This window comes from Papio anubis, chromosome 11, assembly GCF_008728515.1.
Source record: "Papio anubis isolate 15944 chromosome 11, Panubis1.0, whole genome shotgun sequence".
In the NCBI taxonomy this organism is placed as follows: Eukaryota; Metazoa; Chordata; class Mammalia; order Primates; family Cercopithecidae; genus Papio; species Papio anubis.
In genome coordinates this window covers 8,983,996-9,128,174 of record NC_044986.1, presented here as the reverse complement: position 1 = coordinate 9,128,174, position 144,179 = coordinate 8,983,996, and the positions used below count along the sequence as shown (strand labels likewise).

At 48.1% G+C, this 144,179-nt stretch overlaps 1 protein-coding gene and 2 long non-coding RNA genes across 4 annotated transcripts; 1 reads left to right on the top strand and 2 right to left on the bottom strand.

The window, feature by feature from the left end:
- Positions 1 to 6,247: 6,247 nt before the first annotated feature.
- LOC108580489 lies at positions 6,248 to 13,717 on the bottom strand. Of its 2 annotated transcripts, none has more exons than XR_001891610.2 (2): positions 13,420 to 13,717; positions 6,248 to 6,695 (listed from the first exon to the last, which is right to left on the bottom strand). It is a non-coding gene; the product is annotated as an uncharacterized LOC108580489 (long non-coding RNA). The 2 variants fall into 2 exon arrangements; XR_001891609.3 differs by having other exon boundaries at positions 6,248 to 6,690; positions 13,420 to 13,710.
- On the top strand, positions 10,938 to 22,151 carry LOC116269400. The gene is made up of 3 exons (XR_004176861.1): positions 10,938 to 11,018; positions 14,724 to 14,783; positions 22,129 to 22,151. It is a non-coding gene; the product is annotated as an uncharacterized LOC116269400 (long non-coding RNA).
- A 7,080-nt stretch (positions 22,152 to 29,231) lies between these two features.
- On the bottom strand, positions 29,232 to 131,414 carry LOC116269539 (dynein heavy chain-like). The gene is made up of 5 exons (XM_031652717.1): positions 130,827 to 131,414; positions 113,028 to 113,185; positions 112,225 to 112,465; positions 111,469 to 111,646; positions 29,232 to 38,565 (listed from the first exon to the last, which is right to left on the bottom strand). The coding sequence occupies exon 5, from the start codon at positions 30,201 to 30,203 to the stop codon at positions 29,232 to 29,234; it is 972 nt and encodes a 323-aa protein (XP_031508577.1). The 5' UTR covers positions 30,204 to 38,565; positions 111,469 to 111,646; positions 112,225 to 112,465; positions 113,028 to 113,185; positions 130,827 to 131,414.
- Positions 131,415 to 144,179: the final 12,765 nt, after the last annotated feature.

Below are 144,179 nucleotides of genomic sequence, written 5' to 3'. Positions count from 1 at the left end.
GACTCTTACGTGTTTTTAAAAATTCACTTAAATGGTAATCATTCTGTATGTGTTAATATCTTCTTGAAACTTATTTTTCCCCTCAAAATTATATTTTGGATGAAGAGAGACACCATGTTCTTGACTAAAGGACCATAATCATAAAGATGTCAATTCTACCTAACGTAATTTACAGATTGAATACAATTGTGGTTTTTAAAATACCACCAGGGTTTTTTTTTTCTGGACCTCAGTAAGTTGATTATGAAGTTTATTTGAATGAACAAAAACACAAAGCTAGCCAGGAGAACCTAGAAAAAGAAGAGCCATATGGGGCCAGCACTACCAGACATTAACACATACTGCAAAGCCTGTAATTAGGAGTTTGGTATTGGCACATGAATAACCAGACAGACCAATGGGACCGAAAGAAAGTCCAGAAATAGATTCAACTGCATCTGGAAAGTTATTATATGAGAAAGCCAGCCTCACAAATCTGCGTGAAGAGATGATTTCTTTTTAATAAGTGGGCTTGAGATAATTGGACAGCCATATGAAAAAAGTCAGCCCTGGAACTCACATCACACGCTGGGGTAAAATCTAAAATGGGTCAGACATTTACATATAAAAACTGAAACCCTCTAGGTGTGAGAGAAAACTACGAGAAAGGCTTATACAACCTGAGTGTGGGGAAAACTTTCTTACCAGAAAGACTATTACATTTGAGTGCACTGAAAGAAAACCCTTTTGCAGGGCAAAACCACCCCCAAGCAAAGTAGAAAGATAAACCATGCATGGGTGGAGATCCCTGGGACTCCTGTCTCCAGGTGGCATCAGAGAGGGTCTGGGTCACCCCTGGGTCAGTGGGCAGTTGGGTTCACTTTCTAGGCTGGAGGCCACGGAAGTGGTCTAGTTGAGCACATGGGTCCTGGGGCCCAGTTATCTGCATTGGAATCTGGCTCCCCCACTTTTTAGCCATGTGACCTGGGGAAAATTATTTAAACTCCCTGGACCTATTTTCCCACACATAATGAAAGGCTAATACCAGTGCCTAGTCCTAGGGTTGTGAGGAGGAATAAATGAGTTTATCTGCATGAAATGCTATCAACACTACCTGGAATATTCTAGAACTCAATGTTAGCTCTTACTTCCTGAGGCCCACAGCTTCCTACGAAACCAATGTCCGGGCAGTAAACTAGCTGCAGGGTTCTTTTCCCTCCAGCCACTGGTTTCCAGTCTCAGGACTCTGGAGAGAGGTAGCTGTGGAAGATCTCTCAGGTTGCCCCTCCAGCAGCCTGAGTTGGCCAGGGCTGCCTTTCTCAGTCATGGACTCCTGAGGATCTTAGGAAAGCTAGGAGCCCTCTCTTTAAAATCTGTGCATGGCCGGGCGCAGTGGCTCACGCCTGTAATCCCAGCACTTTGGGAAGCTGAGGCGGGCAGATCACGAGGTCAGGAGATCGAGACCATCCTGGCTAACATGGTGAAACCCCGTCTCTACTAAAAATACAAAAAAATTAGCCGGGCGTGGTGGTGGGTGCCTGTAGTCCCAGTTACTTGGGAGGCTGAGGCAGGAGAATGGCGTGAACCTGGGAGGCGGAGCTTGCAGTGAGCGGAATTGCACCACTGCACTCCAGCCTGGGCGACAGTGCAAGACTCCGTCTCACCAAAAAAAAAAAAAAAATCTGTGCATAAGATTTCAGGGATTTCCCTTTTCCCTGAAAGTCTGACAGCCCCAGGATGGAGGTTTGGTGACCATTATTTTTGAGCCAAAAATGATGACTCGTGGCCTGCCGTATGAGACACAGAGAAAAGGACAAAGAAAATGCTTTAAATCTGGACCACATGGCCACTGCATGAGCTGGGAGGATAGAGCCATGCAGGGAGCTCACCCTCTCTCCAGGGAAGGCTATCTCTAACCTCGCCCATAGCTCTGAGGCTTCCTGGGCGTGGAAGTGATGCTGGCGCATATTTGAGCAGCTCAATCTTGAGAATGTTCGGGAAAAGTAGTGAGAGTCCCTACTGGGGGACAGGGACAGGGCAGGAATGGGGACACTTTCCTGGGAACTTGGAAGGTTTGAGATGCTACCATGAGGTCCTATTGTCATTGTCATGAAAAAGACAATAACTATGGTGACAATGATGGGGAAGAAAGAGAAGGAGATAGGGAAGAAGGAGGAATCAGAGCGGGCAGTGGGCACCTGCAGAAGGGAATTTTCTGGGACATTTTGGAGCTAGATTATGCAAGGCAGTGGGGTCAGGAGGTCTTTAATGCTACTCTGTGAAGGCTGGGTAGGGTACCCCTGGAAGTTTTGGAGAGAGGACTCAAGGGCATAATGTAGCAGAAAGATAATCTGGCAGCATCTAGAGACCAAACGTGATATAAGTTGGAAATGGAGTGCTGGGCACGTGAGACTCTGTTTAGAGCAGCTGGGCAGGACTCGGTGCCTTGGCGGGATTGAGAAGGACACAGGTGGAGGTGGGCACCCTCAGGGGCCGGCCGTGTGCTGCAGTTACCAGGATCATAGCTGCCTTCCTTCAGACTTTAGGCACCCTGCATAATAGCTTACCAAGCAACTAATTCTCGAAATTGTACAGGGAGCACATTATTATTCATATTTTATAGATGAGTTAGCTGAGGTAAGAAGAATTTAGCATCAATTTCCTGCACCCAGCAGCTCAATAACATGGTACTTAGCAGACTGGGATCTAAGACTGAAGATCACCCCTGTAACTCCTTGCTGAATGACCCTGGGCAATTTGCTCCACCCCTGTAAGCCTCCATCTGTAAAGATCAAATTGAAATAACATGTGAAATGCTCAGCAAGTGCCAAGTACACAGTAACCACTCAAGAACTATTGCTTAGCCTGGTATGGTGGTGCACACATGTAGTCTCAGCTACTTGGGAGGCTGGAGGTGGGACTCCAAAACACTGAGGCTACAGTGAGCTGATATAGCGTCACTGCATTCCAGCCTGGGTGACAGAGTGAGACTGTATTAGTCCCTTTTCATACTGCTAATAAAGACATACCTAAGACTGGGCAGTTTACAAAAGAAAGAGGTTTATTGGATTTACAGTTCCACATGGCTGGGGAGGCCTCACAATCACAGTGGAAGATGACAGGCACACCTCACATGGCGGCAGACAAGAGTAGAGAGCTTGTGCAGGGAAAGTCCCATTTTTAAAACCATCAGATCTCATGAGACTTCTTCACTATCATGAAAACAGCATGGAAAAGACCTGCCCCCCACAATTCAATTACCTCCCACTGGGTCCCTCCCACAACACATGGAAATTCAAGATGAGATTTGGGTGGGGACATAGCCAAACCATATCAAAGACCCTGTCTCAAAATAAAATAAAATAAAATAAAATAAAATAAAAGCTATTGCTATTGTTATCATTAATATTATTCATGCTGAATGGACACTACCCAAGACCAAGGTCAGAACTCCCATTGTCACTTCCTAGCTGGGTGTCCTTTAGACATACTTGGGCCCTCTGAGTCAGTATCCTCCCAATGAATGGGAGCCAACCCCACCCCACCTTGCAGTTACCAAGGATAACATTCAGAGATCACTGAAAGAGAGGGCCCTTTAGTCTAGCTCCCAAAGATGAACTTGTAAAGCTAAATCTAGTTTAACATATAACTCCTGATTTCCCAACAGCCAGTAGCATGTGGCTGCTTCTGCCCCACAATGGAATTGGAAGCAAATTCTTCAAACAACTTTCCTGTTTGCTCTGCAGCAGGGAGACAATGAATACCACTTAAATAGACTGTGCCAGGCCTCAGGATTTTGCTGGGTGCCAACCTTCCTCCATCAGGACTCACTTCTGTTTAAGCTGATGCAGATTTCGGACTTTAAATAGAAATGATAAATTATTGACTATCATGGTGATTGATTCTCAGACTGTCTGCTGACCACCAAATTGCTCCGATTGTCTCCTGAATGAAAATTCCATAAGTCATTAGTGTGAGCCTGCACCAACATTCGTCATGTTAATGATGCGGCTGCAATCACTCCTTGACACTAATTACCTTTTCTGACTAATTTTGAATGCGGAATTTTGCTAATGACTGAGACCCACTGTAAAAGGCCCCATTTTCTCCAAGTGTTCCATAATCTATGGTACCTTCATGCTCATATCACAGTTATTAACACTGCACCCGATCCTGCCTGCTCCTATGTCAGCAGCCTTTAAATAGAGAGAACTTTATTCCAGGCTTCTTGACATAAACATAGTTTTATCTGGAGAATTCCCCAAAAGTGAGTTTCTGGAGAGGCAGGGTCTGCATGGATAGATTTCTAACTTGTAGAAACACGAAAAATGTTTAAGCCATAGATCTTTCATGGCTATGGGAAGGGATGGGCAGCACAGCCTACTCACCATGTGCTAGCTCTGTGCTTGGATTTTTCACACACACTGGTGTATAAGGTCCTTACTATGACTCTGTGAGACAGCTGTTATCAGCTCATTTTACAGATGAAGTACCTGGGACCTGGAGATTTTAAGTGACCACCCCAATGACACACGGCTTGTAAACAGTGATTACAAGAGACTGGAGTTGTGGCAGGCAGTGTTGGCTATCAGTGATCCCCACCTCCAAGTAGAATCTCTTCCCCATGAGTGTGGCCAAGATCTGGTGACATTTCTGATGAATAGAATGTGGCAAGACTGATGGGTCATCATTTCTGAGATTCAGTCCCAGGAGACTGCTGTCCATCTTGCTCCATTTTCCTCTGTCCACATGCTCAGTCCCTCGGAGGGAAACCATGTTGTGAGCTGCTCCATAGAGAGCACTGTGTGACAAAAACTGAGGGTGGCCTCTGGCTAACAGCCGCTGAGGAACTGAGGTTTTTACTACAACAGCTTGTGTGGAACCAAATCCTGCTGAACATGAGTGGCCTTGGAATAGGATCCTCACTGGCAGAGCCTTCAGATGAGACCACAGCCCCAGCCAACATCTTGATTCCAACCTTGTGAGAGGCCCTGAGTCACAGGACCCTGGTTCTTGATCCATAGCAACTGTGAGGTAATAAATGTGTGTGATTTTATGTACCTAGGTTTTGGGATAACTTGTTTTTACAGCAAAAGATAACTAAAATAAGGATCAAACGTAGGTTGGAATGATACCAAAGCCCTTGTTTGCTTCCTTCTATAAATTTTCTTAAATCACAGCAATAATATTATATAATATATGACAACCATCTGTATTGATTTTTTTTGGTTCAGAATTCTAACATAAGTAATTAAAATTAGAAGCCCATCTTCACCTTGCCTTCAACCATCTACTTCTTCCCCAGAGGAAGCACTGTTTACAGTTTTGCATATCTTCTCTGATCTTTCCTATATATCTACATACACACACATAATTTTATTAAAACATAAACAGGGTTCTATGCATATTTTTCTGTGATTCATTTTTTTTACTTAATAATGTATCCTGAACATCTCTCCAAGTTGGTGTATAAAAAGCTCTTCCTCGTTCTTTTCAACAACTGCGAACATTCAGGAGGATGGATTTGCTATCATTTCTTTAAACACCATCCCTACTGATGGACAATTGTTTCCAACAAACTGCAACAAATATCCTTATACATAAATGTTTGTGCATGTGTGTAATAATTTCTGCAAAAGAGATTTCTAAAAATGGAATTGCTAGGTCCCAAGATATATGTTTTTTAAAGTTTGGGTCACTTCTTATGCATCACATTGCATCCTCAAATGAAAAATAAAACTAAAAAGTCACCAGGTCTCATCATTGCTCCAAGATATACGGCATATATACTCTGTGAATCTCAGATAGTGCACCCACAGGAGGTCTTGGGACAGAGGCTGGGCATCCCAAGCCTTGCAGGCAACAAAATTCACAGGGTCAGCCCTCTTTCTCCTTTAGATAGCTTAGAGCATCCTGAAAATTATCTTTCCTTTTGATTTTTTTTTTTGGGGGGGTGGCGGTGGTAAATCAAACAGAATCCAAAAGGTGAAAGGGGCAGAGAACTACGTCATGGCAGCCAGCCTTCAGGTCCAGCTGTTCTCAGACTTGCTACAGAGCCTGGGCTGAGTCATTGTCCCTACCTAGCTTCAGTTTAGCAACTCATTGAGGGGTTGGAAAAGAGGGCCTCCAGGCCCCTCCTGCATGAGGTTGTAGACTCGGTTCAGGAAAGCCGTAAAGAATTGCCCTTCTCTATCACTGGCCATGGGGCCATGTGCAAGTCTCTTATCCCCTCAAGCAGGGAGATTAAAAGACAGCTATTTGAGAGGTATACATTTAATCCACACATTTATTAGGCAACTGGTGAGCCAGGCACCAGAGTTGCAGAGATGGGTATATGTGATCCCCATCCCTAAAATGCTCAGAGGCCAGGGAAAAGGTCAGACTCTAGCAGCGGGAGCCTGGGAGCCCAGTGCTATTCCCCATCAAAGCAAGGTACACAGGGTGTGGGGTTGGGCGCAAAGGCATTGAGCTCTTTGCTAAATCCCCTGCACTGGCACACAGCCAAACAGAAGGAAATGGCATTGTTTTATCCAGTTCTCTGGTGCCTTACATTTGAATGTGCAATCAGGATGGCTTTGATGTTGATTCTTGAAGAGAAGTCCTAGAGAATCTGCAGAAGGGGACATTGTCAAATCCACTCAAAATCTTCAGCCTAAAAGATGAGAGTCAAGAGCAGGTGTGGTCTCCAGGAAAATGACTCCAGTTGATTTTCTGTTCTAGGCAAAATGGAGATTAGATATTTCCCAATGAAGTTTCAAATGCAAAAACCTTAGCAACAACAAAATCATGAAAACAGCATTCCACACAATGGAAATGTAGAATCTTGAGATTTGTTTAAGCTTTGCAGAAAGTGGCCTAAAGTTGAAGCACAACAAATACTCAAACCAGTGAATTCAGTGTCTCCAGATTTATCCTACTCAAAGTGTGGTCTTCAGCTCAGCCATATCAGCACCACTTGGGAGCTTGTTAGAAATACCATCAGGCCCCACCTCAGACCTACAGTATCAGCATCTGCATTTTAACAAGATGCCCAGATGGTTTGCATTAAGGTTCTGGTCATCAGGGTCCTGGTTGACCAAGGTAGAAACTTCTGCCAGATTCAGCCAGGCCTTACACCCTTGGAGAACTAGTGATCTGTGATTACTCTTTGGCAGTTAGTGACAAGCAGTGGTCCTGATACCTCTGGACTCAGCTACCAGGCATTCTGGGACCTCAGGTGAGGACTGACCAGTGGTAAAAACACAACGCTGGCAGCTGGCCCAGCCACAGAGGCGGGCACAGAGAGACAGTCTTCCACATATAAAGGGTCACGGCAAGCTCAGGCTTGGTTTGGGCTGGCATTGATTCGGATTGAACTTCCACACTCTGGGAGGAGGCCCAGTGCAGGTCTGGCTGTTGTTTGTTGGAACACCTTCATCTCTCATTGTTACTTCAAATCCCTACGCTCAGCCACATGAAGACCCACAGGACACTAAAGCAATGCCGAGGAGGGCACGTTAGCTCATCTTCCAAGGTCAAAAGCCCATGAAGCCAAACTGGCACCAGCTACAACCAACAGGAAGCCCAGTTAAGTCTGAAAATACAAACTCCCGGCCAGGTGCTGTGGCTCATGCCTGTAATCCCAGCGCTTTGGGAGGCCGAAGAAGGTGGATCACTGATGTCAGGAGTTTGAGACCAGCCTGGCCAACATGGCAAAACCCCATCTCTACTAAAAGTATAAAAAAATTAGCCAGGCAAGGTGGTGCACACCTGTAATCCCAGCTACTCAGGAGGCTGAGGCACGAGAATCACTTGAACCTGGGAGTCGGAAGTTGCAGTGAGCTGAGATTGTGCCACTGCACTCCAGCCTGGGTGACAAAGTGAGACTCTGTCTCAAAAAAAAAAAAATACAAACTCCTCTCCAAGGGATAATCTGCCCTTCTCTGGTCTTTGTTGGTCCAAGACTGATGTTCCTTCTTCTTCATCTTGCCCCTGAAAATTTACTGGAGAACAGGCACCCTACAGGCCCAACAAACTTTCAAACAGGAAGCATGCTTAAATCTGCAATTGTCATTCATTCCTCCAATTCCACAACTATTTACTGAACGGTGGAAGCAATCATAATAACGGAGGTGGCCATAGTTGCTACCATGCACTGAGCATTTGCTGTGAGTTACCTCCCTGCTCTCCTAGTGGCCTCTTAAATTTTGAGGGTAGGGTATTGGGTCTAAAATCTCCCACTCACCTCCTCTGGCTCCTGCCAAAAACAACACATATGAGGAATCACTGGCAAGGATTCTCATTGCCAAATGTGAAATACAGTATGCATCTTCTCCACAGCTAGGCAAGCACCCAGCAGTCCCTGGTGCAAAGCTTCTTGGGAAAGCCGAGCTAATGCGTGGGCTTGAGGCCTGAAAGAGGATTCTTGCAGTGCACTCCCTCCTGTGGAGAGTGGTTCAGTGGAACAGATGCTGAGTCCATGCACCCACCCAGGCCCGGGAACAAGGATGGCTGGGTTGCCAACCCTCCTGACTGCAGGTGAAACTGAGCATGGCTGTAAACATGTATCACCTTTCAAGAAAATGACTGTGTCTGCTAGTAAAACATGACCCAGAGAAGGCCAGACTCTTCCAACCAATTCAGCAATTTCTCCCTTTGTGGGAAAGAGGGAATCTGGATGGGCAGAGAGGCCAGAATCCTTCCCGTGTGGCCCCACCTCTATGAGCAAGACTGAGATATGTTGGGGATGACAGATGCCCTAGGAGATGGTGCCAGGACTAAGCATGGGACACCCTAGTGAGCAAGATGGACCTACACACCTCCCAGAACCCATTGTGTGTTAGCAGACAAACGCAGTTCGGGTTAGCAGCAAAGCTTCCCCAAGAGTCTATGGAAATTTGAGCGGCATGAACAGAGGTTGGTGGGACACGCACAGCATGGCAGCCACACTCTGTGGGTTCTTCTAGAGTTCCCACAGAAAAAGGGAGGAAAAAGCTCTAGTGAGGTGTTGATCAGACCCCACTGATATTGGGGTCTTTCCTGAGGTCTGGGACTGCAAGTAGAGACAAACTTGTGTTTAGCTTTGTCTGCAAGAAAAAAGATACAGGAAGCACTGGGCTTTTCTACAAATGTGGAGAGATCTGTCCTGGGGGAGGAGGGGAGCTGGGAGCCATGGAATGAAATCCCGAAACACTGTATGAGTTTCTTGTGGCTGCTGTAACAAATACCACAAACTTGGTGGCTTAAACAACACTAATGTATTTTCTCACAGTTCTGGAGGTCAGAAGGCCAAAATGGGCATCACTGAGCCAAAATCACAGTGTCATCAGGGCTGTATGCCCTCCAGAGGCTCTAGGGGAGAAAAATTCCCAGCCTCTTCCAGCCTCTGGTGCTGCAGCCATCCAGGGCCTATGGCTGCATGGCTCCAGCCTCTGCCTCTGTGGCCACAGTGCCTTCTCCTCTTCTGTCTTCAAACCTCCGTCTCTCACAAGGACACACTCAGATAATCCAGTATAACCTCCCCAGCTAAATGAGATGATTAACCTAATCACATTAGCAAAGACTCTTTTCCCAAATAAGGTAACATTTACAGGTTCCAGGGATGAGGACCTGATATCTTTGAGGGGCCATATACAGCCTACCACAGACACGTTTGGGATCTTGAGAAAGGGCTTTCCTGCAACCTGGGCTGTCCAAGGTCAGAATGGGCTACTCCCCAGCAGTGGGCCCTGCAGCAGATGCACTCAGCCACCCTCTAGGTCCCTTCAGCGTTCTTCTCTGGATACCAAATGCTGCTTACTACAAACCTACAACTCTCTGCCTGAGGACTTCTTGCTGCTATAAGAGCTCACTTAGCTCATGGACTGTATGTGCCAGAAGGGCTAAAGAATAAGTCTCCAGAGGCAGCCCTCAAGCCATGAATGATGAGACATGGAGGATCAATACTCCAGATTCCACACCCCTCGGGTGCGGTAACTCTGAACTGGGTTCCATATTGATGCTCAGAGTTTTTCAGCGTGAGCTCCAGTTGCCCACAGCTAGAAAATGGCTTGATAATACAACTTTTACTGACTTATTTACCTTTCCTCACTCACCTCCCTACTGAAGTTACCTAAGACCACCTCCTTAGGAAAAAAAAAAGAAAAAAGCTACTTACGAGGGTCTTCTCTCAGGGGATCCCAATTCAAGACAGTTTGTGTTAGAAGTGGTCCTGAAATTGGATCTTTTGCCATTGTGATGGCAGAAGGGTGCCTCTGTGGGTAGTCAGGTGACCCCTGGCATGCTGGGCATCACAATTGCAGAGACACTCACTCTGCTGAGTTGGGATAGGGTATGGGTGGGACAGGATGCACTGGCTAGCAAAATAGCTCTAGCATAATAGCTGTAGCTCCAGAGGGCCATATGGCAATGACAATATAAGGATTGCTAACTGTCACTGACTGCTATCAAAATTCTAAAGGAAGAAAATGACAGGCTCAGGCCAGCCATCTAGCTACTCAGGGCATGGTGCAAAAGTTAGGTGTCCTCCAGAAGCGCATTAGAACTATCCTTACCCTGCATAGCCAGGGGCAGGCCGTGGTGAAAATCAGGCTAAGAATCTGATGGTGGAGGGGCAGAGTTACAGAGGCTGGATTCATGGCCCCAGCAAGCTTCCTATGCTAAAGCCAAGGCCATGATAAGGAAGAAGTGGGTCCTGGAAACCTAGAGTTGGGGCACATGGGAGGGAGGAACTTAATCCTGCATATGCCCCTGAACTGTTGGGGCCAGCAGACGCAGTGCCCTCCTTTTTGTCCCCATCTCCGGGGAGACCACGCAGGGCCTCATTTGACTCAGGTGCCTTGTGCAATGATGCTTGCCCTTATCAGTAGATGCCCCCTCCCCTCACGGCTTCTAGACTGATAATGAAGGCCAAGACTCAGGGGTTCAACTGGGAAGCACTGACCTGCCCTGGGAGGAGAGGGCTATCTCACCGTGGTGGTGTAGGACCTGGCAGAATGAACCAACATGAACAAGGAGGACACGTCTAGCAGCAGATAATGAAGGCACTGGGCCAGGAGGGGGTAAGCGTAATGCTAGATAAAAGAGAGTTTATCAATGTGGGGCACTGTCCCATGACTTGGGATCTAACATCATGGTACGAACACCAAGAGATGGTCTTAGTAACCTGCTGGGACTGCTGCTTGAGGCTTAGGAAAAACTGGGGAGGAGATGTGGGAACTAGCTTGGTAGAGAGTCTAGGAATGGGTTACAAGGCTCCCAGAGGGGAGTACGCTAGACTAGATTAATTATGTAAGACGAAAGAACCCGCCTTCACTAAAGTGATAGTGAGAGAAGCGCTTCGTCCCTGAGAGGTTCAGTAGTGGTGACCCACCATAGGCCAGGGTGGATGGTAGGGGTGCTGTGATGGAACCAGGTTCTCCAGCATCTGTGGAAATGCTTGGATTCCAGAATCACAGAGGCCAGCTGGTGGCACTTAACCATCAGAAGTAGGAGATGATGTATTAACAGCAGGCAGCAAGGATGGAATGGCAAACAGGAGGCTTTGACCCACAGAGACCTGTGGGGAGGGCTAATAGACCACTGCACTCCTGAGGGCAGCCAATGAGGGTACTGCTCAAATTCTAAAACCAAAAAGACCAAGAGCAGGTGTGCAGAAGCCTGCTGTCAGCCACTGCAGTGGAGACTTGTGGTCTCTCACCTGCTCTGCAGACCTAAGCCAGAGTCCATTGATTGTAGGAGAGGCCAGATGTCTGTGGCAGGTGATGTCAATGCTCCAACCATATCCCCTCACCCATACCCCTGTGGTGCATACTGGCCAACTTCCAATGCATTTCATTCCTCCAGGGCTTCCTCTGCTCACCAGAACCTGATTTATTATTGCCTGCTCCACATGCTTGGAGCACCACGGAATTATCAAATGCAGCAGGGGTGGGAAATAAACCCCACAAAGAGTCAGGGATCTGGCACATCAGTGAAGCTGCCAGTTCAAGAACCACCTGTTGTGCCTTGCAACAAAAAAAAAAAAAAAAAAAAAAAAAAAGATAGAGGCACAATACTTGACAGGCCTTCCTGGAATCTGGAGACATCCCATATCTGGGAATAGTGTTCTAGCACATTCACTGGATGGGGCAGATGGCTGCCAGTTTGAGTGGGTCCCAGAGTAAGAGAGGACTCTACAGCACATTTAGGCTGTGGACTAAGTGGCTCTGCTATGTGGGCCAGTGATCTGGCACATTCCATGGTGCTGGAAGTACCCATGGTAGATCAGGAAGCAGGATGGAGCCTTCAGAAAGCCTCCTTCTTTAAGTTTCTGTTTGTTTTAAAAGAACTAGGACCAGCCACCACCTTGAAGAATCAGTGACAGATGAAACAAACCTAACATGAGGCCCAAGAGGATCTAAGCAGTGCAAGGGGTGGACTGTAGCAGACGCTCTTGGTGTCTCCAAAGAAATAGAACTAATTAGAGACATAAACATGTATACATTGACAGAGAGAGAGAGAGAGATTGTAGTAAAGCCATCATGATGACTGACGTTTGACTCATGCAGACCAAGGTATTCCACAGAAAGGCCTTTAAACAATGCCTGTAGCATAGATCGCCCCTCATAAAGATACTGTCTGACCTCTCGAGTGGACAAGAGTTTTGCAAGGAAGTCTGAGGCATGACCAGCTGCACATGTTTTACCCTAAAAGCTTGCTATAGGAGGGATATTTTCTGGAGGGTGGGTGCAGGAATCCACTGTCTCTCAGCCATCTGAGACATCACTTCTGTTCATAAGGCCCTATTAAATGTTTCTTTCTGAGAAATTGGATTTGTCAGCTCTTTCTTCAGCCTCTCAGCTCCCTTGGCCTTTGGGGGTAGGTTTGCATAGACCTGCTCACTGTGGCAGAGAGATTTATTTTAAGGAATTGGCCCATATGCTTGTGGGGGCTGGCAAGTACAAAATGTATAGGATAGGCCAGCAGGCTGGAATATTGGGCAGGCGTGCTAATGGTGCAGTATGGAGTCTGAAATCTGTAGGGCAGGCCAGCAGACTGGAAGGTCAGGCAGGAGTTAATGCTCCAATCTTGTGGCAAATTTCTTCTTCAGGAAACCTCAGGTTTTGCTTTTAAGGCCCTCTGCTGATTGGATGAGATCCACCCACATTATCAAGTATAATTTCCTGTATTTAAAGCCAACTGATTGTACGTGTTAACTACATCTACCAAATACCTTCGCAGAAACGCGTAGATTCGTGTTTAATAACCTGGTGCCATTCTCTGGTGAAGCTGATACATGAAACTAACCACTGTAGACCCTGCCCTCCACCCCCCTTGTCTGTGGCATTCACCTCTACCTCTACATGTCAACAGCTGCTAACCTCAGACACCTGGGATGCTCTGCCTGCATTAGTCAGCTCCAGCTGTCAGAACAAAATACCGCAGACTGGGTGGCTAAGATAATAAATATTTACTTCTCACCATTCTAGAAGCTAGGGAGTCCAACATCATGGTACCAGTCAATTCGGTTCCTGGCAAGGGCCCATTTCCTGGTTCACTAATGACACCTTTCTGTGTCCTCACATGCTAGAGTGAGAGCAAGAGGGCTCTCCCGTCTCTTTTGTGAGGTCACACTAATCCCAGCACAAGGGTTCCACCCTCATGACCTAATCATCCCAAAGTCCCCACTCGCTAATACCATCACCCTGGGATCAGGTCTTCAACATATGAATGTGGGGGGTATGCAAACACGCAGTTTGTAATCCTTCCTTCCTCTGCCCCCCCCCCCTTTTTTTTTTTTTTTTTTTTTCGAGACAGTCTGTCTCTGTTACCCAGGCTGGAGTGCAGTGGCGCTATCTTGGCTCACTGCAACCTCCGCCTGCTGGGCTCAAGCAATTCTCCTGCCTCAGCCTCCCAAGTAACTGGAATTACAGGCGCCCGGCTAATTTTTGTATTTTCGGTAGAGATGGGGTTTTGCCATGCTGACCAGGCTGGTCTTGAACTCCTGACCTCAGGTGATCCACCAGCCTCTGAAAGTGCTGGGATTACAGGCTTGAGCCACCATGACTGGCCCTTCCTCTGCCTTTCTGTTCTACTCAGTTCTTCAACAGATCAGCTGACACCCACTCACACTGGAGAGGACAGTCAACTTCACTGAGACCGCTGATTCCAGTGCTAAGCTCAGCCAGAAACACCCACAGACACACCCAGAAATAATGCTTAGCCAAATACCTGGGCAGTCTGTGACCCGGCCACATTAACACATAAACTTAACCATCCCAGGCTGGGCACGGTGGCTCACACCTGTAATACCAGGACTTTGGAAGGCCTAGGCCAAAGGATCACATGAAGCTAGGAGTTCAAGACCAGCCTGGCCAACATGGTGAAACCCCATCTCTACTAAAAATACAAAAACTAGGTGGGCCTGGTGGCACATGCCTGTAATTCCAGCTATTCAGGAGACTGAGGCAGGAGAATCATTTGAACCTGGGAGACGAAGTTTGCAGTGAACTGAGATCTTACTACTGCACTGGGAGACAGGGCAAGACTCTGTCTCAAAAAAAAAAAAAAAAAGAAATTTAAATAAAATAAATAATAATAATAATAAAAATCACAGTCCTCAAGGCACAGAACATTCGACCTCTAAAAGTCTCAGCGATCCAAAAGGCCAGCTCTCATTTCACAGGATGAAAGGGTGAGGTTTGGAGAGGGTGACACGCGGCCCCAGATGTCCTTAGCTCCTGGCCAGCGCCAGTTGGTCTCACCCGCCTGGTTATTTATTCCAGAGTGGATGCACAGTGACAGGAGTTCTGGTCTCTGGTCCAGTACTGACGATGCAGCCCCAGGTGAGTGACAACTTCTTGGAGCCTCAGTTTCTGCATCAGCAACGTGAGAATAGTAGCAGTTCCTCTTTCATAGAATTATAGGGAGCATTCATACACGGGACTCATCTATGAAAAGGACTCCACATGGTGCCTGAGGTAAGGAAGTGCTCAAATAAATATTAGACATTTCTTAAGGATTGATGTAACATGCCACAGAGAACTTCAAAAATACCACCAGGAACCATGCTTTTAATTTATAAGGCTTTCTAACCCACAAATACAGCTAATCTCCGCCCCCCATAAAATTCATACAATTTTCCCAAAATTTCAAGATTGATGGTACCCTTGGTCAAAGCGTCACCTGGGGCAGCCGTCAAAATCCAGCACTTCCTGTCTATTTCATCCTGGGCTGATAGCCGGCTGCAAGACTGTGTGATTTGTTGGCAAGGGTCCTGGAGGGTCCATAAAGCAGAGGAGGCTGGGCAGAAAGATCTGTTTAATTCCCACATTCCAAGGGGTTGTTATTCAACTCACCCTCCTCCCTTCCATCCAAGGGTAAATCAAAAGCTGCCATCATTGGCTTCCATTCATCAGGAGGCCCATAGATCAGCGGCCGGCACTCTGCACCCAGCCTCACCTCTGTCCCATGGTACTCCACACCCAGGAAGCAGCAGGCAAGTTTAATTAGTCCTCGAGGCTGTTCCTCATTAACAATCCATCCCCTCCTGGTTCCCAAACACTTTGAGATCTGTCTCCATTAAAGTCTGGGAGGAATGACCCCAGTTTGAGCTTCACGCTCATTAGCTGCTGAGACCAGCTGGGGGTGAGCTGCTGGCTATGAGATGAGACCTGTGGTTGGCTGTGAAATTAATGAATTTTTCTTCCTTAACCTCCTGAGCCTGCATGATCTACCCATGGCCAGTAAATAATCAAAGGCCCAAAGGACACGTTATTGCAATAAACACCCAGGGTTTTCTAGTTAATAAAGTATCATGAATTCTGCATTTTATCCAGAGGAACACATTTTTAAAAATACACTGAACAATAAAGCGGCACAGAACAGAACTGTGTCTTTCTGGAGAAGTCCAGAGGCTAAGCTATACATCTCAGGGCCTCGGCAGCAAAATCCTCAGTTGAGTCCAGGCAGAGCAGGAAAGAGGAGGGTTAACCAGGACTGCTGAGATTGAGGGCGCTACAGCGCTGCTCTGGCTGAACACACTCTCCAGTTGTTTTGTAACTGGTGGGCATAGCCAAGTTTCCCCAGACAGCACAAAGCCCCCAGTCTGCAGAGAGAATCCATGGGTGGGGTAGGGGTTCTCAGAGTGGCCCCCGTACTGGTGACTTCAGTGGGAGCTTTGTCTGAGATGGGGGGACATGAGGCCAACCCAACCACGCTAATGGAGGCCAAGAGAACAAGAAGGAAATTCATTTATTAAGGACCAGTTTGCACTGTAAGATATTAATCCTTCCCTTTTTAAATTCATTCCTTACCTGACTTCCCTAATAAAGACAAAGTGTTTGCTTCCTTGGGTACTTAATCTATGTCAGACCCTAGGGTGAGCATTTTACATATTTCCTCCCCAAGGCCGCATGGCGAGTCCTGTGGATTTGCTGCCTGGAAGGAATCCACAACCACCTTCCCTGGCCTTCCTCTACTAAACACTCTAAGGGGTCCATTGTCTAGACCTTGTTGAAATTGGGGTGATCATCCACCATGATTCTGGCCAAGAAGATGTAAGTCAAAGGCCCTAGGGAAGGCTCCCCTCCTTCCTGAGCAGAGTTGCTTATTCTTCTTTCTAACTGGAACATAGACGAGAGGCTGGAAGTAGAGCAGTCATTTTGAGGTCATGAGGCAGCATGAGGACAGACCCAATATGCTAAAAATGGGGGACAGGGGAAAGACAGAAGGAGTCTGAGCCCTGTGGGGAAGACCTGATAGGCCATTGCAAGAATCCCAGACCTGCTGTTCTGGATTTCTCGCTAGGTGAATGTTTTAAAATAAACTTCACACCTATGCCAGCTGAGTGCTCTGTTATCCCTAGTGAAAAGCAGTTTTTTGTTTTGAGTTTTGTTGTTGTTGTTGTTGTTTGTTTGTTTTTTGAGATGGAGTCTCTCTGTCACCCAGTGGAGTGCAGTGCTGTGATCCCAGCTTACGCAATCTCCGCCTTCTGGGCTCAAGTGATTCTCCAACCTCAGCCTCCCAAGTAGCTGGGACTGAGGCACACGCCACCACACTCGGCTAATTTTTGTATTTTTAGTAGAGACGGGGTTTCGCCATGTTGGCCAGGCTGATCTTAAACTCCCAGCCTCGAGTGATCCACCTACCTCGGCCTCCCAAAGTGCTAGGATTACAGGCATGAGCCACCACCACCGTGTGAAAAGCATTTCTAACCAATACATCCCCACTCTCTAGATGCGGAAAGTCAAACCGGTGGGGTGACTGCTGAAGGCTACCTGGGAGCAAGCAGTGGGACTAGGATTCACTGTGACTGTGCATTTCTTGTCACTTAGTCCTCCCTGCCATCACCCAGTGCCCCAGCAAGGAATCACATGCATACAATTTGCAAGTGTTTTTGATTGTCACCTGTCTCGAATGCATTATCTCAGAGACAAGGCTCAAACAATCCACGTATATAACTGACAGCTATAATTAAAGCAACTGATAATATTAATCCTAATAATAGCTAACCTATCTCATTTAACCTGACAACAACCCTATGAGGTCATTACTTCTCACCAGGGGAAACTGAGGCACAGAGTGGGTAGGTAACTTTCCCAAGATCTCACAGCCAGTGAATAAACTGAGTTTCAAACCCAGGCAGCCTGGCCCCGAGGCCCCCATGCTGACCACTGCCATTGTGGGCAGGAGCAGATCTCAGTAGCTCATGGTGCACGCTCCCTTTGAATGTCACAGATGAAACTGCCTGCCCCACCACCCCTCCCCAGGATGCCCAGGGTTCTATCGGTCCCCCCGCACTCCTGTCAGTGAGGCACAGAGGCAGGAAGGGTGCAGACGCTGGCTGGACCATCTTTGGTCCCTTGTTGGGCTCTTTTCCTGAGGCTGACAGGTGGCCTTCTCACTTTGCTTGCCCTCCACTTATTCATCCTGAGCCAGCCTGCTTGCCAGACTGACTTGTCCAAAGTTGGGACCACAACAAGAACAGACAACACATTGATGCAAAGTCTACAGAGTCTTTATTTCACTCCAAAACAGAGAAACCAGAGTCCCCTTCCCTCTCTCTTGTTCTTTCTCTCCTCTTCCCTCCCCTTTCCTTTGCATCTTTAATATGCTATCCCACTGCATCTTTAAAAAGCTACCTCTGCAGGGCCACCCATTTATGCGACCTGGAGCTGGGAGGGCACTGGCACTGGCCGGCATCCGATCCAAGTTCCTCTTGGCGGCCATGAGCCACGTGACCTCAGATGAGAAGCCTCCTGCCTCACTTTCCTCAATGGGAAACTTCTTTCCATGACACAGAAAACAAATAGATCGAAAAGCCAGCAGGGAAGGGTCCGAGGGAAGCCAAAGGGGAAGTGCAGCCAGGAAAACACTGCCAGCTCCGCAAGATCCACAGCAAGATCCTGGGTTCAGAGTGTCAGCCAGGGTCCCTTTCCAATCTCACAGTGGAAGAGCGAGCAGCCCAGGGGCCAGCCAGGCACTGCGCTCCGTCACCACTGACTGTGGACCTCTCACTGGGGAGCAGGTGGTGCCACGCTCATCAGCGCAGACTCGCAGCCATGCTGCCCATGTTCAGACACTGGCGCTTCCTCTTGTAGCTGAGATGCCTCAGCCCATGGTGTCGCCTCTCTGCCTCAGTTGCCCCTTCTGTGAAATGAAATTAAAAACAGTACCTTTCTCTGCAGGTTGAGAGGATCCATGGAGAGGACATATGTAAATACATTTGAACACTGATGTGCACACAAACGTTCTCAACAGAGGGTTAGTATTTGTGTTGGTTTTAGTGGAGGATCTCTGAGATATAGGCACTGCTTACAATCTTACTAGGGGAAGGAAACAGGAACGCTCTTAATGTTAACAAGAGGAAGAAGGGAGAAATCGCCATCCCCACTTTGTAAAGATGGAAGCTGGGACTCAGAGAGGTTGAGCTGCCCAAGGTCACACAGCTAACAACACAACTGTGACTCAGACCAGGTCTTCTGACTTGGGTACATTGTTCATATTCACTCGGACAGAGTTGAGGACCAGGGCCCAGGGCTTCTGGCTGTCTCTGAGAGGACCACCCAGGTCCTAAGGACTCAGCCCAAAGCTCAAGGAAAGATGACAGGTTTTCCAGGAAACCTCACAGTGGACTTCTCTGCCCCACACTGGTCCCTTCTAGAGCTCCTAGGTTGGTCTTAGTGAAGGCGGCTCAAGGTGGCTTCGATGGCTTCATCACTCTCAGAGGATAGTCAAGGAGGTAATGACGTGAGATTGGCCCCTGAGAGGGGAAAGCTCTGAGTTCCTACTCTAGAAGCCCAAGCCTCCTCCCCTCCCTGGTATGTTTTGGCAACTTGGGAAATAGATGTGGGTTATGCAACCCTTGCCATCCCCACGGCCCGTTCTCTATAACATAACAGGTGCCCTTTGTGGTAAAGAGGAACACTTCTAACACAAGGCCCCAACTCTGCTGCCTGAGGCTATGGAATGAGACAGCTGACCTGCATCAGGTCAGGGCTGATCCAGGGGAAGCAGACTGGAGCCGTGAGGAGTGACAGCCTTCAACAGTGGCATGTCCCACCCCAGCTGTGTTTTCGCCACCCTCCTCTATCCATGAGAAAGCACCATCATTTTATGCCTCTCTGCAGCCAGGGCCATTTTTCAAGTTTTGCTCTTTTTGTTTTATTACAATAGAATTTTCTTGGATTTCCAAATATAAGATCATGTTTCAGTATTAACTGACTGGTTCATGGAGCACCTGTCCCAGCTCCCGACTCCCAGGTCCCAACACACACTTCAGCTGCACGTCTCCACCCAGAGCCTAACTTGCTGCCATGAGCAGGTGGCGCAGAATGTGATGCGGCCCCCACAGACCTGTGCAATGCTGCCTGGAATGCCAGAAGACCAGGGGCAGGCTCAGCCTTGCTGAGGAGCCCACGCTATTTCTAATACATGTCTCAGCCAGAACCAGGTCCCAGGGTGCCACAGAAGGTGCCATTCTGTACTCGTAAAAAGCAAAGTCTGACATGCGCTGGCTGAAGGTGCCAAAAGAAATGGGTGCCAGCCCATTTCCAAGGATTTGGCTTCCAATATGCATCCAAGACACAGACAGAGCATGTGGAGTGGTGTCTGAGCACCACGCCAGGCCCCCAGGGAGCCAGGAAGGGCCCATCCCACAGGGCTGCCTACCCACCGCCCACCACTGCAGTGGGCTTGCAGACTGCATGGTCAGCCTGTTTCTCCCCACATTCTGACCCCTCTGAGCTTCCTTGACTCGGGGATTCCTCCTCTGGTGGCCAATCTCACGTTTCTACCTCCTTGACTGACCTCTGAGAGCAATGAGACCATCCAAGCCACACTGAGCCTCCTTCCCCAGGACCAACGTTCAGAATCGAACGGTAAGGAGCTAGCAGTGTCCACTGCGATCGGGGGCAATGCGCTATGCCAGTGTGAGCTCTGCCGTCCTCACAACAGCCACATTCGCCAGTTGTGATTGCATCGGTTTTCAGAAATGCCAACTGAGGCTTAGTGAGATTTCAGAAGTCTGTCCTGAATGCCCCCCGAGCCAGCCCCAGCACGCCATCTTGAACATGGGGAGCATGTAATAGACATCTGAAGAAGGAATGGCAAGTGGACCCCTGGTGTGTCTGCCCTGAGCAGAAGTGGCAGCAAGGAGAAGAGAAGGGGGTCCTCCCAGACATTTGGGGCCATCAGAACAACATGTGAGCTAGCCAGGTGCCACAGCCCTGAGAGCATAGAGCTGGGGGATATTCGGGAGGAGGTGTTTGGTTGCAAATGACAAAACCCCAAATCAGTTACCTCGGCCAAAAAGGGGGGCCCTTGATCAGCCACTGTAAAGGGTGGCCTAGGGAGTGCATCCCAGGCATGGCCGGATCCAGGGTCTGAAGTGACTGATGCCTGGAGCCACCCTTCTGTCTCTTGATCCCTCATTCTCTTTTCCTTGACCCTCCTACAGGGACAGGCTCTGTTCCTGTGCCAGGACATTGCTGGCCTGTGCACCCTTAGTCTCATCTTCCATCCCACGTGCCTAGTCACAACATCCCGCCCCATTGGTGCCAGCCAGTATGCCCTGAACCGGAACTGAAGGAGGAGGGCAGTCTTTGACCAGGATGGTGCCATGCAACGATCCTGTGGCCAAGTGGGCACTTTGACCTTTGCTCTCTCCTCCTGCATCCTCCCAGTCAGTGGCCACCCCATTTCTGCCCAGGGACCCTTCCGTCCTCCTCCCTGTCCCCCTCTGAGACTCCTGCTCCTTCTCTCTGCCCCTCCTCCATTCTTTCTCCCCCACCATCTCCCTGCCTTACAGAAATTGTTATTTCCTTATGCATTAACTCAAACACCAATTATGACTTCACCCAGGAAAACAGTACTGGATGGAACCTGTGGCTGCTCGTGGTGGTAGAAGCTGCGATTAGTAGTTTGATATGGACAAAAAGTGATTTAAGAAGCAAATCTCTGCTGTAAGATTCTAAATGCAAAAAAAAAAAAAATTGATCCCTATGAAAATAATTTCAGCAAAATGGAAATGGAAACATCGGGAACGGCTTAACTGCGCTGTATAGAAAATTGATAGAGGGATTACATCAGCTTAATGGGGTCCCCGCTGGAATTCTGATACTTTCTAGATGAAAACTCATCACTGTTGGGTAATTCTGGTTAAAATGCTGACATTCAAAATGTCTTTGGGGTCAAAATGTCCACAGAAGCAAAAGAGTTAGGTCAAATGTCCCAATCTCTGACCAAGGAGTTGAGATTTTATACTCAGCAGCCCCAGCAGAAGTAGCGGATGAGATAAAGCAGTGTCCTTAAAGATAAAGCGGCAGGGAGTGGGAATAATTCCAGAAAAACGGTGGAGAGAAGGAGCTGGATTACAGAGCAGACACAAATGCTGAGCTTCCCTCCTGACTGCCTGCTGAGGCGTGGGTGCCTCTCGGTCCCTGCAGGCTCAGATCTCTGCAGATCCTATCCCTGCTGGGGAAGGCCCCCTTCTGCCTCCTGCCAGCCGTGCACCCAGCTTCTGCAGCCCAGGGGCTCCCACCTACCATGTGGTGGCCTGAGGCCCCCACCAAAGCCCCAGCAGCCTCATGCCAAGACCTCTGTGAGTCCCAAACACCATCAGAAAGCAAAGTGCTTAGCAAGTGCTATTTTTTCTAAATGACTTTTATTGTTTTCTAACCACAAATACAGCATAGTCCGAGGCAGAAGCTTTGGAAGATGCAGAAAAGAGAAGGAAAAGTATCCACTCCAGCCCCCTGCTCACAGAGGAGTGCCGCTGACCACGTGGAGCCTGCCGCCTGCTCATCTGGAAGGAAAGGCAGGCCCTGGAACCTGTGGTCATAGTCGTGCCTGTGGGAGAGCCCAGCCAACGAGAGGGCTCCCTTCCAGCTCCTTGCCAGGCTACGCAGCCCTAAGTGTGTCCTGGGCTGCTCAGAGCTGCCGTTCCCACCTGTGACGTAGGGGCCACATGCTGGCTTCAGGAGGGCCGTGAAGACCTGGGGCTGTAGAGATGGATGGAGCCACCTACGGTGATTATCCAGCATAACCGTCTCAGCCTCATTCCCCCCATGGGGAAAATCAGACTAACCATCCCACCGGGCTGCTGGGGGGTGAAATGAGCAATTTTAGGGCCTGTGTTTGTATCCTCCTGGCAAGCACTCTATCAGGCCAGGGTGCTTGTCATTTCCACTTTACAGATAAAGGAAATGAGGCTGGGGGAGTAAGTTATCCCCGACCAAGACCTCACGGCTAGGAAGTAATAGGACTGGGACTCACACCTCAGCTTGTGAGAGCCTGGAACTCTCTTAACCACGTGGCTATCCAGCGGGAGGGAGGAGAGGGGTTCCCAAGGCTTCCCTCACTGAGGAGAGAGGAACCACATGGCCCTATCAGCAACCAAGTCACTCTGTGGGGACCACGGCATTCCCCCTCGAGGAGCCCCCAAAGTCAGCAGCGCTGCATTCATCCTCCCATAAATTCTAACTTCCAAGTCTCCAGAAAGAACAAGATGAGTCATTTCTGACCAGGAAAATGTAACAGTTATAAAGGGGGTCTGTTTCTCTTCCAGTTTCCAGGTGCGAGGGTCAGAGGATGTGGTCAGAAAGGATTTTTTTTTAAGTGTTCCACGTGTCACTGGTTACCGCACACCACCAGGGCTGCACATTGAGTTGGATGTCCAGCTCCTACATGGTCCCCCAGGACTCCCCCCAAATCACAAGGAGCCCCTGGGCCCCTGGCCAGAGCACCCACCCCCGCCCCGCGGCGCCCAGCCCCTCTCTCCCCAGGCTGCACAAACATTTGTCTTTCGAAATCAGGAAGCTGCACTCCGCCGCCTTTCAGAAGCGAAGTAAAAACAGCTGCTATTTTTGAAAGGGTATTTTTGTAAAACAATCTCTGGTTTCCTTCAGGAATTTCAACCCCAGACCCCCCTTGGTGATGTGGTTTCTGTAGGAGTGAACATACATCCGACCGTGCAGGCAGGAGGACTGCCGCTGTCCCTTCCACCTCTCCGCCGAGGCACACCGCATGTCCAGCAACCCTCACAGCCCCAGTCATCCATTCGAGTCCTTTTCCACCAGCATCTCTTAGCCTCTGCCTTCTGTCAGAAGATGTGGGGACTCCAAAATACAGGGAAGTAGATCTCTGCCCTTTGGGGGCTCACAGCCCAGGACAAACACACAGATCAGCGTCTGCGATGCACTGTGGTCTCTTGTATATTTCATGCAGCCTCTTACGCCCAGTCTGTCGGGGTCCCTGCATACTAGGCACCACACCCAAGGCTTGAGGAGGAGTTGGCCCAGTTCCAGCAGCCCTCGGCTGCTCACAGTCCCGGGGGGACACCTGAGCGTAGGGCCAGGTGGCCCAGAGAAGGGGGGATTCACAGATTCACCCTGTGTAGGGCCCAAAGGGAAGCCTCATGGGGTCAGGGCATTTGCATGAATGGACGCGGCTGAGTTCACTAGGTTCCAGACAAGGAGACAGCAGGACAGAAAACATCAAGAGCTCTGGGTGGTTTAGCTTGTCCGGGAGTGTGGGCAGTGAGCCCAAGGCGTGTTGGGGGGAATTACCCAGGACACCATTTGAAAGGGTCAGGGTCACCCTCCCTCCCACTGCTGGAGGCCCTTGGAGGTCTCCACCCTGAGCTCCATAGTCAGGAGACCTCAGAATCTTGTGAGGCATGAGCTCTAACAGTGTGTTCAGGGCCCCGCCCCCCAATGCCCCAAGCAGCCAGGATTTGCCCATTTTCAGAGCTTCATAATAGCAACTCCTAAACATATTGAGTGCTTAATTTATGCAAAGCACTGTTCCAAACTAATAAGTCACAGAGCTGGGATTCAAGCCCAGGGAGCCCGTTACCTGAGCCTGTATCAATAACCCAGGCAGGCCTTGCAGTGGGTTCAGGGAGCTCCCGGGAGTGGCTTTCAGGCAGCCCACTCTACCGGTCAGAGCTGGTCCATCCCATCCCAGCCTCGGATGAAAAGCAAACCCTGAGGCGAGAGAGGATTTGGGGAGATTGATGACACAGCAGCTGCCAGCAACATCCCTGGCACCTAACATGCATTAAAGCTCATTATGTGCCAGGTTTCGTGTGAAACCCTGTAACTGCATTAGCACATGTATCCCTCAATCCCATGAGGTGAGAACCACTTTATCCCCATTTTACACTGGAGGGAACTGAAGCCAAAAGCAATTAAGTTTCCTGCCTGGAGTCACAAAGCAGTCAAGGCTGGGCCAGGAGTCCAACCCAGGCGGTGACAGGCAGTCCGGACACTGTCCCGGCCACTTGGGCATCCTTGCACAGGTAAAGAGCCTGGAGAGGAGGGGGATGTACCACACAAGGGCAGTGATGACAGGGCACAGCATGACCCTGACCCCCTTACCCTGGCTTCTCTTTAAAGATGCCCAGATTTGGGGCAGAAGTGCCTGGCTGACTTTCCTGCATCAGTGACATGTGACACCCGACCTGGGAGGTTTTGAAGTGAGCAAAACTGATGACACTTTTCTGCACATTCCCATTGTTCAATGCCAGCAGAGAACGCTCTTGGGAAGTGCAAGGGGTTTGGCTAAGTCTCCTGCCCGGAGTGGGACAAGGGCAGGTTAAGAGGCAGCCCCGCTGTACACAGAAGCATCGGCAGGCAGGGTCATATGCATTCGTAGCAGGTTGTGCAGAGGCAGGCTCCTGGGTCGGCGGGAGGAACCCAAACACTGGCGATGACAAGGACATGCCCAGGCCTTCCTGTGCACCTCCAACAGCCGGGGTCTGGAGAAGGGAACATGTAAGCCAGGCCCACGAGGCACTGAGAAGTCTGTTTAACTAAAGTGGGCAGGGATGCTCAAGGACCCACCAGGAGATGGAAGGGGCTGCAGTCAAACACTCTGACGCAGGAGGTTTTCAGTCTCACCCCCTCGTTTCTGGCAGTAGAGGAATTCTGAGTGTTTCCCATTGCTTCCACCTCCTCATTTGCTGCTGTTTTCCAACCCTTACTTTAAATTCCTCAACAACATACACATGCACACACAAACACACACACAGACACACACACACAGAGCTTCTGGAGCCTCATCTCCATATATCAAGTGAAAAGAGTGATTTTCGTGGGAAAGCCTTATTTCCCAAGGATGCAGCCTGGCCCTTGGTCAATGTGAGGGGAATTTAACCACCTCCTCCAAGACTGAAATGTGGCTTCGAGTTCAGCGTGGAGCTGGGACCCCCAGGGCTGGTCAATGACAGTGAGTGGAGCTGAATGCCAATTGGGCTGGGGTGGAGTGGGTCCAGGGCACACGCCACAGCCCGGGCTCTTTCCACGCTGTGGTGGCCACCTCAGCCCCAGCCTGTACCTGGAATGCTGTCGAAGCCGTGAAGTGCTTCATGCACCAGCATTATGTGGCCACGATCAGGCTATGGGTTTAATGCAGCATGAAGATGGGTGGGGCGTGGGGTCACCTCTCTCTGCCTGCATCCCCCAGACCCTGGAGTCTGCTCCACAGAAGCCAGAAACTCAGTGAGTGCGGCTGGAGACCCGGGAATCATATCTCCAGGGCCATTCCCAGCCTGGGCACCAGCTTCCTCCACGCCCTGCGGGCTACGGGTCAGCCCCTGGGCTCCAGCCTCCCACGTACGATGCCTATTTGGAAGTGAAGTAGATTAGAATTTCTAAGGGTCAAGCCATCTTCCTGGGATCACTTGCTGAGTCAGATGCTGCCACAACCACAGAGTGTCCCCAAAATTCACAAGACACCCATATCCTTTCTCAGGGCACTGGCTCATTTACGTGCAGGCTGAAGACATTCGGTTTGTTCTAAAAAGCACAGCACCAGTAGCTTCAGTTACAGAGATCGCAAACTTTGCAGACACAAACAAGTCGAAAAATAGGTCAAATCCTGTCTCGTACATCCACAGGGCTGCCTTTTCCAACGTTTCTCCCTAAAATCAAATCAGCGGTGTATGTAAATGAGTTTAGAGAATTCATTACATTAATTTATTTAATTTTGGAGGCAAACCTGAAACAAACAGCGCCTCATTTTCTAACACTCAGGCCCTCATAGCATATTGATTCCCGAGTTTGATTGGCCTTGCACGAAGGCCTTTTTATAGCCCCAAAGGAATGGGATCATCAGTTTCCTCATGCATCCAAATGTCCCGCTCAGAGGCCCTGAGACAGCATTCTCCAAAGTCATTTCAAGGGGTGGCTGGCATGGTAGACCACCCAAAGCTTGGATTCGGGAGTCTATGGCACGTGCATGCAGAAGCACCGTGCCTGGGGTCACCGATCCCAGCAAGATCAACAGCTACAAATGGCAGGTGGTCCCAGCAGAGATGGCGGTGAGGTCCGTGTTATTTCAGGGTCCTGGCGGTGTTCATGGTAGTAAGCTGTAGAATTAAGAATATTTCCAGGGCCGAGGCTGCCAGCAACAGAGCTGTGATCATGGCAGAAAGAAGCCCAGGCAAACTGATGGCTTCATCACCTCCCGCTTCTCCGTGGGCCAGTGTGATGTCCTCAGAATGAATGACACATTTCACTGTGAAGAACCCCAAATTACCATGTGACCTCAGAGCCAGCCATTTTAGCAGAGTAATGATGATTTTCGTCTAGTTTTGTGAACAATGATTGCCACTGCTGGCCAATCCCTAAAGGCAGACAAGTAGGTGCAGGACTGTATTTTATATTAGGAGGAACACAAGGAGCTCTATCTGACCCCAAATGTCTCTTTGCAGCCTATTGGAAGCTGGGGCCAAGGGTCTCCTGCAGCTAGGATCACAGGCCTTCAAGATGGGTGCAAGGCGGAGCACACAGAGCTCAGGGCATGCAGTGGACTGCTTTGGAGTCCTCGCTCTGACTCGGAATACTGTGTGGAATATTGTGTGGAATACTGTGTGGAACAGCATGTGGAATATTGTGTGGAATACCGAGTAGAATACCATGTGGAATATCGTGTGGAATATCGTGTGGAATATCGTGTGGAATATTGTGTGGAATACTGTGTGGAATATTGTGTGGAATACCGTATGTAATATCATGTGAAATATTGTGTGCAATACCGTGTGGAATACCATGTGGAATACTGTGAGGAATGACATATGAAATATCATGTGGAATACCATGTGGAATATTGTGTGGAATGCCATGCAGAATACCACATGGAATACTGTGTGGAATACCATGTGGAATATTGTGTAAAATACCATGTGGGACATTGTGTGGAATACCGTGTGGAATATTATGTGGGACATGGTGGGAATATTGTGTAGGATACTGTGTGGAATAACGTGTGGAATATTGTGTGGAACACCATGCAGAATACCGGTGGAATATTCTGTGGAATACCATGTGGAATACCATGTGGAATGTTGTGTGGAATATGGTGCGGAATATTGTGTGGAATACCATGTGGAATAATGTGTGGAATACTGTGTGGAATACCATGTGGAATACCGTGTGGAATATTGTGTGTAATATTGTGTGGAATGCCATGTGAAATATGGTATGGAATACCATGTGGAATACTGTGTGCAATATTGTGAAGAATAACATGTGGAATACCATGTAAAATATTGTGTGGAATACCATGTGTAATAATGTGTGGAATACCATGTGAAATATGGTGAGGAATACAGTGTGGAATACTGTGTGGAATAGAGTGTGGAATATCGTGTGGAATATTATGTGGGATACTCTGTGGAATACTGTGTGGAATACCGTGGGGAATATTGTGTGGGATACCATGTGGAATGAAGTGTAGAATATGTTGTAAAACACAGTGTGGAATACGGTGTGGAATATTGTGTGGAATACCATGTAAAATACAGTTTGAAGTATTATGTGGAATACCATTTAGAATATTTTGTGGAATACCATGTGGAATATTGTGTGGAATACCCTGTGGAATACAGTGTGGATTACTGTGTGGAATACAGTGTGGAATACCGTGGTAAGAACCGCCTGTTAAAATCGAAGCCCACTGGTAAGGAATACTGTGCATTGAAACGTGAAAGGCCATGGTATATTGTGTGGAATACCATGTGGAATGTTGTCAATGGAATACCGTGAAATATTGTGTGGATATCATGTGGAGTCTGTGCATGCCAGAATATTATTATTGGAATGCGTAGATTCGTGTGTAAAATACAACATGGAATATTGTGTATGGAATACTGTCATGGGTACCATGTGTAGAATAATGTGTAATACCATATGGAATACCGTGTGAAACGTGGTAGGAGACTATGCGTGGAATATTGTGTGGTATACCATGTGAAATACAGTGTGGAATATCGTGTGGAATGCCATGTGTAATATTGTCAGGAATACCATGTGGAATACCATGTGAAATACTATGTGGAATATTGTGCTGAATACCATGTGGAATATTGTGTGGAATAGTGTGGAATACCATGTGGAGTACTGTGGAAATATCATGTGGAATATCGTGTGGAATACAGTGTGGAATATTGTGTGGAATACCATCAGGAGTACCATATGAAATACAATATGGAATATTGTGTGGAATACTGTGGGGAATATTGTGTAGGATACCATGTGGAATAACGTGTGGAACATTGTGTGGAAAACCATGTGGAATATTGTGTGGAATACCATGTGGAATGCCGTGTAGAAAGTGTGTTGAATACTGTGTGGAATATTGTCTGGAATACCACGTGGAATATTGTGTGTAATATTGTGTGGAATATTGTGTGGAATACCATCTGGAATGCCGTGTGAAATGCTGTGTGGAATAACATGTGGAATACCATGTGCAATACCATGTGGAATGTGTGTGGAATAGGCTGGTGCTTAAGAGAAAACCATGTGGAATGTGTGTGGAATACTGTGTGGAACACCATGTGGAATATTGTGTGGAATACTGTGTGGAATATTGTGTGGAATACAGTGTGGATTACTGTGTGGAATACAGTGTGGAATACTGTGTGGAACACTGTTAAAATATTTTGTGGAATACTGTGTGAAATAACATGTGGAAGAGACCACATGGTATATTGTGTGGAATACCATGTGGAATGTTGTGTGGAATACCATGTGAAATATTGTGTGGAATATCATGTGGAATACCATGTGGAATATTGTGTGGAATGCTGCGTGGAATACCATGTGTGATACAGTGTGGAATATTGTGTGGAATACTGTGTGGAACACCATGTGGAATAATGTGTGTAATACCATGTGGAATACCGTGTGAAACACTGTGTGGAATACTGCATGGTATATTGTGTGGTATACCATGTGAAATACAGTGTGGAATATCGTGTGGAATGCCATGTATAATATTGTCAGGAATACCATGTGGAATACCATGTGAAATACTATGTGGAATACTGTGCCAAATACCATGTGGAATATTGTGTGGAATAGTGTGGAATACCATGTGGAGTACTGTGGAAATATCGTGTGGAATATCACGTGGAATATTGTGTGGAATACCATCAGGAGTACCATATGAAATACAATGTGGAATATTGTGTGGAATACTGTGGGGAATATTGTGTAGGATACTATGTGGAATAACGTGTGGAACCTTGTGTGGAAAACCATGTGGAATATTGTGTGGAATACCATGTGGAATACCGTGTAGAAAATTGTGTTGAATACCGTGTGGAATATTGTCTGGAATACCACGTGGAATATTGTGTGTAATATTGTGTGGAATACCATCTGGAATGCCGAGTGAAATGCTGTGTGGAATACCATGTGGAATACCATGTGGAATATTGTGTGGAATATCAGGTGGAATACTGTGTGGAATACCATATGGAATATTGTGTGGAATGCCGGCTAGAATATGATGTGGAAGATATTGTGTGGAATATGGTGTGGAGTATTGTGTGGAATACTACATGGAATACCATGTGGAATATTGTGAGGAATACCATCTGGAATACCGTGTGAAGTATTGTGTGGAATACCTTGTGGAACATTGTGTGGAATACCAGCTGGAATACCATGTGGAATATTATATGGAATACCATGTGGAATACTGTGTGGAATATCATGTGGAATATTGTGTAGAATACCATGTGGAATACTGTGTGGAATACCATGAGGAATACCATGTGGAATACTGTGTAAAATATTGTGTGGAATACCATGTGGAATACCATTTGGAATATCGTGTGTTATACCGTGTGGAATATTGTGTGGAATACCATGTGGAATACTGTGTGGGATTCCATGTGAAATACCATGTGGAATTCCATGTGGAATACCATGTGGAATATTGTGTGAAATACCTTGTGGAATACCATGTGAAACACTGTGTGTAATATTGTATGGAATACTGCATGGAATATTGCATGAAATAATGTGTGGAATACCGTGTGAAATACCATAGGGAATGTTGTGTGGAATACCATGTGGAATATTATTTTCATCACCATGTGGAATACCCTGTGGAATACCGTGTGGTATTATTATGTGGAATGTGGTAATATTATGTGCAATAATCCACATAGTATTCCACACGGGATTCTACACAATATTCCACACAGTATTCCACATAATATTCCTCACAATATTTCACACGGTATTGCACATGGTGTTCACCACAGTATTACACATGGTATTCCACATGGTACTCCACACAGTTTTCCACACAGTATTCCACACTGTATCCCATACTGTATTTCACACGATATTCCACACAATATTTCAAATGGTATTCCAAACAATATTCCACACCTTATTTCACACAGTATTCCACATGGTATTCCACACAAAATTCCACCAAGTATTGCACACAGTATTCCACACAATATTCCACACAGTATTCCACAGGGTGTTTCCCACAATATTCCACACGGTATTCCACACATTATTCCAGATGGTATTCCACACAATATTCCACACAATATTCCAAACGATATTCCACGTGGATTCCACACAATATACCACACAGTATTCCACACAGTATTTCACATGGCATTCCACACAATATTCCACGTGGTATTCCACATGGTATTCTACACAATATTCCACACACTATTCCACACAGTATTCCATGCAGTATTCTGCATGGTATTTCACATGGTATCCCACACAATATTGTATATGGCATTCCACACAATATTTTACATGGTATTCCACACAATATCCCACATACTATTCCACATGGTATTCCACACCATATTTCACACAATATTCTACATGGTTTCCACAGTGTTTTCCACACAATATTGCATGTGGTGTTCCACACGTTATTCCACACAATATTCCACTTGGTATTCCACAGAGTATTCCAAACACTATTCCACATGGTATTCCTCACAGTATTCCACACAATATTCCACATGGTATTCCACACAATATTCCACACGGTATTCCAAACAATATCCCACATGGTATTCCACATGGTATTCCACACAATATTCCAAACGGTATTCCACATAATATTCCATACAATATTCCACACCGTATTATACATGGTATTCTACAGAATATTCCACAATGTATTCCACACAATATTCCACATGGTATTCCACATGGTATTTTACACAGTGTCCAACAAAGTATTCCACATGGTATTGTGCACAGTAGTCCACATCGAATTCCACACAATATTCCACACGGTACTCCACAAAATATTCCACAAGGTATTCCACACAATATTCCACACAATATTTCACACTGTATTCCACACGGTATTTCAGACAATATTCTACATGGCATTCCACATGGTATTCCACATGATATTCCACATGGTATTGCACATGGTATTCCACATGGTATTCCACACAATATTCCACACTATATTCCACACAGTATTCCACACAACATTCCACATGGTATTCCACACAGTATCCCACAAAATATTCCACATGGTATTCCACACAATATCCCACATGGTATTCCACATGGTATTCTATACTATATTCCACAAGTTATTCCACACAGTATTCCACACAATATTCCACACGGTATTCCAGATGGTATTCCATGCCCTATTTCACACAATATTCAACACGGTATTCCACAAAGCATTCCGCACAGTATTCACATGGTATTCCACACAGTATTTCACACAATATTCCACACCATGTTCCACATGGTATTTCATGCAATATTCCACATGGTATTTTACACAATATTCCACACCATATTCCAAACGGTATTCCCCAAAATATTTCACACGGTATTCCACACAACATTTCACATGGTATCCCACACAGTATTCTGCACAGTATTCCACACAATATTCCACACGGTATTCCACACAGTATTCCACATGGTATTCCACACTGTATTTCACACAATATTTTACATGGTATTCCACAGTGTTCTACATGGTATTCCATACAATATTCCACAAGGTATTCCAAACGATATTCCACAAAATATTCCCCACTGTATTCGACATGGTATTGTACATGGTATTCCACACATTATTCCACGTTGTATTCCACGCAATATTCCACACAATATTCCACACGGTATCTCACATGGTATTCCACACGCTATTCCCCACAGTATTCCACACCATGTTCCACACAACATTCCACATTATATTCCACATGGTATTCCACACAATATTCCACACAATATTCTACACAGTATTCCACACAGTATTCCACACGGTGTTCCACACGGTATTCCACACAATATTCCACATGGTATTCCACACAGTATTTCACACAGTATCCCACACAGTATTTCACATGGTATTCCACACAATATTCCACACGGTATTGCTCATGGTATTCCACACAGTGTTCCACACAGTATTCCACATGGTATTCCATATGGTGTTTCACACAGTATCCCTCACGGTATTTCACATGTTATTCCACACAATATTCCATACCATATTCTACTCAGTGTTCCACACAGTATTCCACACTGTGTTCCACACTATATTCCACATGGTATGTGGAATAGATATGTGGAATATTCCACACAGTATTCCACAAAATATTCCACACGGTATTCCACATGGTATTTCACACATTATCCCACACAGTATTCCACACAACATTCCACATGGTATTCCACACAATATTCCACATGGTGTTCCACATGGCATTCCACACGATATTCCACATGGTATTCCACTCAGTATTCCACACAATATTCCACATGATATTCCACACAGTATCCCACATGGTATTCCACACAATATTCCACATGGTATTTCACACAGTATTCCACATGGTATTCCACACAGTATCCCACAAAATATTCCACATGGTGTTCCACATGGTATCCCACAAAATATTCCACACAGTATTCCACATGGTATCACACACAGTATTCCACAAGGTATTCCACACAATATTCCACATAATATTCCACACAATATTTCACATGGTATTCCACACAATATTCCACATGGTATTCTACACAATATTCCATGCAATATTCCATGCGGTATTCCACACGGCATTCCACGTGGTATTCCACATAATATTTCCCATAATATTCTGCATGGTATTCCACATGGTATTCCACACAATATTCCAAATGGTATTCCACATAATATTCCATACAATATTCCACACCATATTATACATGGTATTCCACAGAATATTCCACAACGTATTCCACATGGTATTCCACACAATATTCCACATGATATTCCACATGGTATTTTACACAGTGTCCAACAAAGTATTCCACACAGTATTGTGCACAGTAGTCCACATTGTATTCCACACAATATTGCACATAGTACTCCACAAAATATTCCACACGGTATTCCACACAATATTTCCCATAATATTCCACATGGTATTGCACACAATATTCCACATGGTTTTCCACACAGTATTCCACATGGCCTTCCACATGGTATTCCACACAATATTCCACACGGTAGTCTACACGGTATTCCTCACAGTACTTCACTCGGTATTCCACACAGTATTCCACAGGGTATTCCACACAGCATTCCACACAGTATTCCTCACTGTGCTCCACACAATATTCCACACGATATGTGGAATATTCCACACAGAGTTGGAATTGTAGTTGTAGAGTGTAGAGGAATATTGTGTGGAATAATGTGCAGAATACCATGTGGAATATTGTATATAATACCATGTGGAATATTGTGTTGAATACCATGTGGAATACCTTGTGTAATATTGTGTGGAATACCTTGTGGAAAACCGTGTGGAATATCATGTGGAATACTGTGTAGAATATTGTGTGGAATCCCGTGTGGAATACTGTCTGGAATACTGTTTGGAATATCATGTGGAATACCATGTGGAATGTTGTGTGGAATACCATGTGGAATATTGTGTGGAATAACGTGTGGAATATAGTGTGGAATACCACATGGAATATTGTGTTGAATACCTTGTGGAATACTGTGTGGAATATCGTGTAGAATACCTGTGGGCCAGTGTAAGCTGCCAACCACTCTACAACTCAGTATCTTCAGCTGGAAAGTGGAGTGGTAAAACCCACTTGGGGCTCATTAGAAGCCTGGCTGAAATGCAAGTGGCTCACAGCAAAGGTAGAATGGGAGCTGCCATTTTTATCACTAGAAACTTAGAGCCACCTGGCAGCGTGTCCCTGGTTTTGTAAAGAGAAGTTCTCGGCAGGCTTGGACACTCGCTCTAGTGCCTGCTGACTCTGCACGGGTCTTGAACACAGTGGTGGCCTGGATTATCCTGCAGTGATCATTCACTCCCGTTCCTCCGCCACCTGCTCAAGCCCATGCACTTCCCTGCCCCATTTATATTGGGCTTGGCCATGTGACCTGCTCTGGTCAGTGGGGTTTTGGCAGAAGTGATAGGGTGCCAATTCTGAGCTTAGGCCTTAACTGGCAAGGCCTGATTTCACTCACACCTTAGGAAGCTCTGACCTCCCACCTTGAGGGAAGCATGCCCAGCTGGCCACTGACCCTTCATCCCAGACCCAGAACAAGCCCAGCATGCTGCCGAAACAGTTGTCCAGCCCAGCACTGTGGTTCGCCTGCAGACCCTCCATCTGGAGGATGAAGACTTGCAGCTGGAGGCCACTGAGGTGGGGAATGGCTGGGTTTACAGCATATTGAAGAGACAGGTGGGTGCCCTGGGTTATGTGTCCAGCCTCAGCTAATGTCTCCATTTTGCCTCCAACACTGCTCAGCTCACAGCACCTGCCTGGCACCTCTCCATGATGTGACCTTATCCACTGTCCCAACCCTACCCTAGCTCCTCCCTGGATCCTAGACCCAGTGCTCCGCCCCTTCCTGCTCCTCCAGCTCTTACCCTACACATTCCAACCTCAACCCCACTCAATCCTTCACACCAAGTACAATGGAGACCCGGTTACAGACCAAAGACCCTCAGCAGAGAGGAGGGCAGGAACCCCCAATGGGCAGGCGCCACAGTTTGCATGCTCCTTCCTGAATCTTGGGAGTGGCAGGGTCAGGATTTGAACTTAGGGCCTTCTGACCCCAGAATCGGAGCTTGTTTCACTAGGCACTGTGGCGGCTGAAGTTCACATTCCAATGAACAAGCAGAACAGAACCTGTATTTCACAGCAATACAGAACCCTTGTGTGGGAAGGGAAGTAGATGGTTCCCTAGTCCAACAAATAGTAGGTGGAACATATGAAATAGCCATTTTTGTAAATTAAAGCAAACATTGACAATTGCATGGGTTTACCAGACTCACTGCTGGTCAGACAACCAAACCCAATCCTACCTTAACTGGCCAACATTCAGTTTGTATTTTCACTCTGCGGTTCATGAAGATTTCAAGAACTCTCGGATGCCCTGCCAGATGCTAAAATAGCCTACATACAGGACATATTCCTAGGATGCCCGTAGTAACCCTACCATCAGAAGAAAAATGGTATCACTTTGAACTACAGTCAGTTCACTTTCAGGGGCATAGATTAGATGCCAACCTTCTGCTCAGCCCTGTAAATAAATAAATAACAAAGTAATAACAAACACACTGAACTTCTTCATGATCTCAGCTTTCTTCACTAATTGTTTCATAATGTGTCCCAGAATTCAGGCTGAGTTTGAATTCCAGCAAAGATACTACAATCCATTGTCTTAGATTTTGAAGCTGATTCTTTTTCCCTTCTTAAGTATCAAGAGAGTCGTCAGTAACCACTCTGTTCTGTTGGGTTTTTAAAGACCATCCTCACCCAAATTCCTTCCTGCTGGCCCACCCTCAGGTCTGTGGATTTCCACACTGGCTGTACACCCTAAAGACCCTCCACTCCACCCTAGTATTGCCTAGTGCCATCCCCTTTTCACCCTGAGATGTCTTTATTAAGGAAGGAAGGAAGAGACAGGGGTGCCCACCACCATTGATGGATCGCGTGTTGTGTGCCCAGTACCGAGTTGGCCCTGGCCATGTAGTTATTTCCAAGGATTGTCACACCACCCTGGGAGGGACAGAGGTGCTGTTGGTCTGGGTCTGTTGGACCCCAAGCCTAACCCCCTCTTTACACAGAACTCAGTGGGTACCCAGAACTTGACAGTTACACAGATCTCGATGGCTCTTCTGCAAATGCACTTTGGTCCCTTGAGTCTAACAAGAAGCTTCCCCTCCCAGCTAAGCCAGCTTCCCGCCACGAGCTAGAATAGGTGGCAGCAGAATAGCTGAGCTGCCAGGAGCAGCCTATTCCTAAGGGGCCATGGTTGGAAAAGTCACGCCGCCAGAGTTTCCCTCCTGCTCCAACTTCCTCCAGGTCCTTCCTGCCTTCCCTCTCACGCCAGGAACACAGCATCCACAATTAAACTGCCAGAAATAGTCCAGCTTGGACCAGGATGAGAAGATGTGCTTCAGGCCTTCTGAACCCCTGCACAGCCTGGCTCACCCGCAGGGAACTAAGAGGACTAATTACGGTCAGCTCAGACAAAAGGCAGAGGATGAGATGAGCCAGGTGCTCAGCCAGAAATGAGTCTCTGTCCCCGACATCTCTCCCATCCCTGCTTCCCTTCCAGACATGCTGGCACTCTGTGTCTCTGCACCAGGTCTACTTCAACACCCAGGCATCCTGTGGCTTCAGCAGAACTGAGAGTTGGGGTCTGGCTGCCTGGTACCTGAGCCATTCTGTGCTCCCTTGAAGCCCCTGTTTACAGCATCCCACCATGGGACCTCCCGATCCTGGTAGCACACACCACGACGCTCCCTCCAGAGGGACTGGCCCGGGTCAGACAGTTGGAAAGAGACTCTGGCGATGAGACTGGAGAGGTGAACAGGGGCCGGCCACTGCGACCCTGTCACACCAGCCAAGGCTGATGACCCAAACCACCCAATGTGTGCTTCTGAAAGACTTCCCTGGCTGCAGGGTGGAGGGGTTTGGGCTGGAAGGCAAGAGGCAGGGGCCAAACCGGAGGCTGCAGGGGGTGTGGCAGGGCCTTGCTGGGCTCCCCAGGCACTCTGGACAGCCTTGGTGTCGGTCACAGGAGAGGCCCCCGCTCCAGTCAGGCTCCCCCAGCCCTCTTTCGGCCAGGCCTTTCCGCAGCCCTGGGTGGGTGGCAGCCACAAGGCAGGTGGCCTTGCCTACTGCAGTGCTCCTAGAGCAGGCCCACTGCCAGGCCCATTGGCGGGGGCCCTGCATCCCCAAAGCCAAGCATTTAGCTCTGGGGGACCTGGAGCTATGGGAGAGCAGTGGCAGAGTGGATGGGGGCAAGAGGAGGAGGATAGGAAAGAGTGGGGTACAGGGATCCCCACACCTTACAAATGACAAAGGGAGACACAGGACATGGGCACGCGTTGGGCCTTCATGCAGTTTCTCCACGGCGTATCTTGTCACCTGGCCATCGGTGACCTGTACAGTCGCACAGGGCCCCACTCAGAAGGGCCACGCTTTTGGTTTCATACTCTCCTGTTGCCATCTTGCAGTTATTAATAATTGCATATTCAAACTTACGTTTTGTAAGTGAAGTCCAGATGGGTCAAGCACGCGTGAGAGCAGAGGAGGCATGTTCGAGATGCGTGGCGGCCTCGGTTTCTGCTGTCTCAGGCTCACCACAGGGCGTCCACAACACATGCACTTTGCACGTGAAGCCCCGGGCTCAGGAGGGACCCAGGCTTGGTTTACTATTCTGCTGTCACCGTCTTGAAATTCTTAATTTCATCTTTGAACTTGTGTCCTCTGTTCCTTGTCGCTTGGTAAGCATCAAATTCTGGTGAGCCCGGGACGGGAGTTCAGTGAGCCTTGCCTGGAACACAAGGACACGCTGCGTGAGCAGGACATTTACGGACCTAAGAGGCCACACTTTCCCTTCAAACCAGAACCGGCTTCCATCTTAGAAGAAAACAATGGCATTCTTAGAAACGCGAATAACCGAGGAGACTTTATCTTATCCTTTCATACTGTCGCTTCCCCGAGTTAGCCAACCTCTCGGGCTGAAAATGACGACTCAGAGGGAAGGCAAAGGCAGTGCAGCCCTAGTTTCTTCCCTTCAATTCTTCCTAACTCATCAGTAAGGTGAAGGCAGTGAGTGTTGGCAGAATGTGATTATATCAAAGAGCAAAATAAAAACAGTTGAGGGTCTCCACTATTCTTGTAAGAATGAAACACATATGAATGCAAGAAATACAGAAAGCAAGTTGTGCCATTCAGGGATTCTGTGCATGAGTTAGATGCTCTTATATTTCTATTCAAAACTGACATCATGCAATGTAAAGAATGAATGGTAAAATTCATGCTAACAATTTAAATTTTTAATTTTCTTTATTTAGAACATCATTAAATAGCAAATTTAAAATACCACGGTAAGTCTAGAAAGAGACTGGAAGAAAGGAAAAGCTTTATATTTTAGTATCTTCAGAGGTACTTTTTTCCTGCTTTGCACTGAGCTCTGCAAATTATCTACCATTTCTGCCTGGCCAACTCCTATTCATCCTTTAAAGCTCTACTTAGAAGCCACCTCCTCCAGGAAGGCCACCCTAACCCCAGTGAAGCATTAGGTTCCCTTCTTGCATGTTTCCATAATCAATAGCACTATCCTCACCCCTGTGCTGTAATTGTCAATCTGGTCAGCTTTGCGGCTGGACATGATTGCCAGATTTACAGCCGTACAGAGGGCTCTCTCCCTGTCCTCAGAGCTAGCCAGGGCCTCGCACATAACAGGCGCCCTTTCCTGTTTGCTGAATGAACAAATGGACTAATGAAAATAAAGTGCCATATTCCAGACACCATTCTCAGCATTTTGCCCATACAACTGATGAAATGAATGGATGATGGCATCAGAATTTCTGAGAGGCCACCCCTCAGGTCAGCACTGCCCTGAGCAGCAAGCTTTCCCATGTAAACATGTGTGGTTCAACACAACTTGGGTTCTCAGCCACAGCACCCTTCCTGGCCCTCTCCTGCCCTTTCTCCCTTATGTGTAGACACACATATTGGCCAGTTGGCAAGTTCCTGGAGGACAGCAACCCAACACGCCTGTGCCTGGGTCCCAAGCGCAGCCCAGAGTTATGCACAAAACCTGTGCTCATGGCTGTTAATGAGTGGGTTTATGAAAAAAAAACTAAGAGAAGTCAACCTGACCAAGGCAATTTCAACCCTGCCTATACATTTCAAACCACGCTACAGGGAATGCATCTCTTAAAGATGTACAAATTTTTTTAAAAAGTCTTACTATTCTTTAAAACACACTCTTGGAAAATGTCAGTATCACTTTTCACAGGATTAAAAATTGGCAAGGTGAACCTCAGATGCAGACGACAGACTGACAATCATCAGGCCCAGCTCAGCCACTACGCATTAAGCCAGTCTGGCTCGCCAGATCAGGAACACCATTCCCAGATGGGTCTTTGGCAAATTGTCATGTAAACATGTTCATCTTTGGGATTTTTCCCTTTCAATGAGTATGTAGTAGAGACTGGCTACCAGCTCACTAATCCCATTTCTTCTTCCTGGGCACACAGGAAGACTATGTCTTCCAGCCTCCCTTGCAGTGAGCTGGAGGCGATATGCCAGGGTCTTGGCCAAAGAAATATCAACAGAAGTGACACATACTATTTACAGGATTGGCCATAAAATCGTGTGCATGGTTGTCCATGGCAACCCCAGAGACCCTGTGTTGAAAAAGATAAAGTCGTAAGATGTAAGGTGCCTAGATCCCTGAGTCGTTGTATGGACCCTCCTCAGACTGTGACGAATGTGAGAAATAAAACTTTATTGTGTTTAGCCATTGAGATTGGGAAGTGTTTGTTATAGAAGCTAGCATTACCTGTCCTGATTAATACCAGGAATGCATTAAAATGCAAGTAAACAAAAAGCCAACCAAAGTGGCACAAACAAATATGAGGTTTATTTTTCTATGTAACAAGAAGTCTGAGAAGAGGCAGTCGAGGAGTGAATCAGCTGTTCAGGGACACAGGCTCTATCTGTTTTTCTGTTCAGCCGTTCTTGGTGTGTTGGCTTTTGTCCTAACATTCATCAACACATAGTCACAAGGTGGCTGCTATACCCCTGGCATTCCATTTGCATCCCAGGCAGGAGGCCAGCTGAGTCTGTCCCACACAGCCAATTTTTTCTGACATTGCTTTGGCCAAGACTGCAGTCACCAATGAATGGCCAGTAGGGATTATATTATTATGTTTGCTTTAGTCCAATCATGATTCATCCTGTAGGGCTGGGGTTGGGGCTCTCCTTCCCTGAGATCAATGAATCCACACAACTGCCTAAACAAACTGCAGCTCTCCTAGTGGGAAGAAGACAGGAGTAGAATAGATGCTGTGTGGTTGACAATGGCCTTCCCCAGTGGCTGGAACCTTCATATTCTTCCTTCCTTCTACCAAATCTGTTTCTCCAGAAAGGACTGCAATTAAGAGAAATCAAAGTGATGCCTGGCTGGATTCTTTGGCCTTTAAATGTCTGAGTCTGGGCCTCAGTGCTGCTGACGCTGGAACTACATGTCATCCTCCTGCCCAGGGGCCTGGCTAACACACAGTAAAATGATAACAGGCTAGTAATCAATCAGATCGCAGCATAACTACTCACACTGAAGGATAGAGCTTTCCCAGGACCTAATATTCCAGAATGGCTCCTTTCTTGTTTAAGATACCACTGATTGCCTTCAACTGATCATCAGAAATTAGCAGAGCTATTTAAAAATTAGACTACTCAATGCTTGTAAGGGTGCAGTGAAATGGGCTTGATCACAGGCTGCCTGCAGTAGGGTAAATCATTGCCATATGTTTGGAAAGCATCCTGGCCGTATCATGAGCCTTAAATATATGCAAACCCTTTGATCTAATAATGTCACTTCTAAGAATGTCTTCTAAGGAAATAATTTGAATATTGAAAAAGCTTTATGTACCGAGTTATTCCTGGCAAGATTATTTATAATAGTGAAAGCCTAGAAACAGCCAAAATAGCCAACCCTTGGAGGACAGCCATTGACATATTTTTATTTTCTGTATAGAATATAGTCTATGAAGGGGAAGTGACACAGATGGATGGATAAATAGATGGATGGATGGGTGGATGGATGGATGGATGGGTGGATGGATGGACTTTACTCAATGACTGTTACACATTCCAAAAATACGGCAATTGCAAAGGGTTTATAATGGGAAAATGTGCTTGGATAAAAGACATCAGTTAAAGTAATGGGTACAATCTGATTATCAGTATATGAAAAAGACTGAAATAAAATACTCCCAAATGTAACCATGAGTGGTGAAGGCATGGATGATTTTTATTCCTTTTTTCTACTTTATGCATTTTTTATTTTTTCTTTTATAAGCATGTACTGTTTTGTAATAAAAATTATTTTTGGAAATATGAGTGTTGCTAGGTGAGCATGGAAATTGGATGGGTTGAGGGACAATTTGTTCAGCTGGGGCGGCATTTGGAGAACCTTCCCTGCCCTGCTCTGGACCTACTCTCTGGTGACCGCAATCCTTGTGCAGCCAACTTCAGGGTCTTTCTCTCGCCAGCCTATCCCAGGGGAGCCAGTTTCCCTGGCCAAGGCTCCTGACACACAGGTCCGTCTGGCCTCAGCTGAGACATACCTTGCCTTTCTACAGGTAGTCAGCTCCGGCCACCTTGACTCATTAGTCAGGCTTGGCCCTTTCTCCAGCTCAGAGCCATCCCTTCGGGTGGTTCTCCTGCAGAGACTCGCTGTGTTCTGTTGACTTTCGTCATTCTGTTCCCAAAATGTGATGGCCTTTAGCTGAATCTGCTCCAAACTCCAGGGCAGCTTTTTCAAGTCCCTATATACTGAAGAGGGAAAAGATCTCAGCCATCCCTTCATTTTCATTTAAAAGTAAATTGGTAAGATTCATCTCTATCTTTGTTGTCTGCTGTTACTCAGTTTTACTGCTCTACAATATCCCAATGTATAAACATATCACAATGTATTCATCTATTTATTTCTGTTGACGAGATCTGAGCTATTTTCAATGTTTTGATTCTAGGAACAACACTGCTAGGAACAGCCTCATACACACCTAGGACAGGAATTGCTGGGTTTCCTCCCAACAAGGCTTGTGAAGTCACAACTTTGCAATCCATGCCAAACTGTTTTCCAAAATAGCAATAAAATTTTGAGAGAAAAAAGTCCAAAAGATTATACAAGCTCTGTACTATCTTCTCAATTTTTCTGTAAACCTAATATTGTTCTTTTAAAAACTTATTTTTAAAAACTTTATGGCATAATACCTTTTTTCAAAGTTAAAAATGATGAAAATTAAAAGTCTTTTCAGAACTGCATTGCAATGCGATCAAATGGAGATCAAGGGAAGCATCAAGAGGAGTCTGTTCCCTTGGGTGGGGGAGGACCACGCGCTCAGTCACTGTCAGAACACCCACTGGTGCTTATTAGAGTGAAATAAAGGGAGAGAGGCAGGGAGAGAACGAGGGAGGGAGGGAGGAAGGAAAGGAAGGAAGAAAGGAAGGAAGGAAGGAAGGAAGGGAGGGAGGGAGAGAGGCAGGGAAGGGGAGAGGAGGGGAGAGGAGAGGAGGGGAGGGGAGGGAGAAAGGAAGGAAAGGAAAAAAGAAGAAAGGAAGGAAGGAAGGGAAGGAGGGAGGGAGGGAGGGAAGGGGAGAGGAGGGGAGGGGAGGGAGAAAGGAAGGAAGGAAGAGAGGGAGGGAGGGAGGAAGGAAGGAAGCAGCAAGGGGGAAGGGAGGGAGGGAAGGAGAAAGGGAGAAAGGAAAGAGGAAAGGGAAAAAGAAGAGAAGGAAGGAGAGAGGGAGGGAAGGAAGGAAGGAAGGAAAGGAGGAAGGGAGGGAGAAAGGAAAGAGGAAAGGGAAAAAGAAGAGAAGGAAGGAGGGAGGGAAGGAGTAAAGGAAGGAAGAAAGGAAGGAAGGAAGGAAGGAGAGAAGGAGGAAGGGAGGGAGGGAGGGAGGAAGGAAGGAAGGAAGGAAGGAAGGAAGGAAGGAAGGAAGGAAGGAAGGAAGGAAGGAAGGAAGGAAGAAAGAAGGGAGGGAGAAGAAAAGGAGGAAGGGAGGGAGGGAAGAAAGGAAGGAAGGAAGAAGGGAGGGCAGAAAAGGCTCCTGTGTGGACCAACACTGAGAGGGTCATGAACAAGGATTGTGTATAATCTGGTTCTGCACACCTAAAACCCATCAAACAACAGGAGAGAAGGGGTGTGAAAGGCACTCACACTGGTTTAAGAAAAAGAGGACCCACTTCTCAGACGGGCAGCCGGTGTGCTGGAAAGCATGAAGACCCAAAGGCCAGCCCCCACTCTGCAAGGCAACCCCCACCCACGAGGGGAGTGTCTGCTCTCTGGGCCTCACCTCTGAGCTGTGATGCAGCTGTGCAGTCAGGCCACCAGGTTTGGGATCCAGCTCTGCCGTCACCAGTGGCGCCCACAGTGCACTGCATGCTCTCACCAAAGTTCAGTGTTCTCATTTGTAAAATGAGGAGGGGAGGATTAAATTCGTGCATGGAAAGTACTTAGAAAAGGGAAGCGCCTCACACAAAGTAAACACTCCATAAATGTCTGTTATTATCCCCCAACTGTGTGTGTGCACTTGCATCTGCACACTCGTGTGTGCGTGTGTGTGTGTACATGAGCACATGTGTGTATTTTTACTTCCCAGGCCCTTGCCCCGGTACCTGCACAGGACCACTCTCAGGGCCAAGATGCGGCTTGTCCCAGCCAGCTGACTGCAGCCCGGAGCCCTGGCCTGAGCTCCCGGTGGAGTCTGAGGCCCGTATGCCTCCCTGCTCCCACACCGCTGCCCACCAGAACACACAGTGCCCTCACTTGTCCCCTTCACGACCCTGTGTCTTCCTGACCTGCCTCCATCTAGGCCCATCCACCTCTCACCTCCACTGTCACCTCCCGCTGCTACCCCTGCTGCCAGTCCGCTGCCTCCGGCTGCCTTCTGTCTGAGTCCTGAGTCTGACTGCATCACACCCCGCTCAAAATCCTTCAGGAGGCTGGGCGCAGTGGCTCATGCCTGTAATCCCAGCACTTTTGGAGGCCGAGGCGGGCAGATCACTTGAGGTCAGGAGTTCGAGACCAGCCTGGCCAACATGGTGAAACCCCATCTCTACTAAATATACAAAAATTCACCAGGTACGGTGGTGCACGCCTGTAGCCCCAGCTACTCAGGAGGCTGAGGCAGGGGAATCACTTGAACCTGGGAGGTGGAGGCTGCAGTGAGCCGAGATCACACCACTGCACTCCAGCCTGGGTGACAGAGTGAGACTGTATCTCAAAAAATTTTTTTAAAAAGTCCTCAGGTGCCACGGTAGCCTGCACTCAAGGCCGGCCTCCAGCCCCAGCTCCACCTGGCCTCCTTTGCCCTGTGCATCGACTCCAGCTCCTCCCTTTTTCCCGCATGACCCACTTCCTTGCTCTTCTGTGGCTTGGGGCACGTGTCCCCCGCATGGAAACCCTTCCCCTCCCCACTCTCCTTCTGCTGCTAGGGAACGTGTGATTCCCCTCCCAGACCCCTCCTGGGAGCTCTTCTCCTTAGCTCCTGTCCCTCTTTACCTCAGTGCCCACCCCCCAACTTTGGCCAGGAGGCCACTCAACAGCGCCCACCATCCATGTTCTTCTTATCCTTTCCAGCAGACTGTGAGTGCCTTGAGGGCAGGGCCCTCAGGCTTCATCAAATCCCAACGCAGCACACAGAAAGTGCTCACTGAATAAACGAACGACATGTCTCCTTTAAAGGTTAAAGATGTTTGACTTCTCTCTGCAATTACATTTTCCCTCCTCTGATTCAAAACCTTGTTGGCCTGGTGGGAGGAAAGACAAGTGGGAAACATCTGCCGGGTGAGTTGACACGGGTGGGGACGGAGGACGGAAAGAAATCTGGCGTCTCCTGTTTACCACGGAGGCTGAACTTGGAAGGAAAATGTGCAGTCCCTGCAGAATGGACGAGAGGACAGCAGCTTCCCCGGGGCCGCCTGTAGGCTGAACAGCAGATGGGGACTCAGGCGGGAGCCAGGGGTCTGCAGGCCCCAGGCCTTCTAAAGGATGTTTAATTCCTGATCCGTTTCAGGGAGGGATGAAGAGAGGCGCCCCGTGGTGAGTCTCTTTTGTGTCCCTCAGTAGGAGAAGCTGGGGGCAATGTTCCTGTCGGTAAACAACTGCATTTTTAAAAGAATAATAGAAGGTTTACTCAAGGACAGCGTCTGTCCCAAAATTACCTTACAGAGAGAGAGACATGGAGAAGATGAGGAGCAAAGGGGCCTGGCCTGACCCTCAGAGCCCCGTTGGGCAGCTGGTTAGAACCTGGAATGGGCTTGGGAGGTGCACCTTTTTTTTTTTTTGGTCACTATTTGTTCAAACTGAACTTTTTTAATAGATATACTTTAAGTTCTAGGGTACATGTGCACAACGTGCTCCCCACCCTGTGTCCAAGTGTTCTCATTGTTCAATTCCCACCTATGAGTGAGAATATGCGGTGTTTGGTTTTCTGTCCTTGCAATAGTTTGCTCAGAATGATGGTTTCCAGCTTCATCCATGTCCCCACAAAGGACATGAACTCATCCTTTTTTATGGCTGCATAGTATTCCATGGTGTATATGTGCCACGTTTCTTAATCCAGTCTATCATTGATGGACATTTGAGTTGGTTCCAAGTCTTTGCTATTGTGAATAGTGCCACAGTAAACATAAGTGTGCATGTGTCTTTATAGCAGCATGATTTAAAAACCTTTGGGTATATACCCAGTAATGGGATGGCTGGGTCAGATGGTATTTCTAGTTCTCGATCCCTGAGGAATCGCCACACCGTCTTCCACAATGGTTGAACTAGTTTACAATCCCACCAATGGTGTTAAAGTGTTCCTATTTCTCCACATCCTCTCCAGCACCTGTTGCTTCCTGACTTTTTAATGATCACCATTCTAACTGGTGTGAGATGATATCTCATTGTGGTTTTGATTTGCATTTCTCTGATGGCCAGTGATGATGAGCATTTTTTCATGCGTCTGTTGACTGCATAAATGTCTTCTTTTGAGAGGTGTCTGTTCACATCTTTTGCCCACTTTTTTATGGGATTGTTTGATTTTTCTCTTGTAAATTTGTTTAAGTTCTTTGTAGATTCTGGATATTAGCTCTTTGTCAGATGGGTAGATTGTCAAAATTTTCTCCCATTCTGTAGGTTGCCTGTTCACTCTGATGGTAGTTTCTTTTGCTGGAGGTGCATCTTATTCATAGCGGTTCAGGAGCCCTCCTGAAAGGTAGAGGGCCCGGGGCTGTGATGCCCCAGTGCGGCTGGAGGTCATTCTTCAATACCCTGTTTGTGCCCTCCAGTGCCCAGCCAACCTGTTGCCAAGTAGCAGCCAACAAGTCCCCCAGTGCCCGACGGCAACCACTTTCCTTCCCTCTCTGATCATTTAGCAGCCAAGCCATGGCGGGTGGGGGCAGGGGGTGCTGTGGGGCCTCCCTGCTTCACAGCCCTATAGAGAGCAGGACTGGGAAGGACGCAAGCTCTCATGCAGATGAATGATGCTGTTTTGCGCAGGAGAAACAGAGGGGGAAGGGACTTGCCCAAGGCCACCCAGCAAGCAGGGGCTGAGACCCGGAGGGGCTCCTTTCGTAGCTGAGCCAAGAGCCCAGCACCCTCATCCTCACTCAGGGTCAGCAGTGGCCTCCTTGTCTGCATGTGAGAGTCCAAAGGCCTCGTATCGGTGAAAGTGCATTCATAGCAGTGACCCCTTGCCTTTACTTACTGATACTTACTACCAACCTCACTGTGTTCTAAAGCACTTGACCTGCATCCTCATGCTGAACCTTCATAATAATTCTGAGGAGGGAGAAACAGGTGTACCCATTTCACAGATGAAGAAATTGAGGTTCACAGAGGGTAGGTGGCCTTTCCACAGCTCTTTGCAGTTAAGCCGGAACTCAAGCCCGGACAGTGAAAGCACTCAGACACAGCCTCCCCGCTGACCCAGGAGTGCAGCGAGGCCGGGGCTCTCGCAGTTCTCAAGGCCGATCCTCACGGCCTCCCTTCGTCTCAGGTCAGCGAAACATGTGAAGGGTAGGTGTTGAGGCTCTGGAGATACGTGACCAGTGGTGGGGCTCTGTCCATACCTGGCCAAATCTCGTGACCCTGCTGTGCCTCAGTTTCTTCATCTGTAAAATGAACATCCTAAGAGTACCGACCTCACAGCATTGTTAGAAGGACTGCGTTAGTTAGGACCATGCCTGACACAGCACATGGGTGGACAGAATGCTGGACCCGAAAGATGTCCACATCCTAATTCCAGATCCTGTGAAGATGTTCCCTTACATGGCAAAGCAGACTTTAGAGATGTGATTAAATCAATGATCTAGAGACCCTGGGGCAGGTTATCCTGGACTAGCCAGTGGGCCCAATGTATCCCGTGGGTCCTTACAAGAGGGAGGCAGGAGCGTCACAGTAGATAAGGAGAAGTGAGGACGAGCAGAGGTCCAAGCAAGGCAGGGTCACGAGCCAAGGAGGGCCACCTCTAGCAGCTGGGAATGCCAGGAATCAGATTCTTCCCTATAGCCCCTAGAAAGAACCAGCTCTGCTGACACTTTGACTGTAGCCTACTGAGACCAATTTGGGGCTTCTGGCCTCCAGGATTGCAAGATAACAAAATCATGTTGTTTTAAGCCATTACATTTGTGGTAATTTGTGCCTCACATGATAGGAAGCTGACACAGGGCACTGGCATTATCATTATGATTAACTACAGGAGCCCTAGTGTGGGCTGGGCCTGGCACTGTACCCCGGTGATAAGCCAGGCGACCCCTGACCCTAGAGGACCCTTCAGGCCAAAGAAGGACAAAGGTGCATCCTCGGAACAGCTGAGCGCAGGGAAGTTGTGACTGTGACTGGCGGGGCTGAAACAGTGGGGCTCAGAGTAGGGCAGCTGCTCCGCGGACAGGCTGGGGAGGAGCCTCAGCTCTTCTGCTCTGTTCACACCTCACCACCTGGCCTGGAATTGTACCCGCCTCTGTCACCCAGTTGACCCAAGACACAACCCAAAGCCCCACCCAATGCTTCTTTGTTCCCAGGCCCTGCCAAGTGACTGTCTCCTCCATGTCCTCCACTGCCTTCACACGCCTCTGGCCTCCTGGGGTCCCTTCCTGGGATGGGCTGAGTTCTTCCTCATTATGCAGCCATCATGCATTTGACCATGACTGAGCAGCGTCTGCTGGGAGCTCGGTGGAAGGGGACCTGGATTCAGGTCCAGCTCTGCCCTGGGAGGGTGGGCTGGGCAGCTCCACTGCTTGTCTAGAAGGCAAGGTGAGTGTCCTTGCTGGCCTCCAGCACTCCTGGAGCTCTGGCCTCCTGCAGGACAGAGTCTAAGCATCTAGTGTGGTTTACAAAGATCCCCCCTATGCCCGGCTCACACCCACACATCTGCCCTGGGCAAGGTCTTGCCTTTCTGCTAACACGTCAGGGCACATGCCCACCCTGTCATGCTTGGCCTCGCTGTCTGCCAGCCCCCGCCCATCTCCTGTCCCCCTTCCCCACTGTAGTTAGGTGACCCCATGGAGTTCCTGCAGGCCCCTGCATCTCGGCACTCACCACCCAGGCTGTCCTGGACAGTTGACCAGAGACCCCCACCAGCAGCGGGGAGCTCCCCTGCCTAGACCCCTGGAGCTCCGTACAGCAGCAGGCACACGGGAAGTGCTTTGGAAATGGTGAATGAAGAGGCAGGGGTCAGGCGTGGATGTCCCCATGCGCCACGGTGCCAGCACTCATCCTGTTATCCCTTAACACTCCAAAGATGGGACCAGAGGCCCCACCTCAGAGCTTAGCAGAGACACGGAATCTCAGCCCCACCCAGACCAGCGGAATCAGAATCTGCACTTCAAGAAGAGCCCCGGCAACTCCCAGGCAGGCTCGAACTGGAGAAGCTCTGTTGCTGGATGGGAAGGACGGATTCCCATCAGGACATGCGGTCCCTGAGCTACTGGGGGCTCGGAGAGGGGAACCTGCCAAGGTCATCCAGCAGAATGTTGCTAGCTGGAGCCAGAAACCTGGTCTTCAGGTTCCAAGTGCACTGCACCTTTGAGGAAGGTGACCCCAGAATACAAACAGGAAGCTGCACTGCCCAGCCAAGGGCCTCCTCTTCCTCACCAAGACTTCTCTGATCGACTTGGGAGCTGGGGAGAGCAGGCAGACGGTGGGCCCAAGGAAAGGCAGTGCTCCACAGCCCAGGTGACCAGGGAGGTTCCCTGCCGATTGTCTCCCTAAAATGGAAAAGACACGGCTGGGCGCAGCGGCTCAAGCTTTGGGAGGCTGAGGTGGGCAGATCACCTGAGGTGAGGAGTTCGACACCAGCCTGACCAACATGAAGAAACACCATCTCTGCTAAAAATGCAAAATTAGCTGGAAGTGGTGGTGCATGCCTGTAATCCCAACTACTCTGGAGGCTGAGGCAGGAGAATCGCTTGAACCTGGGAGGCAGAGGTTGCGGTGAGCCAAGATTGCTCCATTGCACTCCAGCCTTGGCAACAAGAGTGAAACTCCATCTCAAAAAAAAAAGACAGCCAACAGTGTGGGGCCTCCTCCCTCTGCCATTGGCTGCTCTCAGAGCCAGAGGATGGACAGATGCAGGGGCTGCAGGAGGATGCTAGGGGGTGCAGGGGCTTCTGCAGGAAGCACAGGCTGAGCTCCAGGCTGTACCAATGGCAGCGCCAAGAGCCTTCCCAGACAAACTTCCTCCCCTCGGCCGAGCCAGGGGATGTGTGCCTGACAGTCACTGCCCAGGAAGGCACCTCAGCTGCAGAACTAGGACCAGAGGATGTTTCCAGGCCGAAGAGCACGTCCTCAGGCCAAACAGGATGGCTTCCTGTGTTTGTTGATGCAGGATATGCGCCCCTCATTGTTGGGAATATCACTGACTCGTCACAACAGCAAAACAGCAGATAAATCCAGCTGCTGTGCAACCTGGAATGACCTTGGAGAGGTCTGCATTCAGCTGTGCTGTGCTTGCAGATGCACTGAGCGGGGCTGTCCCCAAGTCCTCCGACCCTGCGCCAGACCTCAGGGAGCACCCCCTCTGGTGTGCTCCACCCGGAGTCCACGGGCTGGCCAGCTCGAGCGTGGGCCCAGTTCTTACATCTGCCCCAGAGGAGGTGACAGTGATTTCAAAGATCACACCAGCACACACCCAGCCTCCCGCCCAAGCCAGCATGCCCCGCCACCAGCACGGTCAGTGAGAGTCCCCAGGGCAGGGCCCAGAGGGGTAGACAGGAGACAGCTTTCTTGCTGGATGTGTCTGTCACTCCAAGTGTGGGCTCCTTCTGGTAAGGAAGGACAGCTCTCCATGCCCTGGGCAGGCACCGAGTGGGTGAGAGAGAGAGAGAGGAGTGAGCAGGCAAACCGACAGATAGACGGATGGACAGGTGGTGGGACCACAGACTGGATTCCTCCATAGACACGCCAGGCCTTCAGCTCAGGTGCAGTACAGCTTCCTGGCATGAGTGCTGGACTAGGGACTGGGTCCTCACATCCACATCCAAGACCTGCTCCCCAGGGACGCTGGGCAAGTCCTCTCCCTGTGTGTGACGTGGCCAGAGGAAGGGCTCCAGTGCCACGCTCTTTGACACACGGCCTCAGGTCATCCCACAGCACCCCCAGGACTTGCCCTTTCTCAGACAGGGAGAGTGATGTGGACGGAGGCTGAGCAGCTTGTTCAAGCTCGTGCACATGGTACAGCTAGGAATCCCTCCATGGCCACGTGGGCCCCTGACACTAGATGCTGGCCAGGGTCACCCGGCTACCTGGACATCCCTCAGCCTTTCACAGCAGCACTGGAGTGGGTGGAAGGGTGATCCCCAAAAAGACACACCCATGTGCCAGCAGAACCTGTGATTGTGACCTTATTGGGAAAGAAGGTCTTTGCGAATGTAGTTTAAGGACCTCGAGATGAGATCATCCTGCGTTAGGATGGACCCTAAATCCAGTGACACACGTCCTTATGAGACACAGAAGACACACAGAGGGGAGGGCCAGGGGAAGACAGAGGCAGAGACGGGAGTGAGGTGGCCACAAGCAAGGAAGGGTGGCGGCCCGCAGCCACCCCAAACTGAAGAGGCGAGAAGGGATTCTCCCTGCAGCCTCCAGGGGCGCATGATCCCACTGACACCTGGAGGTTGAACTTCCGGCCTCCGGAACTGTGAGAGAATGGATTCCTGCTATTTTCAGCCACCAACTTTATGGTGATTTGTTGCTACAGCCCTGGGGAAATAATGCAACAGCTTACGTAGAAGATGGCCGTTCCTACAGCACACTCAGGTACACTGAGGCTGCTCGCGCTGGACACTCCTGGCCTGGGGGTGTTGGCTGCCATCCCTCAAGCCTCACCAAGGGCTGAGATGTCATAACACCCAGGTTTTGGCACCTGATAAAACACCATGTCACCTGAAAAGCCCTGGCTCAGAAACTCCACCAGGAGCATCCTGAAGCGTCCATGTCCCTCTCGCCCATGTTTTTGGTGCGCTGTGACTCTAACATGCTTCACTGGTAGTTGATTTTCCCCCACTGATTTTAAGTGAGGGTTTGGTGGAAATGACAGCCACGACCCCCACCCTGATCAGAGTGGACAGCTGGCTCAGAGTACCCTGGGGCTTGGCAGAGTTTATGCAGCAGCGTGTGACCTGGGGGCACAGGTGCAGAGATGGGATGGCGAGTCCCCTGAGGCTTTGGGCGGAACACTGGCCAGGGGTCGTCCAGCCACAATCAGCCTCAGTCATTTCCTGCCGTCCAGCCCTGTCCCAATTAACCTCCCAGGGACAGGTGGTTTCTATCTGTCGTGGACATTGTCGTCAGATATTAACTGAGGTGGTCTTAGGAACTCCAAGTTCCTGAGAACTTCTTGAGCCCTGAAATTATTTCATACAACTTCCTACACCCTTCACAGGGGTGGCTGGTGGTTTATTTTGTCTTGTTTTGTTTTTTACAGCAGGCTTACCATGGTTTTCTTCCATTTTAAAGAGGAAAAAAGGAAGGGAACTGAAAAGTCTTGATGGGACATGTTTATGAATCTGAACTTGGCTCACCTTGTGATGGATACAGCAGACACATGGCTGACCTGCTGGAGAGGCCTCGAGAGCTGCAGTGGTATAGACCTTGCTTGTGGGGAAGAGTAGGCGCCAGCAATTCCAGCAGGACAGAGAGGAGACCACCTGAAAAATCCTCCTTCCTGTCTTCAGCCTTGGAAATGCAAACCCAGCCAGGACAGCTGGTATCTGGTCAGAAGCCAGCCTGCCCTCTATGACAGCTGAGTAAACCTTCCCAGAGATCCCAGAGACAAGGACACAGGGACAGCTCAGAGGACTCGGGAACCCAGCACCCTGTGCTGTTAGCCCATCAGTACTATGGTTATTTTTGCTTGCCAATTTCGCAACAGTGACCGACTCAGGTCCCAAAAGTGAAGGTATTTTATTAGTATGAGATCTGCTCTTTCGTGTTCCTCCATATCGGCTAAGGTATATAAATTGTAAATAGCGCCACCTAAGGCAAGTGCTGTGGGATCATTGCTATCATCATCCTTGGTGTCTGCAGGACACCAATAACCATGTCGTGAAGACACTCAAGAAGCCCTCTGGAGAGGTGCACATGGCAAGGAACTGAGGCCTCCTGCCCACAGCCGCACATACACGCCAGCCACATGTGGAGTCACCTGGGGAGGAGAGTCTCTAACCCCAGGCCGACCTTCAACAATGGCAGCCCCATCAATACCAGACTACAGCCTCATGAGAGACCTCAAGCTAGACCACTTACCACTCCCAAATTCCCGACTGCAGAAACCGTGTGTGTTAGCAAGTGTATATTCTTGTCTTAAGGCACTAAATATGGGGTCATTTGTTACCAGTAACAGATAACTAGTGCAGCCCTACATAACAATGATCATGTGAGGACAGGGAGTGAGGAGCCTCTGATCACTCCACGGCCAATTTCAGGGGATCAACGCCCCCATGAGAAGGCTGGCTGAGCAGCAGCACCAGGTGGAGAGCGCAGCCGAGCCAGGGCCACTGAACTGCCCAGGAAGGAAAGCAAAGGCAGGGAACGGGCCAAGACGGTCTCAGAAGACAAGCAGAGGCGTGCTGTGAGTGCACACCCAGCCGATTATACTTCATTCTAGCAGGTGCAAGGTAGACTAGCATTTAAAAATAAGAATTCCCGAGAGCTCTCACTGTGTTTGCAAAACCCAGCCAGCTGTCTAGGGCACTGTTCCAAGGGAGGAAGGAAAAGTTCTGCAGGATGTTATAATTTTACCCCAAAAGAATCACTCAGGAAGTGAAAGAGTCTGAACATTGACTCCGGGCCAAGGTGGGACTGAGGCACCTGGCCTCTGGGGACAGAAGACCCAGCACTGCCCATCTCTCAGCCTTGGTTTCCTCCTTCACAGCACTGCCTTTAATAGCACTTGGCTGTGATGATCTGATTAGATGAGACATATGAGTGTTTCGCAGACTGTAAGGTACTTTGCAAATTATAAAGTACCTACAACTAAATATATAAGGCCATTGTTTTCAGAGGAAATATCTCTCTACCCAGTCCTAAGGCACCAGCTGTCTCAGAGACAACACTGAACACTAAAATAAAATACAACACCAAAAGCAGGGCAAAAACACAGACTTCATGCCCTCACCAGACTCTAGGAGACCCGGATTCAGTTTCCAGACCCAGAACTTGACAGCTGTGCCACCTTGGACAAGTCATTTTCTCTCTCTCTTTTTTTTTTTTTTTTTTTGTTTGTTTGTTTGAGACAGAGTCTCACTCTGTCCCCCAGGCTGGAGTACAGTGGCATGATCTCGGCTCACTGCAAGCTCCGCCACCTGGGTTCACGCCATTCTCCTGCCTCAGCCTCCTGAGTAGCTGGGACTACAGGCGCCCGCCACCACGCCCAGCTAATTTTTTGTATTTTTTAGTGGAGACAGGGTTTCACCGTGTTAGCCAGGATGATCTCGATCTCCTGACCTTGTGATCCGCCCGCCTCAGCCTCCCAAAGTGCTGGGATTACAGGCTTGAGACACCACGCCCGGCCTCATTTTCTCATTTGTAACACAAGGAATTGGAACAGGAAAACCTCCAAGGTCCCTCCAAGGCCAAAAGTTTTATTAATCTGTATGCCCTGCTACCTAGATAAGCCTCTGAGAAAAATGTAGTAGGTAGTGTTTTCCATGAAATCACCATGAGCTCGCTGAAATTGCTTTGCAAATTTGCCTTGCAAATTTGCTTTGCTCCTTCTACCTGTTTCTGTCTATTGGAGTACTGTTTACCACAGACCTAGAGAATCATAACAATATAATCAAGTTAAAATAACAGGTAGATTCTGAATTTTGTGCCTACAAGCGGAGAATATACCTTTTTCTCATATTATCAATGGAGATTTGCAAAACACCAAATACTTATACAAAAAATAAGTTCTTTAAATTACAAAAAGCAGAAATTGTGCAAGCCATTCTCCAAACCACAAAATCCAACAAAGCTAGGCTAAAATGCTGAAACTCTGAAGAACCTAAAATAGACAATTCATTTGGAAACTAAAATATTTTTTATATCGGCTTCAGAAAATAAATAAAAAACACAGCAGAAAATTAGAATATGACTTGTCAAAGCTTACTGCCTACTACAAAAGCTGTATTAGAAGGTACATTTATAATATTAAGATGCCTTCATTGTTAAAATAAAACAATACAGTTTTCGCTTCCAGGATGACAGCATGAGTACCTCCACGGACCACTTCCCAGTGAAACAAACAAGGCTGGCAGAAACTACCTTTAAAAACTACCTTTAAAAAAAACAACCAACCATTTAAAAATCTCTGGAGACTGGAAACTAAGGGCATACAATGAATAAGAAAACACTTATTCAAGAACAGCTACTAAAACTCGGTAAGAACAGTGAGAATCCGCTGTATCTCAGCCGTAACCCACTCTCTCCACTTCCGTTTGACAGAAGCTTAATTCCAGGTGGGTGTGGCCAAGAAATCAGGGTTCCCTCTCCCCTCATCTCCCAATTTTTGTTTTGCTGTGTTTTGAGACAGAATCTCGCTTTGTTGCCTAGGCTGGAGTGCAATGGCGCCATCTCGGCTTGCTGCAACTTCCCCCTCCCAGGTTCAAGCAATTCTCGTGCCTCAGCCTTCCGAGTAGCTGGGATTACAGATATGCGCCATTACGCCCAGCTAATTTTCGTATTATTGGTAAAGATGGGGTTTCTTCATGTTGGCCAGGCTGGTCTCAAACTCCTGACCTTAAGTGATCCACCCACCTTGGCCTCCCAAACTACGGGGATTACAGGTGGGAGCTACCCACCTGGCCCTCATCTCCCAATTAAAGCTCAGCATATCTCACTAGGTGAGCCAGGCCACCCTCCTCTCTCATCCCCTCCAACTCGAAGTTCCAAAGGCTAAGTTCCAAGTGAGGGTACCTGGAAAACTGGAGCTACCTTTCTCCCAGACACTATCCATAGAACAGAGACGTGGCAGGCCAAGAATACTGAGATCCCAACCACCCTCACTCCAGTTTGCTCATGGACAGAGGTTATGAGGTAGAAGCAAGCTGAGAAAATCTTGCATAATTTCTGCTTTTTGTAATTTAAAGAAGTTACCTTTTTGGATAAGTATTTGGTAGATTTTTACAAATGCTCCATCAATAATTTGAGAAAAAGATATATTCTGGCCAGGCGCGGTGGCTCACGCCTGTAATCCCAGCACTTTGGGAGGCCGAGGAGGGCAGATCACGAGGTCAGGAGATCGAGACCATCCTGGCTAACACGGTGAAACCCCGTCTCTACTAAAAATACAAAAAATTAGCCAGGCGTGGTGGCGGGCACCTGTAGTCTCAGCTACTCAGGAAAATGGCGTGAACCCGGGGGGACAGAGCTTGCAGTGAGTGGAGATCACGCCACTGCACTCCAGCCTGGGCGACAGAGTGAGACTCCGTCAAAAAAAAATGAATAAAATAAAAAATTTTTTAAAAAGATATATTCTCTGCTCGTGGATCATCAATCTGTTAATTTAACTTGATTATATTATCAGAGGCCACCATCCCTCAGTGCCCAGAGTTATAGCTCAGGGAGTTTACCCAGAGGAAAAGGTAATCCATAAGAAAAAAGGGAGCTCTGAAGCTTTTCCCAAAGGAACTGACTTTATTTGAAAAAGGCTGTGGTAAAGTTCAAGCCTAAGGGCACTCTTGAAAACAACATCTCCTTTTAATTAAGAGCAAGCTAAACCAAAGACCAGCTAATTCACCAGAAAGAACAAGGGAAACAGAAAAAACAAGAAGAGCCCTCCTGAGGTCCTAACAAACCTCAAAGACTGGCCTCAAAATCTACTTCTGCCTGGATTTACTTGAATCAGACTCTGGAGCAATTTATACCCCGGGACATTTTCTTTTTTTTTTTTTTTTTTTTTGAGACGGAGTCTCGCTCTGTCGCCCAGGCTGGAGTGCAGTGGCTGGATCTCAGCTCACTGCAAGCTCCGCCTCCCGGGTTTACGCCATTCTCCTGCCTCAGCCTCCCGAGTAACCGGGACTACAGGCGCCCGCCACCTCGCCCGGCTAGTTTTTTGTATTTTTTTTTTTTTTTAGTAGAGACGGGGTTTCACCATGTTAGCCAGGATGGTCTCGATCTCCTGACCTCGTGATCCGCCCGTCTCGGCCTCCCAAAGTGCTGGGATTACAGGCTTGAGCCACCGCGCCTGGCCACCCCAGGACATTTTCAAAGACAATAGAGTGGCTGGGCACAGTGGCTCACACCTGTAATCCCAGCACTTTGGGAGGCCAAGGCAGGCAGATCACTTGAGGCCAGGAGTTCGAGACCAGCCCAGGCGACACGGTGAAACCCTGTTTCTACTAAAAACATAAAAATTAGCCAGGCGTGGTGGCAGGCACCTGTAGTCCCAGCTACTCAGGAAGTTGAGGCAGGGAGAATTGCTTGAACTGAGGAGACGGAGGCTGCAGTGAGCCGAAATCATACCACTGCACTCCAGCCTGGGCAACAGAGCAAGACTCTGTATCAAAAAGAAAAAAAAAAAAAAAGAAAAGAAAAAAAGAAAAAGGAAAAAAAAACAATAGAGATAGAGCAATTATCAAGTAATTAGTGGGATCTAATGGGCTGGATATATTCTCAAATGAAGCAGGCACCCTAAGGAGAGATCAGGAAAAGAGAGCCCTGCTGAAGCCAGCCATCCCAGGGTGACTGTGCACACACCCCAGGCTGCACCCTCTGAAGATGATGAAAATATTCTAAAAGCAATAGTGGTAAGGAATGCACAACTCTGTGAAAAGAGCAAAAACCATTGAATTATTCCCTTTAAATGAATGAATTGGACCTGTGAATTACACCTCAACAAAACTGTTAACAAAAGTAATAATGCAGAAAACAAAGGGCCTACCTAATCATCTCAATATTCATTTTAAAAAAGTGAGTCTCGACCAGGCGAGGTGGCTCACGCCTGTAATCCCAGCACTTTGGGAGGCCGAGGCGAGTGGATCACCTGAGGTCAGGAGTTCAAGACAAGGCTGACCAACATGGTGAAACTCTGACTCTACTAAAAATACAAAACTTAGCTGGGCATGGTGGCAACCACCTGTAATCCCAGCTATTCCAGAGGCTGAGGCAGGAGAATCACTTGAACCCAGAAGGAAGAAGTTGCAATGAGCCAAGATTGTGCCACTGCACTCTAGCCTGGGTGAAACGGGTGAAATGAGTGAATCTCCATCTCAAAAACAAAAAATGAATCAGTCTTAAGAAAGGAAATAATGACAATAAAAATAAAACTAACCTTGACAGCAGAAAATACAATGGGATGAATTAATAAATTGATTTTTGGAGGTCTCACTACTCCTGTTTCTGTTTGCAACAGTCCACATTTCTGCAAAGTGCTTTCAAGCCCTCTCATTTCCAAAAACGGTCTCTATTTGATTCTTCAGCCTTTGAATGGAAAAAGAATTTTCACCAGATGCTGCCAGGAGAGTGTCCCTTCTGGGTTTCGCAGCCCATACTCAGATGTGTTGCACATGTAGCTCCCAGCCAGCCAGTGAGAAGGCAGCACTCAGCTGCAAAGGTTTCCGCTCAGATCCCGAGCCCGAGAAAGAAAGCGCATTATTGGACTAGGCCACTCCTCACCACGGAGTAATCAGAGGGCTGTGGAAACTGCCTGCCTGAAGGAGAAATCCTCTATTCAGCAACCTTGGACCTGTTCAGCTCTGCCACTTACTAGCTAGGTAACCTGGGCAGATCACTTGGCCTTTTTGGGCTTCAGCCTCCTCATCTGTGCAGTGGTCATACAGATAGCTATTGTGAGGATTAAGTAAAATATTGTAAATGAGAGCGTGATATGGTTTGGCTGTGTCCCCACCCCAGTCTCATCTTGAATTGTAGCTCCCATAATCCCCACATGTTGTGGGAGGGACCCAGTGGGAGGTAAATCATGGGGGCGGTTCCCCCACACTGTTCCCGTGGTCGTGCATAAAGTCTCATGAGATCTGATGGTTTTATAAGATGCTTCCCTTTCACTTGGCTCTCGCTCTCTCTTGCTTGCCACCACTTAAGATTTGTCCTTCGCCTTCCACCATGATTGTGAGGCCTCCCCAGCCACATGAAACTCTGAGTCCATTAAACCTCTTTTCTTTATAAATCACCTGGTCTCAGGTATGTCTTTATCAGCAGCAGTGAAAACAGATTAATACGAGGGCTTGGCACTTATCGCCTTTCTTCCTCAACTGTCATGTGTCAGAGGCTTGTCCCAACCTCCTGTCCTCATCCTCAGCTGCTTTTGTTCCAAACTGACCTGCTCCCACGCTTAGAGGCAGCCTAGGCTTGGAGGAACCCCAGGGTCTCCATTTAAAGGCTGCTTAATCTGTGTTAAAGTAAACTTAAATTGAACCAAAGGTAAATGACCCAGAAAATAACAACCCCATCCAATGGGAATGGACAGGGATTATTGGGACTCTGCCTCTTTGGTCTGCTGTCTGGGTAATGGAATCCAACACGCTATAGCCATAGCTGGGCTAATGGAGGGTGATGGAAACCAGAAGGAGGACCGGCCTTGACAAAATGCAGACATCCACTGGTGTTTACAAACCCAACAGCTAGGAGCCTTCTCTGAGAGCCAAATTCGGCCCTTCTCTCCCTCAGCATTAACTTCCAACACAAATATTTGGAAATAAAATCATGAATCCTTTTTGCCAAGTTTAGGGGGTAGGGTTGGGGGTAAATAATACCATGTCCACATCAGACCCAGCAAACAGCCCCATGCATCACTCCCCACAGGAAATGGCCTTGTGCAGCAGGGCACTGGCACGGTAGATGCTTAGCCAACACTGGCCAGTTCTCCAGGTGACCAGCAGAGCTCAGAGGACTTCCTAGAGCTCACCCAGAAATGCAACCCAAGCAAAGCCCTAATGCTTGAGAAGAATGAGGGGAGAGGGGAGAAGAATCGGGAGTCAAGATGGAGTCACAGAAAGACCTCAGGAACCACCAAGAGGCTACATCTGCTACCAATGGCAAGTGGACAGCTCTGCCCTCACACCCGGCTGCTGGGATGAAATGGAAAGCAGCTGGTCTCCTGGGGAAGGTCCTGTCCCCGTTTGACGTGGGTGAGTCCCATAGCTCAATTTTTTTCACATTCCTTTACTTCTATGTGAAAAAACAGGTTTCCAGGCAGACACCAGAGCCTGGCACATGCCCAGCAAGGTCCTGTTTCAAAGCCTGGGGACAACAGTCATTCAGGATAATAAAGTACAAATGTGTTGCTGGGGAAGCTGGGGGCTCTGCAGGACGTGACCCCTTTGGCTTCTGATGCTCTACTCTGGGACCTGATCACTAGGGGCTCCTCCCTTCTCTGACCCTGTGATGGGCAGAATTGTGTCCTCCAAAAAGATACTCTGAAGTCGTAACCCTTAGTACCTTGTTTGGAAATGGGGTCCCTGCAGATGTAATCGGTGAAGTGAAGATGAGGTTGTACCAGAGTAGGGTGGATCCCAAATCTAATACAACTGTTGTCCTTATAAGAAGGGGGGCCTGGACACAGATAGAGACAGGGAGAACTCCTGCGACCGTGGAGATAGAGATTTGACCTGTGGGCCGGAAGCATCAGTCACCTTGGGGAGCTGCAGAGAAGCAAGGAGCGGTTCTACCCAGGGTCTCAGAGGCCCACGGTCTGAAGACCCGGGCATGCGGGAATGGGTTTCTGTTGTTTCAAGCCACCCAGTTTATGGTGCTTTGTTGCAGCTGCCATTGGAAACTAATTCAGGGCCGAAGCCCTAAAGCCTGATTCCATCCCAGACCTTTCTCCACGCCCCGTGCGGGCAGAGAATGGTAGGCCTGAGAATCCACCTGGAGGAGGGGTCAGTTGCCCTGGGGAGTTACCATCAGAAATTTCAGAGGCTGAGCAAGGCCTGGTGTGTGCCGGACAGAAGTGGGTGGACACGAGGAAGGACAAGGTGGACACTGTCTCCTGGCAGGCCCCTGACCTGGGGAGGGGCTCAGGGAGGGTGGCATCAGGCGAGCAGAGAAAGGCTGACATCTTCTCCAGCTGTGGACTCTGAAATGGCTGAGACTAGAACAGAATCCAGCCTCTTCTAGACTTTTCGTGAAAACCTTGACGTCTCTGCCAACAGAAAGGAGGAAAAAGAGCCCCAAACACACCTGCTTCCCATTTCTCCATTACAGTGGGGGTAGAGACTGCATATATTATCATATATTTGAGCAAGTACAGTTTTGGGGTCAGGACACTGGGGTCAAATATAATTAGCATATATTATAACAAATATGTGTCAACTGTAACATAACAAATATATGTTAATTACATTTGACCCCAGTGTCCAGGCTTGACCCCAAAACTGTAATTGCCCCCATCCCCGACCCCAGCCAAGCTCATGCTGTGCTCAACTCTTATCTTCTCATCCGGCCACAGCCACGCACCTCTGAGTCCAGAGACTTCCAGTTATTTCTACTTTTCTAGCGGCAGGAGGGGAAAAAACAACTTGGATCTGAAAAGCAGAGGGGGAATTAAGAAAGTATCTCAGCCCCAGGCGGCTTTTTTTTTTCTTTTTTTTTTTTTTTAACCACTAACTGGGCAATGAATAATTTATAGCCAAGAATGCTTGTTGGGGGATAAAATGTTGACAAGTCAAGAAAAACCTCTTAGCAGCCCAACGGGCAATCCATCTTTAAGAAACAGGTTTCCAATGCACAGCTCTTGAAGAGGCTGGTTGAGGTTGTTTTCTTTCTCTCTTTTTTTTCTTTTTTATCTATATGGAAATTGGTGAGTGCTGAAATATGCCTCACTTCAGCACGAACTTGGGCTGAATGATATCCCAGGCAAGAATTAAATCATCGCTTCATACAGCAAGAAATAAACAGCCCAGTGAGGGAGACCCTTGGCGCGTGCAGTGGAGGGGAGCTGGGGAGCGTGGTGGTGTTTCACGGGGCCTTCATATTCCAGGCAGGATTCAAAGCTCAAGCTCAGCTTCACCAGAGCAAGGGGGTGACTTGGCCCAAAAGAATATTCCTCAGGGAAGCTCCAAGTGAATCCTCTGTGATTGCACGACTGAGACCGTCTTGTCCTTGAGATGTAGGCATCATCGTTAATATGCCGGGGTCTGGCCAGGCGCGGTGGCTCACGCCTGTAATCCCAGCACTTTGGGAGTCCAAGGCAGGTGGATCACGAGGTCAGGAGATGGAGACCACCCCGGCTAACACGATGAAACCCCGTCTCTACTAAAAATACAAAAAACTAGCCGGGCGTGGTGGCGGGCGCCTGTAGTCCCAGCTACTCGGGAGGCTGAGGAGGAGAATGGCATGAACCCGGGAGGCGGAGCTTGCAGTGAGCCGAGATCACACCACTGCACTCCAGCCTGGGCGACAGAACAAGACTCCGTCTCAAAAAAAAAAAAAAATGCCCAGGTCCAGGAACCAGGATGGCATTTTAAGGTCTTCATGCCAACAGTGGCTGGGGTGATGCCTATGATGCCAAGTGCCCCGATAATACAAGGCCAAGTTCACATCAAGCACCTGCCGTGTTCCAGGGCTAAGTTCCTTACAAAGAACCTCTCCTTTCATCTTCGTGTCAGCTCTGTGGCTGGTGCCAGTTAAACTGTCCACATTGTGGCTTGCTTCTCTGCTTCAGGAGGGCCCCTGAGAAATGGGAGCTCAGGGAGGACCTGTAACTCTATTAAAGCAAAGAGGTGGTAGAAGCTGGCTCTGAACCTGTGTTATTCCCCTATGCTTAACAACTATGCAACGGCCATCTCCTGTGGTTGCTGACTTAGTTTCGGAGGTTGAGTTTTCCAGAAAGCAACAGATATTGGGGTGTGCCTCTTCATATCTCATTCCCTCAGTGCACCCCCTCCTAGTCTGAGCCCCAGATGACCAAGGTTATAGCTGTACATGGAGACCCACGTCTAGACCAAAGCTAAGCTAAGCATATCTAGGAACAGGACAGGTGAGGCTGGTGCCATTAACCAGAACTGTATTTGTTATCTGCTGCTGTGTAACAAATGGCCCCCAAACTTAGCAGCTTTAAAACAACAAATGTTTATTGCCACACAGTTTCTGCGGGTCAGGAATCCAGATGCATCTCAGCTGTGTGTTCAGCTCAGGGTCTCTTACAAGGCTGGCACCATGGTACCTTCTGGGGCATCTGTCATTTCAAGGTTCAGCTGGGAGAGGATCCACTTCCAAGCTCAGCCGCATGGTTGTGGGCCGGTGCAGCTCTGCACCAATTGTGTGACTGAGGTCCTTAGGTCCTCACTGGTCACTAGCAGGAGGTCTCCCTCAATTCTTAGCCACACGGGCCTCCCCATAGAGCAGCTTACAACATGGCAGCCAGTTTCCCTCAGAGCAAGGGAGACAAGAGAGCAAGAGAGGGAGAAAGGTAGAAGCCAGAGGCTTTGCTGTGCAGTCTCAGAGTGACATCCCATCACAGCGCACACTCAAGGGGAGGGGGTACACAGGGGCAAGAACACCAGCAGGTGGCAGCCATGGGCAGCAACTGCACTCATAATCTAGCGTTATGTAAGAAAGCTTCCCACAATAAGCACTTCACATCTCTCACAGTTTCTGTGGTCAGGAATTCAAAAGCAGCGTGAGTGGGTCTTGAATTCTTAGGGTCTCTCACGGGACTGCAGTCAGAGGTCAGTGAGGGCTCCCGTCCTCTGAAAGCCTGTCTGAGGCTGGAGGACCCACTTCTGGGTGGTGCACTCACGTGGCTATTGGCAGGAGGCCTCAGCTCCTCTCCACGTGTGCCTCTCCTCAGGCTGCTTGAGCCTCCTCACAGTATGGTGTCTGGTTTGTCCAGTGTGCAGTCCAGGAGACCACGGCAGAAGCTGCAGTGCCTTCTGTGATGCAGCCTTGGAAGTCGTCCCACCCCATCACTTCCGTAGTATTCTACTGGTCCTGCCCCATCGCTTCCACAGTTTTCTACTGGTTACATAGGCCAGCCCTGTTCAGTGTGGAAGGGGACACCACAAGGGCATGAATACCTGGAGGTAGAATCATGGACACCATCTTGGAGATCAATTCCCACACCAACTAAGCAATCCCACCATGGGATGGAATCACAGGGTGCTGGAGTCAAGCCAAGAGGATACTGGACCCCAAGCCCATCCATGCACACCACACTCTCTGCAGTCCCCAGAGTGTGACAGCCGTCTGGGGCCCTTGTCTTTGCGACGTTCCCTCTGCTTGGCAGGCTCTTCTCCCACAGTGGGCTCCTACTCAACCTCCAAAGTCCAATTCAAATGTTACCTCCTCTAGTCCTCACCCTATCCCCTCACCCCACCCCGCTCACAACATGGATGTCTCCCTCCACAGGCCCCTGTGCAGCTTTTCACATGCCCTTATTATCAGTCTTATCTCAGAATCTATCTGCTTACCCCACATGTCTGAGGCTCCACATGGCCAGGGACCTGGAGCTGCCTGTGTCACGTGAGCACCTGACCAGGGTCTGCACATGGCAGGTGGATAGTCACTGTAGGACTGAGCCAAGTCAGTCTCCATGAGTTTCAGGGCAGGGCTGAGACCAGAGTGAAGGTCCCAGCTTCCTGAGCCCCTTCCTGTAGTTGCAGTGGGAACTTTAAACACACATCTGGGGGAACTTTAAACACACATCTGGAGTGAGTACCTTCCCAGAGTCCCCCATCAGGCCTTAGCCAGTGGCTCTCACACATGACACCAGGAAGGAGCCTCAGCCCTGGCTGGGGACACCCTTGAGATGCCAAGAGGTGAACGTCTCCATCCGCTCTTCATCTGCAGATTCAGTACATGTCCCCAGATTCCTGCCTGGCTCCCTCCCTGCAGCTGGGCCCATTGTAGACAGTTTCCCCAACGCTCCTCTAAAGCTTATTGTGGGCTCTAACCCATGGAAGGTCCTCGCAGGTGCAGGCAGGGAGAGGCGAAGTGCCCAGAATGGGGCTGAATGGGATTGCTGGGTATATCTCACACTGAAGGAGTTTCCGCTGCCAAAGAGTGCCTCACTGCTCCGGGGAGGGCGTGGCCTCTCCCATGCAGAGGTGCATCAGTTACCTGAGTGTGCATCTGATGCACTAAAGGGTGCATCAGTTACCTGAGCAGCACTGTCACCAGGACTCCTTCAGCCCTGCCTCATTAGCCCTTCACTCTAATGGAGAGGGGCCTTTTAGCCCTATACCATGGCAAAGTGAGTCTGGGGGGCCCACTCACATTCGCAATGGGACAATGGCTTGTCTCCAAGCTGCTCCTGTCCTAAGAACAAAAGGTGATAGGGCTGGGACACAAGGGCGCCCCTAGGCAGGACAAGAATAGCCCAAGGGGCAAGGGCAAGATAGAGCCAGAACACGGAAGGAGGAGGAGCTAGAGAGGGAGAAAGAGGGCAAGGGGCTGTACCTGAGGGGCCTCCAAAGGCTACCCAGTGGCCACTGGCATTGGCAAGCAGTACTTGGGCTCTGCCGTGTTTTCCATCAAGGGCAGCTTTGGCACTGGTCTCTTTCCACACACCCTTCCACATCTTTTCAGTACATATCAGGACATACCACATATTATGTGACTTGAGGTCCCTGTATTAGTTTGTTTTCACGCCACTACAAAGAACTGACCAAGACTGGGTGATCTAGAAAGGAAAGAGGTTTAATTGACTCACACTTCCGCATGGCTGGGGAAGCCTCAGGAAACTTACAATCATGGTGGAAGGCACCTCTTCACAGGGCAGCAGGAGAGAGAATGAGTGTTGAATGCAGAGGGAAGACCCTCATAAAACCATCAGATCTCATGAGAACTCACTAGCACAAGAACAGCACAGGGGAAACTGCCCCCATGATCCAGTTACCTCCACCTGGTCCTGCCTTTGCCACCTGGGAATTATTACAATTCAAGGTGAGATTTGGGTGGAGACAGACAGCCAAACCATAGTAGCTCCCAAGCCCCAGAAGTCTGGAGTTCAGTAGATCTGTGGGACTGGCATTTTTGTTTTAATCTCCCTCCAGTCATTCTGATGCAGCCCAGCTTTAAAAGTCCTTACATTGACGGTAAAGCAATTATCCAGCCCCAATTTTCTGACGCAATCCCTATTTCCTAGAGCTTAAGAATGAAGGTAATTTGTACTAAAATGTGAATCATTCCGTTTTCCACCTATTAAGTCCTTGCAAGTAAATTCATTTCTGTATTTTAGAAATCTGTTGACCAGTCTTATCCTCCAGTTTGGAATTTTGCGAAGTTCCATTACTGTACCCTTGATTGTTGAAAAGAAGATAGAGAAGGGCCTCGTCAGAAGAATTTCCTAAATGAAGCATTTTTATGGCCTCTTCCAAATGAATTTGCACTGATCTGATTCATTTATTGCCTCTAACTCCCTTCCTGCATAATGGCTTTCAGAGTCTAAGGAACAAGCTGTAGAATTAGTCCTGAAGATCCAATCCTTTATTAGCTCCTGTGGCCTGAGTCTGGAGGCTCAACAATACCTTGCTGGTTCTGGTCACATCTCAAGATTTATTATGGTCTTTCCCTCTAAGCAAAACCCCCCGTGCAAGCAAGGGCCAAGCCTGGGTTTCCTTAGCAATGTGCACCCCCTGCTGAGCACAGTACCTGGACACAGTAGGCACGCAGCACTAAGGCCCTTTGGGACCCTGCCCAGGGCCTTCTGGATGCCCACTGCCCACTTGCTGTGTGGCAGGGCAATGCCTCATTCCTGCCAATGCAGGAGGCCCTCAGAGAGAAGCACGCCTGGGAACGAAATCCCACCATGCCCCACGAAGCAGCTTGGAGCACAGAACACCCCCACCATCATCACCCCAAACCCTCAGCTGGCAGATGCCACCCAGCAGGACCCTGGCAGCAAATATTGGGTCACCAAAGGCGTGTGAACCAGTTCGGTTTCTCAGGCTTAGTCCTGGGAGGATCCATCCATCCTCACTAGCAGTGTCTGGTTCAGAGGCCTCGCCTGCCTGTTTCATGGATCAGGGGCCCTCATATCCTGCCACGGGCCCATCTCTGTGGGTCATGGGCTATCTCTGAAACATCCGGAGGTAAAAGAGCAACCGTAGCCCAAAGCGAAAGACAGGGCAGACCCTAAATGAATCTACGTCCTTGGTCTTCATCTGACCTTCTTCCAAGCACCCGAGCTCACTGCCCCCTCAAGAAAAACAAGGACCTTGATCATTTCTCCTAGCCCTAAAGCCCACGACTCCAGACCATGCCAGCCACACTCATCCGCCCACCCCAGGAAGGGCCCGGCTGGCCTGCCTGCCCGTGTCTCTCCCGAATCCTGCAGACAGTTCCAAGCCAGGCTCCTGGCTTCCTCAGATCTGCTTCTGTGAGAAACTTCTGCTTTCCTGAAACGCATTTGCCATCGTCAGGGATGCCGGCCACAAGCAGATGCCTGGCACGGACTCACCGAGGGAGAGCCGCTCCTCACCCCTGATGCCTCCCAACTCAAATGTTCTCCTTAGAGTTCATCAAATGAAAACCCTAGTCCTGACGTGGAAAAGCCTCTTAGGAGGTTAATAGCGAGTGGATAGAGCAATAAATGTAATGATTTAATTCTTCAAGGATGGCTAAACAGGCTGCTGTTTACCAAAGTCTTTGCAGATAATTACCAACAGATAATTACAAAAACCTGCCGAATCGGGGCTGCCCCAGAAATGGCCACAGCCCCAATCCGCTTTGCCAAGCTCAGCTAATGGGTTCATTCCACAGAGAAATTCCACACAGGTCGCTTTCTGGGAAAGACACCAGGCAAGAATTTCCACTGCTCACTTTCTCTCTCTCTCTCTCTCTCTCTCCCCCTCTCTCTCTCTCTCTCTCTCTCTCTCTCTCTCTCTCTCTCTCTCCCCTCTCCTCTCCCTCTCTCCTCACTCCATCCCTCACTGAGGCCTGTTTCTGTCACCCCTGGAACACTCTCCCAGGTTGTGACCCATCTCCCTGGAGAGGGACCACAATCATTTTAGGCCAGTTTCTCAAAGAGCCTCCTTTCCTTCTCAATCTCCAGTTAGCAGACACGGGCAGTGGGACATTCACTGCAGAGGAACAGCTCTGGGTCGGGCTTTGGTGAAGGGGTTCAGAGGGGCACCTGTGGCTTGAGTCTTCCCGTAGCTATCTGGCAAAGAGAAGGGCATCCTGAGGTTGACAGGGAGGTGACCCACAGGGACCACCTAAAACCACCTGGACAGGAAGTTGGTCCCAGATGCTGAGAAAAGAAAGGAACAAGGTGTGTAACCCGTACGGCACGTGAGTCTCCTTGGGCCTGTCCTGCTCTCCCACTAAGAGTCACTGAGTTTCCCACCCAAGGGCCCCCTCCTGCTCCAAACATACCCACTCCCAGAGAAAAGTCCAACTCCAGTAGCACTGGCGAGTCTGGCAGATTTCACTGAAATTTTCATGGGGAGGTAAAGGAAGAGATGACCGTGCACGTCTCAACACAAAATGTCTTTAAAATCCCTTGTTAATATCTCTGCGTATTCTCCGAGCTCCCCTCCTGCTGCAGCTGCCTCATCCCAGAGACACATCTCTGCTCCTCCTCTTTCTCAGCCTCTGCTACTCCATGGGCTCAATCTGGATCAGGGGCTACACCTGCCTGTCCTGTGGGCCAGGGGCACATCTGATTCTGCAGCTGACTCACATTCACCGCCATGGCCTGGGGCTGTCTCTGCCCTGGCCTGGGTCCTCTCTGCAGGTAAAGGTGTTCTTTATGACCGTCCAGTCCACACATCAATGCCACACTTGCAGGCCCTGTAGCACCCTTCGGAGTGGTCCTTCAGCTGCAGAAACGGAAAGCTTCCTATGCCCAAGGCCTCCAGTGCTGTAGCAGGCCCGCACAGGAGAGGGTTTCCCCTACACTGAGCCGAAAGTGGACCCTCGACCTTTGGAACCCGTCTAATATCCTTGGAGAGCACAGAACAGTCTCCTCTTTTCCTCTGACAAGTCTTCAAACACCGAACATGCTTTTTCCATCCTTCACTGACTCAGCTTCTCTCCAGATGGAAGGTGAGACCCTGCAGTCCTTCCTCGCTGCCAGGGTGCAGGTCCCCTCGACACCAGGGCCACCCCCCACTGAGCAGTCACCAGCTTGGGCTGCCCTTCTCCAGAGCTGGTGCCAGGTGGGCTGCTGGGATCTAGTGTGGTCCTGCCACACAGAGGGCAGCAGTACCACCCACCCGTTCTCACCCGGGCCCTGTTCCTGCCCACTTCTCCTCCCGTAGACTTCTGTCCCACCATGGCAGTGAGGTCCCGGCTCTCCGGGGCCTGTTCAGATGCAGTAAATGAAGCCTACTCAGATCAGCTCACAACAGTGGACTTTAACCAGGGAAATGGGAACACACCAAGGAACCCAAGAACTGAGGCAGTGTGGGTATGGGCAGTGGGGACCAGACACTGGCTGGAAGAAGCCACTGCCTTCTCCAGCCCACTCACCCCACCTGGGGCTGTGCAGATCCTCACCCCCTCTCGGGCCCTCAGGCTCTCATCCTCCCTCTCCTGCAGATCTTCCGCCCTGCACTGCCTCAGACACTCTGATGTGCATGGCTGTCTCCATTCCAGTGCCACCCGCCAACCAGCCAACATCTCTGATCCAATCCCAAATTCCCTGGAGATGAATCTGATTGGATCCCCTAGATCAAGCCCCCTCTCTCATCCAATCAGTGGGAGCCCAGGAGGGGCGTGTCCCAGACATGGCCTTGGGGCCCCCCCAGTGGAGGGTGTGGGTATGCAGAACCCCAGCCATGCGCTGTCTAGGCTGCTGTCTCCATCCCTCCACCTCCCCACCCCAGCCCACTGCACTCACACAGTAGACCCCTTACAGGGCCTGTCCCCTTCTTCCTGAATCCTCTCCTCTGCCAAGATTGTCCCCCTTCCCAGCCAAGGGATCTTGTTTTAATCCTAATTCTGGCTTCCAGTATAAATGATCTCTGTCCATCCTGTGCTGTTTGTAAATCTGATGCCTGTGTCCGCTGGGTCCCTGGCTAAGCCGAAAACCACAGGCCTAGCCACGGCTGGACAAGGCCTCGGTGGGGTGATGGTGGTTTCCCGCCCAGGGCTCTGGAACCTGGAATTTGACCCACTAGACTGGGGACCTTGTTCCTGCCTCTGTTGCCCCCACCAGTTCTGCCCTTCCCACCACAGCCCTGCTCTCCAATACCCACCCCTGCCTGACTCCCAGCCCCAGCACAGTGCCCAGAGCATCTGGGCTCCCCAGTGGCTGCCCCAGGCCCTGTCGCTTTCAGGTGATTCTCTTCCACCCTCCCCCAGACCCGGGACACACCCCTGCCTTGGAGCCTCCCTGGGGAACCTTCCCGGAAGACAGCAAAGGCCATTCACTTCCACTCGAGTTATCCTGACCTCAAACCTGGCTGTGCAGAAAGAGCAGGCTCCTTCAGCTGGGAACAGCCCTGCGTGACAGACAGAATTAGTGCCACTCCATGGGGCCTCCTGAAACCATGCCCACTGCCCACTGAGAGCCACGAGGAGTTACCGGGTCCTGAGAATGCACATCCTCTGCAGCGCGGCTTCCCTAGCCAGGAGCTTCCCACGTGCACGTTCCAGGTACGCCAGACGGGGAGGAGGAGCTCTTCCACCAGCCCGGCAGCCCCCAGGTTTCAGGAACCATTGCAGCCACCTTAGCAGGGCTCATTTTCAAGTTTAGACTAACAGTTTCATGACCACATGTTTTAAAATTCTATTACTAATTAAGCTTCTATGGGGGAAAATAAAAGCCCAGCTTGATTTTCTAACTTAGTTTTTCAAGAAGGTGGGTAAGACTTCCCTATCTGACAGCAATGAGTAAATCATTACTCAGCACCTTGGAAGAACATTCTAGAGTTCCAGAGAGTTTTCGGGCCAGGAAGTTGTGTTGGGGAGCTGGACTCCTCTGACCACATTTTTCAGAAGTAAGCCCTTTACCCTGGTGTGCTCAAGGTAGCGTGGTGTCATGCAAGGGTAATGAAGGGACTGCGATGGAAGCCGTACGGGAGACATGCCCTGGGACAGGAGGCTCAGGCCTCACTCTGTGCTCTCCTCTCTACCAGCCAGAGGCCTTCCAACCTCACCATGCCCTGGGGACAGACAAACGGCATGTGACAGACACCCCCGGTGCCCCTCAAGGCACCCACCCCTGAGCCCACCTCTGCCTCAGCATCTTGGTGGCAGGCGCTGGCTGGCCTCACACTCCCTGGCCCTGAAAGCGTTGGCCTCACACCTGCCTCGTGCGTGTCTCCAGGCACATGGGAGTCTGCCCAGGCCCAGCATGCACAGCTCGGAAGTGTGGGGTTGAAGTCCCCGAGGGCAAACCTCTGACCATAAGGGTCGCGAGCCAGTGGGTGAGCTGTCTTCTGCCCTTCCGGTGGACAATTCTGTCCCTACCCAGGAGGTCCCAATGGTGTCCAGCCTCAGGGCCCACAGCAGCAACCTCAACAGCCCTTGTGTTCATGTCTTCTCCTCCTATTCCTACTTTCCCCACTCCCACGCCTCCACTTTTTGGGATGTGCTCTGATAGCCCCCCTGCACCCAAGTCTCAGGCCTGGCCTTCCAGGAACCCAAACTAAGATGCCATCTCTCTGCACACCACAGGGCCACAGGGTCTCACACGAGGCTGCCGCTGGGTCCGCTCTCCATAAAAACCTGCGAGAGGAATCAAGGAAGCTCCCGTGCCGTGCCTGGGAGGTGGTCCATACAGGAGAGTCACACAGCAAATCTGTCATATGAACAGGGTTTCCTGACATGCAGGCCTCTCTCTGCCAGCCCCAAACTTCACTTCAGCGAGTGCAGTCCCCCTAGGCCGGCGACACTGAGCCCTTCCAGCTGTCAGAGCCCATGGCATTGGCTGCCATCCATGCTACAATCCACAGGCTATTAAGTGAGGCCCAGAGAGGCCAGAGCTGGGCCTTGTCACTGGCCCACAGAGTTTCTGTTACTACAGTCACCACCCAGACACCCATTATTCCCCCTCTGAGGCCTGCAAATGGCCCTGCCAGGGAATGTGGGGGTCATTATTGCTTTTTACTCAGTATCCAACTCAGGGCTAGGACATGGCATCCTCTGAGGCTGGAGGTGGGGAAAGGAAGGTTCCCACAGGTCCACATCAGAGGCCTGGACACAGATGGGGGCACAGCCCAGACCGGTGCACCCTCCCAAACCCCTTCCAGAAGAGCCCGTTGGAAAGAAAAATCAGTCCCTCTGGGGACCCAGGAATTTGGACACAAGTGTCCCTGAGCAGGAGGCAGGGGCACCAGGATGCCTGTACAGGAGAAGGGAGCCTGGCCAGAGGTCCTGAGCCCAGAGAACCCCTGGTGGTTCTGCCCGACAATTCCTTTCTCCCTCCCAACATGAAATGAGGGGCTTGGGCAAGACCCCCAGAGGTGAGCCCAGCTCTGACAATTGTTTCCAAAAACACAGCCCCAGAGCACCAAGTCTGGGAGACAGAGATGAATACAGCATATCAATTAGGAATGCATTTAGCTGCAAGTAACAGAAAATCCAACTAATGTGGCTTAAAGAAATAGGGGTTATTTTCTTACATTAAGGAAAAACCTGAAGGGAGGTGTTCCCTGACATGCATCTCATTGTTCAACAATCACGACTTCATAGCCTCCTCCTCACAGTCACAACATGGCCATCATAGGTCCAGGAACCAAGAGCACATTCAAAGCAGGAAGAAGAGAAGGGAGCAACAAGCTGGCCCGAGTTTGCAAGGAGACTGGAAGAGTGGGTATTGAGATTTTTCCATCCTCTATGGTAGAGACGGACAGGCCTATGGGGTTGGGACTGGGTGTCAGGTCAGCCACAAACACAATGGGAGGTTCCTGGACCTGTGAAAGGCTTTGAAATCAGAGCAGATACATCAAGGGCATCCCCTGGGCACAGGCACAATGCATCGGGGGAAGGAGGAGGCCTGCAACTGAAATAAGTTCAGCTGCATGAAAATGCCATTCTGGGTGTTGATGGGTCAGGAGGTGTGGCAAAAGGAGAGCAACCAGGATAGCAGGAGGACCCTCAAGGTTGGGTGACAGGTGGCTGGAGGACGCAGGACTGTCCTCCCCAGAGAAGACTGTTGTGGGGAAGGGAAAGGATCAACCCTCTCTTCTGGAGCCATGCTGTGGTCCTGGAGGCCAGTGATGGAAGAGACTCTGGTTGTTTCACCCCATCTCTCAGCCCAGCACAGATGATCATGACCCTGCCATCCAGAGCAACTCCAGTCTCTCTGGGTATGTAGTGCCCCCAGAAGAGCTGGCTCAGAACCTGGGGAACCCTCAGCACTTCTTACCACACCTCCAAGGTTGTTCCATGGCCCAGAGGGCTCATCTCCACTGCCTGCCCCTCTCCTGAGTTTTGCAAGAACTTCTACCCCACCCTGCCCACCCCTCATCTCCCTCTCTCCTTCCCATTCTCCTCTCCTTTCCTTCTTCACAATCAAGAGCTATCTTCAAACACCCAAAGGACAATTGCTCAGAAGATCGTAGAGATATATTAGAGATGAGACAGTAAACTAAATACACATGCTTACTTTTGTTCCTTTTTTAAAGGCATAAACCCTGAAAAACAAAAGAAAAACAGGAAAAAACAGCCACAAAATTTGGAAGCTTGGAAGCAGATGGATGAATACTCAGTAATTTGGCCAATCCAAAAGGTCTGAACCCTAAGCCCCCTGGGAAAAAAAGGTAAGAACTCATTTTACACCCCATAACCCTCAAAAGGCTCACAAATTGGTGACAATAGTAGCCTATGAAAAACAGAAAGATGGGGCTAAAAACTGAAGGATTTGTTAAAAGCCCAGTTAAAGAGCTGTTAGATGCTGTCCTCCCCGACTCCACATATCTTAGCTATTGCCCTTCCCTCCTGCTGGAAGGTCATTCTTTGGAGTGAGGTAAACTGGGGGTCTCTGCAGTGAAGGGTGCCAGTCACAGGGCCTGAAATGAACTAGGCATGCTTCATGCTAAGACAGCCCCACACACAACCTCTTCTTTGTCTTAGTTCCCAGAATATTGAGAGGATATCCAGCCTCCAAGCAGGAGATTAGAAGGTCCCCATGTTGGAAATTTGATAGGTCTAAAAACTAAGACCTAAAGATTCCAACATCTGGAGTTTTCCAAGGAAACAGCCCAACTAGATCCATCAGCACTGAAGTCAACAGTGGTCAGGCCACACCCAGGTTCCCAGAGCTTTCGGTCAGCATTTTAGTCCCCAACTCTTAACCGTGAGCTAATGGCCAAAGGTTGCCAGATATCAGAATAAAATCTCTAACAAGGAATACAAAGAACAAAACAAACAAGGAAAAGCAACTTGGGAACATTAGAGACTAATCAAGGAGAAAAAAATTTGAAACAATCATTAGTATCACCAGTAAATTAAGAGAAGGTATTTCATTCCTTAAAACAGGAACAGAACGCCATTTAGAAATGAAAAATAGAACATTTAGAAAACAAATCAAAGTGAGAGCTCTTGGAATTTAGAAATAGAATAGCAGGCCAGGCACAGTGGCTCACACCTGTAATCCCAGTGCTTTGGGAAGTGGGTAGATCACTTGAGACCAGCCTGGGTAATGTGCTGCAGCCCTGTCCCTACAAAAACACAAAAATTAGCTGACCATGGTGGCACATACCTGCAGTCTCAACTATTTGGGAGGCTGAGGCACGAGAATCACTTGAACCAGGGAGGCAGAGGTTATAGTGAGCTAAGATCGTGCCACTGTACTCCAGCCAGGGTGGCAGAGTAAGACTGTCTCAACAACAACAACAAAAAGCTGAAAAAGTCACTCAAGAAGTAGGGGGTAAAGACAAAGGAAAAAAAAAAAAACAGAGGAAAAGAGATTAGAAATGGTTGGGAAGGTCCAACATCCAAACAATAGGAGTGCCAGAAAGAGAGAACAGAGGAATCCCTGGAGGAAATTATCTAACCCAATATGAAGGGCATTTCCCAGAGCAGAAGGCTAAAAGTTTCCAGATTGAAAGTGCTTGTGGAGATTACAGCACAAAGGTTAAAATTAGAGCCACACCGAAGGGCACAACTGTCACATTTCAGAACAGTGAGGATGCTGAAAGCTTCTGGTAGTCGGACAGGAAATAAAGCATACAAAGGATCAGGAATCAGAAGAACTTCTGTCACATAGATGAATTCACATTTTCTAAAATGTTATGGAAGTGGAATCCTACATTATGTACTCTTTTTTTGTCTGGCTTCTCTCACTTATCATAATCACTTTAAGATTCATCCACATGGTTGCACATATCAACAGTTCATTCATTTTTATAACTAAGCAGTATTCCATTGTATGAATACACAATAATTTGCTTACCCACTCACCTGTTAATGGAAATTTGGGTTGTATGCAGTTATTGACTATCACTTCAAATATTTCACACAAGTCTCTTATGGACACATGCTTTCATTTATCATGGGTATGTACCTAGAAATGGAATAGCTGAGTCATAATGTAGCTGTGTTTAACTTTTTAAGAAACTGCCATACTGTTTTCCAAAGCAGTTGGGCCATTTTACATTTCATCAGCAGTGTATAAGAGTTCTGGTTCTTTCAATTCTCACCAACATTTCATACAGTGAATCTGGGGAGTGGTATCTTATTCTTGTCTTGGTTTACATTTCATTAATAGCTAATGATGTTGAGCATCTTTTCATGTGCTTATTTGCCATCCAGATATATTCTTTGGTAAAGTGTCTATTAAAAAACCTTTTTCATTTTTAAATTAGATTTTTTTATTATTGAGCTTTTAGAATTATTCATATATTCTAAATATAAGTCCTTTATCAAATACATGATCGAAAATACTCTTCTCCAATCCATGGCTTGCCTTCTCATTCTCTTAACAGTGTCTTTTGAAGAGCAAAAGTTTCTTCTATTTGAACTTTAAATTATCGATGTTTTAGTTTTATGGATTGTGATTTTGGTGTCATATGTAAGAAACCTTTCCCTAATCCAAAATTGCAAAAATGTCCTCCTATGTTTATTTAGAAGTTTCATAATTACAGGTTTTTCACTTGGGTCCATGATCCACTTTAATGCTCTATATAGTATAAGAAATGTTTCCCTTTTTTTCCATATGGATATCCAGTTGTTCCATCACCCTTTGTTGAAAAGACTCTTTTCTACACTGAATTGCCCTTTCATCTTTATTGAAAGTCAATTGACAATATATGTATGGACCAATTTCTGAGCCCTCTATTTTTGCCCTTGACATTTATGTCTATTTTATTCGAATATTCCATATTTCAGATTTCTATTGCTTTATGATAAAGTTTAAAAGCTGATACCATAGTTCTCCAAATTTTTTCTTTTTTTCAAAATTGTTTTAGCTATTCTAGATATTTTGCATTTCCACATGATTTCTAAATAAGAGTCAACCTATTGATTTCTATGGAAATGTCACTGCTATTTCGATTGAGATGGAGTTCAATCTACAGATCAATTTGGAGAGAACTGACATTTCAACAATACTGAGTTTTTTTAATCCACCAGAATGATATACCTCTCCATTTATTCAAGACATTTAGAATTTCTCTCAGCAATGATTTACAGATTTCAGCATACTGGCCTTTCATATATTTTGTAAAATGTGCTCCTGTGATAGGAAGAATATGCCCCCAAAGATGCCTACAACCTGGCTCATAGCCTGGCATCACTGTGATTCCTGCTTCCAAAGTCACATCTCCATCTCTCTGAGTCTGACCCCCTGCCTCCCACTTATCTGGTCCCTTGCAATGATATTGGACCCACACGGATAATCCAGGATAACCTCCCCATTGCAATATCCTTAATTATATATTCCAGGGCCATTTTCTTATGTGATGTAACATATTTACAGATTCTGATAATTAAGCTCTACACATGTTTGCGGGCACAGGAGTAAATCTTACAAAAGATATGAAAGATCTGTGCACTCAAAACTGTAAATCATTGCTAAGAGAAATTCTAAATGACCTAAATAAATGAAGAGCTATATCATGCTGGTGGATTGAAAAACTCAATATTATTGAAATATCAGTTCATTTTTACCCTATTGTAAATGGAAATATTTTTAACCTCAATGTTCATTTGTTCATTTCTAGTATATGGAAATAAAATTGATTACTGTATATTGATCTTTTATCCTGTAACCTTGCTAAGCTCAACTGTGAGTTCTAACAGCTTTTTTGTAAATGTCATAAGATTTTCTACAGACACAAGCATGTTGTTTAGGAGTAAACACAGTTTAACTTCTTCCTTTCTGAACAGGATGCCTTTTATTCTTTGTCTTGCCTTATTGCACTGGCTAGAACTATTTACCTGAATCTAACATCAAATGGAAGCGATGAAAGTAGACATCCTCACCTTATCGTTGAATTTAGGAGGAAAGCAGCCCATTTCTCACCACTGGTAGGAATAATGTTGGCTGCAGGTGTTCTGTAGATGACCCTATCAGGTTGAAGGAACTCTCTTGTTTTCCTAAGTATCTGAGGGTTGTAATCAAGAATAGATATAGAATCTTGAATTATGCTTTTTATTAATCCATTAAGATGGTCATATGTTGTATTTAACCTATGAACAGAGTAAACTACAATTATAGGTTTTCAATTTTAAAAAACCTCGCCCAGCCACATGGGAGGTTGAGGTGGGAGAATCACCCGAGCCTGGGAAGTTGAGGCTGCAATGAGCTGTGATTGCACCACTGCACTCCAGCCTGGGTGACAGAGCAAAACCTTGTCTCAAAAACAACAACAATAACAAAAAACAAAACAAAAAAGACAACAACAACAAAAAACCACTTCCTAGAAAAATCTTGTAATCCTGTGCCTTTTCAATATATTGTTGGGATCATTTAATTGTTGACAATTTTTGCATATATTAGGAATGCTGGTCCGTAGTTTTCTTTTCTTATGATATCTTTGTTGGGTTTGACTTGAGGGCAATACCGGCCTCATACAATGAGCTGGGAAGTCTGCCCTTCTCTTCAGTTTTCTGGAAGAGTTTGTGTAGAACTGGTTTCCTGTTGTCCTTAAACACTTGGTGGGGTTTATTTGCTGTGATTATTGGTATGGGTTCTTTTATCTGGGCGAGAAATGGATGCCCCCATGCATTTGCTTTTCTAGCTCTCTTGGCACAGACTTTTTCACCTCCAGCTCACAGCCCCCAGTCTCACTCAAGTCCTACAAGTTGGGGCTCCACATGGAGGATATGCAATGGTGGTGGGCAGCCCAAGAGACATGACAGACCCAGCCTCTAAAGACAGAAAGTTTCTGAGCACTCGGGACTCTGTTTTGAAAAGCTGGACGTTGAAAGTGGCATCACAAGCACCCACTCTTCTGTTTTGTTGTTGTTGTTGTTGTTGTTGTTGTTGTTGTTGTTTTGAGATGGAGTCTTGCTCTGTCGCCCAGGCTAGAGTGCAATGGTGCAATCTTGGCTCACCACAACCTCCACCTCCCAGGTTCAAGCCATTCTCCTGCCTCAGCCTCCCGAGTAGCTGGGATTACAGGCTCTTGCCACCATGCCCGGCTAATTTTTTGTATTTTTAGTAGAGACGGGGTTTCACCATTTTGGCCGGGCTGGTCTCAAACTCCTGACCTTGTGATCTACCCACCTCGGCCTCCCAAAGTGCTGGGATTACAGGTGTAGCCACCGTGCCCGGCCCCCTCTTTTAATCCTTTGGTCCAGCTGCAAAAGGCAGGGGCCCCTTCCTGCCTGGCACACCGGGGACCACTCTAACATTCTTGTGGGTTGGTGTGACTTGGAGACTTTTAGGTTGAAATAAGTATGTATTGCTTCATATAGAAAGGAGATACTTAAAATACTCTGTGTCATCTCTTGGCCTCAGAATGAACTCATGTCCCATTGACAGGAGCCAATGGCTCCTGTCACGTGGCCAAATGCACAACAATTTAAGAGGATAAAAATGTTCACTCCCTGGCACATAGTAGGTGTTCAATAAATATTTGTTAAATAAACTGGGGAACAGAAAAATGAGTAAATTAACAGAAGGATCACCTCCAAGATGTCCCATCAGTAGGGGTGGGAGAATCCATGAACTTTCCAAGGGGGGCGTGAATAGGCCCAGGAAGACTGCCACACCCACACCCAATCACCCCCAACACAATGTATCAGATCTGTGTGGCTATCTGGATGTGTGCAGTTTTTATGTTTTCAGTGGGGTTCAGAAAAAGTTAAGAATTCCATCCTTAGGGCCTTCAGATGTGCTGATGAATAAAGAATATAAACAATATTAATTTGCTTCCCATAGCCAAGTTTCCAGCTTATAAGGAATTGAGCCAGAATCAGACTCTCAGGATAGACTTGGTGTCTACACAAGAGGTCTCCTCATCTCAGAGTCCCACAGCAGAGCTTCATTTGCCATGTCTCCAAGTGCACGATTGGCCTCCCCAAGCAGCAGGCCCTAATGAAGCAAACTGATTATGGATCCATCAGAGCCTTCCAGAGGGCCATTCATCCTCACCACAGCCTGGCCAGTGAGAGGACGCCAGGGGGAGGCGTGGAGCTCTCCTGTGGAAGGGCCTGAGCCTGAAGATGGTCATTCATTCCCTTCAGCCCACTTGGTGCAGGGTCTCACCTTCCCAGAGGAGTGGAGTGGGGTCAGGGGAGCCATACTGAGTATTCCTCTGTAGACATCAGAGCAGTGAAACAGGGAACAGAGTGGGAAAGAGGTTCACAGTTGGCCTCCCATATCCCGTTGCTCTGCTCATCACCAAAAGGGACAGTGTATTTCTGGGAGGCCATGGAATTTTCTTCATTTCTATTAAATTCCAAAATTATTGAGACTGCAAGAAAGTACCCTGGGCTCTAAAAGGAATTTAAAATGCAGACACATTAATCCAAACTGAAGAACCAAACTGTGTTCTCTTACAGTTAAAATAAAGGCTATAGACCATGGAGACTGATAAATGGCTCTCTGGGATGTGTTCAGATGCCCTGGGAGTCCATTAGAGAGAAAAGTCACCCGGCCTGACCTCCTCACCCTTAACAAGCCAACCAGAACCTCAGCGAAGATGGCAGGACCCAAGCTCCAAGATAGTTCACTGGAAACAGGCCTGGGCATTGGGGAAACGTCCACACTCCCTAGACAGACTTCACTGGAGACAGAGGCTAGGCTGTTCAGAACAAGAGGTCCAAGCAGTGGCCCTGGCTGTCAGCAGTATCCCTTCCTGAAAATTCATCCATTAACACTCCTCTCTGCTGGAGAAATGCGTGCGAATTGGAGTTAACTTTCAGGAAGGCACAATGGAAATATACATTTAAAAGAATGTGCATTTCCTTTGTGTAGTTAGTCTATTGCTGTGTAACAAATCACCCGAAAACTTACAGAATTAAAACAACAAACATCATCTCACAGCTTCTGTGGGCCCTAAATCCATGTGCAGCTTGGAGGAGTACTTCCCCCTCAAAGTCCCTCATAAGACCTCAGCAGGGCTGCAGTCTCACCTGAAGGCATGACTGTGGGAGAATCCTCTTCCAAGCTCACTCACATCGTTGCTGGAAGGATGCATTTCCTATGCGACTTTGGACCTAGGGCCTCCGTTTCCCCAGGCTGTTGGCCAGACCTCCTTCAGTTCCTTGCCATGTGGACCTTACCATAAGGCAGCTCACAACATAGCAGTCAACTCTCCCCAAGTCAAACAAGCAAGAGAGTACGAGCAAGATGCAAGTCCATTTTTTGTATGCTAACCTTGAAAGTGACATTCCATCACTTTTGCCTAATTCTGTTCATTAGAAGCAAGTCACTAGATCTCAGCCCACACTCAAGGGGAAGGGATTACACAGCAGGAATGTGTATAACAGCAGGTGGGGGTTACTGGGGCCCAATTCATGGCTGCCTCCATACCCTACAGCCCCTGAGCCCACTTATTGGAAGGTATCCTAAAAGAAATAACCACACAAGTACAAAGATGTACAATGAACACTAGTGTTTAAGACTGTGTACAGCTGAAAACCATCTGGGCTGGCTGATTCGATTATAACACATCCATGTGACAAAATATCAGGCAGTCACAAAACCATGGCATGGAAGAACATTTAGAACATGAGAAAACACTTGTAATATAATACTAAGTTTAAAAAGCAGAACACAAAACCATATGCAATATGATTCCAATACTCAAATATGGAGAGAAAATAATACAAGCAGAAACAACTACTTTTCAACATTTCAGAGTGTCTCTAAGTAGTGGGACTATGCACGATTTTCATTTCCTTGTTTATACTTCCTTGTGGTTTCATAATTTTCTACAATAAGTATGTATTACTTTTACAATCAGAAAAGAGACTCTTTTGGGAAGATTTACATTCCCTGAATGGTGATGGTATTAAGCTTCCTCCCCATACCTAAGTGGCAGAATAGGGTGAAAGATGGCATAAGCCAGGGCCCTATGTGTACAGGGCAGCTAAACAGTGCCCCTGGAGACTGAGGGAGAGAAGATCAGGCCTCAGGCCACTGATGGTCCCTATCTTGCTTACTCTGCACCGAGAAGACACAGCCCTTCACCCCTGTAAAGACACCATGAGCACACAGCTTGGCAAACAGACTCGGTCTGTGTTAATCTAGAATATGGTGCCCCATCTCTGGACAGACACAGCCCCAATTCAGGATGCACTGCCAGCCAGCACAGCAGGGGCCGGACTTCAGCCCCATTCACCTCCTCAGCCAAGGCCTTTGTTTTTGCCTCACCAGTCCTTACCTACCTTGAGAGACCCCCACCTAGATGGGCCTCAGACCCTGAGTGTGAGCCAAGTGGGCAAAACTTGAGTTCCAGGCATGAGAAGCTTACACATCATCTCCCCGTGGCTCACGGGTCCCCACTCCTGCCCCGTAGGCAGCCATTAGAAATGGCCTCATTCATAGAAAAGGACACACCCATTAAGTGGCTGACCTCAGGCCAAAAAGCAAGGAAGTAAAGGGTCAGAGCTTGCAAAGCGGTCTCTGAGTCGTGCTCCAGGGCGCTCTGCACTCTGAGCTGGACTCATACTTGTGTCTGACCTCAGAAGACAATCCTCACTTGCATGTCCTGCCCCTCGCCACCCAAGCACATGCCCGGCTCTGTCTGCAGGGCTTCGCTGACTCTGGGTCGGACCCACGCTTCCTCTCCTATTTCTTGCTTCCTCCGTGCAGAGGACAAGTTGCAATTGGGCAGGCTGCTCAGCTATTCACTGTCTGACATGTCCCACGTGTCTATGTGCACCTCTGTGCCAGGTGCAATGTGAGCTTCTGACACTTGTTATTTCAGGGTCATCCTCAGCGGGCATTATTAGCCCTAATTTGTCAAGGAGAAACCTGAGCCTCAGGAAAGGCAATGAATTTTCTGAGGCCACACAGTCAGGAAGGGCAGGGCTGGGCTGGGAATTGAATCTCGTCTGACTAGTCTACGATACCTCATCATATTTGTTCCACAGGAAGAAAAGGAAAAATAGAAACATAGCTATGTGTTAGAAAACCCACATGTTGGCCAGGCACGGTGGCTCACGCCTATAATCCCAGCACTTTGGGAGGCTGAGGTGGGTGAATCACGAGGTGGGGAGATCGAGACCATCCTGGCTAACATGGTGAAACCCCGTCTCTACCAAAAATACAAAAAATTAGCCGGGCGTGATGGTGGGCGCCTGTAGTCCCAGCTACTCAGGAGGCTGAGACAGGAGAATGGTGTGAACCCGGGTGGCGGGGCTTGCAGTGAGCCGAGATCACGCCACTGCACTCCGGCCTGGGCGACAGTGTGAGACTCCGTCTCAAAAAAAAAAAAAAAAAAAAAAAACGTGTTTTATTTCACTTGTGAATGACATGTAATAATTCAAAAGCAAACTCAAGTGGATGGAAAATCCCAGCTGGCTTGTGTTTCCAGGGACTGGGAGAACAGAGGAGACTAACCTGACCACCAGGATATGGGGACCTGAGACTGTACTGCCATCACCAGCAAGGAGCTGCTGGCAAAAACACTCTATGGCTCCACGTGGGGCGACCTGGACTCTTAGGTTAAGGAGGCAGGAAAGGTCACCCCAACAGAGGGTATGGTTTTTGGAACACACGGCAGCCTTGGTACGGCTAGACCACTCCCCTGGCCACTCTAGCCTTGCCCCATCCACAGGAAGAGCTGCCAAACCTCCTGGGATGCAGACCCAGCAGCTGAGGTGCCCATGACCTGGCCGAGGCAGAGAGGCAGCGTCCCTCCCTGCAGGCACTGGCAGGGGCTCCAAGAGAAAGGGAGCCCCTGCCATTTCAATGTTTGAGTCAATGAAAAGTGTCTGGTGACCTAGCGCGGCAAGAGGAAGTCAGGTACCCTTCATACAGCCTCAGAGATGATCTCTCAAATGGCACCGCCATCTTGGCCTCCCAGCATGCAGTGGGCCAGGAAGTGGCCATGCACGCAGCCTGGGTGCCCTGAGGGAGGACAGGGAAGTGGGGAGGAAGAGAGGAGAGGTGACTTGTAAAGTACAGACCATGTCAGGTGTTTCTGCCCACATTATCCCATTGACCTTCCCGCAACCCTGGACAGTGGGCATTCCTGTTTTCCCCATTTTCTAGAAGAGGAAACTGTGACTCTGAGACAGGACAAAGCCTTTCCAAGACTACACGGCCAGTGGGAACTGGGCCTAAATACAGGGCCCTGAGGGGATGCTCCTTTCCCAGCAAGCCCATCGCTCCATTCTGAAGAAAGATTTCCAAATTCCCTCAGGGATGATCTTCAAATGTGAAATATGCTGAGCCTGCCCTTGAAAGATGCTGCTCAGGCTTCACTCACCCATCCCAGTGCCCCCACAGACCTTGCTTCTCAGCTGTTTCCTGGTGTAGGGCCCATGCTGGGTCACTGACCCCAGAAAAATCCACAGTAGCCACCCCTCCAGAGGACTCGGCTTACGAGTGCCAGGTGCAGGCAAAGGCATGGGCAACAACTTCCAGCCAAGGATCACTGTATTAGGCTGTTCTTGCATTGCTATAAAGAAATATCCGAGACTGGGTAATTTAGAAGAAAAGAGATGTCATTGGCTCATGGTTCTGCAGGCTGTACAGGAAGCATAGCAGTATCTGCTTCTGGAGAGGCCTCAGGGAGCTTCTAATCATGGCGGAAGGCAAAGGAGGAACAGGCACTTCACATAGCAAGACAGAGAGAGTTGGGGGGGGGGGACGTGCCACACACCTTTAAATGCCCACATTGCAGGTGAACTCAGCGAGAACTCACTCATCATCAAGGGGATGGCCCAAGCCATTCATGAGGGATCCACTCCCCCAATCCAAACACTTCCCATCAGGCCTGACCTCCAACACTGGGGATCATATTTCAACAGAAGACTTGGAGGGAACAAGCATCCAAACTATATCATTCACTAGGTCCACCCTCCAGCTGAAGAGAGGAGGCCGGGGTTTGCCACAGCAGTGCCATGCTGCTCCAGGGAGGCCCAAGCCCTCGCAGGATCCCCCAGCGCCGCAGCCCCTCAGTGGCCAGCGCTTTCACACGCCGGGCACAGCCATTCCCTCAGGCCCACTGTGTTCTCCCACACCTCTAGGTTTTGAAAGGCAACTGCAAGTTCATTTTTTAAGAGCCTGTTGGCTGCGGTATCTCCGAGGATTTGATAAGAGGAGCTAAAGCCACATGACCCTTATTTGGTGAACTCTGACTCGCTAAAGGAATGCAATGCCCGTCCATGGGTCACGCTTCCATGGCCTCCTCTCTTAGTGAGCTCTGAGGGGTGCTACGGCGACACTCAGAGCTCAGTACCCGGCCCCCGGAGTCATAGCAAAGCCCAGTTCTCTGCTCTCCAGGAAAGCAGTGGCTGCCTAACGGATCTCACTTGGAAGCAGCTACTGGGCTCTCTGCATGCAGTGCTGCTGGACATCCTGCAATGACCCTATGAGGTAGGTCCTAATGATTATTTCCATTTTATAGATGAGGAAACTGAGTCATAGAGAGGGGCCAAGTACTTGCCCAAGGAACTCAGCAAGCCAGGATTGTGCCCCCAGCAGTCAGAGCCTGTGAACTTAACCCCTGGATTCTGGTACCTCCTGGTGCCCTTAGAGCTGAGCCAAGGAGGCTCAGAAAGAGATTGGCTGCCTGACTTCTCCCAACTAGCCAGTGACCACGCTGGGCCTGGGACCTGCACTCCCTTCTAGATGAAGATCTGGGGGGTACAAGGGAAAAATGAGGGGTACAAGGGCATCAGCAACACAGACCTAGCAAAGAACCTAGTGTCCCATTTATGAATCCTCATTACAGTCCCATCAGAGGAAGCTGAAAGTGCAAAAGGTGCCAGGTAAACTCTGAACCAGTACACCTTGGCTCATGTGTAAAGTGGCAGTTTGCAGGGGCAAGGTCCTACCAGCAAGAGCTAACCTTCAGGGAGGCAGAGGATGTGACAAGCTGCCTGGACTCCTCCTTGCTCCATCTTGTCTTTGCACAGATGGGGAAGCTGAGCCCCAGAGCATCCAATGCCACACAGCTGGTTAGGACACGGCCCACTCTCTCCTGTCACCTAATAAGGACAGCTGAGGCAGGGCCTGAGGCGGATGAGCTTGTCTGACTGCCCAGGACTCTGGTCCCTGCTCAACCTTCAAATGGTTACAGGGCCTCAGGGCACCCCTCTCTCCTCCCCACCCTTCATTTCTCCATTTGTGAAATTATTCAGGTTAAACTAAATATTATTGCAACCTTCAGCCTCAGCATCCACGATTCCCTTTCAGTCTAAAAGGTTGCTGGCTCTGGACCCAATTAGGATAAATCAATTTCAGACCGTACCCATCTCCCTCGGGCTCCACTCTCCCCATCCCGCTCCCATTTGCCTGTCAGCCTCCAGAGTAACCAATTACTGAATTACCAAGAAGGCCATCAGATCAAGAGCGGAGGAAATGGCAGAAACCAACCTTAACAGAATGTATTTGATCTGCAAATAAGACTCCATCCCCTTCCCGCCGCAGAGTTTATCATTTTTTATTTAAGCCCAGTGCAGCCGAGCATATGGACAGCAGCTTGCTTCTGTCTTCGAGAGAGAATAACAGGGCCCAGACACAGGTCGACCCCAGGACAATGGAGCACCCTCAACTCGCCGTGATGGGGGCACAGGCATAGAAGCCCCTCCTGCTCTCCTTCCTGCAGGACTTCATGATGCCTGAAAACTCTCTGTGGGAGTGAGATTTTGTGAAAATTACATTGAAGTCATAGTAACGACAGAAGCAGTTCCCAATTCTTGCACACTCACTATGTGCCCAAGGCAGTGCTAAGCATGTCACATGCTATCTCATTTAATCTCTAGGCTGTGGATGCTGTGGCTATCTCCATTGCACAGATTAACAAACTGAGGCTCAAAAGGATAAGTACCTTGCCAAGGCCACCTAGCAGCCAATCAACAACAGAACTGGGATTTAAATCTGATCTGACTGTGTACCCTGTGCTCCCAACCTCACCGCCACCTGTCTCGCGAAAGACTGATGGGGTTAAGAGTCTCTGGACAATATTAACCTTAAATGTAAATGGACTAAATGGTCCAATTAAAAGACACAGACTGGCAAATTGAATAAAGAGTCAAGACCCATCAGTTTGCTGTATTCAGGAGACCCATCTCACATGCAGAGACACACATAGGCTCAAAATAAAAGGATGGAGGAAGATCTACCAAGCAAATGGAAAACAAAAAAAAGCAGGGGTTGCAATCCTAGTCTCTGATAAAACAGACTTTAAACCATCAAAGATCAAAAGAGACAAAGAAGGCCATTACATAATGGTAAAGGGATCAATTCATCAGGAAGAGCTAACTATCCTAAATATATATGCACCCAATACAGGTGCACCCAGATTCATAAAGCAAGTCCTTAGAGACTTACAAAGAGACTTAGACTCCCATACAATAATAATGGGAGACTTTAACACCCCACTGTCCACATTAGACAGATCAACGAGACAGAAAGTTAACAAGGATATCCAGGAATTGAATTCAGCTCTGCACCAAGCAGACCTAATAGACATCTACAGAACTCTCCACCCCAAATCAACAGAATATACATTCTTCTCAGCACCACATTGCACTTATTTCAAAATTGACCACATAGTTGGAAGTAAAGCACTCCTCAGCAAATGTAAAAGAACAGAAATTATAACAAACCGTCTCTCAGACCACAGTGCAATCAAACTAGAACTCAGGACTAAGAAACTCAATCAAAACCACTCAACTACATGGAAACTGAACAACCTGCTCCTGAATGACTACTGGGTATATAATGAAATGAAGACAGAAATAAAGATGTTCTTTGAAACCAATGAGAACAAAGATACAACATACCAGAATCTCTGGGACACATTTAAAGCAGTGTGTAGAGGGAAATTTATAGCACTAAATGCCCACAAGAGAAAGCAGGAAAGATCTAAAATTGACACCCTAGCATCACAATTGAAAGAACTAGAGAAGCAAGAACAAACACATTCAAAAGCTAACAGAAGGCAAGAAATAACTAAGATCAGAGCAGAACTGAAGGAGATAGAGACACAAAAAACCCTCCAAAAAATCAATGAATCCAGGAGCTGGTTTTTTGAAAAGATCAACAAAATTGATAGACTGCTAGCAAGACTAATGAAGAAAAGAGAGAAGAATCAAACAGACGCAATAAAAAATGATAAAGGGGATATCACCACCGACCCCACAGAAATACAAACTACCATCAGAGAATACCATACACACCTCTATGCAAATAAACTAGAAAACCTAGAAGAAATGGATAATTTCCTGGACACTTACACTCTCCCAAGACTAAATCAGGAAGAATTTGAGTCCCTGAATAGACCAATAACAGGCTCTGAAATTGAGGCAATAATTAATAGCCTACCAACCAAAAAAAGTCCAGGACCAGATGGATTCACAGCCGAATTCTACCAGAGGTACAAGGAGGAGTTGGTACCATTCCTTCTGAAACTATTCCAATCAATAGAAAAAGAGGGAATCCTCCCTAACTCATTTTACGAGGCCAACATCACCTGATACCAAAACCTGACAGAGATACAACAAAAAAAGAGAATTTTAGACCAATATCCCTGATGAACATCGATGCAAAAATCCTCAATAAAATACTAGCAAATCAAATCCAGCAGCACATCAAAAAGCTTATCCATCATGATCAAGTGGGCTTCATCCCTGTGATGCAAGGCTGGTTCAACATACGCAAATCAATAAATGTAATCCAGCATATAAACAGAACCAAAGACAAAAACCACATGATTATCTCAATAGATGCAGAAAAGGCCTTTGACAAAATTCAGCAGCCTTTCATGATAAAAACTCTCAATAAATTTGGTATTGATGGAATGTATCTCAAAATAATAAGAGCTATTTATGACAAACCCACAGCCAATATCATACCAAAAGGGCAAAAACTGGAAGCATTCCCTTTTGAAAACCGGCACAAGACAGGGATGCCCTCTCTCACCACTCCTATTCAACATAGTGTTGGAAGTTCTGGCTAGGGCAATGCGGCAAGAGAAAGAAATAAAGGGTATTCAGTTAGGAAAAGAAGAAGTCAAATTGTCCCTGTTTGCAGATGACATGATTGTATATTTAGAAAACCCCAATGTCTCAGCCCAAAATCTCCTTAAGCTGATAAGCAACTTCAGCAAAGTCTCAGGACACAAAATCAATGTGCAAAAATCACAAGCATTCTTGTACACCAGTAACAGACAAACAGAGAGCCAAATCATGAATGAACTCCCATTCACAACAGCTTCAAAGAGAATAAAATATCTAGGAATCCAACTTACAAGGGATATGAAGGACCTCTTCAAGGAGAACTACAAACCACTGCTCAGTGAAATCAAAGAGGACACAAACAAATGGAAGAACAATCCATGCTCATGGATAGGAAGAATCAATACTGTGAAAATGGCCATACTGCCCAAGGTAATTTATAGATTCAATGCCATCCCCATTAAGCTACCAATGACTTTTGTCACAGAATTGGAAAAAACTGCTTTAAAGTTCATATGGAACCAAAAAAGACCCCGCATTGCCAAGACAATCCTAAGCCAAAAGGACAAAACTAGCAGCATCACGCTACCTGACTTCAAACTACACTACAAGGCTACAGTAACCAAAACAGCATGGTACTGGCACCAAAACAGAGATATAGACCAATGGAACAGAACAGAGCCCTTAGAAGTAATACCACACATCTACAGCCATCTGATCTTTGACAAACCTGACAAAAACAAGAAATGGGGAAAGGATTCCCTATTTAATAAATGGTGCTGGGAAAATTGGCTAGCCATAAGTAGAAAGCTGAAACTGGATCCTCTCCTTACTCCTTATACGAAAATTAATTCAAGATGGATTAAAGACTTAAATGTTAGACCTAAAACCATAAAAACCCTAGAAGAAAACCTAGGTAATACTATTCAGGACATAGGCATGGGCAAGGACTTCATGTCTAAAACACCAAAAGCAACGGCAACAAAAGCCAAAATTGACAAATGGGATCTAATTAACTAAAGAGCTTCTGCACAGCAAAAGAAACTACCATCAGAATGAACAGACAACCTACAGAATAGGGGAAAATTTTTGCAATCTACTCATCTGACAAAGGGCTAATATCCAGAACCTATAAAGAACTCAATCAAATTTACAAGAAAAAAACAAACAACCCCATCAACAAGTGGGCAAAGGATATGAACAGACACTTCTCAAAAGAAGACATTCATACAGCCAACAGACACATGAAAAAATGCTCATCATCACTCACCATCAGAGAAATGCAAATCAAAAACACAATGAGATACCATCTCACACAGGAAACAACAGGTGCTGGAGAGGATGTGGAGAAATAGGAACACTTTTACACTGTTGGTGGGACTGTAAACTAGTTCAACCATTGTGGAAAACAGTGTGGCGATTCCTCAAGGATCTAGAACTAGAAATACCATTTGACCCAGCCATCCCATTACTGGGTATATACCCAAAGGATTATAAGTCATGCTGCTATAAAGACACATGCACGCGTGTTTATTGCAGCACTATTCACAATAGCAAAGACTTGGAATCAACCCAATTGTCCATCAGTGACAGATGGGATTAAGAAAATGTGGCACATATACACCATGGAATACTATGCAGCCCTAAAAAAGGATGAGTTCGTGTCCTTTGTAGGGACATGGATGCAGCTGGAAACCATCTTTCTCAGCAAACTATCGCAAGAACAGAAAACCAAACACTGCATGTTCTCACTCATAGGTGGGAATTGAACAATGAGATCACTTGGACACAGGAAGGGGAACATCACACACCAGGTCCTATTGTGGGGAGGGGAGATGGGGGAGGAATAGCATTAGGAGATATACCTAATGTAAATGACGAGTTAATGGGTGCAGCACACCAACATGGCTCATGTATACATATGTAACAAACCTGCACGTTGTGCACATGTACCCTAGAACTTAAAGTATTAAAAAAAAAAAAAAAGAGTCTCTGGGCTCAGACACGGATCTTCTAGAAGGCCTGTATGAAAACTGAAACAATGCATTTTTAAAACAATCAGGGAGATTTGATTATGGACTAGATATTAGGTGATACCAAGGTAACACTTAGGCTGATAGTGATGCAGGCATGTAAGGAGATATCCAGGGTTTTAGAAATGCCCATTGGATTCTGTGGCGAAGAGACCTTGTGTCTGGAGCTTGCTATGAAATCATTCAGGAGACAGGGAAAGCAAATAGGGCAAAAATCTTACTAACTGTTGAATCTGGGTGGCAGCTCTATCTCTACTTTTGAGTGTATTGAAAATATTTATAATTATATCTTTTAAACCCTACGCGAAAAAAGACTAACCATTTAGGAAATGCAAACCAAAACCACATGAGATAACCACCTCACACCCATCATAATAGCTACTAGCAAAACCCAGAAAATAACAAGTGTTGACAAGGATGTGGAGGAATTAGAACCCTTGTCCACTGCTGGTGGGAATGTAAAGCAGTGTGGCCGCTATGGAAAACAGTTCCTCCAAAAATTAAAAATAGAACTACCACATGATCCAGCAATTCCATTTCTGGGTACACACCCAAAAGAACTGAAAGCAGGGTCTAGAAGAGCTATTTGTCCACCCATATTCATAGCAGCACTATTCACAATAGCCAAAAGGAGAGAGCGACCCACATGTTCATCTGCAGATGAACAGATAAACAAAAGGTGGCATATCCAGACAATACAATAATATTCTGCCTTAAATAGGAAGAAAGCACCTGGCGCCGTGGCTCACGCCTGTAATCGCAGCACTTTAGGAGGCTGAGGTGGGAGGATCACCTGAGGTCGGGCGTTCAAGACCAGCCTGACCAACATGGAGAAACCCCATGTCTACTAAAAATACAAAATTAGCCAGGTGTGGTGGCGCACGCCTGTAATCCCAGCTACTCGGGAGGCTGAGAGGCAGGAGAATCGCTTGAACCCGGGAGATGGAGGTTGTGGTGAGCCAAGATCTCACCATTGCACTCCAGCCTGGGCAAACTCTGAGCGAAAAGAGCGAAACTCTGCCTCAAAAAAAAAAAAAAGAAAGGAAGAAAGCTCTGACATGTGCTACAACACGAATAAACCTTGAAGACACTCTACTGAGTGAAATAAGACAACCACAAAAAGACAAATACTGTATGGTTTCACATATATGAGTTCTCTAGGGTAGTCAAATTCAGAGAGACGGAAAGTAGAATGACGGCTGTCAGGGCTGGGAGGAGGTGGGAAGGGGAAACTGTTGTTTCGTGGTTATAAAGTTTCAGTTTTGCAAGATGAAATAGTTTTGGAAATTGGTTGCATAAGGATGTGAATGTACTTAGCACTACTGAACAGTACACTTAAAAATGGTTACGATGATACATTTTTTTGTTATGCATATTTTACCACAATTTTTAAAGGAAAACACACACACAAAAGCGAGCCTTGCAGCAGAGCCGGAAGCGCCCGTATGAAGGCTCTCCAAAGGCTATTTTCAGTTGAAAGAAGCAAACGCAGAGCCGCGTGGTTTTGCCGAGGCACAGCAAAAATACCCAGGAAACTGCAAGCTGTGGTTATCTCTGGGGAATAAGACTGGGGTGGCCAGGAGGTGAGAAACTTGTATTTTCTATTTTTACATCCTTTTATGCTGTTTGAACTTTTCAAAACAAAAAACTATGTCTGTGCACTACTTTGGTGCTAAAAATGAGTTTTCGTTTTTTTAAATGCAACCGCTGTCTCTGGGACAGAAAGTCATCACCAACCCCAACAGGTGAGCAGTGACTGTGGGGTGGCTGTGCCCTGGCCCCCGCCCTGCAGGAAGGGAAGGGGAGCTCTCTTTTCACTGGGGGCTGCAGAGGTGGGCATGGGAGGGATGAGGGGACTGGGTCTGAGTGAGAAACTACTCCAGGCCTCACCGGAGCCTGGAACTGCATGTGAAACGAAAGGGCTCTGGTCAGGGACAGGAGCATGAACAGAGAGGAAGGAGGAGCCCCTGGGGTGGCCCCTCACAGATTTGAGCATGAAATCTGCAAAACTGCGGCACAGAGAGATGGAATAACTTGCCCAATGTCACACAGGTAGTAAGTAGCAGAGCTGGCCATGGTTCTGAGATCTTCCCTAACCACCATGCTCTGGGGCCTCTCAGTGGAGACTGAATGACTGGACAGAAGAGATAGAAACCCAAACCAGCAGCCTCAAGCATAAAAGAAAATATGTAGTTTCATGAAGCTGAAAAATCCATGATTCTACTTCAGGCTCAACTGGACCCAGGTGTTCCGGTGACAGGTAGAGCTCACCTCCCTCCACCTCACTCTGCTTTCCCCCTAGGCCAGCTCTATTCTCAAGAAGACATCCTCCAGCAGATGGAAAACATGGTCCCCAGCACTCTAGGCTTAGTTTCTACCAGCCTGGCAGCCCCCACAAAGCAACAGCGACTCTTTCCAGCATAACTTACAAGACGGAGTCGCACTGGTTGGGCTGGGCCACGCCCCTATTCCTGAACCAATCTGTATGATTTGAGGGAGGCAGAGGAGATGGAGGCAACCACACAACCCCACTCAGAGGAAAAGAGGGTGGTTTCTTCAAGGGAATATTAAGGGGCCATTCCCAAAGAATGGATGATAGCAAGTTGGGCAGGCAGAAACATCAGTGTTTCCTCTGAAACGGAAGCGCTTCGAACTCTGCCAGGCACGGCCACATGGAACAATTATGACTACTGCGGGGAGGCTTGGAGAGACCTAAGTTTACAGAGAGGTTGGCAGGATGCCACTAACGTGCCTTGGTCTCAGAAGGAACCAGGAAGGAGTGTGGCGTTATAGCCATGAGGTCTAAATTCCTCCCTGATTCTGGTACTCACTGGCCATGTGGCCTTGGGAAAGTAAGCTACCGGACTCGGCACCAGCATCCTCATCTGAGAAATAGAACAACAAAGCCTTGCTAGTGAATTGCAATAAAGACTGAAAGAGGAAGGTGTGGGGGGCCTGGCCCGGTCCTTGCACACATGAGGGCTCCATCAATGTGTTTTAAGAGGTCTCCTGTCACCAGGTGCCCGCACTCCTGGACAGCTCTGTGGGCATCTGAACTGAGGACCGGAGCACCTCCAAGAAGGCCATTCCTCTTTGCTTTAGTTGTTGGCAGATGTGGACAAAGGAAATTAAGTAAAAGCCAATGGTGGAACTTTCTTTAACCTTTTCCAAGGTACTTGACTCAGCAGTGGTAAAAATGCAAGGAGAATCAGTCCCACCAAATCCCTCGATGTCAAAGATTAGCTCGAAGGTCCCCAGGCCTGGAAGCGCCCTGCTGCAGGGCCCCACTGAGGCTTCCTGGGATGCATGGGCTGAAGGCTAGAGAAGGGCAGGGAAGAGGAAGCCATTCTCCACTGCAGCCACCACTGCGAGGGCTTACCCAGCTCTGGGCCCAGCACTCGGGCCTTGCTCAGCTGGGAGATTCCTGGTGCAGGGGTGTGATTTAGCAGCGGCTGCCCTGCTGAAGCACTCTGGCACTGTGAAAGGCCACACCCATGGTTCCCAAAGTGGGTGTCATGGGACCCACAGCCCTCGGGATGCTAACAGGTGTGTGGTACACTCCAAGTGATTTAAATTCTTGAGAAAGTGTGGCTTAAAAATGTCAAGAGGCTGGGCGCAGTGGCTCACACCTGTAATCCCAACATTTTGGGAGGCTGAGGCAGGAGGATTGCTTGAGCCCAGGAGTTCCAGACAAGCATGGGCAACATAAGGAGACTCTGTCTCTACAGAAAAAAATTTAAAAATCAGCTGAGTCTGGTGGTGCATGCCTATGATCCCAGCTATTTGGGAGGCGGAGGCAGGAGGATCGCTTGAGTCCAGGAGGTCAAGGTTGCAGTGAGCTATGACACCGCTGCACTCCAGTCTGGGTACCAGAGCAAAACCCCGTCTCAAAATAAAAATAAACAAAAATTTAAAATTTAAAAATAAAAATGTCAAGGAAGCCTCCCTATGCACAAAATACTAAATAATGCAAATCTCTCCTCTTAAAACGTTCAAAACATATCAAGAATCGTGTAATTGCCAACCTGCTGGCTGAATGAGCTCTGATCGGGGCTTGCTGTTCCCCCTGTGTCAGCAGCACGAAGCTGGTGAATAATCACGCCCTGTCCTTTGTCTGTGCTGCGGGAAATAGGTCTTGAATTATTCAAGTTGTGAATGACACAGTAACTTAAAGAATGGATCCTGTGCGTGAAACACAAGCACCCTGACTTGAGAACAAGTGGTTGAGTGCAAATGTGCTCTCAGCACATCACTGGCCTCCATAAAACATTGCAGGAGGGAAGAGGAGCGGAGGGAGGAAAGGGAGAAAGACGATGGTTCTCATCAGGGCCAGCAAACTGCAGCTCACAGGCCAAAGGCAGCCCTGCTCCTGTGTATGTCAATACAGCCTGATGGGGACTTTGGTGTAGGTGCGTCCAAGGCTGCCTTTGACACCACAACGGACAAGCTGAGCAGTTGTGATAGAGCCTCAAATATGTACTAGGTGGGCCTTTACAGGAAAGTTTGTCGACACTGTTTTAAATAAAGCCCAATAAGCTTCTTCTCTGCAGGACTTCTCAGGAGCCTTTGAAGGGCTATTTATTGGGGAATATGAATCTCCGCAAAAGGGATTTTGCCAAACTCCTTGGATGACAAACACTCTCTTCCCCAGGGCGTCTCACAAAGCCCTGGCATGCGCAGAGCGCTGGCCACACAGGCCCTGCTGTGATCTGAGCAGGGCGCCATGGAACAGGGGCTGGAGTAAAGGGAGGCTCTTGGGGAGTCCCTCCAGCCCCGGTGATGCGGAGGAGGCTCTCAGATTCCTGACCTGCACTTCCATCCCGCTTCTCCCAACCACGAGCTCCAGGGTGCCTCCAACTTTGGCCCCACTCACTGAAGGCAGAAGGAAAACGCAGCCCGTGGCAGAAGAGCACAGGCCAACTGCTTGGAGACTGACCAGAAGCAGTGTCCCCTCAGAGGAAGCTTGGCCCTCAGGGTCAGTCCTCCTGCCAGGGGATGGTCACAAAACTGGCAGTGTTCACCAACAGCACCCTGACCACGTAAGTCATTGCTCCTTTCAAGAAACAAATGGGGACATGAACCCAGACACATGCTCTCTCCGCTCAACACTGTTCACCCAACCAGGATCTCAGCCCTGAGGCACCGAGCTGGCCAAGGACCAGCCCAGCAAGTGGAAGCAACTGCTTCTTCCTCTGGCCTTAGGCCTCCAGCTGTCCTGGTACCTCCTTGCCTCCCTCCACACCCTGCTGTGACCGCTGCCAGTGTCCGGCCATCCCCGTCCCAGCCCAGGCAGGGTCAGCACCGCAGGAGCCCCTGCTTACACCATGCACAGGCTCAGGAAGACCCAGTCTCTGCCCTGGAGGGCTTCTCAGCCCAACTGAGAGGAACCATGGAGGGACAGGCAAAGTGCTACGAGAGAGGAGAAACCCAAGAGAGCTTCCTGGAGAGTGTGGCTCCAGAGACATGCCTGGACAGAGGGTGTTAACAAGGGAGAGTGCAAGGGCAGAAAGGCATTTCAGAGTAGGAACAGCCTACCCCAGGGCAGGGAACAGGAAAGCCTAGAGCATATTCCAGGGGTATTTCTTTTTCCATGTCTGCCTGTTGGGAGAGCCTCAGGTGGGTGGCCTGGTTGGGGCCAGGTGGCAGCAAGGGCCCTGCATGGCAGGAGAGGAGTCCCCCCGCAGCGAGCCTGCTGGCACCTCCAAGATGGGCAGCAGCATGATCAGAACCGGGAGATCGCGGGAAACCGCATTCTTCAGGGGCAGCGGGTACAATGCAAACAACAGTCATTGTCAGCTGGTGTGTGCACACCGTGTGACAGCTGCGTGCAAACTGCTTTATGTGCAGTTGCCCTTTATCCTTGTGAGGTAGATATGAAAGCCCTATGTTTCTAAAGAAGCGGAGGTGCAGAGAGGTTAAGTAATTTGCCCAAGGCCACCCAGCCAGGAAGTGGCAGGGCCAGGGGTTTAAATCCAGGCTCTTAAACACTCTCTCTAACCCTCTTTCTGGCGGGGCAGAAAGAAGATACCCGACCCACGGGCTGCCAGCTGTGCTTTAACGCAGTTGCTGAGTCATTTCCTCCAGATGACCCCACCACACGTTGCATTTGAGCGTGGGGAAGGACCCAGCTGGCCCTGGTTGGGATAGTCCTCAGCCAGGTGGGGGCCACCAGGGCAGGCATCAGAGTCAGTGTGTCTCAGTCCTCACTGCTGGGTGCACAGCCTGGCACACGGTAGGCATTCAGCTAGTAACTGTCAAATGGAGAATGGTTGAATGGCCATTTGTAAATGACTGGAACCTTCTCCATGGTAACCAGTGTCTGTTTAATCCATGTAGAAAGACAAAATGAAGCGCTCCAAGTATTTCCATGATTATAATCCATCTTGATATTGAAATGTGTTCCCCCAAATTACCCACTGTGTCTGGTTTCAAAGAGTTTATATTCTTGTAGAGTTTAGCTTCAAGATGGAACATGTCAAATTCTGACAGTAAGAATGAGAGGAACGCCCAGGATGTTCAAAGACAGCAGCCAACCCCTGCCAGCTCCCCCAGCCCCAGGGAAGCTGCCACGATGGGGAAAGCCGTGTCCTTCATCCCGGCTGAGGGAGCTGGCCTTATGGCACCAGCTGCCCAGACTTCCCCACGAGGCCATCATTCTTTCCACTGACCCGGGAACTGATGCAATAAATCTTGTGATTATTGATGGTTCCGCTACTCTGGGTGTGGGTTTCCTGGCCAGGGATTAAACATCTTACTCAAGATGATCTAACTACATATGTTGAGAGACCCACAGATAGACAAAGACAGAGTAAGAAGAATGAAAGGCACATGCCACAAAGTGGAGGCCCATGTCCCTGAAGGATGGGCTTGTGGGTGATTTGGGTTGCAGAAAGCAAAAGGTTACATGTTGTCAGGGCCCTGAAGCTGCCCCCACTGGGCAGGGCCGTTCAGTCCAGCTGCAGGGATGGGAACAGGAAGGTGATTGTGAAACAGGGATGAGCCAGTCAGCTGAGGCCCCATCCTTCAGGGCATGGGAGAGGCCTCGGGCAGGAGGGGAGGAACACAAGGCAGAGGTGGGAGGCCATAGGAGGCATCCCTTTGCTTCTCTAGCTGGAGTGGGGGCATCTGTGACCTGGCTGCCACCTCCCCTTGGTGACCACCACTCATGACTCTGGCCCCACCTAGCCTACAAGCACTTATAGGGCTAGAACTATGAAGACAATCTCCCTTTCCTACACACATCTCAGAAGCTGGCATGGAGAAGGTGCTCAGAGAAGGCTGCTGAGTGGAATGATCACTGCTGTGTGCTAAGAAGGATCTGCCCTCAGGAGGCCTCTGGTGCAAAGCCAGAAAGTAAATATTTTGGTGGGCTTAGAGGTAGACTCCACGGTGAGGAGTTTAAGAGCATACACTTCAGAGCAGTATGGCCTGGGTTCAAGTTCTAGCTGCATGCATGCTGGCTGTGGACCTTGAGGAAGGCACTTAACCTCTGAGCCTCAGCTGCTTCATCTGTCAAATGCGAATAATGGCCAGCCACGGTGGTTCGGTGGTTCGCGCCTGTAATCCCAGCACTTTGGGAGGATGAGGCGGGCGGATCACTTGAGCTCAGGAGTTTGAGACCAGCCTGGGCAACATGGTGAAACCCCATCTCTACAAAAAATACAAAAATTAGCCAAGCTGATGGCACATACCTGTAGTCCCAGCCACTTGGGAGGCTGAGGTGGGAGAATGGCTTGAGCCCAGGAGGTAGAGGTTGCAGTGAGCCGAGAGTGTGCCACTGTACACCAGCCTAGCTGACAGAGCCAGACCCTATCTCAGAAAAAAAGGGGGAGTAATTATGAAACCCACATCAGAGAGTTGTTTTGAGGATTAAAATATTGATCTTACATAAAATGCACAGAAAGTGCCCTTTTTTGTGTGGGCCAATAGTCTGCTATCATACAGGCCACTGCGCCATCTCACCTGCTGTCACCCCTCCTGAAACCTCCTTTGTTTAAAGAAAAAAAAAATGGGCTGGGTGCAGTGGCTCACGCCTGTAATCCTAACACTTTGGCAGGCTGACGCAGGCCAGTCACTTGAGTCCAGGAATTTGAGACCAGCCTGGGCAACATGGTGAGACCCCCGTCTCCACAAAAAATACAAAAATTAGCCAAGTGTGGTGGTGCGCACCTATGATCCTAGCTACTTGGGAGGCTGAGGCAGGAGGACTACTCGAACTCAGGAGATGGAGGCCGCAGTAAGCTGTGGTATCACCACTGCACTCCAGCCTGGGCGATGGAGTGAGACCCTGTCTCAAAAAACAAAAAGAATAAATATGCTTATATAGCTGAGGGTCCAATAATGCCTAGGCAAAAGGAGATTTGTCGTGCAACATCTCAAGCTGTCAGAGAAAATTTCATGGACCCGAGGGAGTGGGAGCTCCACAGAGGGAGTACAGGGACCCCATTGAGACAGCCTGCCTGTCCTCCCTTCTTTCAGCAAACAGTGGGGAGTTCACACAAGGCCAGGCCCCAGGCGGGATACAGCAATGGCTTTGACTAGGTTCCTGCGGCAGGCAGCTCACAGCCTGGTGGGCACAGGGTATTGGAACCAGTCATCCCTGCTCAGCGCCAGGGCCTGTGATGAGGCCCAAGAAGGCCCCCAGGGTCCAGGCCAGGGCCCAGCCAGGGGGCTACTAAGCCTGCCCAGGGCTGGAATCATGTCCGGTATCTCAGAGGGCTTTAATCTAAGACCACGCATTTAAAACAGCAATGCTTTCTCTGCAAAGAGAGTGCCATCCAGGCCTAATAAATCCCTCCAAACCTGGAATTCTAAGCAGCAGATAAACAGGAGGTATCGTGTTTCTTTGAAAATACATTGAAATGTTTTCTCAGAAAAGACACTTATCCATGCCCAGAAATCCTGCACCATCTTTCCTGCCTCCCGCAGGCCACTGGGGGTTGGGGTTTGCATCCTCTCGGCTCCCTGCTCAGGGCATCCGGCTGGTCCCGGGGATTCATCATGTTTAACAAATTCTTCAGCAGTGCTTCATGAGTGCAGGACTCTGTGCCAAGAGCTTTTCAATAGTAATGCGTCTGCTCCCAAGACAACCCTGGGGGTGCAGGCCCCATGCCCATCCTCTTCTGCTGGTGAGGAAACTGAGGCATAGAGGAGTGAAGTGACTTGCCCAAGGCTAAGGTGGGACCCACCCTAACCCTTTCTCTCCAAAGGGGCCGGGCTACTGAATGACAGCAAAGAGGGGTTTGGCCAAGTCGTGGCCAGAAGGGCCAAGTCCATGTCCATCTACAGAGCGTCGTGAGAGGCACCTGGCACGCGTACCTCCCATCTGTGGTCCATAGTCTGTCTAGAGAGATAAGAGCAGGCTCACAGCCTCCCTCGAGGGCATGGAGGGAAGACTGGGCAGGCCAGGAAAATGGGTCCTGCTGTCCTGGCAGTGAGAAGTTCTGGGGCCGAGAGGGAATGACTAGCAAGAGAAGCACCTCTGCCCTGCCACCTTAGGGTGCCCGAGTTAGCAGGCAGAAATACAGGGTGCCCAGTTACATTCGCATTTCAGAGAAGCAAATCCACTTTAATATAAGTATGTCACATGCAATAGTTGGAATATACTTATACCAACAAAGCATTCACAGTTTGCCTGAAATGAGCATGTGGCCAGGCAGTCTCCATTTTATCTGGCAACCCCACCCCTGCGCCCCCACTGCTCCCGGAGCGCTGTTGGGAGTTCAGGGAAGGGTCTGGTGTCCAGACCCACTCCTCTTCCCATACTAGGTCCTAATGACAGAATCTAAATGCACAGAAGGAGCCCAGCAGGGATCAAAGGTGGCTTTGTTCACGGTGTCATCAGATTGGAGGATATGGCCCAGATGTGGAGCCGACTGACCTGGGCACATGGTGGCTCCTCCATCCCCCATTGTTTGTAAATCCCTCAATAGCTGAGTGTGTTTCTTTTCCTACAACTTGGGCAATAATAATAAACCGCCCCCTCCCTTCCCCCGGAAATAACTGCTGGGAGGACCAACTCCCACGTTACACATAGACGTGCTCTATTAAAAGTAAAGTGCTCCCACGTCCTACCAAATTTTAATTTATGAATATAATTTTAATAATAATAAAGGAAGAGGTTGAATTCATTGCATGACTCTGAGGCCTTCTGGCGTTCTCAGCAAGCCTGGTTTTCTGTGTGTACACAGAGTTAATGCCAACACTGCTCTGGAGGTGCTTAAAAAAAGAAAGAGATCCCGTAGCAAATTTGATTTAGGTGTCTAATTCCATTTGAAATGACTTCAGCAATAAATAAACCCCTGTCTTTGATTTTTTAAAATCAGCACATTTCAGTGGCAAAGTGACATCTTGGAAGCAGCGGTCCTCTCCACCCTGCTTGGCTGGCACAGGTGGGCCCACAGTGCAGGGACACTAAGGCTGGCCCGGTGCCTGGCAGTCATGCCACTGCAAGTACAGAGAATATCCACTGCCAAGCACTTAGATCCCTGGCTCAGCGGGGCAGTCAATCTCACCTGCATGGATCTGCCTCACCCTGTTCACCTGTGGATCATGCAGGCGTCCAAGTTGGTTCTGAGTGTCCTATTTGTGAATCTATAGGGAGTGTCCTGTTGGACATTAATGAGTGACAGAGAGGCTTTGGGAGGCAGACAGGAGTCCGGGACTGGAATTTGGGCAATGGATCCTACCCTTTGACCTACAGCCGTTGCCCAGGGGCACTTCCTGGGGCCCAGGAGCACTGCTAGGTCTCAAGGGCATGGCCAAGCATTCATCTCCAAAATCAACCTGCTATGGAGCCACTTGCTAATCAGGAGATGCTGGTGAGTTCTGAGCCCCCTGGAGCTCCACCTCCTCACCTGTGTAGTGGAGATAGGAGAGGCGGCCCACCTAAGGCTGTCTCCAGGACACTCTTTCTCCATCTATCATCTACCCTCATGTAGGGTGGGTAGCACAGCCTGACAACTGCAAGCCCAGTGCAGCAAACAGGAAGGGCTTCTGACCAGCGATCAGGGCAGCCTCAGGAGCTCAGAGAAGCTACACACGTGTGCATGCACACACACGCATGCACGCGCACACGCAGACACGCACACACACGCTGACATCCACTGAGTCACAGACACACACAGACTCCCGCGCCCCGCGGGCAGAGCAGGCTGCTTGCTGCTTGGATGTGGCCACTGAGCCGGTGCATCCAGCTCCATCATCGACAGTTCACGTGGACTCTTGTTCTGTCCCAGTCACCGCCCCACATTGAGCTGCAGGGATCAGAGGAGGATTTCACCTTTCACCTTTCACAGCACTTGATCATAAAACAAAGCTGAGCGTCTACCCATTTAGGTTTCAGGCCTCTTCAAAACATCTCTGGGTCAAATGGCTGCAGGGAAACAGGCCCTGCAATGCTAAGTGTCTGCTCCTGGATTGGGAAACAGCCCCTGGGCTGTCTCTTCACCTGGAAAAGTTCCCAAAGGCCCCCAGGCTGGCCCTTACACACAGCCAGCAACCAGAGGCCTCGCCTGCCCTGGAGCGGATAAGGCCCCCACCACTAGGAACCATGGAAAGGCCACAGGAGCAGACGCTGCTCTTCGACTCCTTGAGGTGACAGCCCTGAGTCCCCATCGTGGGCTCCACTCTGTAAAGCTGCCCCTGGCCCCACAGCAAGGCATCCCATGCCAGTTCCCAGTCAGCCCCTGTGGCCTGTGACCCCAGCACCTCCCTGTAAGTCAGACACGCAGCTTCCAAGGCCTGCCCAGGGCTCTCAGTCAGTGGGCACAGGAGGGCAAGGCCCTGGCCCATGGAGGTTTAACAAGCTCTCAGGTCGCTCTTGACACCAGGTGGGGCCTGAGGGCTACATTTCTAATGAGGCCCAGGGGATGCTGAGCCGGCTGGACTGTGGGCCACACTTTAATGGGTGACCACTGCAAGCTGTAAGGGACACGCATCACTCTTTGAAGAGGGACCCGGAGTGCATCCATCTGTCTAAATGGTTTGGGGAAGGACATGGACCTTGGTCACCACGGAGCTCCTCTACCCCCTCCCTGGAAAACTCTAGCCAGCATCCCATGGGCCTCTCCACTCCAACAGGTGCAAAGACAGCTAGAAATATGGGGGCACCCCCCTCTGCTTTACCCCTGCATCGAGCCGGCCACCAAGTCCCAGGGCTCATCTGTTTGGGTAACTATTCCTGTACAAAAGATACCCCAAAACTTCACAGCATAAAACAGCTCTTTTGTTGTGTTCTCGGGTTGGATTCTGTAAGCCAGGAGTCCAGGCAGGGCACCACAGAAACAGCCTGTGTCTGCTCCACAGTGTCTGGGCTCTCAGCTGAGAGGACTCAAGGACCAGGGTTTAGAATCATCATCTTCCCTGACCTGTCTGACAGGTGATACTGTCAGCTGGGACCTCTGTGGGGACTGTCAGAACACAGCACATACACAGGCCCTTTTGTGTGGCCAGGGCTTCCTCCCAGCATGGCAGCCACAGGGCAGTCAGATTTCTTTAGATGGATGTTCAGGCTCCAAGGGTGAAAGTCCCATGAGAACCAGGGCCTAGCCTCAGAAGTTATGTGCCGTCACTTCCACTGCCTCTGTCCCCTAGAAAGTCAACCCAAATCGAAGAGAAGGAGACACGAACACCACCTCTCCATGGGAGGAGTGTCAAAGAATTTGCAGACGTGTTTGGAAATCACCTGCCCTCTTGGGGTGTCTCCCACGTGCATGCTCTCCCTTTGCCTCCTGACCTCTGGCTTGGTTCAGGGCCTCCCTATCTCCCATCTGGGCCTTTGAACAAGCCCCCTGTTGGTCTCCCTACCTCCAGCCCTGTACTTCAGAGCCACCCATCACCAACAGAGATGTCCATGACACAAGCAGGTCTAGTAGCTTCCTACTTGGACACTTCCAGCCATTCACCATAGAAGTAGGAAGCAGCCAAGCTGTCTGACTTGCAGCATTCATTTATCCTGACCCCCACCTCTGCTCCAGTTTAGTGGACTGCATACAGCCTAAGCATGAGAAATTAAACTCTAAGAACTGCTGGTATCAGCTGGGTGTGGTGGCTCACGCCTGTAATCCCAGCACTTTGGGAGGCCGAAGCAGGCGGATCACTTGAGGTCGGGAGTTCGAGACCAGCCTGGACAATATGATGAAACCCCGTCTCTACTAAAAATACAAAAATTAGCAGGGTGTCATCGCTACGCCTGTAATCCCAGCTACTTCGGAGGCTGAGGCATGAGAATCACTTGAACCTGGGAGGCAGAAGTTGCAGTGAGCCGAGATTGTGCCACTGCACTTCACCAGGGTAACAGAGCAAGACTGTGTCTCAAAAAACAAAACAAAACAAACAAACAAACAAACAAAAAGCTGGTACAGACCAGTGATTCACAGAGCCCAGCACAGAAAACCACCTGAGGATGTTTCAAAGCACCCCTTTTCCCCAGAGCCCCACTTCAAACTTGTTAAATCAGAGTCTGCAGGCGTGAGGTCAAGACAATGGTATGGCCACTTTATGAAGTCTACCCAGATGATCCTAATGTGCAGTCAGGGCGGAGAAACGCAGGGGTAGAGTCAAGCTCTCATATTTTTATATGATGTTATGGAGCATGACTCAAAGCCTTCATCTAATTTCTAGTTTATGAAAGATAATCTTTATCCCAGAAGTGAACAAGGTCACAAATCTGTTGGGTTTTTATAGAACACATATCGCAAGCTACTTTCCAATTCTAAAACTAATAAATGAATGCAAAAGATGAATAATTTAAATATCAATTTCATGCACATAGTAGATGCTCAATAAATATTCATTGACTCAGTTAATCAGCCAATCAATCGATTGGCTACAGCTACCCAAAATACTTCTGCATCTCCCCCAGTAACTATGAGTTCCTTGAGGGCAGGTATGGGGACCCCAGCTCCCATGCAAAGGACATTTGATGAATGAAGCAATGCCTTGATGTGCAAAGCAAATGACCCTGAAGGCTCATGGCTATCTCTGTATTTTCTAGGTGCGCAATGGGTTTCTAGTTGAACAGAAAAATGCTAGTACGTAACAAATGAATCCATCCATTGTTGGAAGGATGATGATGTTATGATTTAATTATAGAAAAGATCCTTATTAGTCAGCTTGTCCAGGTTATTGTGCTTCTTTGGGAGGCTTTTCAACTGAACATTAACCCAGAAGCTCATGGCCAGCTCCCAGCCACACATGGACTGGCATGTCACAGCTCCCAGCCACACATGGACTGGCATGTCAGGTGCCCAGTGCTGTTCTGTGCACTGCCACCCAAGAAGCAGGCCTCAGCCTTGCCTAAGCAGCCCTCACAGGGCACATGGCCTCTGCCCGTGACCAATGGAGGGTGGAAGGTGTAACCACGGCCTATGCATCACCCCTGTCTTGTGATCTCAGCTGCTTTGGCCTCTTGGTTGCAAGAGCTGCAGCTCAGTGATAAAGAACAAGGGCTCTGCGGTCAGACAGGCCAGGAGTCTAGAGCCTGGTCCACCACGAGCTGTGTGACTAGGGCAAATCACTGCACCTCTCTGAGCCCCAGTTAAGATGATGTTAACAGCAGTTCCTTCCCTGAAAGTCATTATGAGATGAAAATGAAATGATGCCTGTGGAGTCTGACTGCCAGGCCTGGCACAGAAAAAGGGCTCAGGATGTGGCAGGTGATGGCGCAGAGATCAAGCCTCAGGACCCTGGGCTGCCACTTAGTGACTGTGCCACCTGGAGCAAGTCACTTACCTTGTTAAGCCGGGTTTTTGTACCTGTGGAACAGAACCAATAACAGTGCCCATCATAAGATCATGGTGATGAGTCAGTGCTGAGAAGGACCAATCATGTGTTCACCGTGGCTGTTACTATCACCTTTGCAGGATCAGGGTTGATAATGGCTGCCATTTATTATTAATATAATCCCCAGAAGCTGACTCTTCTCCCAGCAAGGGTGCGGTCATGGTTCATGTGCTGACACATTCCAGAGACTTGGAAACAGTTCTCCTCCCACCAGCACCAGCCCCACCAGAACCTGCTGCAACTGTGTTTCTAATCAATGGAAATGCGCACGGTCCAAGGGAGGCGGGGCAGAGAGGGAGCAGGCATATCCCAGGCCTGCGTCCACCCAGGCATAACCAAGGCGCCAGCCTCCTGCCACCCACCAAAGCCAGGGGGAGGAACAAATTCAGGTCCCCATGCGGGATAATGGCCCCCTCCCCACATAGCCTGAACCAACTCAGTAACTGATTTCTCAGCCCTGGATTTCTAGGTGAGCAATGGATTAAGACTTTTCTGGTCTTAAAGCTTGAAATTCACCTCATTTCCCCAAACCCCAGAGGGGAGCAAGTCTGTATGCAGCCTTCCAAAACAAATGAGTCTGCTTCTAGAACCATCCCAGCCACCACCTCTGCCGCTTCCCCCCTCTCTTCCCAGGACCCTGAAGCAATCCGTGGGCCCAGGGTATTCGAGCCAAAGAACAAGGTGCTAGGCCAGGGTGACACAGGCTGGGCCAGCTCCAGCCCTGGCTGGACACAAGATTCCATCCCCAGTGCACACACAAGTCCTGGTCCAGATGAGAAAAAGGAAGACAGAACATTCCTCTGGCAAAAAGTGCCATAGTGGCATTCACGACCAATTCCTTGGCACTCAGGTGGTGCTGCCCTTGAACAAATATCTGAGACCAGCCATCTCCCAGTACAGACAAGATCAGCTCTCATCCCGGGTCAGAACTGTGGATGCGTAGCTCTCCAGCAAATCACAAACTTCCTAACATAGCCAACTGATCAGTCTTGGTCAAGCCCAAACTCCCCCCGCCCCCAGGCAGCCATGTGGCATTCTGAAAGGAGTGAAACTGACCCAATAGGCCCACAGACAGTTGTTGTTGTTTTTTAAATAAACATAGAAATTGACTTTTCTGGTCTTAAAGCTTGAAACTCACCAGATCCAGACAATGAGACACCAGGCCCCTCCTTCATCATGATTCCCTACTTAGCCCTCCTGAGTTCCTGTTTTCCCATACATAGTTACATTTCTTCCCTGCTATATAAACCCCTTATTTTAGTCGGTTAGGGAGATGGATTTGAGACTGATCTCCCATCTCCTCAGGTGCAGCACCCGATTAAAGCCTTCTTCCTTGGCCTTAATCATTGTCTCTGTGATTGGCTTTCTGTGTGATGAGCAGCAGAACCTAGACCAAACCCCTGGTGTTTCAGTAACAGACCTTGTCTGAAGACCTGGGAGCCACCTAGGTAAGCCCTGGCTGGCCGAGTCTTCAGACAATGTTGAACCTGTCTCTGCCTGAGATGAAGATAAAAGTAACCGATGCTGCTCACTGACCTCACTGCAAGGTGCTGCAAGGTGCTGCGAGACAAAAATGTGCATGCGCTCTGCAAATTCAAGTCCTTGTCAAGATTAGTGACCATTCAGAGCCCTCCTTCTGGTCCCAGGGGAGCCCCCGGCAGAGGACGGTAAACTTGAATCCCCTGGGGCCCTCAGGAGCAGGAACTCAAAGCAGCCCTCTGAAAATCTGAAATTTCTGCAGCATCTCTTGTTTGATCTTCAAAGCTCATACAGGCTTTATGTTTCACTCATAATCCATTAATTTATTTTCTTACTAAGAGGACATTGTAAATTAGTTACCATCACTGATGCACCTGGTCAGTGAGGCCCCAGCAAGTTGTGACAGGCACACTTGGTGGCTCTCCCAGACACCAGCTCTCATGGCAGTTTGATCAGCATGATGGCTATGGAGATCCTCACAGTTCCTTCCAGGAAGGGTTCAAATGGCCAACGTGAGCCCCATTATTATAGGACCTGGCTGGTCTCTGTGTAGCCGAGATCATCCAGTAAATCCTTGTCTACGTTTGGGTTCCCCCAGAAGCAGAGCTTCAGACAAGGACTTGGTGCAGATGATTTGGGGTGAGGGGAAGGTGAGCCCAGGAAGCAGGAGGGAGGGAGTGAAAGAGTAAGAAAAGGAAAGAGGAAAAGCCAATACCCAAAGGTTTCGGTGAAGCTGCCGCTGTGGGTCACGGGGACCTGGTTCCTCTGGAAGGGACACACAGAACACCCCTGAGATTGCCCCACCCCATCCAATGCGAGTCAGAGCCAGCTCCTGCGGTCAGTGCTGGCAGATTCCGGGGGGAATGAGCTCACCCACACTCCCAGACTGGGCTGGTATCTGGCAAAGTGGGCTCCCTGGGGCCCCGGAGCACAAAGTGAAAAGATGCCCTGTGCTCCTGGAGTGCGGATATTGTCAGGCTGCAAAGGTCCGGGCACAAACAGAACCTTCCAGTCAGAGCTAGCTTCGGTCACATTGGTCCAGGCCTGACTGCTCCTACAACCCTCAACCCTCTGGGAGGCCTAGAGCTTGAGTCCTTCCTCACAGCAGAGTTCACCTTGGGCTGAAATAGAAACACGCTATAACTGTGGGAGGGAAGTTTTCTAAGTCATATTACCCACTCAGCCTCGATCCAGCACCTCCATGGATGGTGCTTCCTTGATAACTCAGGCTCATCATGGATATGGCCACTGCCCAGAGATGAGAGGTGCACCCCAGAACCCATCAAGGCCAGGGCTATTGGACCCACACTAGGGAACCCCCCAAATGCTCTGTTTCTGCATTGTGTGGCTATTCTGATACCTGTGGTATCCTGCCGGTGGCATATGAGCTTTCTAGAAAACAATTTGAGACCATATCTCAAAAACTTTTAGAATGGGCAGAACATTTTCTACAATAATACATAGATATCCAAAGAGCTGTCATCCCAAGGAAACACCTATAAATGTCAATGTCACCTCATTGTTTATAACAGCAAAGAACAAAGAATTTAAATGTCAAAGAAAGGGGGTTGATAAATAATTTCTGGCTAAGTTACACAGTGGATTGTTATACACAGAGTGTGACCTGAAGTCGTACAGTCCTGATTTCATAAATCTATCCAAATATACACTTTTAAAATCCTAAAATAAAATACACCAAAACTCCAAATGCAGTAACCCCTCAGTGGTGAGATTAGTCATTTGAATTGTCTTCTTCATACTTGTCTGTATTTTCCAAATTTTCTGTAAGCATGTGTGCCTTTTATCATCAGAGCCAAGGCTTTTTGCAATGACACGAGGGCCACCCTCTCAGACACTGGGCCCACTAGGACCGGAGGCCCCTCTGCACTCACAGCTAAGGCCATTCCTGGACATGAGAAATCGTGATTCTGGGACCTGCCCACCTCCCAGGGTTCACTGGGCTCCCCTCCCATACAACCCAGTCTCTTGAGGAGTCGGGGGCTGTCTCTGGCAGGTGACCCCCGTTGTCCCATCCTGAACAGAGCCAGCTGGCATTTTAGCAAGACGTTCTAAACAGTTTCTGACCCAGAGGAACCTGGAAACTTCAGCCTCTTGTCCCAGCCTTGAAAACAGCTTTGCCAGGCACATCCTGGTACAGGGCCCGGGAGATGATCAAGCCCATTGTCCAGGACAGAAAACCGAGGCCACTCAGGACTGTGCCGCATCTGGCCATCCCCTGGTGATCCCATTAAGCCTAAGTCCCAGCCTGACGGACAGCCCCACACGGGCTGATCTGTGAGGTTACTGGAAAGAGGAGGCTGGCCTCAGGTTCAGGAGGGCTCCGCATCCTTACATCCCACTCTCCATTCCCAAGACCAAGATGTGTCCCAGTAAGAGCAGGGCTGGTCTACCACAACATGGCCAAGGCACCCTTCGGGGTGGCCAGGAAAAGTCCAAGAGGGCAAGAGTGCCCTCCCTGCTTGTACAGTGCCTCCTCCTCCAACAGCTTAGGTTTGGGAGCCAGATAGTCCTGGGTTCAGATTCTAGCTTGAGACTTGGCTTGGCCATTCATGTCTCTGTCTGGGAGGAGCTTTCAGGAAATTACCAGCTCCCTGGTTTGAACCCTAGTAGCCATCACCAGGTGAGCACCTCAGAGAGCTGTGGGCAGCCTACCCGCTATCAAAGGCAGTCTCTACCAGGGCAGGGGGGCGCCGCGGCCCTCCTCTATAGGCTGCAGCCTGGTCTCTGCCTCCTCTCACGGAATCCCACCTCCCACTGGGGTAGGGAGCCACTCAGCAGGGAGCCCATGCCACAGATATGGGGCTCTGAGAAGGAAGCAACTTTGCCACCCCCCTCTACCACCCCCAAAAGCAGGACCTGATTCCAGATGTGGCCTGCCAGGGGGCCACAGCAGGCAGGGACCTCAATGTCATCCAGTCCAGTAGTATTATGTTACTTAGGTGTTAAGATATCACATTTCTGAGCTCACCCTAAATCAACATAAACCTGTCTAGGAGCCCCCATTCAACAAAATGGTTAAGTAATACAATGCCTTTGTGTTGGGTGATCCCTCCAGTGTCAAAGACCTCCATGAGATTCAAGGATGGGGTCTTGCATCATCAGGCCCCAGCAGTCCTCTCTAAGGGCTTGCCAACAGCTCTGGGAGTTCAGCACTTGGATCCAACCCAGATGATCCTACCCAGATGATGCAACCCAGGTGATCCTGTGAAGGTGGATGGCTCTGCTATCTTTGTGCCAAGCTTGGAAACAGATATTCTAGTGAACCAGGAGCCTGGGCACCTGCAGTCCCTCTCTCTGTGTGTCCCTGACATCCATATCCTTCCAAAACCCTTCCCTCACCATGGCCCCTCCAGGGGATGTGTGTGAGTAGGGCCCAGGTTCCTGCCCCTTCTAGAACCACAAAACCCTGACCGTTGCCAGCCCAGCCCACATGCCTCCTTCACGTTAGTTCACATCTCCCCTTAGAGGCCTGCCACTATGAGATAACCAAGCCCGACAGCTCCTGGCTACCTGGCTTTTGAAGCAAATGTCTGGGTGAGGTCTGTGTTCTCTGTGTCTCACATCTTCTCCAAAGAAAGGGGGTTGATAAATAATTCCTGGCTAAGTTACACAGTGGATTGTTATATGTAGAGTGTGGCCTGACCTCCAAAAGCTGTCAGCAAAACTCATGCTGCACTCATAAAGGTTTGGCTACCTCATACGTCTGAGGGAAGGAAAATACAAGGATGCAAAGAAAATAGCATCTTGATAATTATCCTGTCTCTGAAGTGCATGGAAAACGGTCTGGAAGGATGTACACCCAACAGGGAGGGACAAAGGAGGGCTGCAGGGAAGCAAAGGAGACTTTATAACCACTTCGAAAAACTGTATATTTGGGACATTTTATTACTCATCATGTATTATTCTCATTATTCTTTTTTTCTCCCTTTTTTGGGCTAGTTCTGGCTAAATAACAGAAAACAAAGTAATTTGTTATTTACCAAGCATTAGTCACGTGCCAGGTGACCAAAGCAAATGTGTATTTACAGTTATGATGTAAATTAAACAATGAGCTGCATTTGGCCAGGCAAAGAGCGATGGAAGTGAACAGTGTCACAGGCAGAAGGAGGAATATCAGCTGGTCCTGGGTGGGAAAGAGCTTAGCAGATTGGAGGAACAAAAATAGGCCAGTGTGGCTAGAGCACAGTGATTCAAGGAGCAGAGACAGAGAGGAGGGTAGAGAGAAGCTTTGAGGCAGATCACGTGGAAAGTTAAGGAAGGTTGTGTTCAGGGAGTTTGTGTTTCATTTGACGGTGCTGGGAACCATCAAAGGCTTTTAAGCAGGGAGCAACATGATCAGATTTACATTTTTAGTAGACAACTCTGTCTTCTTGCTGTGCGGAGAATGTTGGAGGGCAAGACAGGAAGTGTTATCAGTTACAGAATGCCAAGAAGAGGAATCTCATGATGCATGATTTTAAAAGAAAAATAAATAAAATGAATGGCACTGTTTCTTACCAGGAGGAGCCTGACATCCAAGGAGACAGGGGCAAAAGAATTAGTTGTGTTACCCCAGCAGGCAGGACAGAGAGAAGTTGGTGGCTGAGGCTGTGGGTCCATGGTGATTGGCTGTGCTGCTTGCCAGTCAAGTGATGTGGGCAGGTTGTTCAACCTTTCAAAGCACCGGTTTCTTCCTCTGAAAAGTAGAAGGTAGTTATATCTACCTCCCAAGATTGCCAAGAATATGAGTGAGCTACTGCATGTGTCATATATCATGCTTAGCTCAGTAATGTTACTTTATAACCATCATCGTCATCACCATTAATGTCTTCATCATCATCACCATTATCACCACCACCACCATCATCATCACCACTACCATCATCATCTTCAACACCATCATTCATCATCATTGCCACCACCATCATCACCACTATCATCATAATCATCATCACCATCACAATCATCACCATCATCACCAGCACTGCCATCATCACCGCCACCATCATCATTACCACTACCATCATCATGATCTTCATCACCATCATTTATCATCATTGCCACCACCATCATCACCACCACCATCTTCATTATCATCACCATGATCACCACCACCACCACCATCAACATCATAATCATCATCACCAGCACCACCATCATTACCACTACCATCAGCATCTTCTTCAGCGCCATCATCCTCATCATCATCTCCATCATTGATCCTGCTCCTAGACTCCATCAAAGTCCAGAGTCCAGCATTCTACCCCAACTCACCTCTTAATAACTCTGGGATCTGAGTGGGCCTCGTATCCTCAGTCTCCATGCCCTCTGTCAGGCTGTTCTCACAATTGTGGGGCTCCTTGTTCAAACTGAAAATGTGGGACCTCTTCTTCAAAAAGCAGGAAAAAAGCGTCCTTGAAGTTACTAAAATATAGAGCTTTCTTCTTTCTTCCAGTCTCTCTCTCTCATCTTGTCATGATACTTTTTATTTGCTATTTGATGCCTTGATGCCATTCTAAGAAAAATTAAAATTTTTAATTACTAACATGAATTTTACCATTCATCATTACATTGCACAATACCAGTTTTAGATACAAATATAAGAACATTTAACTCATACGGGAAATCATCAGAATTATAATTTGTATCTGATATTTTGTACGTACAAGTATATTTTTGTTGTTGCTAGAACAGTAGAAATGCTGTACAAAAAAAAAACTCAACTGCTTTCTGTTTTTATTTCACTCCTGGATAGAATCACATTCTACCAACACTCTCTGCCTTTGCCTTACTGATGGGTAAGGAAGAACTGAAGCAAAAAGGAACTACGGCTGCTCCGTCTTCCCCTTTCCTTCTGTGTCATCACTTTCGGTGTAAGTGCTTGGCTAACACAGGGAAGAGACATGAGTAAGAAAAGGCATGACAGGTTTCCTTGGTCGTTTGTGTTTCTTCCAACATCACTGCCCTTTTTCTGCATTCTAAGCAAGTTCTGGTTTGAATGGAAAGTGTGGCCTGTCAGGGCTGTCTATGCCCTTGCTCACTCAGCTGTGCATACAACACGCATCCCTTGTACTCACTTTGAGTCACACTTCCATGCATCATGGGTTCCCTGGAACACTCTGCTCATGGGGCATCAAGAATACCACATGCTGATGAGGCAGCAAGGAATAGCAGGCATGTCTATTGCATGAATCTCCAGCTCATGTGCCCACTCCATGGTCCCATTAGACTTCACCTGCAAAACACCAGTTCAAAGATAAAATTATTAAAATTTCAAGATGATGGCAGAAGAGCATTAACCCAAGAAGCTCAGGGCCTGATCACAGGGCCCTTTGCGATTGCACAGGCCTCAGGCCCATGAGGCTGGCCCTGGCTCTCCTGGAAAATGGGCACAGTTTCCAGCTTGTCCATCTCACAGGGTTATGGGAGGCCTATACACAAGCCAGCGGTGGAAACACTTTGCACACAGTAACTGTGACCGTAACCGTAACTGGACCAATATTCAGCTGCCACACTCCCCCGAGCCTGCAAAGCAAGCACGCCACACCAGGAACAGTGGGCTCCAGCTGCAGCCAACACCAGTGGGGAGCTGGGCAGCGGTGAGCTGATTCGAATTCCAGATGAGTGTGAATGACACAAAATCCATTTTACTTGCAAATTCTGAACTGTGTGCAGGAAGCCAGCAAGCTCAGCATCACAACATGTTTCACCGAGCAGCCATTGGGCTGTAAAACAGACAATCGCTGTTTGCAGTCAAGCTCTGTCGTGCTGGGCAGGTCAAGGCCAGCTCCCTCCTGCCAGGGCTCAGCAGAGGTGTGAGATCCCCTTGTAAAGCCTTGCCCGTGTCTGGGGAAGGTGTCAGGAATCGTCACACCTTCCCCATTTGGAAAGCGATTCTGCAACATGGGAATTCTGGGCTGTTCTGAGGCTCTGTCCAGCTCAACAGGCAAAACAGAAGGGGAAGCCCCCAAGATCCAGAGACCCGACTCTCTACCCACAGCCATGGAACCCGGGTCCATTGGTGATGCTGAGGGAGTCCCTGAGCCCCGGGTGAGCTTCCTCAACTCTAAAGTGGAAGCAAGAGTGTCACAAGGACACCACAAAGGCTTTCTGCCCATGACTGTTCTCACCCTCACATCCACCTAACACGTGGGTATCACAGCCCCCCACTTAACATCGCTGCACCTGAGGCTTTGCAAAGTTAAGTGACAAAAACTGTGATTGTCCCAGCGGTACATGACAAAATTGAGGCTTTGAGAGGTTAAGCAGTTTGCCTGAGGTCACCAGCAGGGCCAAGGGCCACACCCAAGTCTGGGTAACACCTAGGTCCATGCTCCAACTCAGGGCACAAGAGCTAGGAAGAAATAAGCTCATGTGTGTGACAAGGCATCATGACCTTCACTGGAGCACAGTGTGGGTGGCACCGCTTGCCCTAAACACAGAGAGCATCTCCTGGGCCACTGTCAGGGGAGAAAGGGGGCGGCACTGGGGGAGGAACTATAGCCTATCCACCTCCAGGGCCCCTTGGATCCTGGTCCAGAGTTGGAGAGGCATTTTTCCCTCCACCCTGCCCAGCTCTCCCCTACCCCTCCAAACACACACATACACACACACACACGCACATTCTGTATCTGTGATGGCCCCTCACCAGCTTTCCCCCTTCCTCTCTCTTCAGTCCACAAGTCTTCTCTATTCTCCCACCCAGCCTCCCTTAAGCCCTCCTGCCCCTTTTCCTCACAATGCCACGGCCTGGCTGCAGAATCACCAGGGTTCTAATTCCACACAGGTTTTATGCCCCCAGCTCTGAGCCCCGGACCCCCATCTCATGATGATGGGGCTCCCTGCAGCAGAGGGTGGGGTGTGGTGTGTGTGTGTGCATGCATGTGTGTGTATGTGTGTGTGAGTGCCTGGCAGGTGGGGCCCCACTGGCCTGCCTGTTCCTTGCCTGTTCACACCAGTATAAAACCAACCTGACAACAGGTCCTGCCCACATCAGAGAGCTCTCAGGACTCCCACTCTGAGCAGAAGGCTCTGGGGGAAACACTAGAATTTAGTAGGAATTCTAGGCGGGGGGAATGGAGAAAATGTGTGAAGTACATAAACAATAGAATAGCATTCCCAGGTGCCAAAGGAATCAACAAATGTTCAGGTTGTTAAGGCCCCCCAGATACCAAACTGCATCTGCCCTAAAGACAAAAAAACCCCCACCAACTCCAAATATTCATCACTCCCCACTTCTCTCTTCATAAATACGACAACCAAACCAGGTAATGAAGGACACCAACCATGCGGAAGGTAAGAACAAACAAACAAAATGCAAAGAACAGGAAGGAACTTTTAAAAAGTTAGTGCTTTTAGAGAAAGTCAAGAAGGTATTGTGTCCCTAAAAAGAAAACAGGCTCTGCTTAAAATGGAGCAATGAGAAAGCGAGAAAGAATTCTCAGAAGTACAATTGCTAAAAGAAAAATTTCATGGAAAAAGATGTATAGTTGAAGAAATTTCTCAGAATATATATCAACAAAACAAAGAGAAAAATACAAGAGAAAACACCTGAGATATATAAGCTCAATCTATGAAGTTCTATATTCATTTACTATGAATTATAGAAAAAATAAAATGGAGAAAATGTATACGTTATACAAATGAGAGTATAGCATCTCCCAAGTGCTGCAGGAATCTACATATCTTCTGGTTGACAGGACCTTCTAGATACCAAGCAGAATAAATGAAGAAAGACCTGCCTCCAGATAAACTGTCATGAAAACTGGAACTCCAAGGACAAGGAGAAGATTTTAAAAGCTTCCAGGTGGGAAAAACAGATTATTGGCAAAGGAATTACAATCATGTTGGAATGTGACTTCTTATCAGCAACGTTGAAAACCAGACTAGAGCAATGATCCCAAGTTCTCATTAAAGAAATAAAACTCTAAACTTACAATTCTGTTTTTGAATAAAAACTATTAAATAAGTGTATGGCAAAATAACATTTTCAGGCATGATAATACTTAAAAATCTACATCCCGAATATTCTTTTTGAAAAATACTCTCAGGATATTCTCCAGCAAAATGAAGAAGGTATCCAAGCGAGAAAAAAGATATGGGAATTCTAAAAACAGAGTAGACATATCCCAGGCATCCAAAGAAAAACTTCTAGATAACAGAACTAGAAAAAAAAATCTATCCAGATCCTAAGAAGGGGTAAGAGAACCCTAGGGGTGGGGGAGTAGGGGCAGAGGTGGGGTGGGGAACCTTTAAGAAGACAACATTTTCTCATTTTCTTTAACAAAAGGTAGGGTTGGAGACCAGATAGTTTAAAGACATAATAGAGGTATATACTGTAGTTCTTTTGCCAAAAAGAAAAAAACATAGCAAGATCCCATCTCTAAAAAAGGTTTTAAATTAGCCAGACATGGTGATAAGCACCTGTAGTCCCAGCTAATGGGGAGGCTGAGGAAGGAGGATTACTTGAAACCAGGAGACAGAGGCTGCAGTGAGCTATAATAGTGCCATTGCATTCCAGCCTGAGCAACAGAGTGAGATCCCATCTCTTAAAAAAGAAAGAAAAGAAAAACAATTAAAAATTCCAGGAAGAAAAATAAAGTTCTATGCTATACTGTTGTAAACTGCATTTAAAGGTTGACATTGAGGCTAAATAGTACTTGTTTTGCAATGATAATAAAAATACAGCTTTTAGTAAAGCACAATGTCATGGTAAAAAACAGTATTCTTACTAAATTAAAAAACCTATGAAGTGGAAATTTACTTGGAATTGGTGATGGTTCACATATAATTTATAATTGGTTCCAAATAGACTGTGATATTCTAACAATTTAAGTAAAAGCTGTAGTTGCCAACATTTACAAATTTTATATATATATATATGCTATGTAACAAAAATTCTGTGACAAAGCTGATTAAAGATGAAAAAAACCATGCTACAGCATGGGTTGTGTGCTTTCTGTCTTTGCTGCCTGCCATATATCAGATTTTAGAAAAGTTTGAGCTTTTGAAGTCAATCTGAGTATCCTGTGACAACATTAAACTTTTTTGTAGATGAGTCCTCTAAATTTTGGATACATGCTTTTCAAAAAATTGGAGATGCTTGATCAGATTATTCAACACATGATCATTCAGTTTTTGAAGTTTTGAAAGAATTGCAGTAATTGAAAACAAAGCCTACAAATGAAAAGACGTTGGAATTTATCCCTAAAAAAAAAAAAAAAAAAAAAGAGAAACTCAGCACGTTAAACAATTAGACCTCAACGTGGAAATTCTATAATGATATTCAGAATATCTTGACTTGTGACAAGACTCTTTTGATGGAGCTTCTATTTTAATTAGAAAGAAATATGTTGTTCCAGGAGGGCATGAAACTGAGAAAGCATACAACTTTGCAGCTTCCAAATTTAACGAAGCATTTGAAAGAATCACAAATAAATATAACTTATTTGATGAATTTTGTCTTGTAAAAATATTTGCTGAAGAAAGTTACTCTGAAAGGAGGCAAAAAGACAGGATATGGTAAAATATTTAGGCTGAAAGAGTTTCACATTTTAACGTCAAAAAGTTAGCATTGAAAATATCCTTCATTTCCCTTGAGTTGACTAGGGCCTCAACATCTGTAGAAAGAATATTTTCCCAATTCAAAATATTATGATCTATAGTGAAGAGCGGAGTACAGATGTCAATAATTTCAAATTCATTAACCATGATACGTCTCTCGAACTCCTGGCCTCAAGCGATCCTCCCACCTTGGCCTCCCTAGTGGCTGGGACTATAGGCAGGCACTGCTATGCCCAGCTGATTTTTTTATTTTTTATTTTTTGTAGAGATGGAGTCTTGCCATGTTGCACAGACTGCTCTCGAAGTCCTGAGCTCAGGTGATCCTCCGGCCCTGGCCTTCCAAAATGCTGAGATTATAGGCGTGAGCCGTCATGCCCAGCTGTTACTTTTTGTTTTAGAAAGAATTTTATTGTTGAAAATAGTTTGTTGTAGAACCATTTATAGAACCAAAATAATAAAAAACAACTTGTCAATCAAGAAATAAATGTTTCCAAAATACATAAATTTTTTGTTATTTTAGAATTTCTTTTCACCCTCAAAAGTGCCTTGGTTTCGTCAACGAAATATATGTCATGCTAGCCCTGAAGGATGAGGAGGCATATTCATTTTCCTTTGCTGTAAAACAAATTACCCTAAAACTTAACAGCTTAAAACAACCAACATTCACTATCTCACAGGAGAGCCAAGGCACCGTGTGGATCGAGAGTCCAGACGTGCCTTCACTGACACCTCCCACTCAGGGTCTCTCACGGGCAGCAGGAGCATCATTAGCCAGGGCTGTGATTACCTCAAGGTGTGATAGGGGCTGGGAGATCCCACTCCAAGCTCACTCATGTGGCCTTTGGACCTCAGATCTGCTTCCAAGCTCACTGACATGGTATTGGGCCTGTATTCGTTTGCTAGGGCTGCTGTAACAAATACCACACACTGGATGGCTTAGACAACAGATGTTTATTTTCTCACAATTCTGGAGGCTAGAAGTCCAAGTTCAAGGTGTTGCTGGGTTGGTTTCTTCTGAGGCCTCTCTCCTTGGCCTGTAGGCAGCCATCTTCTCCCCATGTCTTCACAGGGTCTTCCCTCTGTTCCTATCTGTTCCTAATCTCTGCATATAAGGATACCAGTCATAATACATTAGGACCAACCCTAATGACCTCATTTTAATTAATTATCTCATTAAAAATCCTATCACCAATTATAGTCACATTCCGAGGTACTGAGAGTTAGTGCCTCACATGACAACAGGGCCTTTCCACCTGAGTGTCTTCACAGCATGGCAGCTTACGATCTGAGACAGAGAGAGATCACTAAGACGGAAGTCCTTTTGTAATTTAATCGTGGAAGTCATATTCTGTCTTTTCTGCCATCTTCTATGAATATGAAGAGAAGAGAATCAACAGGTCCAGCTCATCCTCAAGGGGAGGGGATCTCACAAAAGCCTGAATTTCAGGAGGCAGCCATCTTGAAGGCTGCCTACCATGCTCTCTAAACATTTTGCCCCAAGTCCGGTTGAGGGACCAGGACTTGAGATTGGGGATACTGGCTGTGAAAGTCAGTTTATCCTCCCTTGGAAGGATAGGGTTGTTGAGAGGTTATATGAAGAACCCCAAGCAATTCTGGTTTCAGAGTTTAGAGCAATAGAGGAGGAAAGGAGGTGGGAAAGGAGCTCCAGGAGGGATTTGCAAATCAAAGGAAGAGAGTGCTGTGTGCAGGTCTCATGCACTCTCCCTGGCAAGCCCCCTGGGCTCCCATAGCAGCATTTATTTCCCTTTGCATCTGCTCCTCTCCTCCTGCACACATGCACACATACCCACTCACAGTCTCACACACACACATGCATGAAGACACACTCATAGAGTCACAACCTCACACACTTGCACACACACACACATACAACTGCATGAGCACACATTCGCACACACGTGAGTACACACAAGTCACACTCGCACACACACTCAGACGCACACAGCACACACTACACATGCACTCACATGTATGCCCAACACATACACAACAGGTAGATACCACACAGCAGCCTCCAGCACCCTCCCTGTGCCCGGCATGTAGCCTGTGCTCAGTCAGGGTTGACTTCATTCGTGAAATATTAAGTCAGGGGAAATTGTGCTTGGGGATCCCTCTTTCCAATTAATCTTTTCAGTTGTTTAACGTCGGCTCCTGGGCATTCACTGTGTGTTGAGCCCTCAACTTGTGCTTCTCAGAAATAGAAAAATATCATTTTCCTTTCCCACAATTGCATCTGAACTGACCATGTCTTGAGGGCTTTTTAATGAAATACAGTTTTTCAAATCAAGCAATATCTTATACTCAAGCACTGGAGAGAAAAGAAAACAGAAAAGATTCTCTCCAAGCAAACTACTAGACCTTCACATTTTGGAAAGGGAAACTTTTGGAAAAAAAAAAAAATGCCTGGCCTAATATCCACCAGTGTACAGGGCTCTAGCTTCCAAAACCCTCCTAAACCAGAGCAGTCGGAATGACACTTTCTGGGGGTGAAATTATGGCTGAATTTGTCGAACTATATTTTCTAAAGAATATCTAATAAGCATGCATTCTTAATAAGTTAAAGGTTTTTAAGAAATAATTATTATTAATAAAATAAATACAAAGAATTTAGCATGGTGCCTGGCAAGGTAAAATGAGCTCTATGTTACATTTTGATCGTTTTCATTGTAAGAAACCTACTGGGAAAGAGTCTGCTTTCTAAGAAGCTGGCATCCTGATAATTTAGTGCCCCATCCTGGGCCCCTCAGAATCCTGCTATTGAGAACAGCTTTGGAAGACACAGAAGGTTCGAGTTCTGAGATAGCTCCATGATCCCCACCAGAGGGGCATGCTTTCTATAATACTCCATTCTTACCCCACAGACTAGCACATGAAGATCTGATATGGTTTGACTGTGTCCCCACCCAAATCTCATCTGGAATCATAGTTCCCATAATCCCCATGTGTTGTGGGGGGGACCAGGTAGAGATAATTGAATGATGGGGGCAGTTTCCCCCATCCTGTTCTCATGATAGTGAGTTAGTTCTCACGAGACCCGATGGTTTTAAGGGGCTTCCCCCTTCACTTGGCTATCATTCTGTCTCCCGCCACCATGTGAAGAAGGATGTGTTTACTTCCCCTTCTGCCGTGACTGTAAGTTTCCTGAGGTCTCCCCAGCCATGCTGAACTGTGATTCAATTAAACCTCTTTCCTTTATAAATTAGCCAGTCTCACGTAGGTCTTTATTAGCAGCATGAGAACAAACTAATACAGAATCCCAATGAAAAGGCAGCAATATCATAAACATGCACATTCATGACCTTAATATCTGCCTCTGAGCAATTTCCTGGTGTATTTTCTTTTACAACAAGGTCATGCCAAGCATGCTACTTCCTATTAGAATGTTATTCTTTATTTGATTTCAAAATTGTTCTTCACATCTCACCTTCTTCCTTGAGCCATTTTCTCCCTCCAATAAAATCCTGGCACCCAAAGCAGCTCTCAGAACTAAATTAATTATAAAAGCATATTAATGTCATCTATAGAGCAGTGAAATTAATTTATTCAATACATACAAGAGGAAGTCATCAATTATGACCAGAGATTGTAGCATTTTATGTTACAGCATTTAAAATTCTTACAACTTTTAATATTTCCTCCAGCAAGAGTTGCCATAAATATCATCTGCTGTGCAGTCTTGATTTATGAATTAAGTGTAACTTTTAGTCCACTGGTGTTCAAATACTAAACAACTTACTCTTATCTAATGTCTGTTCTTAGATGTTTATACCTGTATGAAAAATAGGGATCTCCATTCCCTGAAGGGTGACCTCTGCCCTCAGAGTACGGAAATATGCAATACCATCTGTGTGGAGACAGACACATTTTCAGAAAGTGCTTCCCAGCTTAAGATGCATGATAAGCTCAATACAGGGAAACCCATCCATGCCCTCATGTCACATCTAAATATACCACAGGGTCCCAAGTGATTCATTCTCAGAATGAAGAAGGCAGCCAAAGGAAACACACTGTGGTCTTCACTTGTGCCTCTCCAAGGCCATTAGATGACACGCAATTCATTTCCCGCAGCACTTCTTACTCCTCCTCTTCCCACCCAATTCCTCCTCTGAGTTACCCGCAAGGCCTACAACTAACCAGAAGTTCTCTCTCAGCTCTTCTCCAAAATTCTCCCCTGGAGAAGATATTTGACATATATCTGACAAACAACTTGTATCCAGACCATTTAAGAAATGCCTACAGGCCGGGCGCGGTGGCTCAAGCCTGTAATCCCAGCACTTTGGAAGGCCGAGACAGGCGGATCATGAGGTCAGGAGATCGAGACCATCTGGCTAACACGGTGAAACCCCGTCTCTACTAAAAATACAAGAAAACTAGCCGGGTGGTGTGAGCCTGTTGGTACCAGCTACTCGGGAGGCTGAGGCAGGAGGGAATGGCGTGGCCGGGGGCAGAGCTTGCAGTGAGCTGAGATCTGGCGCCACTGCACTCCGGCACGGGGCACAGAAGCAAGACTCCGTCTCCAAAAAAAAAAAAGAAATGCCTACAAAGTAATTTCTTTTTTTTTGATAGGTCTTGCTCTGTAAGCCCCAGGCTGGAGTGCAGCCGCCGGATCTCGGCTCACTGCAACTCCGCCTCCCTGGGTTTACGCCATTCTACCTCCCGGCCTCCCAGTAACTGAGAACTACAGCCGCCCTCACCAGTAATTTCTTTTTTTTTAGAGTAGGCGGGGTTTCACCGTCGATAACCAAGATGTCTCGTCTTCTGACCTCATGTCCCTGATCTCGGCCTCCCAGTGTGGGATTGAAGCTTGTCCAGCATCACAAAACTTCTTAAAGGCAGACATTCCTAGAAAACCATGGGCCAGCTGGACCCAGTGGCCTACAATCCCAGCTACTAGGCGGCTGAAAAGGAGGATCACTTGAGCCCAGGAGTTTGCGTCCAGCTTGGGCAATGTAGCAAGACCTGGTCACAAGAAAATGATAACAACAGCCAGCAAACAATGGGTACCATGCTGGAATAGGCCCCTCCTGAGAGAGGAGACCCAAAGGGCCACTAAGCATGGGACAAGGTGCTCAGCTCCACGAACCATCAGTGATAAACAGCAATGAAGTTAAAACAGAACATCCCCAGCAGAACAGCTAAAATGAAAAAGACAGAAAAATGCCAAGATCAGCAAGGATGTAGAGCAACTGGACTTTTCACAGGCTGCTGGTGGAGTATAAATTGGTCCCATTTAGAACAGTGTCTGGCAGGATATACCGAACTGAACATATGTGTTCCTGATGACCCAGAAACTCCACTTCTAGGTAAATGCACAAAAGAAATATGTCCATATGTTCACCAAAAGATATGTACTAGAATATTCATCACAGCTTTATTAAAAATAGCCCCAAACTGAAAACTACGAAACGCCCATCAACAGGAGAATGGAATACAATTGCTAGATAAAATACAGGATGCCCCGTTACATGTGAGTTTCAGAAAGGCGACAATAATTTTTGTAGTACAAGCAGGTCCCATACAGCAATATCACCCAAAATGAGCAACTGCTGTGTACAACCCGGGTGATTCTCACAGACGTAAGGAAGAGCAGAAGAAGCCAGACACAAAATTATACAAATTGGGTGGTGCCATGTGTGTGATCTTCCAAAAACAGGCAAAGCTCATCCACGCTGTAAGAAGTCAAGCTAATGGGTGGGGTGGGTAGTTACTGAAAAGAGACACGAGGGGCATTTTGGGAGCCTGGAATGTTCTGTCTCTTGATCTGGGGGCTGGTCACACTTTGTGAAAATTTGTCAAGCTGTACACTTAGGACACATGAGCTTTTACAATTGTGGGACATACTCACCCTGGGAAGTATTCTTTGTGTATCTGAAGTTCACATTTCATGGAGCGTCCTGTAGTTGTGTGACACCCGTCCTCCATTCTCCTGCTAGTGGGTATTTTGTCCATCAACACATATCACAAGTGTATTTCATATGTCAATAAAAATCCAAAAGCCTCTCACAGAACACTGCTCCCAGTCCGGGTCCTTCAACAGGAGGATAATGCCAGTGGGCAAAGGAAGAATTTTGAGTGGGCTGGGAGGAGGGTCAGAGGTGGAAACAGGGCTGCAAATACTCACATAATAATTCTTTTTGTAACACAGAAAACAAAGGTCTTTTGAAGTGCAGAGATCTGACCCCCATCTCCATCCTCTCGGGATTTCAGTTGTCTACCAGCTAGGTACCTTCAAACTTGATCGGTGTTTGTAGGAGACAGGGCAGTGGTCAGTCACACATTTATATATATGTGTATATATACACACACAAATATAATATATATATTATATATGCACACATATAATATATATTATAGAGAGAGAGAGAGAGAGACAGAGTCTCACTCTGTTGCCCAGGTTGGAGTGCAGCAGTGTGATCTCGTCTCACTGTAACCTCCGCCTCCCAGGCTCAAGTGATTCTCCTGCCTCAGCCTCCTGAATAGCTGGGATTACAGGTGTGCACCACCATGCATGGCTAATTTTTGTATTTTTAGTAGTGACAGGGTTTCACCATGTTGGTCAGGCTGGTCTCGAACTCCTGACCTCAGGTAATCTGCCCGCCTCGGCCTCCCAAGGTGCTGGGATTACAGACATGAGCCACCACACCCCACTTGTCCACACGTTTTCACTTCCATTACTTCGGGATTAGGGAACACAACCTAATCCTGCTTTTAGCACGGAGACCCTGCATGGCCTTGGAAGCCTACATTGAGCCGCTGCTTCCACCTCTCGCACGGCCTCCAAACCCCACCTGGGCTCGAAGTCAGGGCTCTGCCCACCTCCCATTCTCTGGGCCATGCCCACATGACCACGTTTTACAGGTGCCTTCATCGGGCAGGAGGCAGCCTGAGCATCAGCCACTCCCAGAACTGACAGGGACCCCTGACAGAGCCAGGAGAGACACTGAGAAGTGCAGATGCTTCTTGGACAGTGACTCACTACAGTGCAGACAGAGCAGGAAGCTGAAACGGAGGAGTTGGAAGTCCACTGAGCCAGCAAACAAGTACAAAAAGACATTCTGTAAAAGGCAGTAGAGGGGCCTGGGTAAAGCACAGGCTTTAGAGCCAGACTCAGCTCCAACATCCACTCACTATGCTGCCTTGCACCCATGACCAATTAGCTGGGCCTCAGTTTTCTCATCTGCAAACTGGGGATAATAATAGTACCGGCACTGGGTTATTGCGGGGACCAGGTGAGACAGTGAGTAGTGGATTGTATTTTCCAAGGGCGACCACAGTGCACTTTTCCCACACATGCTCATTGGGAACCTCACCACTCTCCCACCAAGTGGAGTCTAATTCCCTTCCCTTGAATCTCCGGGGAGCAGAGGGCTTGTCACTGGCCTGGGATGGACAGAAGACAGCAGGAGTGACGCAGTGTGACTTCCAAGGTTAGGGTATAAAAGGCATCTGCCTTCCACCTTGTTAGCTGGTATCCTCGCTTTTGGAGCCTGGGCATCCACTAAAGTCCAGGTACCCGGAAGCCACCATGCTGTGAGGAAGCTCAGGCCACGTGGAGAGGCCACACGTAGGGGCTCCAACTGACAGCCCCTGCCGAGATGCCAGGTTTCAGACAATGTCAGTGAGCAGCCATGAATGAAGATGCCTCCATGTGACTCCAGTCCTCAGCTGCCAATACCCCAAGTCATCAGCCTTGAGTCTTCCCAGTGAAGCCCTGGACATCATGGAGCAGAGACATGTCGCTCCCACGGTGCCCTGTCCAAATCCCCAACCCATATCCATGAGCAAGATCAAATGGTTGGCTTAAGCAATTAAGTGTGGGGGTGGATTGCTACATGGCAATAGTATCAGTTAGGTTTGGCTGTGTAACAAACCACATCAGAATTTAGTGGCTTACAACAACATGCATTTTTTTTTTAATTTTTTTAAATGTATACTTTAAGTTCTGGGATACATGTGTAGAACGTGCAGGTTTGTTACATAGGTATACACATGACGTGGTGGTTTGCTGCACCCATCAACCCATCATCCACATTAGGTATTTCTCCTAATGCTATCCCTCTCCTAGCCCCCCAACCCACAACAGGCCCTGGTGTGTGATGTTCCCCTCCCTATGACCATGTGTTCTCATTGTTCAACTCCCACTTATGAGTGAGAACATGTGGTGTTTGGTTTTCTGCTCTTGTGTTAGTTTGCTAAGAATGATGGTTTCCAGCTTCATCTATGTCTCTGCAAAGGATGTGAACTCATCCTTTTTTATGGCTGCATAGTATTCCATGGTGTATATGTGCCACATTTTCTTTATCCAGTCTATGATTGATGGGCATTTGGGTTGGTTCCAAGTCTTTGCTATTGTGAATAGTGCCACAATAAACATATGTGTGTGTCTGTCTTTGAAGTAGAATGATTTATAATCCTTTGGGTATATACCCAGTAAAACAACATGCATTTATTTAGTTCTCCGTTCTGTGAGTCAGCTGGACAGTGCTTAGGGCTGACTCAGCGGATCTCCACTGGGCTCCCTTTTGCATCTGTGGTCCACTGGTGGGTGTGCTGGTGGCTGGTTGATCCAGAATGGCCTTGCTTACATGCCTGGCAGTTGGCAAGCTGGCAACTGGGCAACAGATGCAATTGGGTCACGGGTCTCTCATCACCCAGGAGGTTTGCAGGGCATCTTCTCATGGGAGCAGAGTTCCAGGAGCAGCAACAAAGGGCCAGCCCCACTGTGCAAAAGCATTCTCAGGCCTCCACTCACAACATATTTGCTCACATTCCATTGGCCAAAGCAAGCCACGGGGCCAAGTCCAGGCTCCCAAAGCACATGGCAAGGAGGCGTGGGCCTGGAGAAGAGTCTACGGCATTTTTGTTGACAACCACATTGTGGCATGGACTGTGCCTCCAGCAAATGCTGGCTGCCCACATGATGCACGTAATGACCACAGGGCATGCATTGCTGGGCACTGTCAGCTGGGCACCTCTCTGGACTTAAGCTTACTGTGCCTAGAAGAGAAGGTCTGAGAGGAGTGGCTGGGGCTGAGGGTAAAAGAGATAGGCAAGGGGCTGGGGGTGAAGCCCATTCTTCTCTGACTCCTCCGGGACAGCAAGTATAGCAGAAGGGAACAGAGTTTGGAAGTCAGAGATGCCCAAGTTTAATTCCAGCTTTGCCATCAGTCCCTGTGAGGCCTCTTGCTCAGCCCCTAAGGTCCCCATCTACCATAGGAGATAAAAGCAGCCATCTCTTAGTGCTGGGGTGAGAATGAGACACAGCCACGTGCCTGGCGGGAAGAGCCACAGGTTGGCTGTAAACAGGCCCTGGGAGGCCAGCTGAGGTCTCCTGTGTGCCTGCTGAGTGACGGTGGCTGGCAAAGACAGAACCAGCTGCAAAAGCTCCCCAGCCAAGGCCTACTCAGATGCTTGCTCTCTGAACCCCATTGTTATGCTACAAAAGACCGGTGCAGCTGCTTATCAAGAAATCTCCAGCTCCCTGCTCGTCTGAGGGTCGGCCTATGCAAATTATAACTGCTCCAATTCCCACACCCGCGGGTCCATGGGGCTGTGCTTGTGGATGTGCAGTAATTCTTGAGTCTCCTGCTTGGGGTGTTGGCTGATGTGACTAGATGTCCAGCAGCAGGGCACAGTCAGGACAGCCAAGGAAGAGCCAAGCAAGGCTCAGGCATAAGCTGTTTCTGCCACGGGACCTTCCCCGGAGCCAGGCTGTGCATGCAAAGGTGCACCCATCACACAATGCACATGCATGCATGCGCCCACCAACTCCACCCGCTGGCACGCCATCATGTCATTCGAGTGCAAAGATGCCCATCTCCTCTGGGGACTGCTATTCTAGTTACTGTTGGGCCTTGTTGGTTCACCCCCACCCAGACAAAGAGATGGGAGAGAAGTGAAGATATGTGTTGCAGAAAGAGTAACACATCGGAACACAGGCAGCAGCACACAGGCCTGGGATACTGCAAAGGTTCTAAGCTCTGTGAATAAGGTGAGGGCCGAAGGATACAGGGTGCCACCTTTCCAGAATATTAAAATTCATCCTGTAGACATTAAGGGATGGAGGGAAGTTTTTAAGCATCATCGGTGTGGTGGCCAGGGGTGCAGATGGGTTTTCAGGACCATCTGCCTGGGGACAGTGTGGTAGAAGATACTGGACACAGGTGACCAGTTCAGAGATTTCCATAGCCAGGCAAGAGCTGCTGGGGCCTAAGCCGGGCCATGGGTCCAGGAAAGCAGAGGATGGAATGGACTCAGTGGACACTTCCAGGTTGACATCAGCAGGTTGACTTCAGGCTTTGACCATGCACAGCATCCCCTCCAGTCCCCAACCGTGGCTAGTGCGGTGGCCCCATGACTCACTGCTTCTCACAGCCAACCGCAGAGCTCTCCAAGTGTTACCCCATCCCTCCTGACATGACCTAAGCCTGTCCTGTCCTGTTCTGTCCCCAGGCTTAGACCCGCAGGCCATGCACACACATCCACACCCTGTCCCTGCAGATGGTGAGCACGACAAGATATGCGAGAGGGATTATTTTTGAAACCTGTTTGCAAGGCAGATTTCTCATAAATGCAAAAAGCAAAGTCTATAGATTTTTTAAGGCAACACAAAAATGATGAGTTCTTGGTATGTTTGTGCTTGCGGCATCACTTTTCTCTACCTCGCGGTGCTGCATGTTCAGGCTCTGCAGAGCGACTCCCTCTCCAAACCATCATCCACTCCAGAAAGTGTGCACGGGGCACCTGTGAGGCAGGAGGGATGCGCTGGGCTGCGCAGGCATTCTGGGGACCCTCAACTACCTAATGCACCCTGAGGCACCTGCCCCTGGCAGTAACAAGCTCCAGACCACACCAAAGAGAAGGGCAGAATCCTGAGGCTGGTTCCCAAGACCTGGCCTCAGACCACAGGAAGGGCCATTCATCCACCTTGGGGTCAACAGACTCCGGCACAGTCCCCCTCAGCATCCTGCTGCTCCTTCCCTTGGCTCCCTATCTCTATAAAGGGTGCCACCCCCACACCAGGGGCACAGCCTGGAGGAGAGGAGAGAGACCTCTCACATGGCTGCCTGCCCTCATTCACTGCCCCTCTTCTGTCTCCAGGTCCTGAGAGTCCACTCTCTCAGAGCTCCTCTCCTCCCGCACGCTGCTGGTCTCCCATGCCGACATCTCCTGCTCCAGGCAGCCACTGAACAGCAAATAGAAAGATTTGCCTAAAGCACAGGGCCTCTGGCATGCTCTCTCTTGTTAACCTTCTATGGCTCCCCACTGCCTACAAAATCAAGCCCATCCTCTTCAGTCTTGCGCCAACTGGCCCCACTACTCCCTGGGGTCCTCAGACATAGCACCTGGGCTTAGCTCTCAGACGGGGCTCCCTTCCTCTCCTGCAGCAGCTTTGAAATGGTCTCTTCCTGGCCACATGTGTTGAATTCTTCCCTGATCCCCCATGAGAACTCTCCCGCCTCCAGCTCCCCCATGTCCTTTTCCGACATGCACTTTTAGTTACAGCTGTCTTGTGTTTGCCTTATCTCCTCCTGCACTGGTGAACTCCCAGAGGAAAAGGCGGTCTTCTGTCGCCATCTCTGTGGACTTCCTGATTAGTTAAGGTGATGCTAGCTGCTGTCTCAGTGGCTTAACACAGTAACAGCCGAGGTCTCAGGTCACATCCAGTGTCGATGCTCCTGGCCGGGCAGCCTTCCCCGGGCTCGTTTAGGATCCAGGCTCCATCCATCCTGTAGCCCCACCCTCCCCTTGGCCCTTGGAATCCTCTCTGTGGGGATGGCACACCCAGTTTTTAATGAAGTCACCTCTGATGATGTCATTTAATGACGTCACCCTTCCACTCACATTCTGTTTACAAGAACTCGCCACATGGCCACACCCTGGGGGTGGAAAGCAGGGCTGCGGGGTGGGGAGCCTCTTCCCTGCAGCCTCTGCCCTGCAGAAGTGAGGCACAGGTCTTTTCCTGGGCTCAGCTGCCTGCACCTATGAGGCCCCCAATAAATGTGTATGGAGCTGAGCATAGCCAGAGGGTGGAGGAAAAAGAGGCTCTGAGGAGGGAAGGAGAGGAAGGGACCTTACTAATGTTCACTGAGCACCCACTATGTGACCAGCACAAAGCTACACACAGTCCCACATGTTAAAGCCACACAGGGTGGGAAAAGAGCCCAGACTTGAAGCCAGACAGACCAGGTACAGTTCTAGGTCTCCAGGTGTGGACAAGTTAACCACCTTCCCAAGGCCTCATCAAACTCCTCCATGAAATGAGGCCATGCCCACCTCCAAGATGTGACACGCTCCTATGAGAGATGCAAGGGGCCTGGCACACAGTAGGTACTCAGAAGCAGAGAGGTACTGTTAGGAACTTTACATAATCCCACAACAGGGAAGTCCAATCTCAAGGGGCCTGGGCCACTTGCCCAGTTACACAGCAGGGCTGGAATGCACCCCGAATCTACACTCTCACAAGACTGCATCCAGCTCCCCAGCATGTCACCAAGACGTCCCTCTGACATCCCAGGCTTGGGCTCTAATAAATTTGAGGGAACCAGGGGCCCCCCTGGACCCTGTGGCCTCCCTGGTCTGACCTCTCGCCTGCAAAGCCCTGTGGTATCCACCAGATGCTGCCAGCTCCGTCTGCACCCTCTTAAAGGAAATGCGTCTAATAGTTCTCAATAAAAACCCTGCAGAGCCTGGACCCAGATCGGCTGTCTTCTCCATCCAGACCATCCCTGCCGGCCAGTTGAGTGCCCACCTTCTGCAGTTGACCCTGTCCAAGATGTACAGGCCGAGGGTCCCCCTCCCCATGCACCATCTTCCAGAGCCAAGCCTGCAGACACAAGCTTCCCACCCCCTTTCAAAGCCTCCCTCTTCAGGCTTGTGCAGCAGCTAAGCCCGCTGAAAAACTCTCAGACACTCCATGGCAAAAAAAAAAAAAAAAAGCAAATCTGAGCCCACATTGCCAACGGCCAGCCAGCTGCCTGGCCCTGGAGATTCCCTGGGGCCCCGCTGTCCGCCTCCATGGTGGAAGAGGCCTGGGGCTGCATGGTCAGTGGGGAGCAGGACTTTCAAAACTGACCCAGCATGAAGCTCAGCAGTGCACGTGCAGAGCCAGCATCAAGTCCTGGCCTTTCCTGCCAGCAGCTCCCTAAATGCTATGGGTGATCGAGAGAGACCTTTTCCCCTCCACCAGGCACACAGCAGGCCATAAGCCTCAGGGGTGCCAAGGAGGCTGGAAACGGAAAAACTGCTCCTTCCTGCTTGGAAGAGGACCTGCTCTCATGGAACATTCTTACCTCCCTGGCAGGAGGCAGCTGGTCACATTGATACATTGATTTGTGGTCCGTTGGTCAGTTTCTGGCACAGCTGAGCGTGTTTCCATGCTTGGGGGTCGTGCACAGAGAAGGTCCCTGACCACAGCTGGTGCTCGCCACACCACGTCTGCACTGTGTTTGATCCTCAGCCAGTGAGATTGTGACGCTTCGTCCTCTTTCATCTGCACCAAGGTGCTCAGGGGAGTGAAGGAAGTTAAGGCGCAGGGAAATAAACCTCATTGGCCTTCATTGGCACCCGCAGCTGCTGGCAGGTGCGGACCACCCACGGAGGAGGTCACCTCCCCAGCACGCACCCACTTGCACACCCGGCTCAGATCCTCCCACCCTGGCCTCCTCCCTCCACCATCCTGGAATTAGACAGCGATATTTGTCATCTTTGGGTTCTCAAATGTAAGTCCCAGCCACGCTCAGCCTTCTAGGCATGCCATGTTTTTTTCAGCTTCCTCAGAGCTGGGATCTGTCCAGGTACTGCAGATGCTCTGGCCCCAGTGGTCCCCAGGACACAACAGGGCTTTCAGTCCCAGAGTTATCCCCATCAGGAGTCAGAATTGACACCCCAGACCCCACCCCAGAGCCACCCCCCAGCCTGAGGCCATCAGCACCAATGGAGGAATTAGCAGTAGCCATGACCATGGGGAGAGGAGGGATGAAAATTCAACCTGCTCCCAGGCCAGGGCCCTGTAGCACAGCACAGTGCTGGGCTCCTTGCTCCCCCAGGCCCTGGACTACCCTCTCCTGCCTTCGAGTCTGTGCCCTGCACTTCAGACTTCCCCATGACCCACTTCACGCTGCTCACTTCTCACCGGCCTTTCAAGTCTCAGCCTGGGTGTTACTTCCTCCAGGCGGCCCTCTCTGACTATGCCCACTCAGGGATAGATGCCCTTCCCTCTCTCTGAATGCCCCACACTGCTCCCGTCATTCTGGGAGGGAAGAGCCTGCTGGCTGGCTGTCTCCCTCTCCAGGCTGTGGGTACCGCAGGAAGAGGCAGCGACCTCGTCTGCTGGCCACAGACCCTGACACAGCACCTCATAAATATCTGCTGCCTGAATACAAAAACTAAGGTATGAAAAGATTAAAAGAATAAACTAAATGAGTGAATGAACGGACAGTGGGTTCATTAGTCCTTCCCAAGGACCTGTGTGGCCCAAAAGCTCTGTCCTGGCCCCCCAGTTTCCCTGGCTAGTGGGAGGGACCCCCCTCAGGCTGGCTCTTGAGCTTCCAAACCTTCCAGGCCAGTGCCAAACAGAGCCCAGCCCCAGAACTGGAGCCTCCCACAGCTGGCTGGCCGCTGCTCAGGCCAGGCCCTCCTGCAGTAGGAGCTGGCTGCATGCCTGGCAGCCCAGGCAGACAGGTCCCGCTGCTCCCAGGGGTACAGGAAGAGCTGACCACTTTCCGCACTCACCCCACTGTGCACACGTGGCTTCCCACCACCATGTCCCCCTCCAAGAGGACCCTAGACCCCACCTCAAGACCCTAGCTCCACCTGTATGGAGAATGATGATGTGAACTCGGCTTCCATGTCCCACCTACCAGCTACATCTCAGGCCAGCCCCTCCAACCTGGATGCTGTCTCAGAAATCAGCTCACTCAAACTTGGGCCCCATTTCTCAGATCCTGGGATCCACAGTTGCCTCTTCAGGCTACACTGCTTCTCACTGCACACTAAATCCCGGTGAAAATACTTCCACACTCTGCCCATCTAGTGTGAAGACCTCCACAGTCTCTGCTTTGGGTGTGGAAACCTCCACGCTCTCTACCTTGGGTGTGAAAACCTCCACACTCTCTCTGTCTGGTGTGAAGACTTCCACATGTTCCCTGTCTGGTATGAAGACCTCCACGCTCTCCCTTTGGGTGTGAAAACATCCATGCTCTCCTTCTCCAGTGGGAAGACTTCTACACTCTCCCTGTCTGGTGTGAAGACTTCTACAGTCTCCTCTTTGGGTGTGAAGACATCTATGCTCCCTCCATCTGGTGTGAAGACTTCCACCCATTCCCCTTCCAGTGCTCTCCCAACACTCCATCTTCTTCAAGCTGTTTTCCTGGCCAGGAAGGCCTCCCACCACCTTTCCAACAGTGAATGTCTACATATCCTTCCAGGGGCTGCTTCAATCTTTTTCCTCCTCAACCATCTCCTGATCATCCCGACCACAGTGAGCTTCTCCTTTGCCTTGACTCCATTTACTCATCCAGCACTTCCCATGGGGTATTGTCTCTCTGTTCCTTGCCTCCTAAGGAATGAGGCAAGATCTTCCAGGGAGATCCCACATCTGGTGTCCTATCTGCATCCCCTTCACCCCCACTCAGCCAGTGGCACTGGACGACTCAGCTCTGACCCCAACCTCTGACTTTGACCTTTCCACCTAGGCCTGGCATCTCTGACTCATCTGATATTGGGGCGCCAGGTTTACCTCTGCTCAGCTCAACAGATCAGTGACCATTGGGCTGTCTTCACCTTTTTGGATTTCAGTTTGACCCTTGGATCCTGCCTCTCTGGTCATGGTCTCCTCCCCATTCTATACTCTATAGACCTCCACTCCCAGGCCAGTCTCTGCCTTCAGAACTTCTGCCCCATCTCTGCTTATCAGGGAGGGAAGAGTGGGCCATCCAGATGGGACAAATGCCCACTGCTCCCAGGACAAGATTATTTGTTTACAAATTCCTTCTTCCCAGCTGGGTGCAGTGGCTCATACCTGTAATCCCATCACTTTGGGAGGCCAAGGTGGGCCAATCACTTGAGCTCAGGAGTTCAAGACCAGCCTGGGCAGTGTGGCGAAAGTCAATTTCCACAAAAAATTAACCAGGCATGGTGGCACACACCTGTAGGCCCAGGTACCTGGGAGGCTGAGGTGGGAGGATCACTTGAGCCCAGGAGGTCGAGGCTGCATTGAGCCAAGATCACGCCACTGCACTCCAGCCTGGGTAAGTGCAGTAATTTGAGAAAATTCCACCCAGAGGCCTTCTCTCCTTTCTGCCGTACTTGAACCAGGGATGCTTTCGAGCCTGGAGCTGCTGGCAGCCACTTTGCCAACAAATAGAGCCTGAGAAAGAAGCCAACATGCAGGAGAAAAGAGGTGAAAAAGAGAAATCAAGCCCTGACAACAATGAATCCATCAATTCCTGGATGTTCCAGCGACATAAGTCAATATATGCCTCCTTCATTTATTTCTTCATTCACTCAAACACTTATTGCTTAAACCAGTTTGAGCTGGGTTTTCTGGTACTTAAATGAAGAGTTAACTGAGCCAGCCTTTCACTGTTCATGCTGATTTACTTTCCAGCTCTGGGCCCTTTCTCATGTTGGTCTAAATCTCAAACACAACTCATATAGTGGGAGCTCAGTCTCTGTTCAGACGAGGCTTAGAGAAGGCAGGGAGACCAGGGAGTCTCTGAGCTGGGCAGGGGGTGGTCTGCAGCCTGCATGGCCTTGGCTGGCCCCAGTGCAGTTCTTCCCTTCTCATTACTCATAGCCTGACTCGCCTCTCAGGGAGCAGTGGGATAGCCCTTCCCTGGCCCACATCACGCATTTGACATTGACCTCTCCCCTCTGCCCACGTGAGGCTTTGTTTACCAGTCATGGGTACAGTCCATCACTTTTCTGCCTCCCCACAGCCAAAGAGAGTGGCCCAGGTCTACTGGCAAAGGCATCTCTACAGACCCCAGTTCCCTTGGTGGGCTCCATGACTTTGCCCAGATGGAATTCACAGACGAGTTTCCAAAACTGCTAGGTCGAGTCTGCTAAAAGTCTATTGGAAATGGTTCAATGTGAGATGGAGCAGTAGCCAACATTCAGGGGTTGCCATGGGCACTGTTTCCATCCTTCCTTGCACACGGAGCCGGGCTGAGTGGCCAGGAGAAACACAGGCAGAGCCTTGCTAAGCAGGCCTGTCTGTCCCCACAGTGACTCACTTTGGTCACAGGAAGGCAGGACACTGCCTCTGCCTGGGATTTCAGCTGGGAACACTGGTGCAGGTCTGCATCCGGGCCCCTGCTTGCAACATGGAGGGTCACAGCAGAGAGGTGTAAATGCTTCTGCAGAAAGGCACAGCGACAACCCTGAAAGGATACATTTAAGCAGCATTGTCTCCTGCAAATCAGTGAGCCCACGTGAGCAACAGTGGACAGGTATGTGTCACCAGTTGCAAAACCCAAGGGTATAGGTTTTATCCATTTTTGGCTGTTGAGAGCAAGCCGGAGGAGTCTCATGAGGGTGAAATTTGCCAGCATGTTTTACTTCATGCTCCCAATCTGGAATTAACATTGGTAAATGTTGCCTTGGGTTAATTAAATGTATTAATGAGATGGGGCAATAGAAGTGCCAGTTCCCTCCCATGTTTGAGGTATCCCTTAGGGGGCTAAGAGAGTGGGAACTCAGCCAACCACAGAAATGTTCCAAAAACCAGTCATGCTGAGAGCTTGTAAAATTAGGGTCTGACACAGTGTTGCATATCTGAGCTCCTTGAGGACAAGAATGAAGTCACACTTATCTCATGTTCCAGTACCTTGCGGAGCTGGGCTTACAGTTGGACACAAAGAACTCCTGCCATTACGCTGGGGAGTGAGTGCAGGACCCTTTGCTAAGCAAGAGAGAGACTGTGCCCCCAAAATCTTCCTATTAGACCACTAAACACACACGAAGTCCAGAGGTTGAAGCAAAATGGTCCTTTAATTTTCCCACTGGGCCAGGTGAGCTTATCTTGAATGGGCAGAAGAGACTCCTCTCTCTTCCTCTTCCCCACCATCATCCCATCCTTCTCTAACACCTCTGCCATCCCCCTAGAATCCATTCTTCTTCCCCATCCCTGGCCCTAGTCAATCTTTCAGTCGCACTGAGTTTGCCCCATCCATATGACCGGAATGGGAGAAGCACTAAAAAGTAAGTTAGGGTCCTGAAGGATGGAAGATGGGGTCCTGTCCAGGTCCAGTCTTAGGGAGGAGTATCACCTGGCCCTGCTCAGACTGACTGCCCTTAACTCTGGGATGACTCAAGTCTTGTCTCTGCTCTGCCCTCCCAAGGACTCCCTTCTGTTCGCCTAACCCTTGAAAGGCCAGCTCTCCATGTGTCTGGAAAGCGACCAAGGAAAGAGAAAAGCCCATCTCTGTCAGGACTCAAAGGAAAGCCCCAGGCACCTGTGATGTCTACATCCTAGTGAACAGCCCCTGCCCCATATGCACCACCAAGGGAAGTGAAATGAGCCAAAGGAAGTTCAAGGAAAATGATGAACATACCAGCGCTTTCAAACCTCATCCCTTTCATCTCTCGAGAGAACTCTGTGTTTGTGCTCTTCCTCAAGAACCAAAGACAACTAGTTGCACTTTGCACTCTACCTCTTCTGTTCTCTAGAATGTTCTGTGCTCCAAATTCCCTCTCCCATCCAACCCCCCCCCCCCACCCACAAAGCCTAGTCCTGTCTCTGGTTTGGAACTTTGGTCCCCAGACCCCGGGTTTTTCCAGAAGCCTGCCAGCAACTGAGGCCCCCACTGTGCTGACAGAAGGTAGCCACCGTCTCTGCCCTAAGGGTGGCAAGCCACCCTCCCTGAGCTTCAGGGAACAGCCATGCTGCCTCCCTCCTCACCAGAGCCCAGCCTGTGCCTTCCAGCCCAGGATCTTCCTACAGATCCAGCTGCCTGCTAGTCCCAGTTTCCCACATAGGATTTGAACTTCTAAAATTGTGGCAGACTAGGCAGCTTGAAAACCTTCTGTGCATGTAGAATCATGTCCCTCCAAAATTCTTATCCACCTGGAAATTATAAATGTGACCTTATTTGAAAATAAGGTATTTTCGGATGTAATCAAGTTAAGATAAGACCATACTAAATTAGGGTGGGCCCTAAATTCAATGACTGGTGTCTTCATAAGGAAAAAAAGATTTGAGCACAGACACACCCAAGAGAAGGTCATATGAAAATGGAGGTAGAGACTGGAATGAGGCATCTACAAACCAAAAAATGTCAAAGATGGTCAGAAACTGCCAGAAACTAGGAAGAAGTAGGGAAGGATGCTCTCCTAGAGCCTTCAAAGAGAGCAGGGCCCTGAAAAAAATCTTGATTTCAGACTTACAGCCTCTAGAATTGGGAGAGAATGAATTCCTATTGTTTTAAGCAACCCAGTTTGTGGCAATTTGTTATGGCAGCCCCGAGAAACTAATACATCTTCTTTATAAAATACATAGAAATGCTAATTAAAATAAAAGAGCATCCCTACCTGAATGAGCTCACAATAAATTAACAGTCAAATATAAATGGGTATATAAAAGCCAGAATGATGGCAATGATGCCACAACTACCTTAGGAACATTGTGAGTCTTATTTATCAAGGAGCTGAAGTCTTAAGAAGCATATAGGGATAGACATGAGGCTTTGGTCTTACACTGAGGCCCCCCTAAGCCTCCACGTATGGCCAGGACCCTCAAAAGTCCATATCTTTAGTGAAGTAGTAGATTGGAAAAAGAGCCTGCCCATTATCAAAGAGAGATGACAAAGAAGCTTGTCTCTCTTGGCCTAAAATTGAAGTGGTAAAGGAGGGAGCAAGCATACCCTCAAATGGGTTTGGGATTTAAATTTCTATTATATGTACATTGCAGGAAACTGCAAGGCAAGAAACAATTATAAAGTGACATCTAGACAGTAACACTTGGGGGAACTGGAAGAAGAAAATACAAATACCCTGAGTATACACAACACCTCATCCCACACCAACATGAGCTCACAGTCTAAAATTACAACACACACGCAAAAACACAACAGGCAAGAACAAGAGAAATGGCACCCAGAAGAATGAATACCATGTGCAAAATAAGGATGTTTAAAATATTCAAATAAATAAAAGTTAAAATTAGAAACATGAGGAATAACACACTCTTAAAAGATACAAGGAAGATTTGAATTTGAAAAAGAATCAAAATATAGAGGAGTGTGTGTGTGTGTGTGTGTGTGTGTGTGAGAGAGAGAGAGAGAGAGAGAGAGAGATATTAGACTGAGCTGAAGAAGTAATTAGTGACCTGGAAGATAGACATAAAGAAAGTACCCAGAATACAGCAAAGAAAGACAGGTTAAGAATACGAAGAAAAGTTGAACAAACTTCTTATTAAAGTCCTAGAAGACAAAGAGAATAGAGAAAATGAAAGAAAGGCCATATTAGAAAAAAAGATTTTTCCAGAACTTATTTGAGACAAGAATACATATATTCAGGAAATGTAACAAATCTTTAGAAGAATAAAGTCAAAGAAAGCCACAGCCAAGCCAAGAAGATGTCTTAAAAGCATTTAGAGAAAAAGATTACCTACAATTAGACGGACAATAAACTCCTCAATGACAACAGAAATAAGAAGCCAGTGGAACAACATTTTCAAAGTACTGAGGGCAAATATGTTTTCACTAGCATAGTATGCATAACTAAGGCATTATTCAATGATAAAGACAAAATAAAGACATTTTTCAAGCTAACCATGAGGAAGCAAGAGTGTCTGGAATTCCCATCCCACCAGTTTGACCTAGAAACTGGACAAAACATAGGAAACTTTTCAGACATTGGAAAACAGGCATCATAGGACTATGATGCCTGAGAAAAGGGGAAGTGAATAAGGCAAATCTCACTATTACTCAGGCTTTATGCTTAGAGATCATTTCTGGTCTGTGGTGCAAGAAGAACCCAGAGACCTACAATTTCATGGAGTAGAAGAGACAGAGATTGGTGTTCAGGAAAGCCAGAGTAACTGGGATTCATGGGGAGAGTACTCAAAAGAAGGGAGCATTAGAGAGAAACAAAGTAGGAATTTGACTAGGGGTTCTCTTGAGTCTTGGGCTGAATACCAATCTAGGCATGAATAGAGTGATACACAAGGCCAACAAGAACAGCTTCCAGGGAAAGGGACATTACTGGAGAACTGTGAGATGAACAATTTCAAAAGCTCACACAGGACCAGGAATTGATCATGCTCACTGCAAACAGAGTGCTGAGACTCATTCAACACACAGAGTCTCTGGACTCTATCTGCAGGGAGCTAGATCTGCAGAGTGCATTTGGAAGAGAAGGCAGAAGGGCCATGCCTTCAAAGCAGAGGCTAAATTAGCCTTAGGATAAAGGACATTTGATACCCACCTACAAATCCTAAAAACAAACCCCAAAGAATCAAATTTAACTTAACAAGTAACTTAACTGCCCTTCCGAAAAAGGGCAGTTAAAGGTTAAAAAAAAATACACCAGAATCCAGCACTCAGTACGAAATTGCAAAGTCCTTTATCCAACAAAAAATTATTACATAGACAAAGAAGCAGGAAAATGTGCTCCTAGGTCAAAAGAAATATCATATGATGGAACAGACCCAGAAATAATGGAAGGTGGAGCAGAAAGAGACATTAAAGCATTTATTAGAAAGGTATCAAATCAATAACTTAAACCTCCATTTTATGAAGTAGAAAAAAATGACAAACTCAATGCAAGCAGAAGGCAAAAATCATAAGAGAGAGCAGAAATCAGTAAAACTGTAAGCATAAAAGCAAGAAAGAAAACTCAGTGAAACCAAAAGTTGTTCTTTGAAATGATCAATAAAATTGATAAACCTCTAGCAAGACTGATAAATTAAAAAAGAGAAGACACAAATTACCCATATCAGGAATGAAACAAGGGATATCATTGCAAATGCTGCAGGCATTAAAAGGATAATATAAAGGAATGCTCTGAACAACTCTATGGACATAAAATTGACAATGATGAAATGTAACAATCCCTAAGAAAAGGAACTACTAAAACTCATCCGAGATGAAATTGTAATCTGAATAGTCCTATAACGATTAAAGAAATTGAATGTATAATTTTTTAAAAACCTTCCAAAAAAGAAATTTCCAAGCATAAAGGGTTTCACTGGTGAGTTCTACAAAGCTTTTAAAAAATAACCCCAATTCTACACAATCACTTCCAGGACATAAAAGCAGAGAGAACATTTCCCATCTCATCTTACGTTGCCAGCATTACTATGCAATCAAAACCAGACAATACAAGAAAAGAAAACTACAAACCAAAATCCCTCATAAAGAGAGATGCAAAAGTCCTCAAGAAAATATCATCACATCAAATCTAGCAATATATAAAAAGAATTATATATCATAAGTAAAAGTGCAATTTATCCTGGGAATGCAAGCCTGCTTCAATATTTGGAAATAAATCAGTGCAATCCACCATATTAATGGTTTAAATAAGAAAAATTACATGATCATTTCTATTATGGGGCTGAATTATTTACCCCCAAAAAATCTGATGTTTAAGTCTCAACCCCCAGCACCTCAGGATATGAATGTGTTAGGAGACAGAGTCTTTAAAGAGGTAAGTAAGTTAAATGACATCATTAGGGTGGGCCCTACTCTAATATGACTGGTGTCCTACTGGAAAGTATACTTACCCATTCTCATGCTGCTAATAAAGACTTATCCGAGACTGGCTACTTTATAAAGGAAAGAAGTTTAATTGACTCACAGTTCAGCATGGCTGGGGAGGCCTCAGGAAATTCACAGCCATGGCAGAAGGGGAAGCAAACACGTCCTTCTTCACATGGCGGCAGGAGAGAGAAGAATGATAGCTGAGTGAAGGGGGAAACTCCTTATAAAACCATCATATCTCATGAGAACTTACTATCATGAGAATAGAATGGGGCAAACCACTCCTATGATTCAATTACCTCCCACTGGATCCCTCTCACCGTAAGTGGGGATTATGGGGACTACAATTCAAAATGAGATTTGGGTGGGGACACAGCCAAACCATATCAAAAGGAAGAAGAAATTTGGACTGTCTTAGTTCAGGCCACTATAACAAATAACCATAGACTGGGTAGCCTAAATGATAAACGTTCATAGCTCAGTTCTGAAGGCTGAAAGTCAGAGATCAGGATGCCAGCATGGTTGGGTTCTGGTGAGGGCCCTGTTCCAGGCTACAGACAGCTGACCTCTCCCTGTAACCTCACATGGTGGAAACAGGACAAGCTAGCTTTGGCCTCTTTTTTTTCTTCTTCTTCTTTTTTTTTTTTTTTCAGAGACAGGGTTTCACTCTGTTGCCCAGGCTGGAAGGCAGTGGTATTATCATAGCTCACTGGAACCTCGACCTGTCAGGCTGAAGCCATCCTCCCACTTCAGCCTTCCAAGTAGCTGGGACCACAGGCATGCACCACAATACCAGCTTTTTTTTTTTTTTTTTTTTTTTAGAGACAGGGTCTTGCTATGTTGCCCAGGCTAGTCTCAAACTCCTCAGCTCAAGACATCCTCCCACCTTGGCCTCCCAAAGTGCTAGGATTACAGACATGAGCCACCACAACCAGCCTTTGCCTCTTCTTATAAGGACACTAATCCCATTCATGAGGGCTCCGAAGACCAAACCTCCTAACATCATCACTTTGGAGGTTAGGATTTCAACACAGAACTTTTGGAGGACGCAAACTCAGACCATAACAAACACAGATACGCAAAGAGGAAAGACCACATGGAGATAGAGGGAGAGCATGGCCATCTGCAAACTGAGGGGCCAGGCTTCAGAGGAAATAACCCTGTTGGACTTGATCTCAGACTTCTAGGCTTCAGGATTGTGAGAAAATAAGTTTCTGTTGTTTAAGTCATCTAATCTGTAGTACTTTGTTATGGCAGCCCTAGCAAATTCATACATTATCTATTAGTACAGGAAAAGTATTTGCCAAAATTCAAATCCATTTATGATGTCTTAATAAAAAACTCTTAGCAAACTAGAAATAGAAGGAAACTCCTTAACTCAATGAAGGGCAAATACAAAAAAAACTATTCCTAACATCCTACTTAATCGTCAATGCTTCCCCCCAGATAAATAGCAAGACAAAGATGTCCACTCTTCACCACTCCTATCCAACATCATACACGAAGTCCTAGCCAGTGCAATAAGGAAAGAAAAATAATTAAAAGGCATACACATTGGAAAGGAAGAAATGAAACTGCCCATTTACAGATGACACAATTATCTACATAGAAAATCCCAAGTAATCTAAAAATGAAGACTGATAAAACTAGTGATTTTAGCAAGGTTGAAAGAGAAAAGATCAACACAAAAATCAATCACATATGCATGTGTATACCAGTATTGAACAATTATAAACCAAAAATCGAAAAACCAATACATTTTACTAAATCTCGAAAAAACATACTAAGCATAAATAAAACAAAATATGTAGAGAATCTGCATGCTGGAAACTACAAAAGCTGATGGAACAAATCCAAGAAGCCAACCTCATGTTGAAATTTGATCCTCAATGTTGGAGGTGAGGCCTAATGGGAGGTGTCTGGGTCATGGGGGCAGATCCCTCATGAACAGATTAATGACATCCCTGTGGGAATGGGGGGTACACAGGAGTGGCGATAAGTACGTTCTCACTCTATTAATTACCAAGAGAGCTGGTACTTCCCTATAAATCAAGAGGTATACCATGGTCATGAATGGGAAGACTCACAAAAGAAAGAAGTCAATTCTCAGACCTGTAGATTTAACACAATTCTAATCAAAAATCCTACAAGGATCTTTACCTTCTTTTTCTTTTTTGTGAGGCAGAGTCTTGCTCTGTCACCCAGGCTGGAGTGCAGGGGTGCGATCTTGGTTCACTGCAACCTCTGCCTCCTTGATTCAAGCGATTCTCCTGCCTCAGCCTCCCTCTGCCTCCTGGATTCAAGCAATTCTCCTGCCTCAGCCTCCCAAGTAGCTGGGACTACAGGCACGTGCCACCATGCCTGGCTAATTTTTTGTATTTTTAGTAGAGATGAGGTTTCACCATGTTAGCCAGGATGGTCTCAATCTCCTGACCTCTTGATCTACCTGCCTCAGCCTCCCAAAGTGCTGAGATTACAGGCGTGAGCCACTGTGCTGGGCCAAGGATCTTTATATATATATATATAAGCAAGCAGATTCCAAAATTTTAATAGAAAGGTAAAGAAACTAGATACCCAAAGCAATTTTGAAAAGGAAAATTAAGTTGGGAAAACCACATTACCTGATTTTTGAACTTACTAAAAACTACATTAATCAGCCAAGCACAGTGGTTCACGACTGCAATCTCGGCACTTTGGGAGGCCAAGGCAGGTGGATCACCTGAGGTCAGGAGTTTGAGGCCAGTCTGGCTAACATAGCGAAACCCTGTCTCTACTAAAAATACAAAAAATTAGCCAGACATGGTGGTGGGCGCCTGTAATCCCAGCTACTCAGGAGGCTGAGGCAGGAGAATCACTTGAATCCGCGAGACGGAGGTTGCAATGAGCTGAGGTCATACCACTGCACTCCATCCTGGGTGACAGAGCAAGACTCTGTCTCAAAAAAGTAAAAATAAAAACCACTTTAATCAAGACAGTGTGGTATTGTGGAGGGATGGATACATAGATCAATAGAACGTAATAGAGCACCTAGACATAGACCCATACAAATATGGCCAATAGAGTTTTGGCAAAGGTGCAAAAGCAAGTTAATGGATACAGGCTAATCCTTTCAGCAATGGTGTTGGAACAGTTCGCCCCTCACCATGCTTTCTGCCCTGCTTGGCACTGACGGGGGACTCCCTGCTCAAGGGGCAGGGTCACCAAGAGCCCCTGATATGGTTTGGATTTGTATCCCCACCCAAATTTCATGTCGAATTGTAATCCCCACGTGTTAGAGGAGGGGCCTGGTGAGAGGTAATTGAATCATGGGGGCAGATTTCCCCCTTGCTGTTCTCACCATAGTGAGTGAGTTCTCATGAGATTTGGTTGTTTGAAAGTGTGTAGCACTTTTCCCCTTGGCTCTCTCTCTTTCTCTCTCCTTTCTTTCTCTCTCTCTCTCCTGTTGCCATGGTAAAGACATACTTGTTTCCCCTTCACCTTCTGCAAGGGTTGTAAGTTTCCTGAGGCCTCCCAGCCATGCTTCCTGTACAGCCTGAGGAACTAGGAGTCAATTAAACCTCTTTTCTTCATCAATTACCCAGCCTTGGGTATCTCTTTATAACACTATGAGAACGGACTAATACAGCCCCTCACAAACCAATCTGACACCTGGCAGCACCCAGCACTCACCCTGCAGACAGAACAGCCCAGAGTCTGGTAAAGGGAACCAGCATGTGTAGAAGAGACGGAAAAAGGATGACGCAGGTCCTGGGCAGAGCAGCTCTGCACGCTTTTGGCACCCAAGCAGAAGTCCTTCCCTTTTAATATTGGAGGGTCCGTGTCTCACTCAGCTCAGGCTGCTATAACAAAATGCCACAGAGTGGGGCTTAAATAATAGATGTTTATTTTCTCACGATTCTGAAGCTTGGAAGTCCAAGGTCGAGGTGTCAGCAGGGTTGCTGT

Coding starts and splice junctions, on each gene's coding strand:
- LOC116269539 (XM_031652717.1), bottom strand. CDS start 30,203: ATGGTATTCCACACAGTATTCCACCTGATATTCCACACAATATTCCAC.